This window comes from the organism of the source record quoted next, unplaced genomic scaffold, assembly GCF_019419815.1.
Source record: "Pyrus x bretschneideri cultivar Hongxiangsu unplaced genomic scaffold, Pyrus_bretschneideri_v1 Contig4, whole genome shotgun sequence".
Classification (NCBI taxonomy): domain Eukaryota; kingdom Viridiplantae; phylum Streptophyta; class Magnoliopsida; order Rosales; family Rosaceae; genus Pyrus; species Pyrus x bretschneideri.
Window position 1 is genome coordinate 9440283 of NW_025999723.1, and position 121177 is coordinate 9561459.

At 37.6% G+C, this 121177-nt stretch overlaps 9 protein-coding genes, 1 non-coding gene and 2 pseudogenes across 12 annotated transcripts; 4 read left to right on the forward strand and 8 right to left on the reverse strand.

Annotated features, from left to right (window-relative positions):
- Nucleotides 1-16155: 16155 nt before the first annotated feature.
- Nucleotides 16156-19419, reverse strand: LOC103956351 (metal tolerance protein 1). 2 transcript variants are annotated; one of them, XM_009368317.3, is made up of 2 exons: nt 19172-19419; nt 16156-17597 (listed from the first exon to the last, which is right to left on the reverse strand). In XM_009368317.3, the coding sequence occupies exon 2, from the start codon at nt 17595-17597 to the stop codon at nt 16386-16388; it is 1212 nt and encodes a 403-aa protein (XP_009366592.2). In that variant the 5' UTR covers nt 19172-19419; the 3' UTR covers nt 16156-16385. The 2 variants fall into 2 exon arrangements, with proteins under 2 accessions (XP_009366592.2, XP_009366591.2); XM_009368316.3 differs by having other exon boundaries at nt 19152-19419.
- A 13855-nt stretch (nt 19420-33274) lies between these two features.
- LOC125468796 lies at nt 33275-33892 on the reverse strand (annotated as a pseudogene).
- A 14220-nt stretch (nt 33893-48112) lies between these two features.
- On the reverse strand, nt 48113-49085 carry LOC103956352 (NDR1/HIN1-like protein 12). Its single transcript, XM_009368318.3, has one exon. It carries the CDS (start codon nt 48946-48948, stop codon nt 48307-48309), a length of 642 nt encoding a protein of 213 aa, XP_009366593.1. The 5' UTR covers nt 48949-49085; the 3' UTR covers nt 48113-48306.
- Nucleotides 49086-56279: 7194 nt separating this feature from the next.
- On the forward strand, nt 56280-57726 carry LOC125468797 (annotated as a pseudogene).
- A 2601-nt stretch (nt 57727-60327) lies between these two features.
- Nucleotides 60328-61806, reverse strand: LOC103956385 (31 kDa ribonucleoprotein, chloroplastic). Its single transcript, XM_048565102.1, has 3 exons — nt 61270-61806; nt 60782-61087; nt 60328-60691 (listed from the first exon to the last, which is right to left on the reverse strand). The coding sequence occupies exons 1-3, from the start codon at nt 61738-61740 to the stop codon at nt 60623-60625; spliced, it is 846 nt and encodes a 281-aa protein (XP_048421059.1). The 5' UTR covers nt 61741-61806; the 3' UTR covers nt 60328-60622.
- A 1176-nt stretch (nt 61807-62982) lies between these two features.
- LOC103956357 (conserved oligomeric Golgi complex subunit 4) lies at nt 62983-66396 on the forward strand. Its single transcript, XM_009368324.3, has 2 exons — nt 62983-64668; nt 65604-66396. Exons 1-2 carry the CDS (start codon nt 63100-63102, stop codon nt 66231-66233), a joined length of 2199 nt encoding a protein of 732 aa, XP_009366599.2. The 5' UTR covers nt 62983-63099; the 3' UTR covers nt 66234-66396.
- Nucleotides 66397-68163: 1767 nt separating this feature from the next.
- Nucleotides 68164-70754, reverse strand: LOC103956356 (pyruvate dehydrogenase E1 component subunit alpha-3, chloroplastic). The gene is made up of 3 exons (XM_009368322.3): nt 70340-70754; nt 69117-69897; nt 68164-68654 (listed from the first exon to the last, which is right to left on the reverse strand). Exons 1-3 carry the CDS (start codon nt 70577-70579, stop codon nt 68377-68379), a joined length of 1299 nt encoding a protein of 432 aa, XP_009366597.2. The 5' UTR covers nt 70580-70754; the 3' UTR covers nt 68164-68376.
- A 3637-nt stretch (nt 70755-74391) lies between these two features.
- TRNAC-GCA lies at nt 74392-74463 on the forward strand. The gene has a single exon. It is a non-coding gene; the product is annotated as a tRNA-Cys (tRNA).
- Nucleotides 74464-76869: 2406 nt separating this feature from the next.
- Nucleotides 76870-87120, reverse strand: LOC103956355 (vacuolar protein sorting-associated protein 8 homolog). The gene is made up of 19 exons (XM_009368320.3): nt 85675-87120; nt 85273-85584; nt 84907-85146; nt 84655-84781; nt 84426-84583; nt 83638-84271; nt 82019-82083; nt 81834-81935; nt 81592-81734; nt 81285-81340; nt 80347-80996; nt 80071-80261; nt 79643-79934; nt 79116-79391; nt 78895-79004; nt 78128-78461; nt 77570-77974; nt 77212-77458; nt 76870-77124 (listed from the first exon to the last, which is right to left on the reverse strand). Exons 1-19 carry the CDS (start codon nt 87097-87099, stop codon nt 77099-77101), a joined length of 5793 nt encoding a protein of 1930 aa, XP_009366595.2. The 5' UTR covers nt 87100-87120; the 3' UTR covers nt 76870-77098.
- Nucleotides 87121-90676: 3556 nt separating this feature from the next.
- LOC103956358 (granule-bound starch synthase 1, chloroplastic/amyloplastic) lies at nt 90677-94513 on the forward strand. Of its 2 annotated transcripts, none has more exons than XM_009368326.3 (13): nt 90677-91079; nt 91245-91624; nt 91868-91948; nt 92038-92136; nt 92238-92327; nt 92454-92517; nt 92610-92820; nt 92906-93149; nt 93242-93418; nt 93529-93720; nt 93801-93887; nt 93972-94100; nt 94182-94513. In XM_009368326.3, the coding sequence occupies exons 2-13, from the start codon at nt 91268-91270 to the stop codon at nt 94296-94298; spliced, it is 1848 nt and encodes a 615-aa protein (XP_009366601.2). In that variant the 5' UTR covers nt 90677-91079; nt 91245-91267; the 3' UTR covers nt 94299-94513. The 2 variants fall into 2 exon arrangements, with proteins under 2 accessions (XP_009366601.2, XP_009366602.2); XM_009368327.3 differs by having other exon boundaries at nt 90677-91060.
- A 328-nt stretch (nt 94514-94841) lies between these two features.
- LOC103956360 (60S acidic ribosomal protein P1) lies at nt 94842-96115 on the reverse strand. Its single transcript, XM_009368329.3, has 4 exons — nt 95964-96115; nt 95771-95848; nt 95270-95482; nt 94842-95155 (listed from the first exon to the last, which is right to left on the reverse strand). Exons 2-4 carry the CDS (start codon nt 95837-95839, stop codon nt 95102-95104), a joined length of 336 nt encoding a protein of 111 aa, XP_009366604.2. The 5' UTR covers nt 95840-95848; nt 95964-96115; the 3' UTR covers nt 94842-95101.
- Nucleotides 96116-99465: 3350 nt separating this feature from the next.
- LOC103956361 (RNA-binding protein 24-B) lies at nt 99466-102469 on the reverse strand. The gene is made up of 6 exons (XM_009368330.3): nt 101714-102469; nt 101480-101612; nt 101111-101231; nt 100930-100966; nt 100353-100632; nt 99466-100229 (listed from the first exon to the last, which is right to left on the reverse strand). Exons 1-6 carry the CDS (start codon nt 101930-101932, stop codon nt 100180-100182), a joined length of 840 nt encoding a protein of 279 aa, XP_009366605.2. The 5' UTR covers nt 101933-102469; the 3' UTR covers nt 99466-100179.
- Nucleotides 102470-121177: the final 18708 nt, after the last annotated feature.

Below are 121177 nucleotides of genomic sequence, written 5' to 3' on the forward strand. Positions count from 1 at the left end.
GCAAGAGATCAAACTGCTTAAGTACGAGAATAGAAGTTTGCATGTGCTTGCAAATAACTATTCATCGGGCATGAAGAGGAAGCTTGATGAGCTGCAAGAATCCAATGGTCGAATGCAAAGTGACCGTCAAAGGCTTGCAGCTTTCTTCCAAAGGCACATTTTTCCTGGGTCATCCAGCGCTTGGCCAAGTATTGAGGCCTGGAATGCTCTAGCTCCGATGCCTTCCGCTCCGATGGCTTCCGCTCCGATGCCTCCCGCTTCTATGCCTTCCGCTCCTATGCCTTCCGCTCCGACGCCTCGTAGTGGGGCTTCACGCAAACATCCTTTGTGAAGCTCCACCTTTCTCCATGTTTAGTATTTTTTTTTTTTTTTTTTTTTTTTTTTTTTTTTTTTTTTTACATAAATAAAATCAAACGGCATGGAATTGGTCCTTGAATGGAAGGTGATACTTGAAGTGAACCGGCATTGGTTCAAATTCTAAAGTGGGTGCCTGGATCATTAACAACATATTAGTATAAAAGAAAATTGAAATTCGGGGAGGCGGCTTACCTGTGTGCTCCGACATAAACTCAAGAATAAACACCACTCCCTGGAAAGTTTCAGGGATATTGGACTTGGCCAGATTGCATGTGAGTATTGGTCCTTGTCTTGTGTCATAAAATTCAATTTCTTTGGGGTTGTTTGCCTCAAGTATATCCTCTTCTAGACATTCCCCAGTCACATCTTGCTCTTGATTCTTTGGAAAGGATTCGAAGATGCCTTTCTCACCCTCTTCTTCCTTGGATTGCATAATCCTGCAAGGAATAGGGACATTCAGTGGAACGGGGTTAGAAATAATTAACTTTGGAACAACCTTACCTGAATTGGATGGCATAGGAGCAATAGGTGCCTCCGGTAAAGGTATTTCCACCCTTTCCGTGGGTTGGGTGTATTCCTCTTCCTTGTGATTTGATTTTGATGGTTGAGGGTCCGTTCCAACCTCCTTGTCACTTCTCAACATGATAGCATTGGTGGTTTCAAATTCTCCCTTCTGATTTGCAATGGTTGAACTAGGGAGTTCGCCTTGGTCGCAAAATTGTCCTTCGAACTCCGCTATCTGCCCAATTTGCTTTTCCAGAGTAGTAAGTAATTGAAAAATCGTATCATTATCATTTGAATTACCTACATTACTTTGGGCAGGTTGTGGTGGCTGCATAGGCGTTGAATAGAACTCCTCATACGGCTGCCAATATCCTTCTTGTTGAGCCTCATTGTCTTGATTTTGTAAGCCCTGCACCAAACAAATTAATTCATCAAGCTTTTGATTATAATCTATTGACGAACTTAAATTTGGTTGGGCATATTGAATATGAGGTTGTGGTGGGTGCATAGGTCTTGAATAGAACTCCTCATATGGCTGCCAATATCCTTTTTCTTGAACATGTTGAGGTTCCCACCATATAGAGTTTGAATGATCACTCCAATCGGAATTGTAAGTATTGGAAAACACGTCGTTCCTTGATTGATTATGATCAAATGTACCAACTCTTTGCGTTTGGTACTCTTCCATAAGCTGTGACAAAAGAGAAACACTATCAAGTGTCATGTCTTGCGTCTAAAATAAAACTAAAAATATATATATACATAAACGAAAATAAAACAATCCAAGAGATTAGCAAAGTTGCTAATCCCCGGCAACGGCGCCAAAATTTGATGCGTGATTTATACGCACACAAATTAAACCCTCTTTTTGTCAAATTGTAGTAAGTATGCAAGTAGGGATCGTTCTGGACCGGGGATTAGGAGGGATTGCAAATCTCTTGGAAACTGACACAAAAACGTAAAAACAATATAAAACGCTATCCTAGACTCAAAGAATGCAAAACTAAAGTTTAAAACACTAAGACAAACCAAAAACTCAAAATGCTTTAAAACATAAATTAAACAGATTCTAAGCACTAAAGAATAAGAAAGTAAAGGGGGATTGAGTTTTGAACGAAATTAAACTAAATAAACAAATTGTAATTAAAGCAGAATGTAAATATGAATATGATGAAAATATGGATGAATGCTAGCTAAGGGGTTCATCTCCACATATGTTACACTTGCATAATAAAATGATTTCCAATTGGTCTTTCGATAAATTATGAAACTCAACACCCCGGGTTAATTAGGTCCGCTTAAATTAACCGTCAAGTTCTCCTTAAGTTAATGAATTGGATGGGTTAGCGCAACGCAATTCACAACATTCTCCAAAAGTCCTTTACGTGAACAGCACAATAAAGATACAATCAAAGATCATTAAGCATCATGAAAACTATAAGTGTTGACGAGGCCTTCGTTACTATGGAATACGCATGAAACTAGTGCCAAGAATTCATTTAACGCGATTGTTTATAAGCAACCTCCACTACTTGTGAATATAAGTTCATAACTATTAGGTGAAACTCACTTATATTCTAGCGTCATATTCATGCATGAAAATTAAGCGTGCACTCTCAATAAACATACATAAATAAGTTATCAATCAAATGGTTAAACAAATTGAAATCACAACTTATAAAACGCAATTAGAAGTAATCAAATCAAAATGCAAGCATAAACATATATTTCGAATCCCCCCCTAGCTAAAGGGGGGTTTAGTTCCTCATGATTACAAAACAAAGAGAATCAAAATTAAACATTATAATCGAGGAAAAGAAACACCTAAACATTCCAACAACTCAAACTTGAATTGTATGAACGTTTAGGCACTCTTCTCCTCCTCTTCGTTGTAGCATAAGGTCTAAGGGATGTTGTTGATGTGTTGAATGGATTGGGGAATTATGGAAATGGATGAGGAGTGGTGTGTTGTGTATGAAATGAGATGATTATGAATGAATGAATGCAAGGGTATTTATAGGAGTAGTGGAGGGAACATATGACTATGTCATTTGTAGGTGAAGTAGGTGGATGTTGTAGGTGAAATAGGTGGATGTTGTAGGTGAAGTGGGTGGATGTTGTAGGTGAAGTAGGTGGATGTTGTAGGTGAAGTGGATGTTGTAGGTGAAATAGGTGGATGTTGTAGGTGAAGTGGGTGGATGTTGTAGGTGAAGTAGGTGGATGTTGTAGGTGAAGTGGATGTTGTAGGTGAAGTAGGTGGATGTTGTAGGTGATTATGAGTGATAAATGATAAGTGTATGATATGTTAAGTGATAAGTGAATGATTATGATAAGTGATAAATGAATGTATGATATGATAAGTATGGAGCATGTGAATTAACTAATGAAGGAAATGCATGTGCAATGACAATGTGTTAGAATGGATGTGTGTTATGCATGGCATGATTGGGATTAGGAAAGGTTTTAAATGTCCTAAAGCTAAAGAGAACAAGGTTCCAACACTTTGGTCTTCAATTAGGTCTTCAATTTCGTCCAACACTTTGGCTCCAAGCATAAGCTATCCGTCCTTAGCCCAAAAGTGCTCCAAAAGTCTCCAAAATGCATCTTTTTGCTCCTTTAGCCCTTTGGACCTACAAACACACGAAAATAGCTTAAAGTACTAAAATAACTAAAGAAACATAACGTAAATGTACGAGAACAAGCCATTTAAGTCGCATAAATATGCTCCTATCAGCAGGTGTAGAAGATGACTGAGAATGAGGATGAACTTGGTGAAATGGAAATGTTGTCTCATTGAATAAAATATGCCTGGAGATGTATACTAGACCAGTGAGAGGATCCAAACACATATAGCCCTTATACCTTATGTTGCATATTATATCCAAGAAAAGCACATTCTATACTTTTACCATCTAACTTTGAAGAAATATACGGTTTTAACCGCGGAAAGCAGTTGCAACCAAATACTTTAAGCCTAGTATAGTCTGGAGATGAATGGAACAACAATTCCTAAGGAAACTGAACAATACCAGAAATAGGCAAACGATTGATCAAATAAAGAGTAGTGGAGATAACTTCAACCCAATACTGTTGAGGAACATAAGATGCAACCAATAGAGTGCGAGCTGTCTCAATGAGATCTCTGTGTTTTCTTTCAACACATCCATTTTGCTCAGGAGTATGTGGACAACTAAGCTGATGAGAAATACCATGCAATTAGAGAAATGATTGAAAATAAGTACTAACAAATTCGCCCCCTAAATCTGAACGTATAACCTTTATTTTATTTCCAACAGAATTTTCTACATATGTTTTGAAGCTTACAAATGTAGAATACACATCTGATTTAGCTTTTAAGGGAAAGAACCAATTATACTTAGTATGATCATCTACTAACAACAAGTAATAGCGAAAGCCACTAACAGATAGCACAAAGGGAGGTCCCCAAACATCACAGTGTAGTCATGCCAGACTTTGAGAAGTAGACGAACTTGCAGCTTTAAAGGGAAGCTTGTGATTTTTGGTTATAGCACAATCAAAGCAGAAAAAGTTCACAGAAGATGTACCTTGCACAACAAGTTTATTACTAGATATAACCTTACAAAATATAGATGAGGAGGGATGACCCAAGCGACTATGCCATAGCTTGACTGGAGCTTTAATACTAGCAAAAGTCGAGGCAGTAATGGAAAATGGAGCTTTACCAGTAGAAGAGACAGTGTGCAGAGGATAAAACTCATCCTTAACTGAGCCCCGCAAAAGCATGTTCCCCATAGAATGATCCTTGACAAAGAATCCATCAGAGTCAAGTGTCAAAGAACAGTAATTATCACAGAGAAATTGAAAGGCAGACAACGAATTGTGTTTCATGTGAGAAACATGAAGAACATTGTTCAATTTAAATGAAGTTGTAGGTGTACGTAACGTAGAAGAACCAACATGAATAATTGAAAAACCTTTACCATCATCGATGTATACTTTTTCTTCACCAGTGTAGGGAGTAGGAGAATTGATGGTTGAGATGTCATTAGTGATGTGCGAGGTAGCACCAGAACCTATCAGCCAAGAATGAGAAGGCTTTGAAGAATAGCGTGCACACATTGCTTGAAGTTTGGCAGGTGGAATTCGACCTGAGATCTCTGGATTCATTCGATCAAAACAGTCAATAGCTTCATGACTAGGATTGCCACAAATTTTACATAGTGCCCTAGGACCAGAAGATGAACCACGAAAGTTGAAATTGTTGTTGGTGTGAGTAAAGCCACTGGTATACTGATTTCCTTGATAGTTACCTCTAGTGCCACGGGTACTATTGTAGCGATTGTTACGTCCTCGATTCAAATTGTAGCTAAAAGAGTTCTGAATTGGTGGATTTTGTACGACATATGCCTGAGGCGGTGTGGGAAGAAGAGGTGGTTGACCTTGTACAGATAGAGCATGAAACGGTTCAACATTGTTGGAGGAGATAGATTTCTTTCGACAATTCATAAAAAGCTCATTGGTGAGTAGTAACCCATGCAACTCATCCAAAGAAGTAGAAGATAACCAGAGCATGATCGAATTGGTGAAAGACTCAAAATCATCAGGAATACCAGCAAGAGTGGCAACAATTAGATCACGATAAGAAATTGAAGCTCCAGCAGTAGTGAAAGAGTCAGAGATATCTTTAAGTTCTTGCAGATAATCAGACATTGATTGTGAACCTTTTTGAATGCTCTGAAGTCGTAATCGAAGCTGATGAATGTGCGCATTAGAAATACCCCCAAATCATTGTTCGAGTTTGAGCTAGTGATCGGGAGAAGACGAAACTCCAATAGTAAATGGAATTACCTCTTCAGAGAGTGTGGAGTTGAACCAAATTAGGAGATTTTGATCTTTCTCATACCAAGATTTGAACGTCGGATTAAGAGATCAATTAGGCAGAAATGGCGTCGGGCACGATTCTGTGCCATCGAAAATACCAAAAAGCCGATAACGCCGAATAATTGGGGCAAAGAGAGCTCGCCATGATAGATAATTGGATCTCTTAAGTTTGATAGGCACCATGCTACCAATGTTTTGGATTGTGAGAGATGTGTAAGATTGAGAAGAATTAGGGTTTGAAGAGGAATTGGGATTTGGATTGGGCACCGACTCAAAAGATGCAGAAGGAGACAGCATTAGAGATCACAAGATTGATGAAGAAATCAAGTAAATTGTAAAGAAATCAGAGAACCAGAGCGGAACAGAAGAGGATCGAGAGAGGTCGTGAGGCAATTGGCTTTGATACCATATAGAAAACTAAGAACACAATGTTTTCTGAATATTCCTTTTTTATTTAATGAATAGATAATTACATCACATGTAATATATACAGCCAAAGCTATTTACAATATTCTTTCTAACAGTCTAAACAAACTTTGTACACATGACATATTATGATTTGCTATATAAGAAATATATGTCATGACTTGGCATCCTCATCTTTAAAAATGCTCAATCCGGATCCAAACCACTTGTTAATGATTTGTTTGACAAGTGGTTTGTTAGCTAAAAAACTTGATTTGAAATTCTCAAGGCTTATAATATTGACAACAAAACAAAATTCGTATGTACATAATATTATAAAGTATATGGTAATGTTTGCAGTACTTGATGATCTTTTCGAGAACAAAACTATGGGTGAGCTCGAGAAACTAAAAATTGAAAAAAAAAAAAAAAAAAAAGACCAAATACCAAACTGAAACCGACAAAAACCAAACCAATGGAAAGTTGAACCGAACCAAAAATTATTGGTTCGGTTTTGATTTTGGTGATTCAAAAATCGAACTGAACCCAAGAGGTTTTATTTATTTTTTCTTTGAATAGGACACCCACCGTTTACGAGACCAAAGATTAATTGACAAGCAGGATGATTAATAATTTATTTATGTTGGGGTATTAAAAAATCGGACCGAATACCAAACTGAAATTGACAAAAACTGAACCAATTGAAAATGGAATGAGCCGTCCCAAAAGGAGGGTCAGTTGCACTTAGCATGCAGCTTGGTACGGCAGTTTGCCAATCATCTGCTTCTACACTAAAGGGTAACAGACGTCTTGGTTTAAAGGATTCATAACCCCAGAAGAGGAAAATGACACAAACCAGTGAACCTAGTGTGAATCTGATTGCCTACTTAACCTTTCCAACGCATAAGATTATTCTAGATTACGAAGACGTCTTGGACCAGATGAATCCACCTCCCTAGAATCATGAAATTTCGGCCCACTATGCAATTTTGGATGAGTTTTGGAATCAGACTAAGATGATAGTCTACTGATATCATGCTAAGCGATGACATTTAACCACGTTGTGTTGATATATGTCCATGTCGAACTGATTGATCAAATTGGAAACAAGCAATCCAGGTCAAACTTGATTCGCTTGCGAAATGCAAGGTTTTTAGGCCCATAGCTCCCACGCCGCCACATGTGAAGCATGTTGGTTACACATGAGTTTTCGTAAGGAAACGTAATGAGAATAATGAAATAGTGCAATATAAGGCACACCTCGTAATGCAAAGTTTCTTTTAACGTCCTGAGATTGATTACGAGGAGACTTATTCTCCCTTAATGGACTTTATTACCTTCTGCTACCTTATAAGTTTGGTAGTTTCCTAAAAAAAGAATATGCAACTCATGGACGTGGTAACTTTGTATCTCTATAAGGATCTTCATACAAAAGTTTATATGAAAGTTCCAGAAGGACTTACATTGACTGGATCAAATAGTTATAGACCATGGGACACCTTCTTGATTCAATTAAGGAGATCACTCTATGGAATGAAACAATTTGGATATATGTGTTATAATCGTCTGAGTGAATATTTGATAAGTTAGGGTTACGTGAACGATAAACTATGCCTATGTGTGTTTATTACGAAGTCACATTCTGGATTTGCCATCGTTGCAGTTTATGTCGACAACATGAATCTCATTGGGACTCCCAAAGAGCTTGACAAAATTGCCGCTCACTTTGAAATTGAAATTTAAGATGAAAGATCTTGGGAAAACTCAATACTACCTCAGCCTGGAGATTGAGCACTATTCGGATGGAATCCTAGTACATCAATCAAACTACACCCAAAACGTATTGCGACTTTTATGAAGATAAACCAAAGCCTTCAACTACTCCTATTATTGTTCATACTCTAGATGCTAAACAAGATAATTTTTCATCCTAAGGAGGATGAGGAAGATGTTTTTGAGCCTGAAGTTCCATATCTAAGTGCAATTGATGCTTTATTGTACTTACCTCAATGCACAAGACCAAATATTTCCCTTCGTTGTGAATCTTCTGGTAAGATATAACAATGTGCCTACTCGCAAACATTGGAATGGTGTTAAAAACATTTTCCATTACCTCAAGCGTACAACGGATTTGAGTTTGTTCTACCCCTATGAATCCTCGAGATTAGCCGATGCCCATTTCGGTCATCAGGTTGATTCTTACCTTATTGGTTATGCTAATGCAAGTTATTTATCTAACCTTCATAGGGCATGTTCTTAAACGGGTTACGTCTTTACCATTGGAGGCACCACAATTTTGTGGAGGTCTACCAAGCAATCATTAGTTGCAACTTCTTTGAACCATGCTAAGATTCTCGCCTTGCATGAAGCTACAAGTGAATGTTTTTGGCTACAAGCATGGAACATATACGAAATACTTGTGGCCATTCTACCATCATTGACGTCCATACAACGATTTTTGAAAACAACGCTGTTTGTATCTACCAACTGAATAAATGATACATCAAGAGAGACAAGATCAAGCACATTGCGCTGAAGTTCTTTTATTCTCATCAGCAATAACATCACCAGAACATTAAAGTCAAGCAAATTCGTTCTCAAGAGAACCTAGCTGCTCTCTTCACGAAGTCATTGCCCAAGTCTATTTTTCAGAAGCTCGTCCAATGAATTAGTATGCTTAAACTTTCTCACCTGAATAACTTGTAGGTCTCTTATTTGGAAGTTTTGTCAAAACTCAAGGGGAGTATCTAGAAGTATACTCACTTAATTTTAATGTACTCCTTTTGCCTATGATTACAAGCATTTTCCCATAGGGTTTAACTAGGTTTTAATGAGGCACCCATCTTGGAATGGTCATACCTTTATAAGGTTTACTACTTTCGTCCCATATGACGTTTAGTTTTGACATAGGCATTCTTCTCACGTTTCTCCTTAGTCTATGGGTTTTTCACCTACTTTGGGTTTTACCATAGCAAGGTTTTGTGAGTTTTACTTTCAATGCATGCTATCGTTAATTTGAGACTCGCATTGGCCGATGTGCTGACAACTTCATCAACTGATCTACTTCAACTGTTGAAGACCTAATGCAAAGTTTTGTTTGAGTAGTTACACACTCAAGGGGGAGTGTTGCAATCCTAATTATTTAGGAATGTGATCATGTTAATCCTATCTTATCTTGAGATATCCTTGTGGAATTCTACCATATTTCTTAGATTATATATTATCCTATTAGAGTTGTAATCCTATTAGGGTAAGGAATTTGCCTTCCGTACTACTATAAATAAAGGCATAATGGGGTGAGATAACACACACCTTACAATTACACATCTCTCTCTTCTCTCTTTGTCATGTCGCACCCCCTCTCTTTCTTTGTTCTTTATATTGCTTAGTTAAATGAGCCTATAATACAGCTTATACTACTGGTTTCAACTCCTAATTGTACCAAGACTTATGTAATAAAATCTCACACTTGTTGGACCACATGTGATCAAGTGAAATAGTTAGTTGTTGTCGTTGGTCCGTCTTTCTGAAACAATGAAATTGAGCAAATTCAACTAATTTAAAAGATAACAAGTTTGGGACTATTAAACAAGTCTAATTCACTTCAATTAAAATGTTGGAGATGGTTCAAAGTTGAAATTTCTCCCTTCTTTGATAGAAAAATGACTGTAGTTTATTCCTATTGTGTCACAAAGAATATTGAAGTTTAAGGTACCATCACATGGCAGTAACTATAGTTTTCAAATTGAGATGCACTCAGTGGTAATATCTCTCACGGTCACACAAGTAGAAGATCTGAATTATGTTTGATTTTTAGATAAAACCAATTCTGAAATTCTGATAAAATCCAATAATTCAAAATTTTAAATTAAAATTAATATTTAATACCGAAGCTTTTTGAATTGCCTTGAAATGCTAATTTCTAATCTGATTCGACCAAAAATCACCCACACGCAACCATCTTGCAAATTGCAACTTGGTTTAAAAAAAAAAAAAAAAAAAAAAAAAAAAAACAAGGGTATATGACTAAAACCGCTTTTTCCCTCCATTTTGTGTCACAGTTCACAAACGGAACAAAACAAAACCCCATAATTTCTATTTTTCACATTCTATATAATTAAGGTTTTTTTTTTTTTTTTATTGGCTGGGGCCTATGCCCACTAGCTTTGGGTATGTTTCACAATCAATATGTCGGGACATAAATTTTGTCTCTAAGTAAGGGAACTGAAGGGACTGAATTCTAGATTTAAAGCACATGTCTCCCCTTTAATTTCCTCCTTTTTAATCAAATTTGAATTCACTTGTCAATTTGTAACGTTGTAGCTTTGAGCTTTTCTACTAAGAGCACTTGCACCCCATACCCAATTGTCAAGGCAATCGGGCAATTATTGCTCAAAATTCAAATAAACCAGCTTCAGCCCACTCTAAAAACTCGGGTAACGAGTGAGACCAGAAGTGCCGAAAGAAATCAGGCAATCAATGCTTGACCCAGCATCCGAGTGTAATTTGATGTCATGTTAACGTCAGCATAACGTCATTCACATTTATTTATTTTTTTACGTCCGGCGCATGTACAACACGTGAATGTGACGAGTGCGTTGTTAGACAAAAATGGCCAGTGGGGTCCAACTTGTAGCGCACTCAGTGCAAATTCTGCATGGGCGACATGGCCCGTTTACGTCCATTTGATTCCCAACGGTAAAAATTGAACCATTGGATTTCCAACTGTAAAACATTTTTTCTAATCCAACAACTATAGTATACATGGCGCAACGTGGACCGTGGGATTTCTAACTTTCATATAATCCAATAGTCCATATTAATTCGTCATTTTCATGGATAAAAATTAAAAAAAAAAAAATCGAAAAAAGGAAAAAACATTCTACTAGCCGTTGTGCCCACGTGGCACAACTAGAGCTGTTGGATTACCAAAAAAATGTATCCAACGGTCCATATTAATTTGTTTTGAAAAAAAAAATGTTAAAAAGTTTAAAAGAAATTTACACTATGAATCAGACATTGTTAGAACTCAAGATTTTTACATTATGACACGTGGCGTGACGGAGTTGGTTAAAAATCCTATTCAAAATTAAACATAATTTATCTTCTTTTATTAATTTTATAAAGAATAATTTTTTAATGCCAATTACCCAAGCAATTCATGTACATAATTGAGATGCACTCGAACAATTACTTGAAATAAGTTGGCAGATTTTCAGGTATGAGTCTACCTATTTAACATGATCCATCTGCATATTCATATAAAAGTAAATAATTTTTGTTTTGAAATTTAAAGGTATGTGTTCTCTTCATTTTTCCAACTTTTGTTTTGCTTTGTGTTTCTATGTTTTATTGGCCAAAAAGTCACAAATGATACATGTGGTTTACATTAATGATGATGCTATCCACATGCCTATTTTTACTTCTTACACACCCTAGCTTTCTGTCGTTAGATCGAATAAATTGAAGAAAATCAATAAATAAAATTTAACAATGGTGTGTAGGAAGTAAAAAAAAAAAAGGTGTGCAAATAGCACTACCCTTACCATAATGGTACTTTCAAAGTGATTTGCTACCCACTCACTGGGGATGGCGCCTGCCCTACTAACCTGAGGGCTTGGGACGTGTGACCGCAAATCTCTTACCCACTTAAACTTATCTCCCATACAAGAAAAACTTGTGTGGGGATCAGCTTGCCACTAGACTTTGTTAAGTGACATTACAATCCACTCAAAACTCACCACGTGGTAAGTTTTAATATACCATTTTATTCCCTATCATTCTACTATAAAATTTCTTTTCTACCAATTAATATACACCATGAGATTCATCTAACAATTCGTATTTTTCCCTCTCCTCCCTCTCCTTTTCCTTCCCTCTCTGCTATTGCCCACTTGCAATCTTCTTCAACTATCATGAAATGAAAGGAAATAAAAAATAAATTAAAAAAATCAATTTTAGAACACACAATTAAAATCATCCCAATCCTTGACCATGTCTTGGTTGAGAAAATTCACCATATGATCTAAATTCCAAGCTACTGTTCGTCAAGGTAGAAGAAGGAAAAGAAAAACAAAACGTACAGATTATTTAATATATTTTTATAGTCAATTTTGTTGTTAGTTAAGGTAGAATACTACAATTCATATTTATTGATAAACTATTAGAATTGTAGATGCTTTTTGTTTACAAATCATATTCTTATGAAGAAAAGAAAGGAACAGTGGGGAAGAAGACTACAAGGGCAGAGAGGGAAGAAAAAGGAGAGGAATGAGAAGAAGTAAAAAACTAACAAAAGTAAAACTACACTACTCAAGTACTGGTTTTTCTTTTTTAAGAAAAATGTTGCTCTGTGTTTTAATTTTTTCATCCACACAGTTTTCTTTTCAAATTTGCGGAACCTTTGTGCATTGAGAAGAAAAATACCAATAAATCAAAAACCTACTTTTTGTTCGAGACAGTTTTGCACTACTAGGCTCCCCTGACTGTTGCCTTTGTTTGTTCGATAGAAAGCTCCATCTCAGACGTATTATTGCTTGTAGCTTGCGGTACATAATGATTGAGGTACCTATCACAGCGATTGAGAAATCTGTCATAGCCCTCAGGTTTTCTAAATATATTCCAAAATGTGTCTTCGTATAAACAGACATGGCTTAATTAATCGCTGGCTAGCTAGCCATTAGGTCCCTTACAACTTCAAATCAGTCACTCACATGTATGCATGCATGCATACTTCTTTTCCAGTTTCTGTACCAGCATTACCTGACTGCCAAGGCACACTACAGCCCAACTGCCTCTCTCTTCCATTTGCTGATGAAAAATCCCAACAAATGATATTGATAAGTATATGAAATATAAGGCCACATCTTATCTTTTTCGTTCTTTGAGTTGTTTTCAGACCATTCACGCTATCACCTCTTCACTAAGCAAACGTACGTACTCTGTCCTATAAGGCGATTGATCTCTTTTTGTAATCTTCATTTTTATTCTCCTAGCTAGATTTTATTTTTACTGGGGAAAGGTCACGGACGACTTCTTTATACATTCATCCATACTCAAACTTTCTATTTCTTTTTTTAATAGGATAAGTGTATACTAAGATCTTTAACGGAAGTCGTGAGAAATAGTAGCAGAGTTAATCTCATGCATTGTTAATTTGTTACCTCAACGACTAGGAAACAATACATATTAAAATTTTGAACTTGATCAAGATATTAGGTATTTGAGTGTGCAAGATCGATTATCAAACTTCAACGTCATTTGTATTTGTAATTAGAGCATTGTTTATGAGTCTAAAATTGATTGATAAAGTGTTAAGCCAATTGATCTAAGCTATATATTGGTATATTCCAATAGAATCATTGTCTTATGATGCTAGTATATATCTTTAGAATATTATGCCTGTCCTCATGTGTTGTTACATCTTCAAAGAGATATTGATGTGTACATATGAAGAGAATGACAAATTCATTCCACAAAGCCCCTATTTTCGTAAGATAAATTATATCTTATCCAACCCACACTGCCTCTATTCTCCTCACATTAGTTTAGTGCTGCAGATCTTCAACCACACAGCCAGAAGCATGCATGCATGGTCGAACTCCTGAAAAATAGCATAATTTATTTATTTAATTTTGGCTGTTTCATGCTTGGTATTCCTGAATCAAATATACATGCATATTAAAACACATTGAGAAGTAGCAGCACATTAAAAATTATTAACTGAAGGAAAAAAAAAAAAAAAAGCATTATCTCATCAGGACTTCGGAAACTGGTTGAAGAGTCTCTTGAACCATAATACTTGGAAGTCGGAAACCTTATCCCCATCACTTACAACTTACAAGGTCAAGCTTCTGATCGGCAGGTTTTGGCCCCTTTCTTTTTTGCAATTAACCATACTTCCAAAATTCCAAATCAATGTACTGTGCAACTGCATGCTTTCATATATATCACAATGCCCTTTTAAGAGGAGATTCCTGTTATTTTTAAAAGAAAACAAGGACAATTGTGAGGCTCACATTACATTACATTAAATTTCAACGATCTGAACTGTTTATTTTTTCAAGTTCTATCTCATAGATTATCCTTGCAAAATATTAGTCAAATCGGAAATATTTGAGTCATCTAATTGAGTTCAACGAAATTGACAAATACTATGTTATAAGAAACATTGAAATTTCATTGTGAAAATAAAATGAAGAACTGATTTCGGATTGAATTAAATTTTTGTAAAGATGATCTATGAATCGAGACTTATAAAATAGACGGTTCAAATGGTTTAAGTTTGATGTGTAGCGAGTCCCACAACATCCTCATTTTAAAAGAAAATTGAAGATCTATACTCTTAAAAGGTTTGATCACAAACATATCAGTCTACAATTACAAGAAAACAGGCTTAGGGGTGGGCACAGTCCGGTTCGGCCCGGTTCCACCCTCAAAATGGAACCAGAACCGGAAAATTTCAACAGTTCAGTTCGGTGCGGTTCCGTTTAAATTTATTATTAAAATCGTATGGTTCGGTTCATGACGATTTCAGTTCGGTTCATGTCGGTTTATGGTATGTTTTTTTTCTTTCTAAAATTCTACTTCTAATACCAAACACATATTTCAACCACAAATTCAAGTAAATTTGAGTTTCTACTACTAGATCTACAAGATTTGTGACCGGAAGATAGAAAGTGTGCATATAAATATAAATCAAAAGATAGAAAAGCTCATATCAAGACCAAAGTGTAAATCTTAAATTAAAACTAAAATGTACATAATGCATAACATACTGGAAAAGAATGGAGAAAAATAATGTAGGGGGAGAAAAGTGATAAAACAACAAAGGAGGGGGAGAGAAGTGAAGAAAAATATTGGGCTTATGCACATGGTCTTCTTGGAAAATGTCTTATTTATATAAAAATAATAATAAAACAATAATTTATATTAAAAGCGGTTCAGTCCAATTATTAATATTTCCAAACCGGAACCGGAACTGTTTGAAACAGTTCGGTTCGATTTTTATTCCAATTTTGACTTTTTGGTCAATGTGATTTTTTACAGCTTTTTTTGTTACGGTTCGATTCGGTTTTCGGTTTAACGGTTTTTATGCCCACCCCTAAACAGGCTTGCAGTGACCAATTTATTAGTGACCATAAGAAAAAAAGTTAATAATATTATGAATCTAGTGCCATTTTGCTAACAGGTCACCAAGCTCAGCTATTAACCTTTAATTACCTAATTTTAGTGACCCAATTAAAATTTGATCACTAAAAATAGCTTGATTTATAATCAGTGGCCAATAATAAAAAATGAAAATTAATCTTTTGAAAAAAAAAAGTTTTTAAGCAAAGGAAGAAATCAAGCAAAAATTGAACCCTTGGTTTTCTTTTTATGAGCCCTACTTTCCTCTTACAAAAACTCTCTTCAAGCCCTTTGTTTGGATGTGGATCTTACATGTGTCTATTGGACCCATTTAGGAACCCTCAAGTTTCTCATCGAGGCCCATCTGTGTTTATTCTTCCGTTCAGCGGTTTTCTTTTTCATGTATTTGGGATGAAAAATTCGACCGTGGGATATATTTCCAAAGTCAGAGAGAGAGATACTACTAAACTAAGAGCTAGTTAGGATACTCTTCCACATAAAACAGTACTACTAAACGAAAAGCTAGTTGGTCTTCCATTTAGGGTTTGGACACATACAATATGATCATGGAATTTATATTGCAGTGTGTATATATATATATATATATTTTTTTTTTTTTTGACAAACAATAGATGTTGTTAATTAAATGTTAGATTAGCCACCGACTGAGTTTAAACCTACGTCATTATGCAAGAGCTCAACACATTTTTACCACTCTGATAAAGAGCCACTTGCTCAACCTATATATTCCAATGCTATGCAAATTGTCACTGATCAACCCAACTGTTGAACACATTAAATATTAATATGCGTTATTTACTTATTCCAAAAAATTTCCAATTGCAAGAGAATCCATTACTCAAATGTAATGCTTGTGACAGTGAAGGCTCAAGGAAATGCTCAAGAAACCAAACAATTTATTGAATCTACACCGTCAATCCAAAAACTATAAACTGCTTAGCACCAAACATACATCTTTCTAAATAAAAGGGAGGAACTGAAAGCAATGTCCTGCCTAAATACCACAATCTTGATGTTAAAAATTTAAACCATTTTAAGAAGAGTATATCCGGCCATATACATAATCAGTTCTTCCTCCTACATCATCTTACCTTTTAGAAAGCCCGCTAACGCTCGATTTGTATCGTGACATGGCTGATGTTATACTCCCTTCTGATATATGCTACTACGTTGTCCAGCACCATGTCTGCATTTGCTTCTGGTCTAACTTTCACATGGCAAGCCAGCAGGATTTTCCCCACTGTGATAGCCCATATATGTAGCTCGTGGACAGCCACCACTTCGTCCATCTCCAACAGTCCTGTTTCAAGTTTCGACGCATCAATCTCTCTCGGAGTGCTCTCCATCAGGACATCAAGAATGTTCCGCATCATATTGATAGTTGTCCCCAAAACAATGACTGAAAAGATTAGGGTGCAGATTAAATCGACTATCTTCCACTCCGGCTTAACCCATATGATTGCCCCTCCAATCATTACCCCGATACTTTGAATGGAGTCTCCAAGCACATGGAGATAAGCTCCCTGTAGATTTATGTTCCGTTGATTCTTCTCTCCTTGTCCATGTTTTGGCTTATCCAACAGTGGCTCAGCATGATCTTTGTCGGCGTGATGGTGTTTATGATCATCTTCATGAAGGTGCTCATCATGATCATGATCATGCAAGTGTTTCTCGAGAGCATGATCGTGATGATCATGATGAGAAGAAACAGTCATTCCATGACTATGACCACCGTGATCATGTCCATCATGTCCATGTCCATGTCCATGATCATGACCTAATAGTATGGCCATAACTATATTAACCACTAGACCAAATGCGGCAACAAGAAACATTAGAAATCCATTCACCTCGCTTGTGTTATGTATCATTCTAACTATGGCTTCATATACCAATATCCCTGCAAGCAACCATATGAGTTGGATGGATACCAGGGCACCGAGAATTTCAATCCTAAAAAACCCGTAAGACTGGCGGGGAGTGGCTTCCCAGCTAGCCGCCCACAGAGAGAACAAGGAGATGGCAAATGCTGCAACGTCCGAAAGCAAATGTGCTGCATCTGTCAATATTGCTAAACTATTGGCTTCAATGCCACCAACTACCTCAACAGCCATGAACAGAACACACAGTACCACTGCTATTAAGAGTTTGCGCATGGAAGCTGATCGTTCTTTGGCATCTTTAGAGTTGGATCCAACATCCGCGAGTCCACATGGTGCTTCCCCACAAATCTTACTCCCACCATTACTTGTCTCACCATCATGAACATCTTGATGGATCTCAATAACCTGTGCATGTTGAGTATTTTGTGCTTCCATCTGAAAATCCACAAAAATAACACAAGTAATATGAGTGAATGCTTAGTGCGGTCAGTATGCAAAATAGCACGGAAAAAAATGTTCTGAAATTGGACAAAGAAAAAAACGCAATATGATTCCATTACTTCACTTTCATGAAGCAAATTCCATTACTTCACTTTCATGAGCCAACAAAGAAGTTCATTGATTAGCACAGACCAAATGAAGTGTATCCTTAAATCTGTAAATAATTATTACACTTGCCTGTGACCTCCAATCTCTTTCGAACACGGTATTGCGATAAAGTTATCTAACAAGAATAACACAATCTATTGAAAATACCAGTGAAAGACATAAAAGGAATGATTCTAAACAAGGTAAGAAATTTTTTCAAAGAATTCTTCTATCATTTTTCTGGCTTTGACTTGCATCGTTTGCAGCCACTACAATTTATAGGCTTCAACATTCAACCATTGGAGTTCCTACCTAATGAGACATCCTATAGAAAACAAAACGCTCTTTGCCGGACACAATGCATCCTTTATGTAGGCAGATTTCTGGAACCTCATTAACCCCAAAAACTACAAACTATATCTTTATCAATATCCCTATTTTTCAAAACATAGCATAAGCATGTTAAACTTCCTAGGTGAAAATGTTTATGAGATTCCTGAAAGCAAAAACATGGTTTCCGCCATGGTTTTCATTTCTTCAGTAGTGGTCACACTGTCTAGTATCTAATTTCCTTAGCAACTTAGAAGGCATCAAAGCTTGCCAACACAATTCTCTGAGGATCATGGTTATAAAATTTCTAACTCATAGTAACTTCTGAAACCATATCTTCCTCTAAATTTCTACATAAAAAAATTGAAAAAACAATGGAAAGAAAAAAGATGGCATCTCATCCCAAATCCCAATTTCTCACAGACCCAGCACAATTCAATAAACCAGTGAAGCTCAGCTGGACTCAAATTTACCAGCTGTAGTTGCATTTTCATAGTCTAGTATGGAGCAGAAAACTCATGATCCATCAAATGACAGGAATTCAATTTAGCCAAACTAACATCTGTAGGAGCAGGTTTCAAAATCGCCTTAGATTGTCTAGGCCGGTTGCCAGGAGGATTTCGTAGCGTCCAAATAGGAACCAAAAACAAACTATATGACCTAATTTATTCATCAAATTGACAAAGTTGTTGCTGCAGATGTACTGCGAACAGGAATTCTAATAGTCCAAACATTCAGATTATCAAAGGCTTACACAAATCGCACGAACAACATCAAAGTAAGTTATGGAAATCACAACCCAAAAGACACATCAACAAAAGCTATCATTTCAGAATTTCACATACAACACAGCAGATAAGGAAATAGAAGAACCCCATTAACTATCTTTGGTGAAAAAACCCTATCACACCATCAAACCATTTCAAACATATATCGCATAATCTCTATCTTCCAATTCCAAGAGGAACAATTGATACAAGAAAAAGTTTATTACTTGATAAATATAAAAAACAGATTCACAGGAAAGTTAAGAATATATATAAATAGAATTAAGGACTTGAAAGAATCTACCTTTGAGTTTAGGCACTTGCGGCATTCCTATAGCAAAGGGTCTCTCTCTCTCAAGTTCAGATATTACTGGCAGTAGCAGTGGTGAGAGCCTTTTTATCTTTGGAAAGTTTTGGGAGTTGGGGAGTCTTTGCCACGAATGGAAGAAGAACAACTTTGTAGAGTACAATTATAGCCTTCACCGGATGTTCAAGAGGACCAGAAGACTAGTGGTCTTTGTGCAACTACAAGGAAAGAGGGGGGAGAGAGAGAGAGAGAGAGAGAGAGGAGAGCAAATAAAAAACTTGAGTCAAACGCTGTATTGGAGTAGTACTGTAGTCATGAGGTGCCCCCGCGTGGGTCTCTCAGTTTCTCGAGGGCGCGGCAAGATTTGTCCACACTGTTCATGTCGCACACAACGGACGGATAATTCATTTAGAATATTCTACTTATTTTTTCCAATGAACATTCATAGAATTTTTATTTTAATGTATTAGATTGGTGTTCCAAAGATAGTGGGTTGCTCAGATGAATATTTTGTATAATACGAAAATATATTAGATTTAGGAATGGTAACCGTTTAGTTTTGGGACGAAAATGCTATATTCATCTTCATAATTATGAAAATTAATCATATTCATAACCGTCAATTAATCATTGGATATTATCCATAACCATACCCATCGAGTAATGGATTTCCTATCGGTTAACGGTTATACCTATCTTCGTCAATACAAAAAATATATTCGTTCAATTGACTCATTATAATTTAGTAACTATTAATTTCGTCATTAAATATTTGATGTGTAAAATGATTTAATGAATGAATCTTGTGGAACATAAAAATTAAAGCTAAACATTGATAATGTTGGCTGATTTTTTATTCTCCCATAAGTACTATTGGTTTGGATTCTCATATATTTTGATTCATATCAAAACTTTTTAACTTGCCCACAAAATGCAACTCACATAGTGCAACTTTTGTATTCTTAAGGTAATGGATTAGGTATAATAAATAAATAAATATATATATATGTACATATATATATATTATATAATACAATTATATTATATATAAATACTATTATATTATACATAATTCGGGTCGGATAAGGGGACGGATACAAAATCCTATAACCATATCCAAAATCATAGCCGAATATTATTCATAGTTTTTCCCAATATCCAAAATATATCCAAATTTTCATATCAAATCCAATCTATTCGGACGATTATCCACGATTATTGATTTTAACCGCTATAATTGTCATCCCTAATTAGATTGGTGTTCTTGGATTGTAGCATCCTTAAGTAATGGCGTTGGTTATGATTTGATCATCAATAGTTGTTTTATTCCCTGCTAATCATGACTCGAGGTTTCTTCATTTTGCCTTATATGGATAAATAGATTTTGACATAAAAAATTTTCTTAATAAGGGACCACTTATGATAAAGAGTTTTAGATTTGATTCTTATTAATTTTTTTTTATTAGCGAATTTTATGTCAAATTATTATGACTGCACAATTATATAACAACTTTCGACAAAAAAAATAAAATTATATAAGTTGACTCAAATTTTAGTCTCTTAATCTAAATATATCGTTGTTTTCAAATAATAAAGAGGTATTGGCCGATTCTCCCTTTCCCTTCACCCCACCCAACATGTAAGGAATTGCCAATTTTCCTTCTGAATTTTAATTTCCTTCCTAAATCCTAAACCCTGAAATTCAAACAAACAAAAATATACGCAGTGAACTAGCGGAACAAAAGAAGAAAAAAGAAACAATATGTGGTCTAAATTAGAAATAAAATTACCTTTTGCAATTATAAAATTAAGTTCAGGGAATAAGAATAAGGAAATTGGCCGATAAAAGTTCATGATGTAATCGGCTAAAACTTAAATCCAGGGAAAAATTGGCCAATTATAAACAAGTAATTGGCTAAAATTAAATTTCATAGGGAAATTAGCAAGCTCCTTAAAGCATCTCCAAAGAATATGTCAAAACTGCCATATAGACATACAATATTAAAAAGTGACAGCAAACTTTCTTCAACCGAGCCTTCAATTTCTTATGTGGCACTGAGTCATTTGAAAGCAAGGTCTTCTGGTGGCATTTATTTTATTAGATTAGATATTAGATTAGCCACTAATGGAGTTTAAACCCATGTTGTCGTGTAATGGCTCAACACCTTTCTACTATTATGGTAAAGGGCTACTTGTTTTTTTTTTTTTTCCTGTTTTTGCCTTATATGGATAATATAATTTGACATTAAAAATATTTGAAGGGCCCACCTCTAATTAATGAGAAATTTTAAATTTAATTCTCGTAAATAACGAATTTTATGTCAAATTATTATGACTTCTTTATTATATAACTTAATGCAAATTTTCAGTTCTTAGTCTAAATGTATCGTTGTTTTCAAATAAATAAATAAAATAAAGGGAGATAGCCAAACATGCAGCAGCTGCATGAGCTTGCTCTTTCCCATTGAGAGAAAATTATGAGAAACGATAAAATGACCAAACAATAATTATGTTGTAAAATTAGACAAAATATGAAGTGTAGAACATGAAAGTAATTTTTGTGTTATTTTCTCTTAGTTTCTAGTTTATAACCTCAACTTGACATATTGTTACGGATTATTTTTTTTGTATGATTACAGTTTAATATGTATGGTTTAAAGATTGAAGATATTCGTTAACACTTTGATTTTTCAAGTTGAAAATATAACCAATTCACCTACACATACCACCCCTTTTGTTGGGAACTTGCGTCGAACAAAGTCTTCCCACATTAGATGCAACGAGGGCCGCAAATTAAACATTAGGGCTACACATTAAGCTATGTGGTGGAGGTGAGTTGTCGGCCAAGCTCGCCATCCATTTGTTACATTTACTCACGGACAATGCATGCATGGGCATCCATATTTATAATTAATGAGTTGTCAACAGCAAAATATGAGTTAGAATTCACGCTACTATTTTCTTCGAGTCGTTATGTAAATAGACATTAATCGCTTGTGAAATCAACTTGCTTCAAAGACTGGTACATAAATTATCGATGCCATTGTTGGTATTGCCTTAAGCTAGATCCCCTTTATTCTGTATACAATATGCTGACATTGTCAACAGGTAACAAAACGCAACAATAAGATAAGAAGTTTAACATTTACTCATATTCTAATTAATCACATAAAGAAACATTAAACAAGACGTTTACAAACTTACAATTGCACAATATAAAATTATACATGCGAAAAGTAAAATAATCTGACTATATGTATATATTTGTGAATTTTGTGATTTCCATTTTATTTTCGGTCTTCTATTGCACTCTTAATTCGGTGGATAAGGTAACATTTCCACACCCCATACATCTTTCTTCAGGCATTGAGATTCTATTCTAAAAGCAAATGACAACACAAGCATGGCCCCAAAAATAGGGGTACCCAACACAAGAATGAAAGTTTATCTTTTTCGGGATATAATCTCGTGTGATTGCTCACTCATTACGTAATATATGACAATGTGAATATATTTCTGGTGACACCCAACATCACAAGAGTCCTACAACCCCAACAAACTGTCAGACAATATTACAACCCAAAAACACTTGGAGTAAATTACGATTCCTACAATTCCTCAAACTAAAATCATGTTAAGCCAACAGTTTTAACTAAACCAATTTTAGGACAAGATACAACCAAGTTTAGATCTTTCTTTTTTTTTCCTCCCCGCAAAGATATAAAAGCCCACAAAAAATTCTGAATTTCAGGTTTTTGTTGGGTACAAAGAAGAACAGATAATAAGGAGAAGGCAGGTTCGACATAGAATCTTGGAATAATAATCTCTTTGTACGTGTGTTGTGAGTAGTATATTATGGGTAAGCTTCAACCAATAAAACTTGGAGATCCAAGTAGTAGTAAGATTCAAATTGGTTTCATTACCATTACGTACACAAAATTTATGACCTTTTTGAAGAAAAAAAAGATTGCAAAGAAAGCATTGTAGCGTTTTATCTAGTTTGCCTGGGAGCATGCATAGCATACGTTGGAGTTATTGGCCGTCTGAACTTATATGCTTGTATCACAAAGAACACGTGGTCCATAGGTAGATGGATCAGGGTCACGTGAGAGTGCCCTGTGTGAGGGCTAAGCCCATTTCTTGATCAAGAAGAAGTAAATGGAAAGTGGGGGAAGATCCATGGAGAGAAATGAACATAAAAACGCCTATACTTCTTGCTCAATCTTCATTGTAAACCCTGGCATCATTTTTCCAGACAAGTTCATTCAGTCGCATAGAAAGTGAATCTGATTTTCTTATTTTATTTTTTGCTTTCTTATCCCATTCGTCTTTGTGATCTTATTTTTATGAAAATGCATCATTTTACTTTGTATCCCTACTTTGTTTTATCCTTGAAACTGATGTCAAAAATTATTTTTTTTTGGTGATTTAGGTACTCTAGAACATTCATTGAGAAGTGCCAATCTTCGAGATTAATTAAGTAGTTAGTTTAATTGAATTTGATACCCTAACCCGCAGCACTTGACCAGTGCCAATCTTTATATCAATAACGTCAATTATTTGTACTAATAATATGCCGATACATTTTGTTATTAACATGTTATATACCAACGTTACGACGTTTATTCGACACAATATCAACAATTCACCCCTTAATAAATAAGGAACATCCTGCCCTTAAAAGGTCTGTCCGATGTACAATTAATTAAAGAGAGAAAATAACCGAAAACGAAAAATCAAAAGTCAGGGACGACGAGAGAAATCTGGAGGGAAAAAAAATCTTGGTGATGCAAACAAACAAAGGTTTCTATAATCAATCATCTTTGTCCTCCAAATCTAGACCCCAACACTAACAATCAATTTGCAGATTGACACTGCTGAAGCTATACCCAGCTCTAATATAATCCAATCTGGTCTTTTCACATTGCAAGCCTGAAGGGCTAATCCCATTGTGATAGCACTATGAAATATATTGCAGAAATATACCAACTATTTATATGATCAAATATAATAAATTAAATGTATAATCACTATTAGACTTATGAAGATTAAATTAGGAAAAATGAATAAGAATATCTGGCCTGTGAACCGAAGAGAGGCACGATGTCACTGCCCTAAAGTCGTAGACGCCTCCCTACGTGCAGGTTATGGCGGTGCCTATAACTCTAAGATACAACCCAAAGCCTCACAAGATGTATGACCCATTATGCACGCCAAAGGCAGACAGGATTGCCAAGTAGTAATCAATTGCTCAAGAATTATAAAGTAGGAATGTAAATTGACTGACATAGATGTGATAAGTGAAAGAGACAAAATAGTTTTTAACGTATTTTGTTTTCTGTCTGAGTTTTCTTATTTAAAGAACTTCTCATACCCCTTTAGAAAAGGATTATGACTCTTCAAATAAAACACAACTCATAAATATTAAAAATAAATAAGATAATAATAAGTTTTGAATCGTTAATATAAAATATAATTAAAATAATTAAAAATAACCAACAATCCCCCATAAGATTACAAATTCTATGAGGAATAAAATAAACACAATTGAAGAAATGGAAGTTTGGGCAATTTGTATACCATGCAATGGGTGTAGTGTCCTTTGGACTTGAACCTACACTTAGTGTTCATAGTTTTCACCTAAGGGAATCATAGTGAACTAAGTCTTGAACTAGATTCCTCTAATTCAAATTACAACATTTGACACACATAGTATTGATAAAAAAAACTTGGCGTGGGTATTTATGGCCATGCACTTAATCTTAATTCTCATGAGTGTTTTTAGAGAACAACCCAATTCTCACAGTCGCGGCCTCACAACTACTCTCACCTAGGTGAGTCCTCCAAGAGTACATGAGACATGTACTCTGTGGGAGATTGCCTGCCTTGGAACTCATCCAGGACAATGTCTTTCCTTAACATCACATATCATCAGCACAAATATCAGAAGGATGAGCAAGGGGTTTTATTTCAAATCTCCTATTTTAAAGTGCTGGAATATAAGTCACCCAATATGGATTGTTTCTACCCATTGAACCTTCTTCATGGGATCTCTAATCACAAAGGTTGGGTTTCTTCCTAGGTGACTTCCTTATGGGTTTAAGCCCATCCCCCTCGACAAATCTAGGACTCCATTCCAAGATAGACATTTGGTCAATTGATCGACAATATTCTTTTCCGACTTCACATAGTTCAAAGATACAACTTCTTTATTTAACAAGCTTCGCATAGATTTGTATTTAACATTGATATGTCTATTTAATTTCTTATTTGTATGTGTCTGCCTCACTAAATCTATCACGACCTTATTATTACAATGTATGGAGATGGCAGGTATAGGCTTGCTCACCAATGGAATATCAAGAAAAAAATTCTTAATCCATTCAGCCTCTATACATGCAGTATCAAGAGCTATGAGTTCATATTCCATTGTGCTTCTGAAAATTATTGTTTGTTTCTTAGATCCCCAAGATATAGCTGCTCCTCCCAATAAAAATACATATCCTGAAGTAGATTTCACTTCAGAGCTATCTGTGATCCAATTTGCATCAATATACCCTTCTACTACATAAGAAAATCCTTTATAGTTTATAGAATAATCCAAAGTTCCTCTTAGATACTTAAACACTCGCCTTAAAGCATTCCAATGTTCTTTACTTGGATCATTAGTGTATCTACTTAGCCTTCCAACCGCATAAGCTATATTGGGTCTAGTTTTATTTGCTATATACATCAAAGACCCAATCATCAGAGAATACTAGAGTTGACACACGAGTTCACCACTATTTTTAAGTAAGCACACACTTGGTTCATATGGTGTCGAGATCGGAATGCAATTGAAAAAATTGAACTTCTTAAGCATTTTCTCAATTAAACTAGCTTGGTCTATAATAAAACCTGCTTGTGTTCTTTCTACTTTCATTCCCAAAATAATATTGACTTCTCCTATCTTTCATATCAAACCTTAATAGATAAGACTTAAACATCTTTCACAATAGACTTGTTCCAAATAATAATATATCATCAATGTAAAGACATAAAATAACACATTGTCCATTGCATTCCTTATAGTAGACACACTTTTCATGATCATTAATTTCAAAATCATATTTTAAAATGAGTTTATCAAACTTCTCATGTCATTGCTTTGGAGCTTGCTTGAGTCCATATAACGAATTAACCAACTTACACACTTTATGTTCTTGACCTTTCACTATAAATCCTTCGGGTTGCTCCATGTAAATTTCTTCATCTAAGTCTCCATTCAAAAATGGTACTTTAACATCCATTTGATGAACTACTAAATTGTGTATAGAAGCTAATGCTATAAGGATCCTCATTGTGGTAATCCTAGACATAGAAGAGTAAGTGTCAAAATAATCAATTCCTTTCTTTTGAGTGAATCCCTTTATCAACTAGCCTAGCTTTGTACTTGTCTATACTCCTATCAGGCTTCAATGTCTTCCTAAATATCCATTTACAACCAATTGGTGTAGTACCGGGTGGGAAATCTGTTAACTCCCAAGTGTTGTTTTGTAAAATAGACTCAACTTCACTATTTATAGCTTCTTTCCAAAATGGAGCATCAATGGAGATCGTGGCTTCTTTATAGGTTATTAGACCATCTTCAATTAAAAAGGTATAAAAATTATCACCAAAGTTCTTCTCCACTCTAGGTCTCTTACTCCTTCTAAGTTCTGTTGGAGGCTCTTCTTCATTTGTAACTTAATGACTAATACTTGTGGAGGCTTTGTCAATACTAGTGCATGATCTATATGCCACTTGCTTTTGCATTCTAGTCTTGAAAGGAAATATGTCTTCAAAATATGTTGCATCCCTAGACTCCAATATAGTGTTATTCAAAATTTCATTTATTTCAGAGTTGATGACTAGAAATCTATTGGCACTACTATTATGAGCATAACCTAAGAAAACATTATCCAGGTCCTACCTTCTTTCTCTTAGGTTATGGGATCGCAACTTTAGCCAAACACCCCCACACTTTCAAGACTTGGAAGATTTGGAGTTCTCTTTTTCCAAATTTCATATGGAGTAGTAGTGTTGTCTTTAATGATTACTCTATTTAATATAAAACGTGGGAACGGGCCCGGGTGCTCCAGTCGGAGCGGGATTTACTGTTGCGCCGATTAGGGCGCTAAACTAAGATCCTATTGCTCTAGAATTTATTATTTTGATTCCTTGACTTGATTTGTCCGATGAGAAATGCGAAACGAAAGAAGGATTCTCCTGCTGGCTTCGCTTGATGAATGTATGACTTTTTACTACCAGTTGCCTACGGATTCTCCTTCATCCTCTATCGAAGCGGAGCCATCTCCATCTCGGATGTATAACTCATCCCGCTCCAAAGGTAACGAGTCTTTTGTGTGTTAGAATATTTACGGGAATGAATCGCATATGTTGGTTGAGAAGGCCGAAAGGGTCGAGGCAGGAAGGAGAACGCTATATATACACCTCTTTGTACCTGGGACTAGACATAATAGCTTGAGAAAGGCATGAAACTAACTTCTTCTTAGAGAAATGATGTGTGCTAACCTTCCATTCCAACCATCGGCCTATCTGCTTCCACTTCCAGAGCTTATGCTTTATTCTGTTTGTGAGTTACCGGAGGAATTCTCTATACACGGCGGAGAGATTCCCGTTTTGAATCTATATTTGTGAAAATGAAGCAATCTTTGTGAGGTCGGATAGCCTTAATCCATGTTTGGGCTCGAGCCAAAGATATCTCATGAAGAATTAGGGGTTCGGGCCGTGCCGATTCCCTGATTCGAATCATTGCCGTACTCTGATTTTTATGAGGTTAGGAACCATTTGCCGTTACCAGCATTGCTCATTATTAGGTAACGCATTCCCGTTTATCGATTTAAAGGTCAAAATTGCTTCCCCCCACAAATTTTCAGGTAATCCAGAACTCAAAAACATTGTGTTCACCATGTCCAATAAGGTCATATTCTTCCTTTTTGCAGCTCCATTAGATTGAGGAGAATAGGTGTTGTTACTTCATGTATAATACCATGCTCTTCACAGAAAACACCAAGATCAGTAAGAGTGTACTGACCACCTCTATCAGACTTAAGTCTCTTTATCCTTTTCTCTAATTGATTTTCCACTTCTGTCTTGTAAATCTTAAATTTACCAAATACTTCATCCTTAGTCTTTATCAAATAAATATAACTATACTTTGAACAATCATCTATAAATGTGACAAAATACTTATCACCAGCTATAGTAGGTGATCTATTTGAGTCACAAATATCACTATGTATAAGCTCTAAAATTTGGGTATTGCTTTCAACGGACTTAAAAGGTGTCTTGGGTTGTTTTGCTTGTACACAAATTTCACACTTATGCTTAAGATTCATGTTTGACTTGGGGACTAGGTCTAAATCCATCATTTTCTTAATTTTGAACAAGTTTACATGTCTCAACCGTCCATGCCAAACATTACTAGATTCAATATTGAGAACTTTTGGAAGAGTATTGCACTCGGAAGAAACACTTGACTTAAATAATCCTTCACTAATAAAACATTTTCCAATAAATACATTATTCTTGGTTATTACAACCTTATTTGATTCCATTACAACTTTATAGCATTGTTTTACTAAACATGATCCACTAATTAAATTTCTTCTAATATAAGGTACATGTCGCACGTCCTTCAAAATTAAGAACTTTCTAGATGTCATCTTCAATTCTATGACTTCAATGCCAAGCACTTGAGACATTGAGTGATTCCCTAGAGTTACACGTCCTCCACCAGATTCCTAGTAGGTTTTGAAACATTCACAATCAAAACAAACATGTACATTAGCTCCATAATCTACCCACCAATCCTTATTTTCATAAGTAAATTTGACAAAGGAATCATACTTACAATGTGTTTGAGAAGATTGTTGCTCCATCAACATATTCACTTGGTCTTTTGGACCATTATGATTTGACTTAGACTTGTTCTCCTCAGTCTTCTTGTAGAAGCAATCCTTGACCATATGATTGGTTATTCCGCAAACAAAGCAAACACCCTTCTATCTCCCTTGATCCTTAGTCTTTTGAAAGTTCTTATTTTGATTAGCTAATTTGAACTTAAAATTTGATCTTCTGGGTTTGAAATTCTTCTTATTATTTTTGGTGAACTTGTTTTTTTTTTTTGCCAATTTTGTTGGTGTCATTCTCAACTAAGTTCACAGTTGTTTACTTTTCAGTTTCCTTCCTTTGGCTTGACCTATGTTTCTCTTCGACCCTTATTGAATTTGTAACGCCCTGACCCGAAAATTTTATTTTGGAAACTAATTTCGGTGATAGGCCAAATTAAACTCTTGTTTATTTACTATCATTAATCACATTTCTTTATCTAAATTTATTAATCACTCATAAAATCTATAACCAAAATTTAATTACCAAAAACATAAGGTTTAATTTTTAAAATAATTCACCATTCATTTCTTTTCTTCAATCAAATTCCCAACAAAAGATTAATCTCAATGATTTAAGGCTGCATCTAACTCCTATTAGACTGCCTACGTACATCAAGCCTTTCGTAGTTCACCTTTCATTCTTTTATCCATTTCTGAAAATATTCTAGTAATGGAAATATTCAACATTAGCTTTCACAATCGAATCACATCAAATGGTTGCCAAATATAGATTTAAAATATCCAAATCCGCATGAAAAGGGCAGCATCAGCCCACTAGCCACGCGCCGCCGCGAGTGGCCGTTTCCAATGAACGGAACCCAATTTTTTTACTAACTCTAAAAATTACCAACTTTTATAGGCAAGTAGAGTTCAATGATAGGAACAACTTTCATACCTGAGCCGAAGTCCAATTCGGCTGGGAAGTGCTCAGATTTGCCTCGAACCCGTCAGAACCCTAGAATTTGAGTGGCTTCAATTCGACTTTCCGGTGCTTCGCCGCCCCTACAACTAGTTGGGATTTGTTCCAAGGCTCAAGAGAAGTCTAATGGTGGTGGTAATTGGAAGAGAACATTTCAGAAATGGTGGATTTTAGCAAATAACCCTCACACCCACCGGTGCAGTTTTTCCCCAAATTCAAGGTCAATTTTCCTAAATTTTGGGTGGAATTGGTAGAGGGAGGGCCGTGGGGTATTTCTCAAGTGTTGTCTCGGCGTAATTCGCCGGAATTAGGCTGGAAAACCACCGGTTTCCATGGTTTTCCACCAGTTGGGTTGCACGAGTCAAGAGAGACTCAGTTCCCACCCCCCCCCCCCACATTTTTTTTTCCTTCTCTCCTTTCCCCTCCTTTCTCTCTTTTGATTTGTCACTCTCTTTTTCCTTCTCCCCGATTAGGCAGCACCCTCTCCTTCTTCCTCCTTTTTTTTTTCTTTTCTGTTTCCTCCCTTTTCCAATTAGTTTTTCTCCCCACAGCCACCACATGGCTTTTCTACACCAAGGCAAAGCTCTAGCAAATCTGGAGCATTCCAGATTCATGGCAAAAGGACCATTTTGCTCCTATCTTCATTCGCTTCTATTTCATTCCTTATAACTTCGTTTGGCGAACAGTTTTCGCCTACACTCTTATGGGACTGAGCTCTATCCAAATATGGAAAGAAATAGTTTAAAATATATGAGGATAAAATATGTCCTTGTATAATTACGTTTAGCCAACTAGGGCATTTTTGTCTTTTTCACTTATCGATAAATTTTACGAAATAAATTATAATAATTTCCGGTAACAAAATTTTAAAATTTCTCAATTCAATTTTCATAACTATAAATCGATTTATTTTTTATTTTCTCCACATATTCATAATTATGAATATCTAATTCATGTATTTAAATTTTCAGGGTATTACAGAATTCATGACTTGAACCAAAGTAAGTTCTCCTTGTTTATGCCTTAGGGTTCTAGCAAAGTCATTCCAAGATTGAGGCAATTTATCAATAAGGCATGAGACTTTAAAGTCCTCATTGAACTTTGTTCCTTTCTTTTCAACTCTTCTTTATTGCTCTTGATGCTCATGTATTTGTTCCCCCACAGACTTGTTATCAACCGTCTTATAATCATTAAAGTTTGAGACCGTGAACCTATCCATCCCAGCATCTATAATTCCATGTTCCACTTCTAAAGTTTCCCAACGTTCTTTGGCGGTGGATGTAGTAGCATGATACACATCATAGAGGTGATCAAAAAGGGCACTTAAGATTTTGTTGTGACAATGGTATTCTATTAGTTCAGGGGTTAGTTTAAAAGATGACTCTTTAGAAGAGGAATCTTTGTTTGATTGAATTTCTTCAAGTGCGGATACAAGTCCTAAGACAGTTAACCAATATTAATTTCACTTGTTTTTGCCACCTACGGAAATTATAGCCACTAAAATTTTCAAGCTTAACACTATTGGCTTCTTCTACACTTGCCATTTGTTATGTAATATTGACTAATAATAAGTGTGTGTGTGAGAGAGAGAGAGAGAAGATTGCTACAACACTGTAGAAATTAAAACAAGTTTGTCTCTCAAAAGTTTCAACAAATATAGAATGAACTATACTACTGTATAATATCCTTAGATCAATTAATAGTGATAATTACAAACAGATTTGATTAAAGCACCAAAGAGCAATTAATATATCTAGGGGTGGAAAAAATTCCCGAAAATCCCGAACCGAACCGAAAAAATCCTGATCCCAAATCAAAAATTTCCCAAACCGAAATTCCCGAAATTCCCGAAATTTTCGGGATGCTATCCCGAACCAATCCCAAAATTTCGGTATGGGATTTGGGATTGGCTTCTCGATATTTCGGGAATCCCATACCAAACCGAAAATATATAATATTAATTATTATATATATTTATACATATATATATATTATTCTTTTATAATTGATGCTAGTAGTTTCTAATTCATGCTCAGCAACCTAGAATGCCCTACACCTTGCATATTTTTCATGTTCTGTTTGATATTCATGTGGATTTTATTATTGCTACTGCCATGGCTAATGATTTCAGAAGGCTTGATTCTTTTGTCTCTCAACAGATTGCAAAAAGAGTTTAATTAATTTAAATTTTGACTATGATAAAAAGAGTCAAACATGCCAGTGTTCAATTAAATGGTAGTATGAATGAAATGAAATTCCTAGTTCATAAATGTGTTCTTGAATTATATATTTGAAGAACAATTCATAATTTCATATTTCAATTTGGGATTCCCGATTTGTCCCAAAATCCCGAAAATATTTCGGGATTCCCGAAATTTGGGATTCCCGAAAATTTGGTTTGGGATTGGTCTTCAAATTACCGTCCCGAAAAATTTCGATTTGGGATTCGGGATACTAGTTTCGGTATGGTATCCCATACCGAACCACCCCTAAATATATCAATATGCAATCACGAAATAGTAAACAGTTAACTGGAAAACTCAATTAAGATATCAATACACAAACTAATCTCATTTGTGATTAAATGACTATTAATGTTTAATAATTAATTCTACTTATACTATATAGGATCAATCCCAAAGAATAAATGATAGATAAGCAGTATTAAGTGCTTTGGTACCGAATGAAAAAAATAGTCAGAGAATCAAAGATGCAATGAAGGCAGTATTATAAACACACTTCTTTGCAACTATATTAGTAATTTAAGAACCAAATAATTAACGACAGGAGTAAAAGGGTTCAACCACTATTTAGATGCAATCAATGAAGGGCAGGGCTAGCCTTTTCCAAAAAATTCGACGACAGGAAAACTACAATTATTGGGGCTTTCAAAGCACTGTGAAAACAGATTGTAAAAATTTGCAATTATATTATTACACTTTTATGGCTTTAGATTGTGAAATATATTGCAAAAATGCACCAACTATTTATATGATCAAATATAATAAATTAAATGTATAATCACTATTAGACTTATGAAAATTAAATTAGGAAAAAGGAATAAGAATATCTGGCTTGTGAATCAAAGAAAGACTCAATGTCGTTGCCCTAAAACCCTAGACGCCTCCCTACATGCAGGTTATGGCCGTTCCTACAACTCCAAGATACAACCTAAAGCCTCACAGGTTGTCTGATCCGTTATGCACGCCAACGGTAGACGAGATTGCCAAGTAGTGATCAATTCCTCAAGAACAGTCACAAAACAGTCAAAGAAAAAATAGGGTGCAAATCAAAACAAAAACCTTCCCCTCAGGCCCAATATGAACGCTGGGCAAATCAGTACTTCAATAGCATGAACGGAGTACTTTTATACACCTTTGCCTTATATTTTTGTATCTTTCTTGTGCAGGCTTATCCAATAGTGGTTGATGCTGATCAGAAACATCATGATTATGTGAGCGTTTACGATCATTACGAGTACTAGAAATTTTCATTTCAAGGCTGTGACGAAAATCACCATCTTGTTCTTCAACAGTTAACGTGGTCCAGAAGTAAGGCCATGATCACACTTCCCCAAAGACAAATTATGCCATCAGAAAACATTCTAACGGCATTCACCTCAGCTGTGTTGTCGATGGTTTTCACTATGCCTTCATACACCAATATCCCAGACAACAGCCATATGAGTTGGATAAGAAGTAGGGCTTCGAGAATTTCAATCCTTAAACCACTAGTAATAATACGATCCACTGGGAGGGTCATCCTAGATTTTAACTGCCTCACACAGAGAACACCGAGATGGTTAATATAGTAACATCAGCATACAAATGTACTGCAACAGTTAGTATTGTTAAAACTTTTGGCAAAAATATGCAGGCATGCATGGACGTCGGTCAAACCTGGTTTTAAACCCTATCATTTACAACCTCGATAGTGCATGCGGGTCACACGTTCAATGCACTAAACCCTGTCAATTTTGTGTCAGAACACTTGCAAAAGATTTGGTGTTGGTTACAATAGTTAGAATATATGAAATGAATAGCATGAATGGTTGAGATGTGGACACGTGAAATAAGATTACATGTTATGTTGCATAGTTTGTTAAGATTGTGAGAGGAACTATAAATACTCCTACATGTAATAACTTTCTCATTAAGTAATATACAAAGATTCAATACAATTTTTCCCTCTCTTTTCTCTTTGTATCTTCTTCTACAAGTTGTCTTCTTTGTGAGATCTTATCTGTTTAACATGGTTAACAACAATCGTACCGCCGCCATTTAATACACATTTATTGTCGATGAATCGGAGGCTGTTAGTACTCAGCTTCGAGAAGGTGACGCGCATAGGGAACTTGATGTTTCAACTTCAAGTGACAATACAGAGTTCAAGTTACCTTGCACCTTCTGGGTATATTTTATTTGTGGTGCATCAGCAAATTCCAAGTGAGGGCATTTGGATCTAGAAAATTATATAGCATCGATAGCCTAATGTTTAAAAATTGTCTCAGTGAAAGGTTTGGGAATTGTCTAAAAGAGTATTAGAAGAACCATGTATTTCTACGTACTTTGTCAATGGAACAAAATCCATGAATTTTACAATGGCAATCGTTTAAAACCATATTCCATGAGCATCACCCAACAACCATATTAAGTGTTACCGATTGTTTACATCCACATTCCAACAAAATCGTTGGGTAATTATGGTAACATCAACAATAAACGGACACATTCAACCAAACCAATCTCCAAAAGGCAACCAAAGCCAAAAAAACAAAGAAAAATAGCCACAGATGTGTGAACAAAATAAAAAATTTCTATCAAAATGCAATCAACTTATATTAGAAAATCAATTACTGAAAGGTTCACATATCGATACTTCAAAACCCAAAAAATAAATAAATAAAAAAAATAAAAAAAATCCAGTTTTATAGAAAATATCTGCCTAAAGTACCTGATTGTCTAGGAAAATAATAAGAAAACAAACATGTTTAAGCACGGTCACCGCGAATCCGCCCACCGAGCTGAATGTCCTTCCGCATTCTGGTAACTCTCTTGGCATGAATGGCGCAAAGGTTGGTGCCCTCAAACATACCAACCAAATAGGCCTTTGCAGCTTCCTGAAGAGCAAGAATAGCATGGCTCTGGAACCTGAGGTCCGTCTTGTAGTCCTGCGCGAGTTCACAAACAAGGCATTGGAACGGCAGCTTGCGGATCAAAAGTTCAATGCTCTTCTGGTACTTTGGGGATTTAGACTTGAACCTTTAGAGAGAAGGGTGAAACTAGATTTTGATCTTCACAATGTGTCAGGAGAATGGAGAAGAAGCGAACGAGATGGAGGGAATGAGAGCAGTTCCAGCGCGGGAACCCTCCCCCCAGGCAATACACTATGCTATCCACTCAGTGAGCAGTAACTGCCCTTAATGAACAGTAACCGCCTTTTGCATCTCCACCATTGCACTTCAATAGCCCTGGCAATAGGCAATAAAATAATACAAAATAATTTTATTTGTAATTTCGGATAAGATTTTTAATCGTTCTTGTTGCGCCACGTGTTATTATTTACATTATGGTCAGCAAACAAGTTAAAGAAATTAAGCAACCTAACTACACACTTCAAAAAAAATTGAAGCTCCACAAGCAACCACAAAAGCCAAAAATTAAAATATACAAAGGAAATGCAGGAAATTAATAAAGGTTTAATCTGTCAATACGCACAAAGCAAGCTCCAAAAAAAAATACCCATTTCAAAAACCCTAGAAATCCGAACCCAGATGGAAAATGCGACCATAAAAGACATCAGAGACGGAATATACTGTCATCGAAGTCACTATCATAGTCGTCGTCAACTTCGTCAGCGACGTCTTCAAAGAATCTAAGGATGCTGGGGTTGCTCCTCTTCCAGCCACCACTGGACTTGTCATCATGCATACGCTTTCCGTCGAAGAATCCACTTCCTGAGGCGATCCCCTTACCCTTTGACGCCATCACAATGCGAAGGTTTCAGAGAAGGAATGCCTCAATCGCAGGCAGTGAGAGAGAGCGAGAGAGAGAGAGAGAGAGAGAGAGAGAGAGAAAGAGAGAGAGAAAGAGAGAGAAGTGCCACTGACGTCGCCCTAACGTCAGCTCACATTAGACAGCCTTTAGGCGCGCGGGCCAGCACGACTCCACGGGCCTGGAGCTCGAGCCTACTCGAGCTCCCTCGCCAACCAACGCTGGACGTTTTCCCTCGGGCAATCAAGCCCTGTTCCGCAGCCTGTCCCTCGAGCAGTTGCTCCCGCTGGAGCTGCTCTAAAGGAACAATTATTTATAGTGGGAGAGCCACTTGAAACGTGGGCCGCAAGTCTTCGACAACACCTAGGTTTTGGAGGGGGATTTTAATTTAGGAAATGCATCCGCGTGCTTCGTCTCTGATTGGCTGATTTGCTGATTTGTGGATTGACAAGGTGGATGAGTTGTGTTTCTTTATTTTTTTTATGTGAACAGTCAATTCGTGGTTTTATTTTTTTATTTTTTATGATTTTGTATAAAATCAATAAAAATTTACAATCTTAACAATATATCAACAATATTTACGTTATCTCTACTAATTAATAAAACATTCATTATCAACCAAAATCTTATGAAATTACCAATTTAACCATCTAATTAAAACAAAAGATGAATAAGAAATATGATGCAGAAATGTAATTTCACACAACCAAATTTTGCTATTTGTTTTTCAAAGCCTCACCTATATATAATCATAGCATATCTCTAATTAAAAAAAAAAAAAAAATTCCAACTCCCACATTCTCTATCACTCTCTTCCTCTCTCTTTCTATTTAAACAAAATAAAAAATTTTCTCATACACTTTGTGTGTGCCCATATGCTAGTTTAAATATTAATAAAACCCTCTTTGTCATTCGAAAAATGGTGAAAATACTATTTAGTCTTCTTGATGAGAAAATCATCTTCTCATTAATTTTCTGATAAGATTACAGATGAAGGTATTTATACATATCTCATCATACAGATGATTGACAGCTCACTACAACAAATCCTAACTGTCTAAATAACAAACTATAACAGACTATAGAAGTATTTACAAATTAATACTTCTAAGTTTTATCTTTTACACTATGGTCCTTAATATCCCCCCTCAAATTGAGCTAAGGGAACTGAAGAGATAGTTTGGTTTTGAGAAGCAGAAATACGGGTTTAGGCAAGGACTTTGTACATATATCTGCAACTTGATCCTGTGAACAGATGAAGTGAGCTGAGACAACATTTGAAAGAATTTTCTCCCTTACATAGAGGTAGTCAATTTCAATATGCTTAGTTCTAGCATGGAAGATGAGATTTTTAGCTAAAGTGATAGCTGAGATATAATCACACCACAATTTGGGAGGACAAGGAAGAACTAGTTCAACATCAACAAAAAACTTGCATAACCAAGTAATTTCAGTTGCAGTGTTGGCTAAGGACCTGTATTCAACTTCAGTGGAAGATCTGGCCACTGTTGGTTATTTCTTTGCACTCCAACTGATGAGTGAATTTCCCAAAAAGATATAATATCAATCTGTTGATCTTCTGTCTAAAGCATAACCAGCCTAATCAGCATTAGATAATGCATTAATACTGAGAGGTTTAGAACATTTTGGAAACCATAGACCCAAATCAAGAAAACCTTTAAGGTATCTTAGTATTCTCTTGACAGCTTGAAAATGAGATTCTCTAGAATTATGCATATATTGACCCACGAGATTCACTGCAAAAGGGAGATCAGGTCGAGACCATGTTAAGTATTGTAGACCACCTACAAAAGACTTATATTCCTCCGGATTAAAGAGCAGAGGAGAAGTATGATCCAATTTTGAAGTACTTAATGGTGTAGCACAGGGCTTTGCTCCTTCCATTTTGGCTTTCTTGAGTAAATCCAAAATGTACTTAGTCTGAGACATAAGAATTCCAGTAGATGATCTTTTAGCTTCTATGCCAAGAAAGAAATGTAATGGACCAAGATCTTTAATAGGAAATAAGGCACTGAGTTAAGCAATTGTTTCCTTGCATGCCTGAGATAATAGACTTGTGATAAGGATGTCATCTACATAGACCAGAACAAATACCAAAACTGGAGCTTTTTTCGCAAACAATGAATGATCATTCTGAGATCAAGTAAACCCTTAAGAGTGAATGGCACCTTGCATCTCAAGCCAAGCTATGGGAGCTTGTTTCAAACCGTATAGTGACTTATGGAGTTGACAAACATGAGTAGGCTTAGTTGAATCCTGAAAACTAGGTGGTTGTTGCATGAATACATTTTTAGAAAGTGAGCCATGGAGACAAGCATTGCTTACATCCAATTGGTTAAGAAACCAGTCATATTGAAGAGCCAAAGTAAGAAGAAGCCTAATTGTAACAGGCTTGGCAACAGGACTGAATGTGTCAGTGTAGTCTAAACCTTCTTGCTAGTAAAATCCCTTAGCAACTAGCCTAACTTTATACATATCTATAGTGCCATCAGCTTTCCTTTTTATTATGAATACCCATTTACAGCCCACAAGATTCTGTGAGGGATGTGAAGGAACAAGAGACCAAGTCTCATTGTTTAAGATAGCAGTATATTCCTCTTGCATAACTTGTCTCCAATGAGAATGTTTGGATGCCTGTAAGTAAGTAAATGGTAAGAAGTCCTTAGAGATATGATAAGGAATTAAATGTTTAGTTGCTGCATTAGCTTTGGATTTGACTATACCAGACTTGGATCTGGTTTGCATGGGATGAGTATTTGTGGAATGGATAGGATGGGATGAAATAGTAGGGTGAGAGCTAACTCTAGGTTCAGATGCAGAAGAAAGTACAGCTGCAGGATCCGGTGAAGCTTCAGGTTGTAATGTAGTTTCATAATTTGGTGAAGTTGGAGGTGCAAGATGTGAGAAAGTTGGAGGGTGTAATGGTAATGGTGAGGATCCTACATTAGTAAACGCTAAGGTAGAAGGAATTGAAAAGGGTGAGTAGGCTGAGAGAGTAGGTGAGGAAGAGGTTGAAGTAATATATGATGAAATGGAAAATGAGATTCATCAAAAATAACATGTCAAGAGATGTATACTCGCCGTGTGAAAAAATCAAGGCATCTATACTCCTTATGGTTAAGGTTGTAACCTCGAAAGACACAAGGCTTGCTTCTAGGTTCAAATTTGGATGTGCTATAGGGTTTTAACCAGGGAAAACATTGGCACCCAAAGACTTTAAAAGTATTATAAGATGGAGGTTTCTTAAATAAAAGTTCCCAAGGAGAAGACTTAGTCATAATGGGCAAGAGGTTAATGAGACACACTGCTGTTGAAAATGCTTCAACCCAATAAATGTGGGGAACATGAAATGCAGCCAGAAGAGTGCAAGCAATCTGAACCAAATGCCTATGTTTACGCTCAGCACAACCATTTTGCTCTGGTGTGTGAGGGCAACTTAGTTGGTGATGAATACCATTTGTCTTAAGAAACTGAGTATATACAAAACTTAAAAACTCTCATCTAGAATCCAATCTGAACACAACAATAGAACTATGCAACATGTTCTCAACCAATGCTTTGAATTCAAGAAAGGTATGAAAAACCTCATATTTACACTTGAGAGGGAAAAATCAGCAGTACTTAGTGAAGTCATAAACAAATATAAGGTAATATCTATAACCAGATACAGACATTACAGATGATTACCCACATACATCTGTATGTAGAAGTTGCAGAGGTCTAGTTGTAGTACTAAAGACAGATACAAATGGAAGCTTGGAACTTTTTCCTGTTGCACAATTGGAGAAAATTAAAATACTTAGTCATGCTAGTTGAAACATGAATACTAGACTTAGAGACTATTTTTTTTAAGATTTTGAAGGAGGGATGGCCCAATCTTTGATGCCACACCTCAGAAGAAGCTTTGACTGTTGCAACAAAGAGTTGATGATTATCAACGGTTAAACTAAAGGCAGTGAAGGGGTAAAAACCATTCCTCACAGGGCCTTTAAAAAGCATCATCTCCGAAGAAAGATCATTCACAATAAAGTGAAAAGGATAAAGAGTAATTGAGCACCAATTATCAATTGTAAATTGATTTGCAAATAACAGATCTTGCTTTAAATTAGGAACATGTAAGCCATTTCTAAGAGCAAAGTCACGTTACGTAGTATGAAGCGTAGAAGAACCAAATTAAAAATAGGCGAACCTTTGCCATCACCAATGTAGACTTGCTTGGGTCTGATGTAGGGTTATGAATTTGCAAGTTTGCAATTGAATTAGTCATATGAGAGCTTGCACTAGAGTCGAAAAGCCAAGTTGGAGTAACGGATGATGGTGCAGTGTTGGCACACATTGCAGATTGCGATGTCTTAGGGCCAAATTGAGAATTCATGCGATGAGGACACTCAACAATCTCATGATCATTTTGACGACAAATTTGGCAAGTTAGTCAGCGTCCAGAAAAATTGGAACCAAATCAACCACCACAATTGTTCCTCTGATAATTTTTATGTGAGTAATTTTGACACAAATTATTAAATCTGTAGTTAGACTAATTCTAGCGTTGATTATTTGACCTAAGGTCTGAAAAATTCTAATTGAAATTGCGATCTTGACCACAACCTTGATTCTGATTGAAATTGATGAAATTCTGAGTAACAAATGCTTGAGAGTTAGGGTTCTGAGGAGTTAGAGGAAGAATTCGAGTAGAAGATCCAAGAGAGGAATTGAAGCCTGAAAAGATCCTAAGGCAATTGATTTCTTGCGATTTGCAAGTTGAATTTCTTTGCTTAGTAGTTAACCATGAAGTTCATCAAGGGTTGTAGATCCAAGACGAAACTGGATCACATCAACAAAAGAGTCATAATCAGAAGGAAGGCCATGAAGTGTTACAAAGATGAGCTTAGAGTCTTCAATTGGAGCTCCAGTGCTGGCAAGAGCATCAGCAGTCTTCTCAATCTATTGAAGATATGCAGCTGTAGTGGAATCAACCTTCGTGATTGTGCGAAGTCTTGAATGGAGTTCATGTACATGAGACTCTGAGGCCACAACCAGTCGTGATTCAAGCTTGGACCAAAGCTCTCGAGAAGAATTAACACCAACCATATACGGAATCAGAGATTCAGAGAAAGTCAAGTTGATCCAAATAAGGATATTTTGATCATTCTCAAACCAAGCAACATAATCAGGATTCAAGATTGCATGTCCAGAAGAATCACGAAGAAATTTGGGCAGAGCAGACACAGATCCGTCAATGATTCTAGTGAGATTGTAACGACGAACGATCAGAGCGAACAACGCACTCCATGTGAGGTAATTGGTTGTTATGAGCTTGATTGACACCATGGAACCAATATTTCGGTCATGATCGATGCAATTGGAGAAGTGCCAGAGGAATTAGGGCACAGATTTGTGACTGGAGGCAAATGAACTTGAGAATCTGAGTTAGAGGAAGGAAAAGCATCAGTTACCATGTTTACAATTTAGGGTTTCAAAGAGAAAAGAGGGGAAGCAAAGGAAGAAGGATTGGTCGTTTGACAGAGGCGAGAGATACCATGATAAGAAAATTATCTCCTCATTAATTTTTTGATAAGATTACAGATAAAGGTATTTATACAAATCTCATCACACAGATGATTGACAGCTCACTACAACAAATCCTAACTGTCTAAATAACAAACTATAGAAGTATTTACAAATTGACACTTCCAAGTTTTATCTTTTACACTATGGTCCTTAATACTTCTATCCCAATAAAAAAGTTAAGGGGAGTAATTTCACAAAACAAAATTTTGTTGTTTTTTGTTTAAGCATCACTTACAGATGATTTTAACATCTCTAATTTCAAAAAATTATAAAAGAAAAAGTTAAACCTCTCTCCCTCTCTCTCCACACTCCCACATTCCCTGTCACTCTCTTCCTCTCTCCCTCTCTCCTTCAATTATAAAAAATTTCGCACACACTTTGTGTGTTGGCATATACTAGTTATAAATAGGTCAATCAAGTATTTTTGATATTTAAATGCATTTAAAATAAATAAAAATTACAAAATTTGTCACTACAACTACAACCCACTTAAACTAATGCACCATTTCTCATATTTTTTTTATATTTTTTTAATAGGTCAATACGAATTTAGACACTGTACTTCATGATTATACTTTTAACATTTAGATTCAGACACTGCATTGCATTGTCCGTTTCATGGTTTGTTTTTTTCCATCACTCACACTCCACCCACATTTCACATTTCCAGTGACTTTTGATTTTTACATTTGGATTTAAACACTGCAATGAAGAGTCCCTTTCCTGGTTTTGTGTTTTTTACATTTTCATTCAGACACTACAATGCAGTGTCTGTTTCCTGATTCTGTTTTTTTATATTTTTGATTCAGACACAATAATGCAGGTTCGTTTTCTGGTTCTGTTTTTTACATTTATATTCAAACGTTGTGTTGCAATGTCCGTTTCATGGTTTTGTTTTTATTTTCATCACCCACACGCCTCCTACACTTCACACCTCGCGCCGACTCTTGATTTTTACATTTGGATTCAAACACTGCAACCCAATGTCCAATTTTCCTGCTTTTGAATTGCAGATGTAGAACTTTGTGCTCTCTCATCTCACCATCTCTCTTGGCAAGCTCCTCTACTTAACTGGACCAAGTCTCCTCTTAGTGATGGCTTGGATAGACATTTAATCTTCTATAACATATTTATTCACTAAATTAGGGCGTTCTATATGTTTCTCGCATCTTAGGAGTCTAGCCAACCCCGCCCCTTGTCCAATAACCATTTTGATGCTTAAGGGGAAAAGAAAAAAACAGAAGCTGACTTTTTTTTATAATTTCACTTGTAGAGTCTAAATCTACAAAACTTGAGAACATAAACTGCAATGCAGTGTTTGACTTAGGCTTCAATTAAAATGTGCCGAAATCCAATCTTTATGTCATCCTCCATTCCAAACCTTTAACCCCACAAAAAAAAAAAGAAAAAAAAAATCCTCAAAATATCAACTTGCACATTGCAAAAATAAGACCCAAATTGAAAATGTATTAAAACTAATTTCAATTTTTCCATTCATTCTCCTTCCTCCATAGCTTCTATCACTCTGTGAATTCAATCAACAACACCCTCCCCTCTTGATCTCTTATTCCTATTATGAACTTGATTGACAACGGCTTGTCCAACCAAGAATCGATGAGATTAGACATGGATTAATGAAATTTAGCGGCGGATCGATGAGATATAACAGTTGACCGAAAAATTTAGTGGTGGCGATGAGATTTTCGTCCCTACTGCTACTACCAAAGAGATTTTTATTGTTGAGCTTTCAAGTCTGGATTCATGGCTATAGTGATTCATCCATAACCAGGAATGAGAGAGAGAGAGAGAGAGAGAGAGAGAGAGAGAGAGAGAGATGAGCATTTGGGTTCATCTTCACATGCAGATAAGAGAGGTTTCATAGGTAAGATGATCATGAACGTTAAGTAATTTTATAACTATTTAATGTAACATTCCTCATTGACCTATGCCTAACAAACAAAATTATTTCACTGATTAGGTCCAAAATAAAAAATGACCATTGATATATGGTTACTTAGTAAAGTTTTTATTGACTTTTCACTAAATTTCCTTTTCTTTTATGAAAGTGTGAACAAGTCATGAGTATGAAAAACTCGGCCAAGTTGTATAATTGGAAAGCCAAAACGGTCTACACAGTCAACTCTTCTCGACACAATTTACTCCTGAGAGCACTTCCACTTGTTGGTTAAGGCAAGGACAGCGGCAAGTAATCACCTTTATTTTTCACTTTGAAAATGCAATTGTTTTTGTGCAACTCCAACCATTGCGTAACGGTACCGGCGATTACTATTCACAAATATATTTTTGATTTTTTATGCTTTGTTGACGTTATCCTCTACGTGTCATAATCACTTTGATTTCTAATGAGATTTTCAATCATTCTCATAGCGGCATGTGACATTATCCATTAATATTATCCACTCATATTTTTATAAGATTCTTGATCATTCACGTAGTGTCACATGTCCTTATCTAATCTTTTGATTACCTCATATTTCTCCATAAAAACCCTTCACACTACTGCATCTACTCACATCAATCACGTCTATCCTCCCTACTCATCTCAATTCATAGATTTTTAGAAAAGAAAGCTCTTAACTTCAACAATGTCTGGAGGTTGCAAGAGAGTCAAGATCGAGAAATAGAGCGAGAAGATGAAGAACGAAGAAGGAGACGTGCCCAATGCCTAAGGTGGAGAGACGCATCAACTAGTCAAGTGGTGCAAGCAGTGACAACAATTGACCAACACTAGCAATAAGTTGGTGGTTCAAGAACCGGTTGTGAGACGAACCTAAACCGACGCAGGGAAACTTGAAGTGAGAATCTCTTGGAAGATTACTCTATTCCAAATTATGTGTATCCGGAAGAGCCTAGGGTTTGTTTAGCATATGCATATAATATTTATAATTTTAATCTCTCCCCATTTTCTGCTGCCTCAAAGAACGAACCAACCAACCAGAAAATCTCCCAACTCTCTTCTAAAAGCCCCCTGTTATTTTTAGGGTAGGACCCTGATTGTTACATAGGTCTATGTGTTTTTTTTTTTTTTTTGAAGAAAAATTCGGAGGATATGATTGGGCTATCAGTGGCAGATTTAGAAAAAAATTATTTAGAGGGTTACATGTAGAAGTTCACAAATATTTTTTAGACATATAATAACCTTACAAATTAAACCATAGTTCTATCATTATAATTTATAAGACAAATAACAATACCAGGTACAATTGTCCATGGCGCGTTTTAATATTTTGAAACCCCGCACTTTGAAACCCCGCATTACAACTTCATTATCAATAGAAGAAAAAACATTGCTCTCAATATAAACTACCATGCTATCACTTAACCATTAATCTCCCATTCAGTTATTCAATAGACTTTTCACAATAATCATAGCGGAAAAGACTCTCCACTGAAGCACTAGTAAAGATTAGAACCAAAGCCAATGCAATTTGTAGATACACATGATTATATACTCTATTTCTCACCGTGTCCACCATTTTTTTTTTTTTTTTTGCAAGACTACCAATTCCTTTCAATTAAGAAAATCCACTACTTGAATGCATATAAAGAATATAATGCCGAAGCTGATATTTAAAACAACATAATAAGAAGGGCAATTCCTCTTAAGGTATTTTATCAAGCAGTTGAAGAACATGTACGACGGGCAACTTCAACCTCCAAAGAGGCATCACCCATGTCATCCTTGGAGTTCACCGGAGTCCGGAAGGTCAGCTGATCCATCCGGAAAAACAGAGTTTTACGTATGCTTGTTTCCAATCCGATCCGTCCGAAAATCAGCCCTATTAATAACCAACTTTTAATCAATTAATTAACTATTCCCACATGTTGGCCAAGATTTGAAATTGTTTATTCAATAACTACCCTTTTTAACAACCACATGGTGATCAGCTTTGAAGAGAACAAAATTAAGGTTTGCCGGCAGCTCCACATTCCACATGCATGAGTCTGCATAATTTGTATGTTTATATAGGTAAAACCTTTGCATTTCTTTACAGAAATATTTCTACAGATGAGAGAACTTAATTTATTACCAAAAGAAAAATATGACAAGTTTGAGTACAACCTCCAAAAGTTGTTTCCAAATACCCCAAAAATAAAATTAAAACAAGAAATTACAAAATTGTCATATGTTCAGCAGAATCTAGAAAAACATATTTGACGTGGTAAGCGACATTAGAATGCGTGAACTACCCTTATGCCACGGCGAAAAGAGTGAGTTTACCATGGGCTCAAATTAGGCTCCAAAGCCTCTCAAAAGTTGTTTTATTTGTTTATTTTACGCTTGTCAAGCTGCTGCATAATTTAATTTGTTGATTGCAGCAAATAGACCAGAGTGTGTGATGGTGTTCTGCAAGTTGGAATCAGGTGCCTCAACATTCATTACAAGCCATTCAAGTTGTTTTAAATGAACGAGAATGATTTATCCAAGCAAGTTCCTGCACATAAAAGGTGAATCTGATTTTTCTATGTTCTTTTTCTTCTCTGTGTGTGTGTGTGTGAAAATTGAATCACTTTACTTTGTTTTATCCTTGAAAGTGATCCCACTAACTTTTTCTTGATGATTTAGGTCCTTCACAATAATAATATTGACTCATAACAAATGCCAATCTTTAAGTAATATGTGAATCCGATACCTTAAGCTGCCTGCACTAGCTAGACACCGAGAATATAAGTATTGCAGAGAAAATTGAGAGATGCGATGCCCATTAGGCAATTGGGCCGGATTCCATCCACGTTACCCTACCTCATTTTTTTTTTAATTAATCTTATTAAGATAAAAATAGAAATACAAATGAGAGGGACATAAAGCCAAACCTTTTTGATGGAAATAACATAGCAAGTAACACGATAAGGGAACCCCACTTACAAAGAAAACATATGAAAAAAATCATCTGAAACACCCTACCTCGTTCTTAATTGAAAAAGTATAAATAGAGATTAGTACTGAAGGTATTCACGCCCGGTCCCAAACACCCTTGAGGGAAAGCTTTAACGCAACAAAAATTGTGTTATTTTGTGATCAAAAGGTCACATGGTGGAATCATAAAAACAACTTTTTTGAAAAACAAAGGTAAAATTGTGACGATAGAAATTCTCTGGACTCTCACAAAGCGAGGAACCTTACTAGCTTCACACGGCTCTTAGTGCTGAAGATATTCATCTTAAATGAATTACCTAAAACAATTAAACTTAAAATTTAAAGTAAGAAGTCAATCGTTAATTAATTTAACGTTTAGTACTGCTTCTAAAAAGTGTTTCGGACTACGTTACGTTTGGCTTCTGATTCATATATATAAAATATTTGTAAAGAAACGAATTTGTAAAGAAGCAATTGACAGATAGTAACACTCCCAAATCTTTTTATGGAGCACTCGAATTTTTTATTAAAATATTTTGTAGTAAAAATCACTTGTAAATTGTAATATTTTCTACGGAAGCAATCCAAAAAGAATACAAACCTTTAGTATACGACCACACATTTCAGTGTGTGAAATTTTCTATTTTTGTTTTTAAAATTGAAGAGAGGAAGAGAGAGAGAGAGAAAGAATGTGAGAGTGGGGAGATGAGAGGTTTATTTTTTATTTTTTTATGTTTATTTTTTTCCAAAAAAAAAATTCATTTTTTTAATTTTTAAAATTAAAGATGTTACTTGTAAGTGAGGCTTAAACCAAAAATAACAAATTTTGTTTTGTGAAATTACGTTAATACCATTACCTTTTTTGTTGTAATATAAGACTAATAGTCTTTTCACCCTCGGTTGACAAAAATGATTCCATTAATATGTAGTTATATATATATATATATATATATATATATATATTATTTTCAAAATGAGAAGTTATTTTGTATATATACTAGTATTTACCTACATAATTTATGTGTATGAACATATTTTTTTAGAAAATGAAAAGGAGAGGGAGAGAGAGAGAGAGAGAAAAAGAGAGAACGTACGTGGAAGGTTTTTGTTTTGGCTTTTGGTTTTTTTTTTTTATTTTAAATATTAGAGATAATTTAACATAGGTGAAACTTTAATAAAAATTAGCAAAATTTAGACCAGTAAAATTACATTATTACCTATCTTTTTTTTTTTTTTTTTTTTTTTTTTTTTTTAATGATAGAAGACTAAATTGTTTTTTTACAAAGAAGATTTCATTAATTAATAAAGATATACAAAATGATGGTAAAGACAAGCGGTTATAGCTAATCAACTGCGTGGATAGCCAAGCGTCGAAATGTCATCATGTTTATACCATGTGGCAATGCTAGAACATGAACACCAATAAACATTGCATTCAAACACCAAAATCAGGAGAGATTTTTTACTATGATCGTCACATGAGATGGTACATCCCGTATTCTTATATAAATGGTGGATTATGTATGTTAAAAGATTAATAACTTAAAAATTAAAATTTTCCAATCCCTTACATAAAAACACGTGATGTACCATCATCCGAAAAATTTCTCCAAAACCAGAGCAACAAATATGTACAGAAAGTATAGATATAGAGCTAGTTCTGAGTGAGAAAGGAGATTACAATTAACTTCCTTCAGTTGACCCACCATCGATGACTAGTATTACAGATTAAATGAAAAAGGAAAAACTAGACAAAATTAACCAAAGAAAAACTGCACAAAATACAGAAGGAAAAAAGTTGGCAGACCTAATTGAAATCTAAGTTTTATCATGACGCTCATATATCAACCTTACATGCAGGATTACCAAGCAAGGGAACTTGACCTACAAAACCTTTCTTCAATCCAACCAAAACATCACATTTCACATAAATCCCGTAGTGCCCCGTCCTTATCGCGCCGGCCTTCCACCTCAGCCTCCCCGTCACCACCACCCTTAGCCCCACCACCCCGTACACCTCGTCCATCACCAGCCCGTTCACCACCTCCACCGCCACCGGCACCTCCCCGCCACCCAGAACCGGCGACACAGCCACCGTGCTTCGATGCTCATGCACCAGCGGTGGCAGTGTCACCTGCGGTGTGATCGCCTGGTTCTTATAGGCGACGAAGGCAGAGAGGCGGTCGTAGTAGATGGAGACGCGGCGGTTGGGGTTTCTGGTGACGATGGTGAACTGCATGGTGGTGGAGATTAAGGGAGGGGAGGTAACGTTGAGGCTGTAGACGGCGGCGCCGACGATGGTGAACTGGGGTTTGTGGGGGCGGTAGACGAGCCAGAGGGTGAGGGCCGTGACGCCAGCGAGGAGGAGGAAGATGGAGAGGCAGGTGCACAGGGCTCTGTAGGGGACGCTGGGTTTGTCCTTGGTCATTTTAGGGAGGTGGTGGTCGGGGGTTTCTTCCTGAGGGTATTCTTTTGCCATGGGTGTGTGAGATTTTGATTGATTTATAGATAGAGAAAAAGGCCAAGAATAGTTCTCTGAAAAGCAAACCAATACTCTCCCTTTCTTTTTCACTTCACCTTTTGTGTTCCAATTGTCCCACAGATTCTTCTTCTTCCTTAGCTTTTTCTCTCCCTCACTTGCCACGTCCACCTCTCCTTTACCTTCTTAATATTAATTTCTCTCTCTCTCTCTCTCTCTCTCTCTCTCTCTCTCTCTAGATATAAACCCTTACAATTTTTATTTCCTAGATAAAATCCCACTTAATTCTAAATATCTAAATAAAACCCCACCTAATTCTAAATATATAAATAAAACCCAAATTTAAAATAAAAAAAACTGCCAAGTAAAAAAGCAATTGACCTATTATTACAAAATATTTACAGCTCGTGCCACAATAATCAAATCAAATCAATAAATGTTATTGCTCACCTTAATTATAATGAACAAATAATTAGTGCAAGTACTATTACCCCTAACATATATATACACATACACACACACCCACACACACATACACACGTTCAAAAGTATATAGTACTATTATAAGTTCAATAAATAAATATATATATATATTACTACTACACGTTCAAATATATATATGCACAATACTAACATATATGTTAAAGTAATTAATTTACCTATATGTAAATTTATGATTAGAAAATAATATATATTTTGTAGGTAAATTAATAATGAATCAAATAACATTCTTTTATTTTGTAGGTAACTTATTTTTTATATATTATTACATATATTTGACACATTTTATTACTATAAGATATACGTACAAATAATAGGTAAATTAGCTTCGAATCAAATGACATTACTTTATTTTGTAAGTAAATTAATTTTCAATCAAATAGCATTCTTTTGTTATGTAGATATTTTATTTTGTATGTATCAATATCATATATACTAGCATATGGGCACACACAAAATGTGTGAGAAATTTTTTTATTTTTGTTTTTGAAATAGATAAGAGAGGAAGAGGAAGAGAGTGATAGAGAATGTGGGAGTGGAAATTTTTTATCTTTTTAAATTAGAGATATGTTAGGATTACATGTAGGTGAAGTTTTGAAAAAAAAAAAAAACAACAAAATTTGGTTGTGTGAAATTATATTTATGCCCCATATTTCTTATTCATGTTTGTTTTAATTAGAGGGTTAAACTAGTAATTTCATAGGATTTTAGTTGACAATGAGTGTTTTATTAATTAGTAGAGATATTTGGCACATTTTATTATTATATGTACACATAATAGGTAAATTAGTATTAAACAAATAATATTGTTTATGTAGGTAAATTAGTTTGCATGTATTGTCACATCCTGGCCCGGGCGGAACCACTTCCCGGGCCCGCTCCACCACCGTAGCACAATATTGTCCGTTTTAGGCTTACCATTCCCTCACAGTTTTGTTTCTAGGAACTCACGAGCAACTTCCCATTGGGGCACCCATCATGGGATTGCTCAAGCCCCCTTCTCGCTTAACTTCAGAGTTCCTACAGAACCCGAAGCCAGTGAGCTCCCGAAAGGTCTCATGCTAGGTAGGGATGGGAATATACATATAAGGATCACTCCCCTGGGCGATGTGGGATGTCACAATCCACCCCCCTTAGGGGCCCGACGTCCTCGTTGGCACACACGCGACTAGGGTTAGGCTCTGATACCAAATTGTCACATCCCGGCCCAGGCGGAACCACTTCCCAGGCCTGCTCTCCCAGTGGGTCACCCATCCTGGGATTGCTCAAGCCCCCTTCTCGCTTAACTTCGGAGTTCCTACGGAACCTGAAGCCAGTGGGCTCCCGAAAGGCCTCGTGCTAGGTAAAGATGGGAATATACATATAAGGATCACTCCCCTGGGCGATGTGGGATGTCACAATCCACCCCCCTTAGGGGCCCGACGTCCTCGTTGGCACACACGCGACCAAGGTTAGTCTTTGATACCAAACTGACACATCCCCGCCCGAGAGGAACCACTTTCCTGGCCCGCTCCACCACCGTAGCACGATATTGTTCGCTTTGGGCTTACCATTCCCTCACGGTTTTGTTTCTGGGAACTCACGAGCAACTTCCCAGTGGGTCACCCATCATGGGATTGCTCAAGCCCCCTTCTTGCTTAACTTCGGAGTTCCTACAGAATCCGAAGCCAGTGAGCTCCTGAAAGGCCTCGTGCTAGGTAGGGATGGGAATATACATATAAGGATCACTCCCCTAGGCGATGTGGAATGTCACATGTATTGCATATATGGGTTTAGTATTATGTAGGTAAATTATTTTTTATATATTTTACATATATTGGGTATATTTTTTTTTTTTAAGCAATCTAACATTTTAAAATTTTAATAGTAGGTGCAATATTTGAATCAAATGTTTTTTTTTTTTTGTAGGTAAATTATTTTGCATGAATTTTACATATATCAGGCATTATATATATGTGTGTGTGTGTGAGAAATAATTTACCTACATTAATATGTAAAATATAATTTTATTGACTTAATTAAGAATGTATAATAACATATATTAGACATGTTTTATGTTATTATATATAGGCAATGAATTTATAACATTAATTTTTTTTTTGTAAAATTAATTCTCCCTTACCATGCATCCGCATGGCATTAATTATGTACATCAAACACTCAAATAGGGTTTATCAAAAAAAAAAAAATCAAATAGGGGTATTTTAGGCATCTGAATTTTTTTTAATGTGTTAAGTCAAACATAATTAATGAATTTGCTAATGTGAAATTTAGTCAATGGGTTTTATTCAAGTAAAAAACCTATATGTCGGGTTTTATGTGGAGAAAATTATGTTTTAGGATCTAAAGTCATAACCATGGTGCCATACTAGCAAGTAGTTAACCTTCCCCTTTATATCCTGGCTAATTTAATAGCACACTAATCACTCTTGTAATCCATAATCCGCAATAGCATTTTTTTTAAGTCACTTTTCATGGATTCCTACCAAAACACAACAAAATTATATTTCGACACTTGATACTTATTATTATAACACGTTTCCTAATACGACTTTTGAATGAATAATTTATAAGCAAGATATAAGAAAACAACGGTTCAATTTGCAAATTAACCGCACTGTGAGATCACTGACATGAGCTCAAGAAAAAGATTAGCTTCGTATTAAGTAATTAAATTGTGGTATGTCCTTGAAATTAAGTTTCTCCACATTAATTACTGTTTACATTTCTTATTTCTCACGTTAGACCTAATCAATTAGACGTTGTTCAAATAACTTTATCGACTCTTCTTGTTTTAATCCTCAAGTTAATAATTATTTACTCTTTTTTTTAACTGTTAGTTAATTGGCCATACGATTGTTTAGCTGAGTTGCTTTGTGGTTAAGTATTAGGGCTAAGCTCCCAAAGGCACCAACCCCACTGCTTGCGTATACATGCACTAGCACTAGTTGCCCATTATTCAACTGGGACTGCCCTTTCACAATTTTGTTCCTTTTTTTTTTTTTTCAGTCCTTTCCTTTTCTACTAATGAGATATTAGGAATGAGTTAATTAACCTGATTAGCCATTTTAATTATTTCCGTCTTAATATATTTTCCATGTTCGAGTTAGGCAAACCTTCTATAAGTTTCTGGAGGGAGGGAAGCTTACATAATACGTACTGCTATTTTTCTGAGATCTGGATAAGCTCGATCGAGTCCTTTGATGAGGTTGAGGGAAGCAAATGGAGCTATATCTGCATGAAGACAATAGGTGGCTACGTTTTGCCTTTAACACATGCTTTGCTTTTGCTGGATCCTTGCCTCGTCACATCCCACGTGTTACACACAATGTTACAAATTGCAAGGGTCCCACCCCCAACATTTCATGCTAACGCTAAGGTATATATAAAAGCAAATGTTGACCTTGCATGCAATATATTTGCGTGACTTCAGTTTTTTATATTGGTATGTGTGACTTCATTTTGCACTCCAATGGAATTCCTAGCCTTATTAATAAATCCAAATGAGTCGGTTTTATTAATAAAATGCCTAAATTTAGACTGGCTAGACTCGTTTACAAATGAAAAAAAGTAGAGTTCATACAAAATGGATCTAGCTCGACCCTCGGCCTCCTGTGACATACCATTCCCTCACGGTTTTATTTTTGGGAACTCATAAGCAACTTTCTAGTGGGTCATCCATCATGGGATTGCTCTAGCCCTCTACTTGCTTAACTTCGGAGTTCCAATGGAACCCGAAGCCAGTGAGCTCCCAAAAGGCCATTGGAACTCCGAAGCCAGTGAGCTCCCAAAAGGCCTCGCGCTAGGTAGGGATGGGAATATACATATAAGGATAACTCCCCTGGGCGATGTGGGATGTCACAATCCACCCCCCTTAGGGGCCCGACGTCCTCGTCGGCACACTCGTGACCAGGGTTAGGCTCTGATACCAAATTGACACATCCCGGTCCGAGGCGGATCACTTCCCAGGCCCGCTCCACCACCATAACACGATATTGTCAGCTTTGGGCTTACCATTCCCTCACAGTTTTGTTTTTGGGAACTCACGAGCAACTTCTCAGTGGGTCACCCATCATGGGATTGCTCTAGCCCCCTACTCGCTTAACTTCGGAGTTCCAACGGAACCCGAAGCCAGTGAGCTCCCAAAAGGCCTCGCGCTAGGTAAGGATGGGAATACACATATAAGGATCACTCCCCTGGGCGATGTGGGATGTCACATCCTGTACGAGAGATTTTTCAGTGTGATCAACACACAAAGTGGTACATCAGTGTCACTATAAAAATGATGAAATATGTGTGTCAAAAAATTAATAACTTAAAAAGAAATTTTTTTATCACTTATATAAAAATACGTGATGTACCACCTATGTTTCCGTCACATTTAATGAAAAATTTATCCTCCCGTACAATCCTAAAATAACCCCCATGTAAGCAAAAAAACACACTCGCCCTTAAAAAAGTATATCAGCTACTTGACAACTTAGACAAATAAATAGGCCAACGCGGTGCAAAAATTTGCAACTTTGTGAGTTGGGCTTTTACAAATTGTTACATGCACTAAATAAAAAATATGCAAAATGTATGCTAAGTCTTCCATCAATGAAAAATATGCAAAATATAAATGGAACAAAAGCAAAAGAAAGAAAAGGGGACATCCCTCAACTTAGTGTTGATTAAGATGTTTAAGTGAACTCTATAATTGGTCTTTGAATTTGCACCTTAGTTTAGAATTTGTCCATGAATTAAAATATGTTAATGTAATTATGTGAATTGAACAAAATGTCTGGATCAATCCCTTGGGGATCCTCCTGACGAAATGATCGCATCCATTCGTACAAATCCAACGGTTCGACTTTTAGTTGCAAGTCTTTCTCCCCCTTTCGCAGCTATCTCTTGCCCTTCCCCTCTTCCCCTCAACTCCTCTTTCTTCCTCACTTCGAAGCACCCACCGCCACTGTAATCCCACATCTTACACAACCCAGCAACCCTTTTCGGCTCTCTCCCACCCCAGCGTCCCCAGCTGCAAATTCCTCTTCCTATTGAATAAAGTCCCAATTTGAAGAAGCTAAGAAAATATCAAAGAACAAATGGCAAGACTCAAAAATAAGAATTACAAAAGTAAACAAGGAATTTAATTGGGGTGGGTTGGGTTGAAGAAGATCGAAAAGATGCAGGGGGTGGTTGTGGGTGGATCCAAGTGAAGGAGAGAGGAGTTGAGGCCCTTGAGGGGGAAGAGAGCAAGGGGAAGGGAGAGCTGCGGAAAGGGATAGAGAGACATGCAACTAATCCGACCGTTGGATATGCATCAACGAAAGAGATCAATTCATCAAAAGTATCCCCACACGACTGATCCGGATAGGATCTGAGTCCAAAATTCTAGTAGCCAAATGACATGAACATATGCCAGTCCCATGTGTTTTTTATAACATTCATAAAAATTAAAATTAAAACACAAATGACATGAACATAAGCCGGTCCCATATGTCTCTTCCCTTTCCAATCCCAGCAACCCAACTCTTCCATGTCCTCCCAACCCCTCCGGCGCCAAACCACTTCCACCAAATCTTATCAATTCGGTTGAGACGATCAAGGAAAGGCTAAAGGTTGCTTTATCTGAAATTTTTCCTCACACTTCGACCATTAACTTGCTACATCTCAAGCCAGTCTCCAAGGTGTTTGAGGGTTGTGGGGCTGCTGTAAATATCATGCCAGTCTCACTCCATCACAATGGGCAGCTCGTTGGTGATAAGTCTCAAACAAAGGCGTTCTTCGTCGTCGATTCTATAACCGAGTATAATGCTCTACTCAATCAAGATTGGATTCACTAGACTGGTTGTATCATATCCTCCCTATATCGAGTTTTAATCTTATGGGATGGAAAGTCGGTTGTGGTTCACCCGGCAGACAGTCAGCCAGTCGAGACCAATATGACCCAAGCTCCTTATACGATGATCAAGCTGGCTCCATCACGCTTCAAGGTGTAAATGAAGGTGACCGGCCAACCAAAATCTTTATTCAGAAAGTCATCAATGTAGGTGTTGAAACCATTCAACAGGATTCAGTGCAGCTTGGTCTGGCTGATCTCATTGATTTCTCCAATGAATAGCCACACTGATGACGATGAGTGAAAGATCGCAATTTCATCTATAATGAAACGTTTGTTGGCCCGTTGGTACACAATTTCTCAAGACGCTCATTCTGGAATCAACTTGATCGAGTTCCTCACTGAAATAGATAATGGTGTTACTCTTTCTTTCGAAAATTTGAAAGCAGCGTTGGCCGAACTTGAGCTTAATCAGCCTCAAGTCCAAGCCTTATTAGAAGAAATAAATGTAGGCACGACCGATGATCCACAACCTCTTTTTATTAGCTCCTTGTTACCTTAGCCCATAAAAGATGAGCTTTGTATTGAATTCAAAGATTGTTTTGCTTGGAGTTATCACGAGATGTCTATCCTAAATAAGTCTTTGGTTAAACATGAACTTAAAATATATAAAAAAAAAATTGTAAGCCGTTACGCCAACCTCCATGCTGATTCTTGACCGAAGTACAACTTGACATCAAAGATGAGATTGTTCGTCTACTGAATGCCGACTTTAGTAAAAGAAGAATAAAACAAAACATACCTATCTCCCAAAATTTCAAGCTTTTCCAACACTCGTATAAACAAGTAGCTAACCAAGCACACACTGATGCAATGAGTCTCGGCAAAAAAGAAAAAAGCACGTCATATATGTTACAAACTCTAAGTGAGAAATCAAATGCACCTTAATACTCTCCATGTTATCAACAACATCGAAAAGCTCGAAGCATCCAAACATACATAAAAAATGATTCGTATGAGAATTACAAAGACACGAAAGAACTTTGAAGAGGCAAAAATGCATCTACTCTTTCAGCGTTCAACAAAAACAGTCACTCGCTCCCTCGCCCTCCTGCCAAAAACCCCACCGTCCTCCTCCTCCTCCTCCTACTCCCACTCTACCAAACCCCTTCAGGATATCGGCTCTCATTCCAGAGTCCAAAAGCTCATCACCTCTCAATCCGACCCTCCCTTCGCCAAAGAGATCTTCGACTATGCCGCCTACCACCCCAATTTTCGCCACTCTTATGCCTTCTACTTCACTCTCATCCTCAAGCTTGGCTGATCTAAGTACTTCTCCCTCGTTGACGATCTCCTCCTCCGAATCCGCCTCGAAATCCAAAACTACACTGTCTCCCTAGCCCTATTTTCCCACCTGATCAAAATCTACGACGAAGCCAATCAACCCCAGAAGGCCCTCCGAGTGTTCTATACTATGGTGGAATTCGATTGTAAGCCTTCCATCAAACACCTGAACCGCATTCTTCAGATTCTCTTTTCCCACCAGAACTTTCTCCCGCAGGTGTTCAACATTCGATGTCTTCAATGACGTTCATCGTCATGGGCTGACGACCAATATAGAATCATACAATAAATTGATATGTGCGTTTTGTTTGAACGGGGATTTCAGCATTGCCTACCAACTGTTCAACAAAATGTTTGAAAGAGACCTTGTGCCGGATGTGCAGTCCTATCGAATTTTGATGCAAGGCTTATGTAGGAAGAGGCAGGTGAATATCGCGGTCGATTTCTTCAAGGACACGTTGAACAAAGGGTTCGTGTCGGATACGCTGAGTTACATGACATTGTTGAATAGTTTGTGTAGGAATAAGAAACTTTGTGAGGCGTATAAGCTGCCTTGTAGGATGAAGGTTAAGGGTTGCAATCCTGATATTGTGCACTATAACACTGTTATATTGGGGGTTATGTAGAGAGGGGCGCTCGAGGGATGCTTGTAAGGTTCTCGAGGACATGGCATCAAATGGGTGCTTACCAAATTTGGTATCTTATCGAACCTTGGTTAGCAGGTTATGCGATCATGGGATGCTTGACGAGGCTAACAGTTACATGGAGACAACGGTATCAAAGGGGTTTTCTCCGTATTTCTCAGTTATTCATGCTTTGGTTAAAGGGTTCTTAATGTGGGTAGGTTTGAGGAAGCTTGTGGAGTTTTGGAGAAGGTGCTAAACCACGGGGAAGTTCCTCGTACAAATACTTGGATTACGGTAGTTCCTGGGATATGCGAAGAGATTGAGTTGGTGAGAATGGAGGAAATTCTGAGAAAGGTAATGAAGGTGGAAATTAGGCCAAACACTAGAATTATGAAGGCAGCGTTTGGTTTGGAGGATTACTTGATCAAAAAGATACAAGCGAACCCTAAAAGAGGTGAAAGTTCTAGGATGGTACTAGTTTAACCTAGAGGGGGTGAATAGGTTCCAATTTAAAAACCAATTCAATTTTCAATTCTCAAATTAAATCCACATTCACATCACAAATCAAACTATCATACTCATATGCAATAAAAAGTAAACAAGAATGTAGGATTTAACAAGGCTAAATGCACCACTGGGAAAATCCTCGGGCTCCCAAGCCAGGACAAACACTAAGAGAAATAAGTACAGAAGGACTTACAAAACTCACCAACTAGACACGCATACTAGTAGGCAATTTTGTCTCCGTGCTTTGCTACTCAATCTGTCATATCCCGACCCGAGCCCCTACCACATCCCGAGCTCGACTCCGCCATAGCATGATATTGTCCGCTTTGGGCCCCAACCACGCCCTCACGGTTTTGTTTTTGGGAACTCACGAGCAACTTTCCAGGGGGTCACCCATCCTAGAATTGCTCTTGCACGAACCCGCTTGACTTCGGAGTTTCAATGGAACCCAAAGCCAATAAGCCCCCAAAATGCTTCGTGCTAGGTAGAGATGGGAATATACATATAAGGCTTACAGGATCCACTCCCCTGGGCGATGTGGGATGTTACAATCCACCCCCCTTAGGAGCTCGACGTCCTCGTTGGCATACTTCTGGCCAGGGATTGGCTCTTATACCAAATTGTCACATCCCGACCCGAGCCCCCACCACATCCCGAGCTCGACTCTGCCATAGCACGATATTGTCCTCTTTGAGCCCCAACCACGCCCTCACGGTTTTGTTTCTGGGAACTCATGAGCAACTTCCCAGGGGGTTACCCATCTTGGGATTGCTCTCGCGCAAACTCGCTTAACTTTGAAGTTCCGATGGAACCCAAAGCTAGTGAGCTCTCAAAAGGCCTCGTGCTAGGTAGAAATGAGAATATACATATAAGGCTTACAGGATCCACTCCCCTGGGTGATGTGGGATGTTACACGATCTCTCCTCAGCCTTTGAGTGAAAGTGGCATGACACTAACGCGATTATGCAAGACACTAACTCAATCTCTCCTCAACCTTCAATGACTGTCTCCTTGAACTTTGCAAGATACTAATGCGATCATGCAGAATATATGAAATGAAATAATTTTTGGAAATCAACCAATGAAAGGAGCTTGAAAACTTTGAGTTTTAACGATAAGGACAAAAGAAAGGGTAAAATGAATAGTACCATGATTGACTTTTTAGTGTAAAAATGTGATTTTTTGTTAAAGTGAACAATACTGAAAGCTTTTTGTTAAAGTTCCCTTATGAAAATCACAAGGCACATTTTCATAATTGATTTCGATTAAAGCACAATGAAAAATTAGTGAACAAAACTAAATTTTTCTTCAAAAGAAAAAATACGTGAATACAAACTGATTTTTCTACCATAAACCTAGGCTGCTGACCGACATGGAAAACAAACTTTCTGCTGTTATATGAATGACGATGCTTTCAGTGCATTGTGCTGCATCAAATGCAAACTACAATACATACCTTCAGGGCATGCAGCAATATATAAGAATATATATGTATTCTAAAACATGCAGCAAGTAATGGATCTATATAATGCATGTAGTTGTTGTACACTATCATATATATATATATATATGACTTAAAACAATGAAAGTGCAGCAGCAATCCAAGACTAAAAAAACTTATTCTCATATAGCAACAGTATCCTTTTCACTTTCACGAAAACGCAATGGCAGCATCCACAACTCCTTATTAAACTAGACCCGTATATCAATAACATGCGGCAACAGCAAAAACGAAACCCTAATGTAATCCCATCTGTGTATAAGCGGCAGTAGGAGACTTCAAAATGACTTAAAACTCTAAATAGATGAGATAAAATTAAAAACAAAAACATTTGAAGGTGTTGAGATAATAACGCATAAAACTAAATTATCAAGTGACTCATCCGGATGTGTATGCTAAGGTTTTGTTCACACTTAAAAAGTCATAGGCCTTGAGTAAATCCTAGCTATCATGTAAATCAACCCAAGTATACTCTTTTCTCTGTAGACATATCGCCGTAACAATAATCATGCCAAATTGATTGATCTAATATATTGTAGTTAATCCTAACTACATGGATGCATATGCATGACAAACTTACCTGAATGGATGTCTCTGAAACGCTTGCTATTTTAGTGATCGAGAGCACAAGAGACAAACTTAGACTAAAATAATTACAACGGAAAACATGTACTAGTCTAAGACATTACAGACTTGGGCGTTTTGTTTAGCAATAGCCAATTTTACCCAAACAAGAGGTTACTAAATGCTTTTTGGTACTTGTCTCCCTGGTTTTTATTACTTCCTGGGATCTGTTAGATTTTGGTCGAGTTGCTTGCTCCAGTTTTTTCTGTGTTTCACGAAATCCAGTCACAAATGTGACAAGTGCTCTTCCAAAGGATGCATCTTGCTCCAAGCAACTGAAGTTAGTTGCTACAGGTTTAATTTTGTTTCAATTGGGAAGTTGCCAGGATCATGGAGAACCGGATTGTGCTTATGGTTCACAGCTAGTGTTTTCTCTTCATTTTCGTGATATTTACTCGTTAATTGTGGTCCCAGTGTTTAGTGCAGCAAAGAAATTAATTTTCTGGTAGAAATAACATAATTTCTCTGCATGTATATGCAAAAGTTAACAAGTATTCTTACTGTATCATCAACTAGTCTCTTCACTTTCTCTTGCTCTCTAAATACACGATACACAAATCTATGAAACAACTCACCGCTGTCCGCCAATGTTTGTATTGCACAAAACTACGAAGACTAGTTGCGATGCAAATGTAAAAGTTTTATAATCCGGCAGGCATTCGGATGGATGACCGCTTGCGCTGCGTATCAGATTTGCCAAGAATGATGCTTAGCAGCCATTACCAAAGCATATATGTGAGTGACTGATCAAGTCTTCGCTGCAGTGTAAGTCGTTTCTGGAAGTCCTCTAACCACTATTCTCCGACCGCAGAACTCCTGCCAGTGCAATTGATTAAGTCACAAGGAGAACAAATATGCAACAGGAAATCGAAGGACCAAATCTCACGTGGGAGTTCAAGTATTTACCGTTCCATTTAACGACATTGCTGCATCGCGTTCTGCAGCCGAAGAGAAAGAGAGGAACCCATAAGCGCGATTCTTCCCTGCCTTGCGGTCGTGCAACACTTTTGCGCTAGCTACGGTCCCAAACTGGCTAAAATGGCTTCTCAAAACATGAGGCTGGACAGCCCGCGCAAGGTTGCCGACGTAGAGTTTGTGAGGGCTCTCATACACCATGTTTTTCACCGGTGATGAATTCAATGCCTCGGTGTTCTTCCTCTTCGGATTCATATGAACCGAAAATCTCACCCGCATTTCCCTCCCTCCAACATCCTTCAAAAACAAATTTAACATTCAGTTATATTATGAGCGATATTCTACTTTAAACTAATCCAAACTACGGATGGGGGATTTGAACTCGGACTCACGGGGGAGCTCATCCAATTTGGTACTAACATTCAGTTAAACTAAGAATATAGTGACGCACTAAAAGGGTGGATAAGTTTTGTACTAACAGATCGATCCAATGCAGCAATGGCGGTTTTCGCAGCGTCCATGGATCCCATGGTGACGTAGCCGCATCCGCGGCTGAGCCCAGTATCCGGGCTCCGGCAAATCTCGGCGGAGAAAACAGTTCCGTGAGGGTTGAACATTTCCATCAGGTCCGGAACATCAATGCTTCTCGGAATATTGCACACATACAGCTCACAGGGTCTTGACTGCTCTTGCTTGTCGTCCAATCCCCCATCCGAATGGTCGTCGTTTCGACTGTCGTACTCGTACTCCGCCACTCCTCCGTCGTCAGTGACTAGGCCTCCCTCCCGCTCTTCCACCACAGCCAACGCCGTGAAAACCCCAGCTTTCAAATTGGGGTACTTAATCTTCTGCTGCAATAAAGGCGACGAGACCCAATTTGAAACGGTGCGTTTTGGTGTAATCCAAGAGGAAGATAGAGTGGGTGTTAGGTTTAAGCAAGTGGCCGCCATAGCCAAGCTGATCAGCAGCTCCACAACTTGGAATTTTTTTATTTATTTATTTATTTTTTCCGGCTCCATATTTGTGGCATTGGTGCTGTGGATAAGATAATGAGATCACGGCTCTCCGAGTCCGGGCATCCAAAAGTTGCACAATCCGTTAGATTACCCGGCCCAGATTTATTTAAAGCCCAAACTAGGTTTCGGAGAAGCAGGACATTGTCGCTTTGTGCATGTTAGACTATCTTCAAAGGAGATGTCAAATCCTAAGTAAAATATTATGTAATCAAATTTAAAGGTACGAGTAAGCTCCAAACGATATATCAATCCTATATGGATTGACATAATATGAGTTTTCATATTTCAAATTTGATATATGAGAAAAAGTGATGTCAAATAATTTTTAATTATTTTATTGTATAGATCCCACTAATGCACCAATTATAAATCTTGAAAATTTATTTCCATTGATTTCTTTTTAACATGGGTTATACAAATATTATTTATAACAAAAAAACATATCAGTTGGAAAAAGATAAAATCTGATATTGCCACATCAGCCATCAAATTAACATTTCACAGTTATCTTTTAACATGCTCTTACATGATGTAGTATTCATAACACTGTTCTAAAAATCTCCGTCTAGCCCCGCCTATAAGCTAAGTGGCTGGCTATTGTCCTAATTAATCCTTATATGTTTGAAAATTAAGAAATAGCTCGTAGAACACCTAGGGGCCCACCTAGCCCGTCCAAACCCGTATAGATAACGACTCTCACTTAAACAGAAAATATAAAAGTTTCGTTTTGCATTTTGTTTTTTTTTAAATAATTTTAAGAGACCTGTTGAATATTGAAGAACACAATGATATGCGTGTTCCTCATATTTTCATTATGTTCTAATATTTTATAATCTCTATGTCATTTTATTTTCTAATTTATGTATTCTTATGAAATCATGTATTTATTAAGTACAATTAGATATTTATTTGTACGATATATAATATATTTACTTAAATCCGTCGAGTCCATCTACCCCCTCTAAGTGCTAGCCTAGGCTCTAACCCACCGCCGACTAGCAGTTAACATCTTTTAAAACCTTAATTCATATGCATCATGCCAAAATTAAGGATGTTTTTAGAATAAATTTGGTCAACTTAATACAAAGTTTAAATTTAAATTTTTATGGGGGTGTAAATAGAAATTGTGTAAACTGAGATGCGTTGTTTAAATACAAAAAGTTAATGTTTTTCCTCTCGGCATTTTATTGCTTCCTCTTCCCTTCTTCTCCAACAGTCCAACCGACCCATCTGAGACCCGAGCACGCAGATCACAACCAAAACGTCGTCGCCCAGAGACACCGGATCAAGGAAATGGAGTCGGATCAACCGTCCATAAAGTTCGGGACCCAAGAGGCCCTCTCGCACGTGCGAGCCCTGACGGACGTCGGCGCCATGACGCGCCTCCTCCACGAGTGCATCGCCTACCAGCGATCCCTAGATCTGGACCTCGACAACCTCCTCTCCCAGCGCTCCGACCTCGACAAGCAGCTCCTCGCCCTCCGCAAGTCCTCCCAGGTTCTCGACATCGTAAAAACCGACTCCGACCATGTCCTCTCTAACGTCACCTCCACCTGTGACCTCGCCGACAACGTCAGTGCCAAGGTCCGCGAGCTCGATCTTGCCCAGTCCCGCGTCAAGTCCACGCTCCTCCGCCTCGACGCCATCGTCGAGCGCGGCAACTGTATCGATGGCGTCAAGCAGGCCCTCGACGCCCAGGACTACGAGGCAGCCGCCAATTACGTCCAGCGCTTCCTCCAGATCGACTCCGAGTACCGGGATTCCGGCGCCGACCAGCGGGAGCAGCTCATGGAGTCGAAGCGGCAGCTCGAATCCATCGTCAGGAAGAAGCTCTCGGCGGCGGTGGACCAGAGGGAGCATTCCAATGTATTGAGATTCGTCAGGCTCTACGCTCCGTTAGGGTTAGAAACGGAGGGTTTGCAGGTTTACGTTGGGTACTTGCGGAAGGTGATTGGGATGCGATCCCGGCTCGAATTCGAGCACTTGGTGGAGCTAATGGAGCAGAACAATCCGACCCAGGCGGTCAATTTTGTTGGGTGTTTGACCAATTTGTTCAAGGACATAGTTTTAGCGGTGGAAGAGAACGATGAAATTCTGAGAGGGCTTTGTGGTGAAGACGGAGTTGTTTACGCCATTTGTGAGCTTCAAGAGGAGTGCGATACGAGGGGTAGTTTGATCTTGAAGAAGTACATGGACTATAGGAAATTGCCTAAGTTGAGCTCCGAGATCAATGCCCAGAACAAGAATTTGCTCAATGTGGGTGGCGTTGGTGTTGGGTCCGAGGGACCCGACCCGAGAGAGGTTGAACTGTTCTTGGAGGAGATATTGTCTTTGATGCAGTTGGGTGAGGATTACACTGAGTTCATGGTGTCTAAGATCAAGGGCTTGACGAATGTTGACCCGGATTTAGGTCCACGAGCCACTAAGGCTTTTAGGAGTGGAAGTTTTAGCAAGGTGGTTCAGGACATTACCGGGTTTTATGTCATATTAGAAGGTTTCTTTATGGTGGAGAATGTGAGGAAGGCTATAAGGATCGATGAGCATGTGCCTGACAGTCTCACGACTTCAATGGTGGACGACGTGTTCTATGTTTTGCAGAGTTGCTTGCGGAGGGCAATATCCACTTTGAATATCAGCTCAGTGATTGCTGTGTTGAGTGGTGCAAGTAGCTTGTTGAGCAATGAGTATCACGAGGCTTTGCAAGAGAGGATGAGAGAGCCAAATCTTGGCGCAAAGCTGTTCCTAGGTGGTGTTGGGGTGCAAAAAACTGGGACGGAGATTGCCACGGTTTTGAATAATATCGATGTCAGTAGCGAGTACGTCCTCAAACTAAAGCACGAGATTGAGGAGCAATGCTTAGAGGTAATTGAAATGATTTGCTTTACTCTGTGCTTTAATTATCAGGATTTGTGACATGAATAATAACTACATTGTTTGGGCAAGTCTTTGGCTTGCATTTCGCTTTGTATTAAGTTAGAAGCCCCAAATCACTATAATTATGCATACTTAGGTTTAGTCAAACCTGCATTTGATGTATCCAATTTCCTGTAGTTGGAGTTTCCAATGGCCTTGATAATGTTTGCGAACATAATAGAATGCTACATGCTCGAGCACTTCACAGAATTTCCTGCTAATACAAATGGGAAATGGAGTTTGATGGTACAGTGTTAATTGTGAAAGAGTGATGTGTGTTTGCCCAGTGATTGTGCATGATTGATCACTGCTGCTATCGTAGACTTGGTTACACGGAGTCTTCATTGTTAAGATTTCTTATTTGTTGTCTTGTAAGTCGATAAGGACAGTCAGTCAACAAGGACAAAAGAATACGGGCTTGTGTGCTGTTGTTTTATATATGGCGTACGGTTTGTTCATGTAGCTGTTGCCTTTACCTCCTTAAGCCTTTGGATGTTTCAGTTTTATGGTTAATTTTTTCCATGTTTTTTACTGAAATTTTGTCCATAGAAATGAAGAGTCAAGAGAGCATTGTAACTCAGTAAGACAATTTGGCCTTTCTCAAATGCTTCATTTGCTAATTGCTTTCGCCCACCTTCTTGCCTGTACTGGAACTCTAAGTATTGAAATGTAGATTGTTTTGATATTTGTCACACACTCACAAAATCGTGCGAGTAGTCTTTTGGCTTCTTTTATATCCTTCTCGCTTAAGTTCATGTTTGATGTTATCATCTGATGTGATCATTCGTTTGGTTGGATTTAAATGTTTGCGCTACATATTATTTCCTTCTGTATCAAAGTAACTCCAATATTGTGGATTAAACGGAACGTATCATGTTTATCAGGTGTTTCCTGCACCAGTTGATAGAGAAAAAGTGAAGTCTTGCCTGTCCGAGCTAGGGGATATGAGCAGCACATTCAAGCAAGCGTTGAATGCTGGCTTGGAACAACTTGTGGCTACTGTGACACCCCGTATCCGTCCAGTGCTAGATAATGTGGCAACGATCAGCTATGAGCTATCAGAGGCTGAATACGCAGATAATGAGGTTAACGACCCATGGGTTCAAAGACTTCTTCATGCTGTTGAGACGAATGTAGCATGGCTCCAGCCGCTAATGACTGCCAACAACTACGACTCATTTGTGCATTTTGTCATCGACTTCATTGTGAAGAGGCTTGAAGTGATTATGATGCAGAAGAGATTCAGCCAACTTGGAGGCCTTCAGCTCGACAGAGATGCCAGGGCATTGGTAAGCCACTTCTCTAGTATGACTCAAAGGACCGTCAGAGACAAATTTGCGCGTCTCACACAAATGGCGACAATCCTGAACTTGGAAAAGGTCTCGGAGATTCTTGATTTCTGGGGCGAGAACTCGGGACCTATGACCTGGAGACTGACCCCAGCCGAGGTCAGGCGAGTCCTGGGTCTGAGAGTTGATTTTAAACCGGAAGCAATTTCCGCTCTGAAGTTGTAATCCCCATCCGACTCGACACTTACCCTTCACATTCACATTCTTTTGTTTTCTTCTTCATAAATATTATTCTTCGTTCATATTATTACCAGTTTTTGTACTAATTTACCCTTCAAACTCATACAGTGTAGAAGAATACTTGGATTATGAATTTATAGATTTTTCCGTACTAGAATTGCTATGTATATAAAAATAAAATAAATAATGAGTACGCATCTTCGCTTCTTCGACATCAGTCGGAGTTCCTGATTTTTGCTTCTCTGGCATTTGTCTTAAAAAGGGTTCTTGAATGAACGATACTTGTTGATTAAGAAAACAACTCCGTTAACTTGGGTATCCCATTTTTGCATTCTGGAGTCAACAAAGAGACGTTTGGCAACATTGTTGAGAAAGTTCAACGTTGGCTTTCTGGTTGGAAGCGCAGTACCCTCTCTATGGAGGATTTTTTCATTGTGACCGGAACACAGGTGGTATGTTACGTGTTTTTATACAAGTGGTGGGACATTTTATTTTTTTAAGTTAATAATTTTTTAACACACATATCACACCATTTGTATAGTGACACGTGTTGTACCACTCCATGTTCTCATCACACTGAAAAATCTCTCTTCCCTATGGCAGGTAGGCTTGTTTATCTCCATTCAGTCGCCTCAGCCATTTCGATCTACTCAATGCAATCTACTCGCCTCCCAGTTTCTATAGTGATGGAGAGTCGGATCTGGAAGCCATATTAATCTTTGGAAAGACAAATGGCTTGAGTGTGGTGTGCTTGAAGAGTTTGCTACCATCCCCTTTTCAGATGACATGCTTGAATGGATTGTTGAAGCCTTCCTTATTGATTCTGGTTGGAATATGGATTTGTTGTACTCTTGCCTTCCTCCAAATATCGTGGAACAAATTTTCGGTTTACATGTTGGTATTGCAAATAATAGGGAAGATAAGTTAATTTGGAGCCTCACCAAATCTGGAACCTTTTCCGTGAAGACTGCGTATCTGTCTCTCTTTGGCGATGATGATATCATTCCCTGGAAATGGAATTTCATTTGGAATCTTAAGCTCCCACCCAAATTGGTGACTTTCCTCTGGACTATTGGTCATGGAAAGTCCTCACTAACGTGTAGAGAGCTAGAAGAGGACCGTTGTTGTCCAATCCGCCATAATATGTAGGCTGAAAACAATTTGGGCAGAGGAACCATCATGGAAGCTGAGCTTTGGAGTGTTTTCATGGGTCTTTCTATTGCTTGGGATGAGGGTTGTAGGGATGTGATTCTTGTACCGTTGTTATTTTGATCCAACAACCTATTTTGGTTTCGCACCCGCTCTACAATCTCATTATTGACTGCAAAAAAGATATCAAGGGAAATTGGAGATGCGAAGTCACTATATCTATAGAGAAAATAATGTCTCAAGTGATCACATGGCTAACTTGGATCATAGGTTATCTCTTGGTCATCATGTTTTTGCTTCTCCTCCTACCACTGTCATGGCCCTTCCTAAGGGAAAATGATCATCGCCGAATCCTTTTCCTAGGGAACCAGGGGATCTTGTAATCGTGTTCGTTCATCGTACATCGTGCAATCAGTTTTCGTTAGGTACTATTTATATTTAATTTAAATTTTAAAATTTAAAATAATTTCTGATCGCACGATGTACGATGAACAGACACGATTACGGGATCATCCGAATCCCCTGGAAAAAGATCCGGCCCTTCCTAAGGCTGTTGTTGCCTGGCTTTTTTGTTTTGCTAGCTGGGCCTTGCCCTCTTTGTACCATAAAAAATAAGAAAAAAGGAACGTCGAGTACATGTGTTTCTATTTCTAGTATTCTAGGCTCTCTGTATTTTGGGAGTGTAAACAATGCATGAGCTCCAGTTAACTCCAGTTAACTCGTTAAAACGCGGAATGGGTCGAGTTAAGACACGAAACAAGTCGGATCCAACGAATGCAAAATTTTGTAAATGTGTAGATGTAATAAAGTTGGAAACGGCGAACCAACATCACTAGAGGGTTTTGCTTGCCAATCCAAAAACAATGAAATTTTAAAAAGATAACCAAAATTGAAAAGATTTAGCAGGACATAAAGCTGATACAATCTTCGTAATAGTTGATTGTATAAGTCGATTGCTTGAGGCTCCTACCGGCGGAGATTAGACATGAGCAGTGCCCTGAGTGAATTTAGGATCCTCGCATCTGTAACTGCCATCAGGCCCGATTCCAAAACCCTTGGGATCGGCAAACACATTCTCAAGCAGCTGGCTACGAGGTGGAAGGGGGCTCTCATCTGCAAACTCAACGGCATCCTCAACCAACTCATCGATCTTCTTATGGATGGCCTTCAAGTCTTGTTCAGTCGCCAAATTGTTCTCAAGTATGTATTTCTTGAGGGCAGTGATGGGGTCTCTGGCAGCGTAGTGTGCCTTCTCAGCTGCCAAATGGAACATAACATAGCGGTTAATACACAGCTATAAACTCCGTCAATAACTAATTTTATAAGCTCGTTAGATATGCTAAGAAATACGAAACTCCATATATGCCTCAACAATGACAGACACAGAACCATCTAGTTCATACTAGTGGTGTAAGTCCATAATCCAACAAGTAAACTATATCAGGATATTAGACATGAAAAGGCAAAATACTAATCGCAGGAGAAACCATCCACTTCCTAGTGCATATAGCGGTTCAAGTCCATGATCGAACAAAACATATACGAATCAGGATTTTATAATCAAAGTTAAATCCCAATAATATAATGGGAGCAATGGAACCAAAAGGAGTAGGTGAATTAAGCATGGACATATTTTAGCTCCTAAAATGTGTAGACCAAACCAACATGTTGAATACAAGTACGCATCTAAAAGAGGAAGGACATAATTCAAACACTCACCAGGGTCACGAAGCTCATCGGGATCTGCCAATGAGTGTCCTCTGAACCTGTATGTTTCACATTCAACCAAAGTTGGCCCTTCTCCTCTCCTGGCCCTTCCAATCGCCTCCTTTGCCACCTCCCTCACCTTCAACACATCCATACCATCCACATGAACACCTGGCATACCAAACGCAGGCCCCTTCTTCCAAATTTCGGGATCAGAAGTAGCCCTCAAATGCGACATTCCAATGGCCCACAAATTGTTCTCCACAACGAAAATAATCGGCAATTTCCACAATGCTGCCATGTTCAAACATTCGAAGAACTGGCCGTTATTAGCAGTTCCATCTCCAAAAAATGCCAAAGTCACGTGATCACAGTCTGCCTGTTTCATCACTTCCCTCCTGTACTTAGAAGAGAATGCTGCACCTGTTGCCACTGGTATACCTTCACCAATAAATGCGAACCCACCGAGCACATTGTACTCTTTCGAAAACATGTGCATAGAACCACCTTGGCCTCGGCAACAACCAGTAGCCTTTCCAAAGAGCTCACTCATCACCTCGCGAGCAGGGACACCCTTACTCAACGAGTGCACGTGATCACGGTATGTGCTCACTACAGAATCCTCCTTCTTTGTAAGCTTGATAAACCCAGTTGACACGGCTTCTTGGCCATTGTAAAGGTGAACGAACCCGAACATTTTGCCTCTGTAATACATCTGAGCACACATGTCCTCGAAAGAGCGACCCAATACCATGTCTTCATACAGCTCCAATCCCTCCTCTTTTGTTATTAGCTAAATGCACAAAAATTCAAAAACCATATAGTCTTAGACGGGAATCATCTCGTAAGAAAATGAAAATTTTCGAAAAACAAAGCTCAGATGTGTTCTTCTACATCTCTATAAACTTAATTGCATCGATACGATGAAGTTGCATGAACTTGAAACATACTAGACAAATCAAATTGGATTCAATCCATCCAGAAACAAAACTGAAAGCGATAAGCTTCGGATTGATCTGTTCTGGGTTTTCAATTTTTGGATCAAACAACTTAAATTACGATTGATTTGAGTAAATTTGATCGTAAAGCTCAGCTACCCAGCACTAAAAAATCCAAGATCGATATAATTGAAAATCCAATTCTCTAATCCTTCAATTGGATTACCATGCATGAAAAAAAACAAAGCAAACCCAGAAAACCCAATCAAGCAATGAAATCCAGAACAAAAGCATTACCAGATTGGAGGAAGCCTGGACCTTCTTCTTCTTAACAGCTTCGGAGACGGCAACGACGGCGGATCGGCGGTGAGCACTGGAATGAGAGAGGGAAGTGGGTCGGAACTTGCGGGTAGATCCGAGAAAAGAGGATGCCTTGGGGGGGAGCAGGAGGGAGGGCATGTCATTGGATCTGGGAGTGGCGGCGGCATTGTTGAGCTGGAGGGGCTGGGCCAAATTGGTGGCGGAGGAGAAGGACATGGCTGCTCCCTGTTTCCACTGCCTCCGTCTGTTCGGCAAGTGAGAAAATTTGAGGTGAGGAGAGAGAGAAAGAGAAAGGAAGGGGGGGAGATGGAATGGGGGATTGAGGGAGAGAAAGTATAAGAGGAGAAGAAGGGGCGGAGGAAACAAAGGGAGGAGGCTTGGAAATAACCGCCGGATATGAAGAAGTGGGGAAGCCAACCAACAACTTAACCAACTATTACTACTTCTAGTCGGTGTTCTTCAATTGACTTGCTTTGGTTTTTGCAGCTTTCATAATTTTTACGTGTTGCCTCGTAATCTCCGATGGGACTTTTTGCCCACCAAGTGTCCGACTGTATTTTCTTGTGACAGTTGGAGTTCTCTCTCGTTAACTACTATTCGATTTTGTTCAGCGACACTCAATTTTAATATAATGAAAAAACGTCTCGTGTTTGTTTATTTATTATCATATAAATAATAGGGGAGGAGAAATCGAATCTACAATTTTTGATACAAAGATAAATGTTCTTAATCAATTAAGATATAAGTTAAAAGGTTTCAAATTCAATTTGTAGGATGTGAATGATATGTATTTGAAGTGATTTCGATACTAGATTGTGCTCTACCGCAACTTGTCATGGGTGTGATGACAACTTATCGAATGTACATAGAGTTTCTTTGTGTATGTTAAAGGGAAGGTTGGGGATTAATCATTTTCTCTGTAGAGACTCCCTCTTGAGCAATGCTATACTATTTTAGATGCCCCTTGAGCAATGCTTGACTCCTCAAGAAGACCCCCAAGCAATGCTTGAGCCTTTTTGAGTTTTGTCGAGCAATGCTCGTAGTATGATTAAAATTATGTAAGACAAAAAGGATAAAATATTTACACGTCTACATTTTCTCAAGTATATATTTGTACAACATGAAGATCATGTTGGAGTTTGAGACCCTCTTGTCTCACATTGGTCAATAGTATTTTTTCACAAGCCTTTATATAGACTTATTCCCTCTTCTTAGTAATTAGAACTTGGACCATTTGGAAATGGATTGAAGGCTTGGGCCTTATGGTTGTGTGGATTAGGCTTGAATATAATATAGCCTAATTACAATTAATATTAATTAATCAAGACAAGGGCCTAAACCCTAAACCCTTGGGCCTTGGGGCACTTGGGGCCTTGGAATTTAAAATTAATCAGATTCATTAATTTTAATTTTCGGATTAAGTTTTTTTAATTAATTTATTAATTAAAAAACGTTTTGATTAAAAGACACAGCTATTAGAAAGAGTTGTGTACTTTCAAATACACTGAATAGGTATTTGAAATGGTGTGAAACAGCCTATATATCTGCAATCACAGTATCCAAGTGATCATCATCTTTTCTTCCTCCTTATCTTTCGTACAAAATTTCCAGAGAGTAAACACACAAAGCAATTCGCTAGAGTTCTATAATCCAGTGCGGGTTGTAGAATTAGGTAGTTGTATCCTGGTCGAGCAAACGTTGTAGAACCACAAGCACAAGAGTGGGACGAAAATACTGTTCGAAGGACATAGCTTTTACGCTAGCCTCTACCTTATGTGATCAAGTTAGTATCATTGATATTTTATATTAGTTTATGTATTTATTGTATAATTTCATTTTGCACATCAAGTATATCTGGTAAATAAAATATTAGAATTTCAAGTTCTGTTTATTTCTGTTATTTTTGTTTATTTCTGAATTGTTCTCCAACAATCTTCGAATAGTATGGAACAATCGGGAACTAAACCTCATTCTGAGAAGCCTGAGAAATTTAAGAGCAGAGACTTCAAAAGATGGCAGCAGAAAATGTTGTTCTATTTGACAACCATGAATTTGGCTAATGTTCTACGCGAGAATGTACCTACTGCAGATGGAGAAAATATTTTTTCTGTATAAACTTTAACGGCTATAGATGCCTGGAATCATAATGATTTCCTCTGCAGAAACTATATTCTCAATGCATTAGATGATTCATTGTATGATGTCTATGTAGTATGCAAAACAGCCAAGGAACTTTGGGAATCACTTGAGAAAAAATATAAAACCAAGGATGCTGGTTCGAAGAAATTTGTCGTGGGAAAATATTTGGACTACAAAATGGTGGATTCCAAGTCCGTTGTTTCTCAAACTGAAGATCTCCAGAAAATCATCCATGACATTCATGTTGAAGGGATGATAATCATTGAGTCTTTCCAAGTGGTGTCCTTTATAGAAAAACTGCCACCTTCTTGGAAAGAGTTCAAGAATTATCTCAAGCACAAACGTAAGGAGATGACACTTAAGGATCTCATTGTCAGGCTGAGAATAGAGGAAGATAACAGAAAGAATGAGAAGGGCCTGGTTTCGAGTATGGAAGCCAAGGCAAATGTTATTGAAGGAAGTTCATCAAAGCAAAGGTCGAAGTTCCAGAAAACTAAGAAGAAGGAAAAACACTTTGTCCCTGGTGCGAAAGGCAAAGACTTCAAGAAAATCAAGGGAAGTTGCTGGGTTTGTGGAAAGCAAGGCCATAGGGCTCAAGAATGTCGCCATCGAAGGGATCAAGGTCCTGGAAATCAAGGCAACAACAACCGCGCAAACCTGATTGAAAACAATGTGGATGCCTTAACTGCAATGATTTCTGAAATCAACCTTGTGTTTGATCACACTGATTGGTGGATAGATACCGGTGCAACTCGCCATGTGTGTGGTGACACAAATATGTTCTTTTCGTACCAGAAAACCGAAGGAAACGAGCAGCTGTTTATGGGAAATGCATCTGCATCTGTTGTGGCTGGAATAGAGAAATGTGTTCTAAAATTCACTTCTGGAAAGGAATTAACCCTCCTTGACGTGCTGCATGTCCCCGATATAAGGAAGAATCTTGTTTCTGGTCCTATCCTTAGTAATAAAGGATTCAAACTAGTTTTTGAGTCTAATAAGTTTGTACTAACTAAAGGGGGAATGTTTGTAGGGAAGGGTTACCTTGCTGATGGATTATTCAAACTAAATGTACTTGTTAATGCTATGAATGAAATAAATAATGTTTCTGCCTATATTGTTGAGTCTTCTAATTTATGGCACTCTAGCTTTGGATCCCGACCACGCCTTCACGGTTTTGTTTCTGGAAACTCACACGAGAACTTCTCAGTGGGTCACCCATCATGGGATTGCTCTTGTGCGAACTCGCTTAACTTTGAAGTTAAGATGGAACCTGAAGCCAGTGAGCTCCCAAAAGGCCTCGTGCTAGGTAGAGATGAGAATATACATATAAGGCTTACAGGATCCACTCCCCTGGGTGATGTGGGATGTTACAACTTCTCTCTCCAATTTCATGTTCATTTTTTCTCCCTTTCTCCTTCCCATTTTAAAACAAAAATAAAAATATTTCCACAATCAAAGTGTGTAACATATGCTAGTATATTTTTCACAAAAAAATTAGTAGTTAGGCAGAAGAGAAGCGATGAAAATCAAGGGTGCACCAAGGCAGATAAGCACAATCGCTTTCAATCACTGTTGTAATATGTCTTATGAGTTAAACTCATTGTATAAGTGAATAAGAATACCACTATACAAGCAATTATTTAATTATTTTCTTTAATAAGACTACATTTTTTTGTGTTGTCAAATTGTTTCCGAGTTTATTAGTTGAATTGAAACCAAAACAATTAAAAAAGAATAAAGTATGTCGTCGTCCAAATCTTATGACCATGTGGACAATGATGACTTCCAACGTGTCTTTGGATGAGAGCTACAAAAGCACAATCCATTTTCTAATTTCAAATATTCACTGTTTATAGATATATTTAAACTGTGAGCAAATAAACAACAATGGGTCCATAGCTCAGTGGTAGAGCATTTGACTGCAGATCAAGAGGTCACCGGTTCGAACCCGGTTGGGCCCTTTTCCCTCTTTTTTGACGTCAATATAAAGCTGGGCCCTTAAAATCCGCTCCAAACCCATACCCAGATCGTTAAAATAAATAGGTAAAATCATCCGACCCAAAATCGATCCAATAATATTAACAGATAATATGATCCGACCCGTTACCCGTTAAAGAAGATGAACGGTTTGGATGCATGATCTCATCAAAATTTAACCGTTGATTGTGTTGTTTACATTTATGCTTCATTGTTCTCATCAAATTTTGTTTTTTCAGATTTTCTTTTTTGAAAGCATGATCTATTAGAGGATGCAGGAAGATGAACGGTTTGGATCGTTGATATTATATTCAAAGTTTTACGGTTAGTGAAAATATTGCTTGATGTTTATAAAGTTTCTACAAACTATATGACATCAACTCATATTTCAGTTAACCATAAATATCGAAACGTGATATCAAAAATCTGAACCGTTCATCTTCTTACATTCGCCAGATGATCATGTTTTCCAAAAAGGAAATTTTAGAAATGAAATTCAGTAAGAAGAATAAAGTGTAAATAACAATCGATGGTTAAATATAAATTTAAGGTTTATGGATTATGGATTACAATGTTAGATTTCGAAGCTGACCCTTCATGAAAGTTGTAAAGCTTGTCACTATAAGTGATTGTATATTTTTTTTACATTTTTTACACTTCTACAATAATTATTATTAATTTTATTAATTTTTCTCTCAAATAAAAAAACATTATTCATGAGGGTTTAGAAGATTTTAAAAATCTAAACGATAATACAAGTGTAACCATTATCTACTTGTAGAGAAATAATGATGAATCATGAGTGTTTATAGTCTTCGTAGTTCTTGCCTATACTAGTTTATTTTAATTTTGGACAACAACATATTAAGTAAAATTTATCGTAGTAATGATAATAAAGAACTCTCATAATAAAAATAAATAATGACAAAATTTTTTTTTTAAACTTATATAGAATAATAATACAAATTATATATTTAATATAGAATATATTGTATATATAATATGGTTATTGTATTTTATAATAAATATTTTAGTAATTAAACTTTAAAATTATCAAAATAATTTTTTTCTTAACAGATTGAAACGGGTTATCTACGTGTTACCAGCGTGTATACTAGATTCTTAACGGGTCAGCCGATAATGACCCAATTAATTATCGTGTTGATCGAAAATCTATTATTTTTGTATCATTTTCGTATAGTATCGTGTCAGAAACTGTCGAGTCTACCCGTAAGGGCATATGTGGGTCCTCTTTCAGTCACTGGTGTCACTAAACCAGGCGAGGTTTGGTTCTCTCCCCTCTCTCTCCGCTTCATTGATTCTTCGTCGTTAGCTGATTAAGCTGTTTATCTTTCTCTCAATTTTGTTTGATTTATGATGAAAGTCGTGGGTTAGCTTTAATTTTGTCTGAATTCTGCCTTCAATAGTTTTCATTTTTAGGGTTTATCAAGAAAATTTTCCCCAATTTAGAATTTAATTTGATCGTGGCATCCTTTGATTTTTCCAGTGTTTTTGAGTTGGGTTAATTTTAGATTGGCAGGTTAATGGATGCATTCAACTCTACTATGTTATCAGGGAAATTTTGGTTTCAAGTTTATATTTTTGCTGTAATTTGCTGCTTTTCCAGGCCTCCTTGTTAATTTTTGTCCAGAATTTGATATTAGCAACTCAAATTCATTGGAGAAATATCCGGAAAGATTATTGTTCGAAGCATTGGCCTGCTTTTTTGAAGTATTTGAACTCTTGGATTTTGCTGCTTATGCAGAGCTGAAAACAAGGGAAAGGGGAACCCCAAATTGTTCAATCCCCATTCCCCAGCTAGGCTAGGCCTAGCAAACCCCACGTCGCCCTCTCTTCAGAACCCCACGCTTCCAAAAGTCCCTTCACAGCCGCAACCCAGTCTCTCCCCAACCCTTGTCTCTCTCCTCCCGCCCCTCCCTAGAGCCCAATCCCGTCTCGTCCAAATGGCCTCCCTTGCCTCTAAACTCTTCCAAGTCTCTCCCAAACTCAGTCACTTCCCTCAACTGCGCTTCAATCTTCTCCTTCCTCCACCAAAGAGATCCTCTCCCAATTCACTGCCCTGCAAACCCAACTCTTTGAGCATGTTGAGCTGGATATTCTGGATCCAGACGCGACGATAGTGATTATAGTACGGAAGATGGAAGCTCTGACGACGATGAGTGACAGCGAGCTACTAGTGCGACGCTGGAGTTCTACGGGAATTCTTTACCGTCACATGTAGCCGCGTAGACAGCAAATTTGTTTCAAGTTGCCAATTTCATGTGTTTAAGTTTTAAAATTCAAATAGCAAACTTGTTAGTCGCGTGAAGCAGATTGCAACTTTGAATAATTACTTAGAGCGCAAGTTATGTACTTTGTCGGAGCATGTCTACTACAAAATGTTAGCAACCTTTATAAAAAAAAATATATACAAAATTTATACCACTTTACAAATTAAGTAATTACAAGTTTACGACGGTTTCAAAAAGACACAAAATTGACATGGAAAGAATAACACGAGAAAAAAATAGGTCGGGTCGGGGGTACAAAAACTCTACAACATCTGCAGAATTTCCAACTCTAGTATCGTTGTTAGTTGTTGTGTACATGACAACAATGTCATCGCTTGCTGGTCTTCTCCTTGCCTGCAAAGTGTATCGACACATTAGATGTTAGAATTGGACACATTCACAAATTTAAGAACTCTTACATGAGGCTAACGACGTACGTACCATTACCAAATATGTTTGATTTTAAGGGTAACCGGAGAGACGACCCCCTTACTTTTAGGTCCCTGAGTTGCTTGGTTTTACTTTGTTGCCCTATTCTCGAAAGATCAGTGCTGCTTTCTGCCGGTGAAAGAACAGTTCCTTTCTGAACCTTCTCATGATACACAGCCGGAGGTGCGAGCTTTAGTTGAGGCATGTTTTCAATCTCGACTAATCCTCGGTCTCTTTGCAAATTGGTCAAGATATCAAACTGTAGCATCCCAGTTCAGTTTTTCATTAGCTTGCAATGTAAGAACGGTGATCATAACAACAATGATAAAACAATCACTCCAAGGACAACAATAATAAGATATTGCCATACCCTTGATATTTGCTGAAGCCCGTACGTATTCTCTGATGCACTGCTTTCGTGTGTGTGGGAAGTTGTTCCGTATGTTTGTTGGGTTCTTGACAAAAACTCCTTCACCAAACTCTTCTCTGGAAGGACCGATTTGCTTCTAGACCTCTGAGACTTCTTCTTAGGCATACAAACAGGGCATCCAGAGGATGAGCTACTGCTTGATGCGCCATTCTCTAAAGCTTCACATTGAAGATGTGTTGCATGACCGCAATTGAAAATGCGAATGTAGCTAGAAGAGTTCTTGTCAAGAAGACAATCACATAAACAACATATTTGACTCCGAGGGGCGTACCCATGGGAGGCCCCTTTCTTGAGTATGCTCATAGTGTAGAATGTATCATCTTCTATCAGGGACTTGGCAGTATCCTACACACCAGAGTAAACAATTTCAACGCAATTGCAGATAACATAGAGGAAGAAGTATATTGGACGTTTTAACAACACGATTCCCTTAAACAAGTTAAATGAGAATACATCATGCAACATGACTAGCATAAAAGAAAGAAAGAGATGGTATACCAGAATTCTTCTTTCAAAGCCATATGTGCTAAGCATCCCCAAAATTGTGAATTTAAAATCACCAAATTCTTGGTTGCCATTATCAGAGAGGAGTTTGGACATGATAGTTGGAAGGCGAACATATCCTATCATGCCCTCAACAATCTCCTTGATGAACCGAGAGAACAGCTTTCTTAATATATGAAAGCCTTTATGGAGCTTTGAGATTCTCCACTTGATTATAAAAGCCATCTCATCCTCTTCTGAGTCCAATGACTTGGTCACCGTCGTTTTAACATCTTCTCCTTTAGATACCGTTCCAGCATCAAATGAATCTGTTAAAGGCTCACAAAACCTGTATTGAAATTTGGAGGATGATTAGTCTTCAACAAATCCATGAACTTATACTTTTAGAATACGACAACATTTCTTCACAAATAATGAAGAGCATGGCACCTCATTTAAGGGATAATTGAACAAGAATCACTCTATTATTATTTTTTTATTATTATTTTTTCTTTTAAAACTACTGTATCCAAGTCTTTGACCCGACTAATCACGATACCCCGTCTGACCCCACAACATTGGGGAGCGAGAAACTCTAGCATTTGTTAGGTGGGTAGCATGGGAGAGAGTTGAACCCCAAACCACTTGAGAGCAAACCAAGGACCTGACCACTAGACCAACAAGGAATCCTGGAAAGACAAAAGGCTGAAACCTAGGACTGTAATAGCCAGATACTTGTGCTCGTGGAAAACTCGGTAAGAAACAATTGGTTTTGCACTTACGAGTCAAGTAATCTAAACCAGAGCGCCTCTGATTCATCAGGATTTAAGCGATGGGTGTTCCTTTGGCACAGCCCAATACAGGCATGCAATATGCTGTTAATGTCGTTCACCTGTAAGAGATAAATTACATATAATAAATAACAGTCCAGTGAATCTGTAGTAACATACAAACAAAAACCTACTCAAATGCTATGGCTAAAATAAATATGATATGTACGGACCTCTTCCAATTTTAAAGCATTGCTGAAATGCTCAGTACGAGCAGAATTACTTGACGCCAGACTTGCCACAGCAGTATCAAGCTTCATAAATTTGTCACTGAGGGTGGAAAGTGTAAGTAAAAGAGCACTGCCGACATCACCAACCCTTTCCAACAAGAAAGAAGCAGCATCTGTAATCCCATATTTCTGGCACAGGCGTAAACAGTGTTCCACACGATAGCTATCAAATGTCTCTAAGAACTTGAGAACTGAATTGCGCTCGTACTGACATAACAGCTGAAAAGTGAAAATGAAACATTAAGAGGGCAACAACTAAGACAAGCTTTATGGTACAGAAACCAGATGGCAATGAAACACAATCACTCAACTCTTTCAAGCCCCGTATTTAAAATTTGGTCAAGATGAATATACTGACCCAATAAGAACATTATCATAGAAGGAAGAAATTCAACTGAACACCTAATTATTACAAAAAAAAAAAAATCAAAATAAAGAAAAGATTAGATGTAATTCTACAAAGTGCTCACCTCCAGATAAAGTTCAATCATATCATCAGTCACATTAACAGGATTACTACGCAAAAGCTTTGGGAAATCGGAGATCCTTTCCAGATACGCCTCAACTGCTTTCGATTGATCCTTAACCCTCACAAGATCATCTTTTCTTAAACTTGAGAAGTCAAGCGTGCCGGATAAGTGGACCTCAATCACTGTTTTTAAGTAAAGGAACAGACTTTTTGGATGGGAACGAAGTTTAGAGAGGATATGAGAACCTTCTTCAATAGTAAAATGATCGATAACCAAGAAGAATGTGCCCTCTCTGCATTGGATAAATTTTTTTTTTTTGAGGTGAATAATCAATAAGGAAGCTTTCACTGGAGAAGACAAACTACAAATGAATTAAAAAGTGACAAAGAAAAAATAAAAGAAAAGGTTCAAGATAACTAAGAGATAACCTGTTTAAGTAAAAAAGCTCTGGAATTCGAGAAATAATTTCTGATCGAAAAGCAGCGCATTCCTTGTCAGTCAGCTGTAATAATGTTTTGTTGATAAAGGAGAAGGCATGAATGGGTTCTTCAACATCTTTCATGTAGCAATCCAAAGCAGCAAGATACTGATGTCTGCTAGTATGAATTAGGCCACAAACCTAAATGTCGCCAAGAGACCTTGTAGTGAGTAATCTTAAACTGAATGAATTATGAGACAACATCGTACGGTATTGGTAAATATACCTGGTAAAATCGCGCTTTCTCGCATAGCTGTAACACATAAGATGAATCCCAATCGGTCTCAGGCACTACCTCAAGAAGTCCCAGAACCTGCTTCTCTCTTCTTTTTGAAGTTATGCTATCTCCGGAAACACATGGTGGAAAGTTATTATCTGAGGTCAAATACTCCAAAATCTGAGACAATACACTTTTCGAAACAGTGGCTCTTCCACATGCAACATAGTATGCAATAAACTCAAATAGATGATCTATGTCTTTCTTTGAAGGCCACACTACTACTGATCCAGTGTCGTCATTGCTAGGAGATCCATCTGTTTGAGAACTGTCCTTACTAATAATGCGAATAAGAGAATCTACTGTGTTCTGAACCATTGAATTTTTATTTTGAGCCATTAAATTGTTCCCATCCTGCATATCTGAATCATGAGAAGAAAAGTCAGATTTTGAGATTTCATCTTCTACGAAAGCACATCTCAGAACGTCCAAAGTAGCTTCAGTATCTAGCTCTAACAGAAGATACAGGTTAATATATTCTCCTCCTGGCAATACACTTGAGACTGATCTTGAATTAGGGGCATCAGAACCCTCCAACAAAAATTGCAGAAGTTCTGTTCTCAGAGATGGCAAGCGTGAGGGGGGAATTGTTCCCTGTCCTGCAACCACAGATAAGTGCAAACTTTGTTAATCAGATTAGTTCATGTGAAATGCAGCAATAAATGAAGCTATGCAAGTGAGTCAAACATGTATTCAAGTACAAAAGAATGCTAGTTTTCCTTTGATTGCTTCATACTTATTCAGTAAGATTACTCTCTCTTTTTCGATGAATTACTTATTATTTCAACATCACAAATCCATTTCTAGTTACAGATGGGATTATCACACAGAGGGATATACTCCTGTGATATTCCAATTGGACAACTCCAATAAGTGTAAGTCCGTACCTGGTGGAAAAGCAAGGCCTGAAAAGCAGTACTTTAAATAAACCAGCATCCTGTAACTGTAAACAAGAAAAAAAAAATACAATAAGACCACTTGAAAGGCTCAAACAAAAACTGACAATATACAACCAAAAAGTAACAAGAAAAAAAATGTTGTACAACTGATTATATGCTTTCAGTAAGATAATAATAAAGGGTAAAGACGACGCAAAATGAAAGGAGAAGCAACTAAAGGAGCACGATAAACAACATATTGACCATTTAAACTCAACTAGAACACACAAAGGACTCATTATCAAGATAACCATACCCAAGGACAGTAGCACCTTCTCTTTGACTATTTCGCAAGACCACCAACAGCTCCTCTAAGGGTGACCTGAAATCATCCAATCCTTTATTGAAGAGATACACCAGAGCACTATACAGCCCGTGCTCCCTGCATAACCTAACAACCTACAATAAAACATAACAAATTATCTGCATGTCTGAAAAATATGACAGACAAATACAGCAACATGAAAAACTATAAGCAACAATCTGAGAGGCACAGACCTGATTGAAATCCAAGGATGAAATATCCATGTGAAGGACACATTGTTCAACGCGCTGTAACCACCCTGTGCGGCTATAATGCTCTACCAGTGCTTGCATAATCTTAGGAAAAGGGCAAATGAAATAACATTATTATGTATAACTACTTGCCAATACAGCCAAAATACTTGAACAGTATGCATTACCTCAGGTGGAAGAGAACCAAGCATGTCCTTCAATATATAAGGCTCCAACAGCTCCAAAAATGTGTCTAACAACATTTATAAAGAAAATTTGATTGGTAACATGCAATGATGGAAGAAAGTGATATATGCATGTTGTTGTACTTTTATGCGCAAATGGAAGCGAATTCTAACAAAATGCCAAATATCACGTCGTCCGCGAAATTGAAGAAACAAACAATCTCATAATAAGAACACAAGAGATTAATGTGGTTCGGCATAAAGCCTACATCCACAGGTGAAACACAGCGAGGATTTCATCAAACAAACGGAGATTACAAAAGAGTGTTTAACTCTCATAACCCAAATCCCACAAATTTCAAACCCTAAACCAAATGAGTAGAGAACTTGAATAAATAGAGAAGATTCTCCCAAATTGGTCTCTAACTCTCAAACTCACAAATTGACTCTCACCAAATCGCAAAACGAATGAGCCATGAAATTGCCACACGCTCATGACTCCAAAGGGTGACCTCCGCCCATAACAAAAGAGAAAAACTCTCTAAACTAATGGTGACGGCACACAAAATAAACTAACCCTAAGGTCCTACTTATAATCAATGTTTTAAAAGGCTCGCCTCAGGGTGCGCCTAGGGGCCCTCTGAGGCTGGGGTTGAGGGTTGCCGCCTCTGTTTTGAGGGAGTGGGCGTAAGGCTTCGCCGGAGCCACCTAGGCGGCAGGGCTTTTTTTTTTTAACTCCCAAACCCAAATTTTGCATAGGGTTTTAACTGCCTCATACCTCTTCCTTGCACTATCGTCTCTCTGCCTTTTTTCTGATTTTTATTTTTTATATAATGGATGTGTGTGCTGTCTGCGTGCATTGTTATATGTGCGCTCATTGTGCTTTTCATCCTCTATTATATATATATATATATATATATATATATATATAATATGTCTATATATGTGTGTGTATATTTATAATATATATGTGTTATTGGTTAATAATTGGACGTAAATCCAAAACCTAATCAAATAGGTAATTAGCAAAATTACTCCACCAAGCAAGGAATCTAACCAAAAAAGTCAAATCCAGGCCCAAATAGGACACCAAAACAAAATAGGTAACACAAACCTAATTTCGGCATTATCCTAATTTTATGCCAAAAATCACAACACATGTAGCTACAAGCTATCGAACAATGCACATACTTGGAGCAAATGCTGCAAAACTGCAGCTGAGACAAGCAAAAAAAAGATACACCACACTTAGAACTTAATTGCCATCTTCTATCATATGTCAAAGTACTAATCCAGTCACTTCAAAAGAAGAAAATATGTTATTCACTCCAGATTGAGCATGACACTGGCTATGAGTTACGGTAAGATAAAATGAGATGGCAAGTGTATTTTATCTTGTTTATGTGACACGGTTGGACATTACAAAAAGCCATTCTAACTCAACCGTGCATGGAGGGTAAAATGAACTTTCCCTCTATATAAGCATATGAAAACCAAAGGATGTTTCCCTTTTTGTTTCATATCAATAGAGTAAAATGTAATCCAGATATCCAAACTTCAGCTTAAAGTTGATGAAGTTTACAAAAAATCATAAACGCGAAAATAAACTGAAATGGGAATACCTCTCTGTTGAACAGCTACAAACTTGGAGAAGATTTCATCAAAAAGTATGTCAGTCCTTTTGATATGGACACAGAATTCAACTGCAACTCCACCAACACGGGTGTATTGCTCTTTTATTTCAGAGTGCATAGAACTGCTTTTGCTGTTTACGTCATCAGCTTGATCCCTTTTTCCAATTTGGTTGCAGAACGCTACTGAGATATATGAAAATACTTCCTCTACATATGACAATAGCAACTCAACCAGGTAGGACATTATGGTCTCCTGTACAGCAACCAGAGTTCTAGGAAGGTCAACAACACCATGAGCTTGACCATCATAAATTGTCATTGCCATGTTCAAGGCACCCATCCAATCACCTGCTCCCCGTAAAACCTGAATTCGTTCTTTCCATGGGAGAAGTCGGGAAACAATAAGATGCATTGGTCCGAGTACATATACTGAAGCTCCTCTTACAGCTACACAATTGTGATACGCTTTTTCAGGATTTCCAAATATATTAATGAAGTGTGTATGATAAGCAATGAGATCATCCCCTCCAAAACCATCAACAGAAAAACTTGTTTGGTGAATCACAGTTCCATCCTTTGCAAACAAACAAAGTTGTCCAGTCACCGTGAGAACCACCAGCATCTGAAGCCACAAAACTTCAAATTAAGCTCATTCTTAAGTAATGTAAACTTGAACCATGTACAGAACTCTTCATAGGCAGAAAAACATAAATTTATTTGGTTAAAAGAATAAACATAAATTCAGCATGACAGAAAACAAATAAACAGGTGCATACCTGATCATCTAGCCAAGCCACACCTATGGCTGCACTTTCAAGAGACCATTTCCCATATACTTTCAGCTCTGATTTGACCAACTTTGCCACCAGAACTTTTCGATCCCAAGCAAGTGCAAGTAACGAAACTCTTTCAACTACTTCAGCAGGCATATTTTCTACCAAAAATGAAGAACCTCATCTTAGGAAACCATCAACAGGAAACTTAACAAAGAAACTCAATCCTTACCGCTACTAGCAGGTGAACAGTGTGACTGTATTGTACATTTCCAAGCAGTACAAGGCATAGAACCCTCCCGAACCCCATCTGGTTTGGAAAGTCGAGCATACACTTCCAAAGTGGGAGTTAGTCTTACCTACAACAAAGACACGTGGCATTTAGCACACTGAAAAAATAAAAAACCTTTTTATAAATAGGTAATCATCAAACCCCAAACCAAAAGGTACATGGAATTCACGCTATCATCTGAGGGCTTCATACCACCAGAACAGTGTGATGGGTGACAAACACGACCACACCTTCTTCGACCAAAGAAGATCCCTCATTGAAGAGTTTCCAACCTGCATCTCCACCAACCACACCCCCCATCATACCACCAATACTGCTGCCTGAAACTGCCCCACTTCCCTGAGAAGACAGTGAAGCCCCTCCAAAGAATTCATCAAACAGGAGTGGTGAAGCTGACAGCACTGTGCCCGTATTTTGTCCATCAAGAAGGCACTGTTCCAATCAACATACACAAGATCATCAAGTTTGATAGAATTACATTGTAAAAGATCACAGATTCACACATCAACCACGAAGCAAACATTTTTAAACATAATGCCAACAAAGAAATTTTTTTACCTGTGTTTTAATCGAGAACCTATTAAGCAGGGGAACCACCGAGGAAGAATGTAATAATACCAGACCCTTACTATCACCGGTAACTGCCTTAAATTGACGTGTAACCTGAGAATCCTGCCCCAAAAACAACATATGTACAACTGGAGCCATATGTTCTCCAGTAATTATTTTGGCAGCCGATGCCCTCTGCACGTCCCAAACTGTAATGTGACCATCAGCATAACCAGCTAAGAGCAAGTCCCCTTGCTGATTGAAGCACATAGAAGTTACAGCAGCATAAGACCGTTCTCCTTGCAACCCAAGAATTAGCATCTGGTACATATATAGCATGGTTTGTAAACACGAATTCCCCTATATCTATATCATTGGAAGTTAAAAGTAAGTAAAGGAATGAAAGCTAACCTTTGCATCCATGCTGTCAGCAGTATGAGCAGAGTACTTGCTAGGAATAACAAGAATAGACCCTCTTCCCATTCCTATTGCAATGTAATTATTGTGAACTGCCAAGACTTGCGGTGAGCCATGATCACGCCTTAACGCCGGAGATGAAAGGGTCCGAGTAATGGGATTATTAGCATCGACATTGAAGTATCCTAATGTGGTGGAGCCTCTCCGAACACCCTCAAGCCTCATGGGTTGAGCAGCGGCACCCTCTTCCCAATGCAAAGCATTAGAAGCTTGCTTCTTCTCTAGCTCTTCAGCGATTTCAAGTGGCTTGCGCAACTTCTTTTCAGATTTTTTACTAATCCTCCTGTTCTCCAATTCCCCAATTCTTTCCTCCACGAGTTGAGTGATTGAACCCAATTCATCGTCATCACCAATATCGCTATCGTTACCAATATCGCCATTGTTATCCTCAGACTCCTTACCACCACCATCATCACCATCATCCTTGCCACCACCACCACCATCATTATCCTCACTATCACTCTCTTTCGAACGGGGACTGTTATCATCTAAGTCTTGAATTTCTTGTTTACATTCCTCTACGACCTCAACATTCTTACTAAATTCCGTATCTTTAACATCATTTGCGTCTAAATTTGTCAAATTCTCATCAAAACTACTTACATTCTTCTCTTCTTCCACAGCATTCCCAGCACTCGCCTCATCAACTTGAGATTGATCAACTCCAAAAGTCTGCTCTAACTTGCTTTCGCTCCCCAAAACCCCGCCTTCTCTCAACAATTCACCCCCAAAATCCAAATGTAATTCGTTTGATTTTGTCCTAAGCACTTCCGGACCAATTGCAGTCATATCACCAGTAGAATTGGAACTCACCTCGGATTTTTCATCCAGTTCCGAACTTTCAAGAACCTTCTGGATAACTCCGCTCACGGTGCTCCTCCTCGACTTGATTGCCGCGGCGTGCGGCGTTGGCATCGACCTCGAGGCCGCCGCCGCTGCAGCTAGGGCCGCCCCGGGCTTTGCATTCGTTCTCATGCCTCCGAGCAACCATGGAGACGGCTTCGGAACCCTCCCGGCCGGATCCTCCGATAAATCCCCGGACTTGACCCGACTGTACAGATTGGACCTTGGCCGGACCGCCCTTTCATCCTCGGACTTAACGACGGGGACCGATACGGCGTCGTTGGGCGGTTCCGGTGGTTTGGGATCGGAATTGAGGCGGTAGATAGAGGAGGAGGACGGGGACGATGAGGCGGACGAATCGGTGTCGTTGAGGATTTCGTCGATCGTGCGGTGGGGGACGGAGTTAAGGTCGTCGTCGTCGTCTTCGTCGGAGGGGGAGAGGTGCGAATTGAGGAACGAGTCAAGGTCGAGTTCCATGGTGAGTTGCGGTTCGAAGCGAGTGAGCTCCTTGGTCATGCTGGTACAGCCCAAGCCGCTGCTGCTGCTACTGCGACGTCGTATTGGTCATCTTCTTCTTTGTCATGACTGGTAAGTCTCTGGGAGTTTGTTTCCTTCCCACGTCATGTCGTTTGTTCTAATGAAATTGGGAAGTAGAGTAAGTAAAACGGTATGTCGTCTGTTTGCGAAAAGGCGCGGCAGCTGCCTTGCGGTTGCAGGTGGAGAGTTGTCGGCACGCGTCACTCGGTAGCGATGCGCAGTTGTTGTCTTGGTTGGCTTAAAGGCAGCTAGATTTGACGATGACCACAGGAGTTGCGTTGGGACTTGTGGTCCTTTTCTTTTTTTTTATTTTTTATTTTTTTATTATTTATTTATGTTATAGTTGTCATGATCAAATGAGATTTAAATTTTAAATTATTTTCGTTTACTTTGTAACATTTTGAGTTACTTAAGAGCAGTTTCACCTCTAAAAACTTTGCACCAGCACCCAGCGCATTTATCCACTTGAATGAACAGTAATAGACTCCAGTGAACAGTAATAGGCCAAAGCATCTCCACCCCTAAAAAAATGCACTAGCACCCAGTCTAAAAATACGATGGCACAAACGATCTCCACCCTTATAAAATGCGCTTGACACACCCCGTCCTAAGGAGGGCGTGCTGGGCGTCACGTGAGAGTAACATAACCATGTGCACAGTGCGGAAGCTAAGAAGATAAATAGAATTACAAATAAATAAAAACTGAATCACTAGCAAAACTAGCTAAGAAATGATGATAGTGCGAGTCTAAGTGTATAAATACACATTCAGAGCAATAAGAACGTCTAGTTGCAGTCAAGTAGGACAATTACTAAGATATAACACCAGAAGATTAATCCTACTTTTGTGAATTCTGTCAGAACTCTGAAGTTAAGTGAGTAGCGCACGAGAGCACTCCCAGGTTGGGTGACCCATTGGGAAGGTCTCGTGTGAGTTCCCAGAAACAAAACCGTGAGGGTGTGGTAGGGGCCCAAAGCGGACAATATCGTGCTACGGTGGAGTCGGGCCCGAGAAGTGGTCCCGCCCGGGCTGGGATGTGACAATTTGGTATTTGAGCCTAACCCTGGCCGTTGTGTGCCGACGAGGACGTTGGGCCCCTAAGGGGGTGGATTGTGACATCTCACATCGCCCAGGGAAGTGATCCTTATATGTATATTCCAATCTCTACCTAACACGAGGCCTTTTGGAAGCTCACTGGCTTCGGATTCCATCGGAACTCGAAATTAAGCGAGTAGCGCATGAGAGCACTCCCAGGTTGGGTGACCCATTGGGAAGTTCTCATGTGAGTTCCCAGAAACAAAACCGTGAGGGCGTGGTCGGGGCCCAAAGCGGACAATATCGTGCTACGGTGGAGTCAGGCCCAGGAAATGGTCTTGCTCGGGCCGGGATGTGACAGCGCTGGCACCCAGCCCATTTAAAATATTTTATATATTTTTTAAAAGAATAAATAAAAAATAATAATTTTATTTTCAGATAAGATTTTTAATCGATTTCGGATAAATTTTCAAATAAACTTAAAAAAAAAACACACATTAAAATAAAATTACATACTCATCAAATAAACTTAAAAAAAAAAAAAACACACTAAAATAAAATTACATAAACTCATCAAATAAACTAAAAAAAAAACACACAAATAAAATTACATAAACTCATCAAATACACTTTATTCTTCTTGTTGTGCCAACAATCTTTTCTATTGCTCCACAAATTGTTTATGCACTCTCCTTGAAGAAGACATTGTAAAAAAAAAACTCAAGATTTGAAAACGATGAAGATGGATGTAGGGATATATGGTTTATATGGACAAAAAAAAAAAAAAATTAAGGATGAGCTTTTTGGTATTTTTTTTCACACAAAAAGTATATGAAAGCTTTGGTAGAAAGTGTATAAAATATTGAAATGTGGTGTAAGGTGGAAGATGAGGGTTAGATATTTATAGAAAAAAAAAAAAAACTTTTTTAAATTTTTTCATAATTTTTAATAAATTTTAATATAGTTAATTAATCTGGACCGTTGGATTTGAAAAATATTCAAATCCAAGAGCTAAGGCGCTGCCACGTGGCCAACGATCATAATTCTGACCGTTGGGCCTTTTTTTTTATTTTTATTTTTGGTGAAAAAAACGTGGACCGTTGATCTGTGATCGGACGGTCCATTTTAAAAGTCAAATTCACATTTTTTTTACCGTTGGAAATCCAACGGCATTGAGAGGGCCACATCGCCTCCTTCTGGGTGAAGCACAAGTGGGCTGACAGCGGGGCCCGCCGCCTGCACCCTTGTCCCCTACTTGCGCCCACTCGCGAGTAAGCTACACGCGCCAGGCAAATAAGCCGGCTCCTTGGTTAATCAATTTTGGGCTGGGTGCTAGGCAAGTTACTGGGCTGGAGTGAATGGACAGGGTGCCAGCCTGGTTTTTTGACTGGGTGTTGGGCTATTCCACCTCTGGTGGAACTGCTCTAAGGTCACATATAAAAATGAATTTTAATTCAACAAAGATATTAGTAATTTGAATGATTTGTGATTGTGAATATTATTTAGAGTCTCTTTCTCTTGTCACATTTTGTTAGCTAAATAAATTAGCTAGTTATTCTCTAAACATAACAAGTTGTTCCAAAAAAACCTTGCTCATACTTAATTTTCTTCACAAAGTTGCTTGCTTCAAGGTGTAGAATCAGCATTTGGTGAGGATCTTCCTGGTTGTTGACTAGAGGTCTTAGGTATGATAACGATTCGGTTTGAGGACGAAAATGTTATATCTATCTCTATAATTACGAAAATTAACCATATCCAAAACCGTAAATTAACCATCGCGTATTATCCATAACTATACCCACTGGATAACGGGTTCTCATTGGTTCACGGTTATATCTATCTTTATCAATACAAAAAATATATTTGTTCGATTTAACGCATGATAATTTAGTAAATATTAATTTAAACATGAGAGTTTTAACGAAAGCCCGCAGTACTGTTCACTTTAACGAAAAATTACATTTTTACACTAAAAAGTCAAACCTGATACTATTCACTTTATCCTTTATTTTGTCTTTATCGTTAAAATTCAAAATTTTCATACCCTTTTCATTAGTTTTCCTTTTAAACATTGATAATGTTGACTGATCTTTGATATTTTCAATAAGTACCATTGAATTATCATAGATTTTGATTCATATTAAAACTTGTGAACTTTCCCACAAAATGCAACTCACATAATGCAATTTTTGTATTTGCACTCAAAGTAAGGGATTTGGCGAATAATGAATATACATACGTGTATTTATATATATTTCAATACTTTAATATTATGAATAATTATATTATATATTATTCGGTTCGAATTCGGGGAGGGATATGGATTGGAGAACTTTATAACCATATCCAAAATTATAATTGAATAATATTCACCGTTTTTCTCCATATCCAAATTTTATCCAAATTTTCATATCCAAATCTAATTTATTCTGACGATTATCCATGATTATCCGATTTAGCGGTTAAAATTATCATTCCTAGATATACTAGAAGTCTCGAGGTAGGGTAGGCAGCCTAGGATTGAGAATATGGGATAGGAGACAAGACTACAGGAAGCTGTTTCCTCCTCTTGTTCTTGGACATTAGTCCAAAAGACCCCAAGGTGACTATGAGAGAGCAATTTGCACATGAGAATTTGTTTGGGCATGTTCTGCTGCGGATTACACACACCGCTAATGAATCTTGAGGTTCTTGGCACTGCAAACCCCTCCACCAAACACCTTTTAGTCGCCTTCTGCAAACTCGAAATTACGGTTTCACCCTCCTGCTTCACTGCTTAAAACCACCACTATTTGCACTGCAGCCTTCACCGCACAAGAAAGAAGCATCCATCCGCAGCTTGCTGTGAGGAGCTCAACTGCTTCCGTAGGAAGTAGGTTCTTCTACGATCCAGAAACGCTTTAAGGTTTGACTGCCAAACATAGGTAGAATCACTTTTGATTGTCAAAAAGCACTTTTAGCCGTTTCAGAAGCAATCCCGAGTTGATCTTATTACGATTTGATAATCTTGCACTTTTAGCCGTTTCAGAAGCAATCCCGAGTTGATCTTATTACGATTTGATAATCTTTTGTGTTTTACTGTTTTGCAGAACATAATAGAATTACAAAGTTGATGGCAACTATCTCTGCTTCAAGCTTTGCCTCCACAAGTTCCCATGTCAGCTATGGCGCTGTGTCGTCCGGATCAGACCCGAAAACCGGATTTAAGAAAATGTGTTTTGGAAAACAGACCCTGACTCACAATGGGTTGAGAGCTTTGAACTCGGTGGACGAGCTCCGAGTCAGAATCATGGCCAACTCAGTTGCAAGGCAAACGAGGGGCAAAACCGTCAACAGCACTAGGAAATCTTCAGGAGTCATTGTTTGTGGTAGTGGGATGAATTTGGTTTTTCTGGGAACTGAGGTTGGTCCATGGAGTAAAACTGGTGGACTCGGTGATGTTCTTGGGGGCCTCCCACCGGCTATGGCTGTAAGCTTTGCTTCCTCTCTTGATTTGTAGTTAATCCGCACAAATAGGAGCGGACGATACTAAACAGACAATAAACTTTATACAAGCAATGGTTTAGTTCCCATTTATTGTCAGCGTAGTGTCCAGCGAGTTTTGTTTTTGATTAAAAGTTTGTAACCGGTTATGTTTGCGTATATTTCAGTAACGATTTCTTGTTTTGACCTATGAACATGAATTTTGGTAACTAAATTGATCCTTCTTCAGGCAAATGGGCATCGAGTGATGACGATTTCTCCACGTTATGATCAGTACAAAGATGCATGGGATACCGAAGTCACAGTTGAGGTGTGTGCAACATATAACCTTGATCAACATTGAAATAGGACAATGAATGAATTTTTGGTTGTTCAAATGATTTATTCCTATCTGTGTAGCTTAAAGTGGGAGATAATACCGAAACAGTTCGATTTTTTCACTGCTACAAACGAGGAGTTGATCGTGTTTTCGTGGATCACTCGCTGTTTCTCGAGAAGGTTTGGTCATATATTTTCACTGATCTTTCCAATGTTTTTGAAATAGCATGACAAGGAAGAAACCTCAATTTCTTATCTGCTTTTTGTGATTGGTTGTTAAGGTATGGGGGAAAACTGCATCCAAAATTTATGGTCCGACTGCTGGAGTCGATTTCAAGGACAACCAACTTAGGTTCAGCCTTCTATGCCAGGTTAGTAATCTCCACCCTCGTTTGTCTATTTTCGTAACTAGCGTAAATAACACATGTTATTGCCAATCTGTTATCAAATGTTTAGTATAAATGTTAATTTGTGCATCTTCTGATTGTATATTTTAGGCAGCTCTAGTAGCACCAAGACTGCTGAATTTAAACAGCAGCAAATATTTTTCTGGACCATATGGTAGGCAAAACTCATCTCCAATTCTTTTAACCAACACCACCTTTACTAAATCTTTTACGCGTTAATTGGTAGTACGACATTTCTGTGTGCAGGGGAAGAAGTTGTTTTCGTTGCCAACGATTGGCATACTGCCCTGCTTCCGTGCTACCTGAAAGCCATATACAAACCTAAAGGCATATACAAGACCGCCAAAGTAGCCTTTTGCATTCACAACATTGCTTACCAAGGCAGATTTGCTTTCGCGGACTTCGCACTCCTCAATCTGCCCAATGAATTCAAGAGCTCGTTTGATTTCATTGACGGGTAAGTTTCTTCGCAATTTTTAAATAGCGTAGACTGCATAGCGTTATCTGACTGAAGGTTGAGTATGATTGGTTCAATTCCACAGGTATGACAAACCCGTGAAGGGGAGGAAAATTAACTGGATGAAAGCCGGAATCTTGGAATCAGACAAGGTCTTGACCGTTAGCCCATACTACGCTGAAGAACTTGTTTCTTCAGTTGAGAAAGGAGTCGAATTGGATAACATTATTCGGAAAACTGGAATTCAAGGAATTGTGAATGGCATGGACGTCCAGGAATGGAATCCCTTAACTGACAAGTATACAACTGTCAAATATGATGCTTCAACTGTAAGAATACTCATCGTACAACTTCCATAACCGCACTGCATGCAAATTCTTTGATTCGTTTGGCAATGACTCTTTAAATTTCACTTGCTTAGGTGGCTGATGCAAAGCCTCTTTTGAAAGAAGCCCTCCAAGCAGAAGTCGGACTGCCGGTGGATAGAGACATCCCTGTCATAGGTTTCATTGGTAGGCTTGAAGAGCAGAAGGGTTCGGACATTCTCATAGAAGCCATTCCCCATTTTATCAAAGAGAATGTTCAGATTATAGTCCTCGTACGTACCGGACATGGAAGTTGTTCCTCGCCTTACATTGCGTATCTGTTTGTCATGCCACCAAAACCTATCTGTATATCATCCTGATCTGCATTCTGTAATTTCCTCAGGGGACTGGCAAAAAGCCAATGGAGAAGCAGCTTGAACAGCTGGAAACGGAATACCCAGACAAAGCCAGAGGAATAGCGAAATTCAATGTCCCTCTGGCCCATATGATCACGGCAGGAGCTGATTTCATGTTGGTTCCAAGCAGATTCGAGCCATGTGGTCTCATCCAGTTGCACGCCATGCGTTATGGAACTGTAAGATCCCTTCCTCAAGTAAGTTCTACGTCCGAAGGTACTTCTTGCCTTAGTACTGAATCGCTGCTACGCTTCTGCAGGTGCCCATTGTTGCGTCAACAGGCGGGTTGGTAGACACTGTTAAAGAAGGATTCACTGGATTTCATATGGGAGCCTTCAATGTGGAAGTAATACTTAAGTTTCTTCCCTTTAGTTTTACACAATCTTTTATTCTTTCGCGTGAGCTCAGGTTTTGGAGATTGATGTTTCAGTGCGAAGTTGTTGATCCAGCGGATGTACAAGCAATCGCTACAACCGTCTCAAGAGCCCTCGGAACTTATGGAACTCCAGCTTTTACTGAGATCATAAGTAACTGCATGGCTCAAGATCTCTCGTGGAAGGTAAAGATAGCGCCACGCACAATCCATTTACAATTAGTCGCGTTCTTGCATTCCTAAATCCTTTGAATCGCAACTGCGCAGGGACCTGCTAAGAAGTGGGAGGAAGTGCTGCTGAGTTTGGGTGTCGCCAACAGCAAACCTGGGATTGAGGGTGAGGAAATTGCACCGCTCGCAAAGGAAAATGTCGCAACGCCATGAGAAACATGAGTTAACGAGCAGCTGATCGGTTTTGTTAAGAAACACAGAAGAAATCTGCTGCGCGCCCTAACTGACCGTCTTGTGTGCAGTATATTTACAAGCAACACAATGCGTGAGGGCATATATTTAGCAATTTGCGTATCATAGGACACCCGTGGTGGGCCGTACCGGCTACAGATCTAACGAAACCAATTGCAGATTTGTATTCGATTTTCACATGCTTTTATCATAGCATTGCAGTTCGACAATATGAAATTTCTTTCGATAATAAGAAATTTCCGTAAGCAAAACGCACATCAAGCCCGGAAATTTACAGCAACTCAAGTATTGAATGCCGAATATATAACCGAAAATTATAACCGAAGAGTTCGGTCAGGAAAACACGAACACAATGCAAGTGTTAACTGCCTTCCTATGCCCTAAAACCAATTTGGGCAATGGCCAATCAATCAATGTAAACAAGACTAAAACATTCTAACGAGAGTTATGCAACCAACACAGAGCTCGTGATTATGTTTCGAAGCATGTATTGCACATCAAACGGAAAATAAAACCATCGCAAACAATTTTTTCAAGATCAAAAGAGCAACATACGTTTATATCAAGAAATTCAAACATAAGATGTTCACAAATAGGACTCGTTCGGCAGAAAACCAGGAGCCTTTTAACAATTTCTCCATTAGCACTACATATCATAAGCCAAAAAGAAAGACACCCCCTACTAGATTGATACGGTAACTAATCTCAAAGTACTAAAAACCATCAAACAGAAGAATGGATTACATCTTTGCTGAAAGGAGCTCCTAATCGAACAAGCTGAATCCCATATCGTCATCACTCTCCTCCTTGGGTTCTTCCTGTAAAAATCAAATTCGAAACCAAAACGAGCAAATCAGATAACCCAACACTTACAAACAACAACAGTTTCAACAAACTCAGGTCGACGAAAAATGATGGAAATGGCCCAATACCTTCTTCTCCTCTACTGCAGGAGCAGCGGCAGCTGGGGCAGCCCCACCGGCACCTGGAGCAGCAACGGCAACAGCACCGCCGCCGCCACCAGCGCCAACATTCAGGATGAGGTCTTCAATGTTCCTCTTCTCGGCGAGCTTGGCGAACAAGCCAGGCCAGTAAGACTCAACAGTGATATTAGCAGATTTCACCACTGTTGCAATCTTCTCAGCCTATTACAAACCAATATTAAGGAGAATCACAGCTTCCAAAAACAACATTTCTAAATTTCTATTTAATCTAACCCATTAACTTAAACCAAATCAAAATAAATTAACACAAATAAACAAAACTAAATCAAACCCACATTAATCTATAGAAAAAAAAAACATGAACACAAAAGTTTAACAATTGCAGCATAAACATTAATAGCAAATCATAAAAATAAAAATAAAAAGCTAAAAAACAAACTAATAAATAATAAAAACGAATATGTGAAAGAAAAATGGAAAAAAGGATACAGTGATGGGGATGCCATCATCGTGGAGGATTAGGGCGGCATAGGTGCAAGCAATCTCTGAAATCGACATCGCTTTTCGCTATAACGAACAACAACAAAGCCCACAATTATTAATTTTGCCATGGAAAACATACTCATAAGAGTTTGCAGTCGATGCTAACAGGAGAGAGAGAGAGAGAGAGAGAGAGAGTCACCTGAGGGAGATGAGATCTGAGACTGATGGGTGGTAGAGAGCTGCGCGGCTGCAAAACCTCAACACTTTCTCGTCTAGGGTTTCTGATTTTCTAGCGAGGCAGGGCATTTAAAGGTGCGCAACAATGGCCTCGCCGGATTTTTTTGGAAGCGCAGTAGTGGGCTCAGGGCCCAGAAAGCCCAGTTCTCATTTTCTTTGGTGGTCAAAGCCCATTCATCCACTGGAGTTTGGACTATGGGTGATTTTATGGAGACCCCAAAATGATATTTGGACACCCAAGTTCTGAGAAAGAAAAAGAAAAGAAAAAGAGATTCAATTTGTAGAATGAATTGAATGTCCCTTAGACCTAGCAAAAACATTCCTCCTAAAAATAAGTTCTACTAGTTAAAATTTGAGTTCATCTTGACAAAAAAATAAAATAAAATAAAATAAAATTTGGGCTCATCTACAAGGAAAAGGGGAAAATTTGAAGTTAAACTGTCAACTAGTTGGCTTGTCCAATGGACTAATGGATGTCCAGTTTGGTATTGGTTTTTTTTTTTTTTTTTAACCAAAAACTGCTTCACTTTAAAAGTAATAGCCTCCAGACAGCAGCTTTAATAAAAAGCAAAGTTGAACCTTTAGAATATTTGTAATTCATGAAATAAGATCATTAATTTTAAACAATGACATTCATTATCCTTTTGGACACTGCTTTTCATGCTCACAACATTTTAAAAAATACAATTTATCAAACACTCAACTGCTTTATTTTACAACTGATTATTTTTAAGACACAATAGAAACAATTTGTTAAAAAAACACAACAATACCAAACCGGCCTGGAATGATCTCATGTCATCAATCAATTTCTAGTTATATTTTTATTGACAAGCATATAGACAGCTAATCAAAATTTCGATATGATATATTGATAGTTAATGTAGATTGAATGTGGTGAGCTAACTATTTCAATTAATTCTATATAACAAATGAGGCTTAAAAGCATCTCTAACAGCCTTGCTAAATGAGGTTGTTTGGGCATTTTAACAAAATATCACAAGTTCCAACATGCTATTACTCGCTATATGCCTCTCTACTTTGACATTGTGAGCAATTTCTTGCTAGATTTGGCGATGAGGAAAGAGAAATTCGCAAGCTAGCTATACATAAACAATTATTATTTATGTTCTTCCTCCACACACTGTTTGGGTCGCGAATTGTGGATACATCAACGGTTGAGCGATCAATTCTAAGATGATGGAGTAGTGACTATTCATTGCGACAACAACGACAAAGTCAATGAGATATGGGATGATGGAGCTGATGAGATCAAGGACGACAAGCCTCGAATGGTCGATGAGATTTGAAATGGCAGAGTAAGGTCATCCCCAACCAACCCGGCCAAAGGGTTATAGGGCTAAATGGCGGAGTAGTGACTATTAGCTAACATCATGTTGATGCCAGGTTACTATTGGATTTGAATTTTTTTTTTTTTTAAGACAATTTTTTTTCGTATAAATACCTAAGCCATTCCTACACCATTTATCACCTACTATCTTACTTCATTTTATTTCAATTCTTCACATTCTATTCTCTTACCTCTTCCAATAATCTTTCCTTCAATTTTGTCAATAATTTTCAAATGGTCACATCTACAATGAAAGGTAGGGCTTGGACCCGAAAAGAAGATGAAGCTCTTTGCAGGGCTTATAGATGGGTATCAGAAGATAGTATGAGGGGGAATTCTCAAACAAGTGAAGGTGTTTGGACTCGTCCGAAAAGTACTATGAGTTCTACAAAGAGACCACTCCACCGAATTCCCGAAACCACGAGAGTTGTTCTTCAAGATGGAAAAAACATCTTCATCCAAGTTTGAATAAATTGCATCAAGCAGTGGTAGAGGTCGAAGGCAGACATGAAAGCGGAGCCAATTACTACGACGAAGTAAGTGTTTTCACAAGTTAATTTAAATATTTAAGTATATTACATTTAATTTCATAAATTAATTTCTTTTAATTTTTGTAATTATATTTTGTAGATACGTCAAGCGGAGGAATTGTATATGGGAGGACAACTCAAAACCCTTTAGTCATCACGGTTGTTGGGAAATTTGTAAAGGGTGGGTGTTATTTGAAGATCCACCTCAGCAAAGAGTTGGTCTTACGCCGGTGTTTGGAAATGTTTCCTCAAATGCAAATGGGGATGAACATGGATCTCCTACCATTCAAGAAACAACGGTAGAAAATCTGTCTCCGGGTGAAGGTTCCATACCTAGGGCTACGGGATGAAATAAGGCCCAAAAATTAAAGGAAAATGGCATGGCAAAGAATGATTACACCTTTCAATAGGAAATGGTGGCCTCATTGCGATTAATGGCATATCAAAATGCCTTTGCCGCGGAAGAAAGGAACCGTAGGCACGAAGAACGAGCAAAACAAATACAAGAAGAGATGGATGATAGGAACATGCAAAGGAACACTTCGGATTACACTCCAATGAGCAAGGCATATTTGAGCAAGGCATATTTTGATTGGAGAAAGAGGGAAATTATGGCCCGACGGGGGTTATTTACATCCGACTATACTCCTAGAATGGCGGATGATGATGATGATTATAATCTTTAAATTTAAGGTGTAGTTTTTAAATTTAAGATGTTGTAGTCTTTAAATTGAAATAATAAATTATGTTTGTCTTATGATCCTTTGGCTCCCTTGGTTGGAGATGGTTTTTTGTCATAGGGATATGTTTGACTTATGGCCCTTTGGCCCCCACTGTTAGAGGTGGTATGAAATATGGCCTGACATTGTTTAATAAAATATAATTTTTTAGAGGGCTATAGGGCTAAATAGAGCACTTTGACCCTTATTCGGTTGGAGATGGCTTAAGAAGCGACATAGGGAGAGTCTGAAGGGAAAAACAATAAATAACGAAGAGATGGAATATGAGTGGTTAGAGAAAAATTGACGGAAAAGACAAAGAAAGGGAGAAGAAAAAAAGAGGAGAGAGAGATAATGGTACAAGTTGACTTTCCTTTTTTCCATTTTGTCAAAAAATTATAAATGAATTATTAAGACTTTATACAATCAATTAAGAATTTAAGATAAGATAATAAATTCGATGACAAATATCTTCTCTCATTAAAGTTAAACAGTAATACATTGCTTTAATTTCTTTTGTCACAAAGTAAAAATTCAGGTAGCAAGTGGAGAAATTCCCCTACTACTTACTGGTACTTTCTTCTTCAATATTGAAGCATGTTCATGTAATTTGAGACAAGTAATTCAATTTTGCATCTCAAAACCAAATCAAATTAATTATAAAAATAGTACTCTCACCACGTAATCGTATCATTATTTATATCATCTATTTTTATTAAAAATATGGTATAAATAATAGTACAAATATGCAAAACCATGCATTGCCTAAAAAAAATCTCCTTGGATTCCAAGCACATTCTTCAAAGCCTCAAAAGTGATTGATTGATTGTGCAAAAGAAGAATCATAGTAAAGAAAAAACAAAATAACCAGAAAGACAATCTTCTATTTCTTCAAATTAATCCATCCTATCCGAAAAAACAGTGACCAAATTCAAAAAAAAAAAAAAAACTTACAAGTTAAATGGCCAATCAAGCTATCCCAAGCTTTTGACCAAATTGGTGTTTCAAAGACATAAAACAAATCTTTTGAAACCCGATTGCTTTTACCAATATAAACAGAGGTGGCTTTATATGTCATTGGATGCTCTCAGCAATCCCAGACACATAATCCAACTGCTAATTAGTGTTGTGACTTGTGAGGCAGAAACCAAAGCCCAATATTTAGCTTCCACCTCATGCAATTACATGAATTAATGATTACTTATGATTAGTTAATTAATTAATTCCTTCCCTAATTCTACCAACTAACTTGAAAAATAACCTAGACTCCCCCTAATTGTCCTAACCAAGAACATGTTTGATGATGATGATGATGAAGAAGTTAGCGAAGCAAATGAAGAACCAAGCGGATGCTGACACTTGGATGAAACACTTTTACCCTATTCTGATAGCAGCTGATGTGATTAATCTGCAGCAGCAGGAACCTCTTTGAAATGATGGCTTAAAATCTGGTTTTGTTAATGGCATTTTTCCCCTTCCCTTCCATCAATGCGGTTCGTCTTGAAAAGTTGACATTGTTTTGATGCTTTGTGGATATTAAGTTGCAGAACTCTGCCCAGAATTTGCCCCAGAAGGTTGTTAGGCATTTGCCCCCGCTGACGTGACCCCAGTTGCTGCTGTTGTTGCACCTGTAACATTTTGCATGTAAACCGTAAATTCTCCAGATACTTTATCTCTGGAGTGTCACGACCACGATATCTCAAGCGAATTATGCTGGAATATTAGCAGGAAGATGGTTAAAATGTTTTTACCTGGGGTAGATGCGGAGGAGGTGATTGGCATTGAAGGAGGAGGAAGTGAGAGGATCCCAGCTGTGGAGGTGGACCCATAGGGCTGAGGCAAATAAGGGTACTGTACCATTTGGGGATATTGGACACCAAGGGCATGAGCCTGGCTACTACTCTGAGCATATTGAGCATATAATGGGTGGACATTTTGGTAAATTCCAGCTGGCCCAGATGCACCTCCAGTTGTGGTGGTGTAGTAAGGTGAGAATTGTTGGCCACCACCGCCATAGACACCGTAATAGTTCTGCACAATAACATGCATTTTGCACAAAAGTCAGCTTAAGAAAAAATCAAGAAAAAACCAAAGAAAAAATAGATAATTCTTGTTCCCACTTAAAGTGCTAAAGTTATTTAGTACTACGGTTTAGTGATATTCTTTTTTACTTGTAAGTTAGAGTTCTTAGGTTCAATTTTCGGCAAAGATGAATTTGAACCACATTATTACCAGGCCATTGTAATGCTAAACACACCCTCTCTTCCTTAGTGTAAAACTATAAATAATATTGTTTGTTTTAAAAAAAATGGTAAATAAAAAATTTACCATGGGATACATGGAATCTTGTGAATATCCAGTGTACCTGCAATTTTACAGCCAAAAAGAAGGAAAGAAAAACAGATATAAGTACACGGTGAACCCGTATCATGTAAATTGTTTTGGAAATTATAAGGAGAAGAAAAGAAAGTTTTGGATGTGTTTTTGTTCTGGGGAATTTGAGGCTTACCCATAAGCTGAATAAGGAAATGTGTATTGGCCAGTGGGTTGAGGGAAATAGGTTGATGATGATCCATGATAAGCAGCTGGTGGAGCCACCAACCTATGCGCTGCTCTAAACCTTCCTGCACCTGCAGCATTACCATAACAAAATCAACAAACACATTGGGTCTCTCTTCTTTGTTTCCTAACCCTAGCACATTTTAGATCCACATTCCCATTTAGGAATGGAAATATTTTCTGCGGGATGTGAATACTCGATCCACCAATACAGTAGGTCAACCGGGCACTCACAAGATTTATTCCGCATTGGAGAACAAAATGATTCAAGAAATGGTAAAAGAAAAGAATAAAATTATAGTATGAGAAAGGCAAAAACCATGAAGAGGAATTGGTGGGCGAGTCTTTTGTGCACCAAGAAATGCGAGATTGCAGTTTGCCCTCCTTCCATCAATCACAGGGGATGGATTTTGGCACGCCCTCACGGCTGCCTCTGGATCCTTAAATGTAACCTAATCAAAGCAATCAAACATTAATTAACAAAGAAACACAAATTTTATGATCAGAAAAACCCAGAAAGATCACAAGAAAGAAAGTAATGAGATTTTCTTACAAATCCATAACCCTTGGATCTTCCAGTGTTTTTATCTGTGATCACAACAGCCTCCAAGATCTCCCCAAACTGTTCAAAATACCTTCTCATGGTTTCCCTTTGAGTCTCCCAGGCCAACCCTCCCACAAAGATTTTGGTAAAAGTTGTGTCATTGTATTGCCCTTGATTGTTCATGTAATTACTTCCCCCCACCATCTGAATTTGCCTTCCTTGATTCATCAAAACCAAAATCAAATACCCAAAAAAAACAAAAAGATTAAATTTTTAATTTTTTTTTTTAAAAGAAGAAAAAAACCCAGAACCCAAATTTCTTTTGTGTTTCTTTTAAAGGATCACATCAAAGAAAACAGAGAAACACTCGTGCGGTTGGTGAGATTCTGTTTGTTCTTCTTCTTCTTTGTGAAATGACTGGTTTTTTGGAATGAGACTGCTTCTTCTTCTTCTTCTATAACCGCCACTTTTTCACAACACCTGCGATTCTTCATTACTGTTTGAGGGTGGAAGAAAAAGGGAGGGGAGAGAGAGAGAGAGAGAGAGAGAGAGAGAAATATTACCACCCCATCAAAATCTTTATATGCAAAAACACCAAAACGGAGTCAGAATAAATATAAGAGGAGAAAAAGAAATATTGAATATTTTTAAAATTATTGGAAGAAAAAAAAAAAAAGGAGAAGACAAAAAAGCTGCCAGTGGGAACCCACGACAATGGTCGGTGAAGGTGGTGGCCAATGGAAATATGGAAGACCAGCAGAGACAAGGGACCAGCCTTTCTTGCTGTATAACCACTTTCTCTCTCTCTTTCTCAACTATATGCAATATTATACACACACACACACACATAAGAATATAAATATTAAAATAATAATAATGTAGGATTGTGGGGGGGGGTCTGCATGAACAATTGCTTCGCTGTATTCAACCTTCCATATTTCCTGTTCTTCTTCTCTCTCTCCTCTTTTCTCTGTGTTTCCACCCCCTCCTAATATTGCTTGCTCTGTTTATGGCATTTGGTTCGGTCTCTGAGGAGATAACTTACCTTTGCTTTGAGAGTCTCTCTCTCTCTCTAAAGCTGCAGCTATTCTCCTAACTGAAAAAAGTACAGGAAGGAAGGAAACGGGATTGTTTTTGGTGGGCCAAAACTTTCTGGCACAACGTTCTAAAGTTTTCTTTGACAATTATGGGTGTTTTAATCAATAATAAAAATTTTGGACCCTTTTCTTTTGTCAATAAAATTTTTTATTTAAGCATCTCTGGTTTTGTTAAGTACACAATCTCTCCTCTTCCTGATTCGATGCTCTTGACTTCCTTAAATTGCCTACCAATTAGTGGCGAAGTCAAAATTCTAATTTCGGAAGCTCCTAATATAAAAAGTTAAAAAATAATTTAGACGATAATAATATGAAAAATTAAACAGTAACACTTTTTATTTATAAATCGTTAAAACAACATTACAAGTTTGAATCCACAATCATAAACATCGTTCTTAGCTAGGTCATTTTAAAAAAAAAAAAAAAAATCTTCTATTATGAGTAAATTGATAACTTTTTAGGGACGTTTTGAGTTATACGCCTTGTTTTTAAATGTCATAGATTAAACATCTATTTCTTTTGCAAATTTGATTAAACATTTTCTCTACAATTTTGGTACTTTAATTTTATTTCATTAGAAGTCTATTCACGTTAGCATTCCCTTTTTTCCTCCTATTTTTATGCATCTCTTATTATAATGATTTAAGATTTTTTTTTAATTTTTTATTAAAATATTTATTTTAGTAAATTAAGTAGAATGTAACAAAACTCGTTGTTAGGTACGTTTGATTATAATGGTACATTTAGGTACTTGAGACATTTGAATTTTTGGTCCATTTGGTTTCTTGGTACATTTGAATTTTTGGTACATTTGTTTTCAAAACATAAGTTTTATTACTTTTTGTTCTAATAATGAGGAATTACTTTAATTATTTTTATTTTATTTTATAGAAAGAGTCATTAAACAATGTAAAAGTTTAAATTACTTTAATTAATTATTTTGTTTTCTAGAAAGAGTCATTAATCAACGGATAATAACCTTTTTGTTAATTCAAAATTATATGATTTATCGTTATTATTTAGTATTATCTACAATAATAAGGATTTATCTCCGATCAAATAAAAGTTGTTCCAGAGACTTATCTACGAAAAAACAAGACTATGTAAATCGAACATATTTTTAAACATTCCAAAAAGATGAATATTTATTTTAATATAGTTTATAATTGGGTATGTTTTAATTTGGGGTTGGTACGTTTTCGTTTGACGTTGGTACGTTTTCATTTAATGTTGGTACGTTTCCATTTGTCGTGGGTGTACATTTAGATTTGAAAAGTTTAAAATTTTAGACTTAAATGCAATTGAAATTATTTAAAATATACAGCAGATATTTAAATGTAAATTAATTTCAATTAATCTGAAGTAGTTCAAGTTTGAGTATCTTAATTAAATGTTTCAAAAGCTTAATCAAAAACTCAAAAAGCATAAATGTTTAATCTACAAAAGTCTAAAATGAGTCATCTAATTCTAATTTTCTCAACATTTTAACATGTTACGAAGGACAAAACTAGGGGGTTTTTTTTTTTGTTTGGTTAAAAAAAATCTAAAGATAATTGTTGTCCATTATTGTGGTATTAATATTTTTTTCTCCATTAGCTCATCTAAATAAATGGTTAACTTAGTGGGCTTTATCACTTGTTAAATTTGTTAGCCTAGATAGTAAGAATTCATGTGTTAAAATTTCTAAACATGTGGAACGAGCTGTTTCATTTAAAGTCAATCAGATCAAACAACGACAACGATGTAGAAGGAAAAAAAAAAGAATGACGTAGTAGGGAAAAAAAAGAATTTTATTATCTTCTTCTTCGCGAGGCAACTGCTATCTGCAACACATTCAGGCCTCCTCTATGGATGTACCAAAATTTCGACTGGGCTATAACTATATCCTATCTAACCAAAAAAAAAAAAAAAAAAAAAAAAATCTTCTTCGAGGCGTAGGTTCATCTCTCATTTTGAAACATTCCAAGGGTCCCTGGAGGACCTTCATAAGCGTTTTCCCAGCTTTCGAAGGGTCCAAGGACCACGGTATCCTTATATGGATCTGCAGCCACCAATGCATGCATGGAGAAGAGACTCTACCAAGGGCATGTTTCTACAGGTGGAATGGATTTGTAAGGAATATGTATTATTATTATTTTACTGCCTATACTAACAACCAAAGAATGGAGAATGTGAAGCGAAAAAATAATCCAAAAATTTTAGAGCTGACACGTGAACTTTTATATGCAACTGACAAGAATGCCCTTATTAAATTTGCAACGCTCACATTTATTCCACGCTCAATTCAACCCTCTTGAAGACCTGAGTTGCTGACTACGATCTCTCGAATGGCAAGGAGAAAAATCAAAGATATTAAAAATAAGATTAATAATCAAATCATCTTTTTAAAGCTTTCCTTATTGAAGATCAACTCAATCAAGTAAGGAATAACAATTAAATCCAATAAGAGATTCTACGAGATAATTCCAAGATATTATTAATTAAATAATATCTTCGGGATAATTCTCTACATCATCCAACCGATAACACACCTTAGCCGGATGCCGACACATGACATGGAAAACCCTACACATGTGGCGGCCCTATCTCTATAATACCCCATCCTCCACCAATTTATTGTAAGCTTTTGTTACGCAATTAAGCCCTAAACTCTTTCAAAGAAACTGGCTTAGGCATCAAATCTCCATTGGCCAAAACCCCCACTATGTGGGCTTGTAGCTTTGGTCATTGATCAAGGGTGTTTAAATGTTTTGTACATACAAATTCGTCAGGACTGAAGATGGTGGATTTTTGCATACCACATAAAAGATAAATGTTTTTGGGTGTCTCATACATTTTCATACTTGAAAAATTTAAGTATGGAACGGGGCTCACCTTCGAATCCCAGCTTGGGGAGCAAATTAACCAAAACATCCCAGCCTTCCAATTTCAACTTGCCTTGTTTTACATGAGAATTTTTCAACATTTAAATTTATTCCTGGCCACATGATCAAAAATGGAAGGCTGAGATGTTCTGGTCAATTTGCTCCGCAAGCTGGGATCCTAAGATGATCCCAATCCTTGAGTATGAGATTACAATGTGGAGTTGTTTATCTCATACTTAATTTTTCATATCTCCATTCCTTTATCTGACCATTCATTCTCAATACAGTAAACTCCATTAAATACTTGAACTACAAATCACTTAGTTATTCATTAATTTTATTAGACATATTAACCTAAACATCCTCACCCTGTCATGCTATTTTGATTACCAATTTTAACAATACGGGTCCATTTTATTTAAGGCTTTGATGTCCATAATTTCCACATTTTTCACCATGTAAATTGCCATATAACAATGCAGTTGTGCCATAATATCACCAATTAATCACAATAAATGGAAAATTATTTAATAGACTTCATGTTAGTAGTTGAAAGTTCAAGCTGGCCATGGTGTAGAAATCGAACTTCTTGCACCACAATAAAGAGTTCTGTAATTGTTAATGTCATCTTCTTAATTGCCATATAATGCTTGCAGTCTTGCAGAAATCACACATCTACTATGTTTTTATCACTGTTCTAAAAATTCTTGCATAGGCGCTAGGTGGCTGACCACCGTCCCAAATAATGCATAGGTATTTGAAAATTAAAAAATGGCGCCCAGACTTGCTGAGGCACCCGTCTAGCTTGCCCGGACCCACCTAGGCACCTCCCTAGGTTGCGACTCACTTAGACGGAAAATAGATAACTTTCATTTTGCATTTTATTTTTTTCAATAAATTGTAAGAGACTTATTGAATACTTAAATGAACACACTTTATATGCTTGTTCCCTATATTTTCATTATATTTCAATACTTCATAACATATATGTCATTCTATTTTGTAGTTTATGATGAAATTATATATATTTTAAGTATAAACAGACACTTATTTACACGAAATATAATAGATTCACTTAAGTCTGCCTAGGTGCCCGCCTAGCATCCTAGGCACTAGGCCTCAGCCCACCGCTCAACTAGTGTCTAGCGTTTTTTAGAACCTTTTTATCACAAACGACAGAATGATTACACTACTTATTTAAATTGCAAAGAAAGAGATTCAAATTTTGGTACAGAAAGTGAAGTACATTGCTCTAGCCAACTTGTGTAAACCCATGTATATATGCACCCATCCACTGTGTTCAAAGTTGACAAACATTGAAAGGGCAATACGGCCTTTTGAATATGAACACTAAGAAATAAGGGACACCCTTCTCATTACTCAAATATAATTTGGTATTAAATATCATTAAAATGGTTTTTTATACACATGTAAAATGATTTAGAAAAGGAAGAAGTAAGAACCAGTGTTCTGGAAAGATGTGAAGGATGTGGTTTTGGTGAAGTACGGGGAATTTTTCATTGAGGTTTTGATTGAGGATAGGGTGCGTTGTTGTCGGTGGCGCCTTATGGTTGTTTGTGCAAGTACAGATGAACGAAGATGAGTTCAACAATTGAGTGTCTTAAGTGATTGGATTGCATGCTACCCTGAACCTTGTCTGATGATAGGTGATTTCAATGATTTATTAATGGAATCGGAGAAGGATAGGGGTAATGGAAGAACAGCTGCCAGCATGCGATCATTTAAGGATTTTGTGGCACAAGTGCGTCTATTGGACTTGGGTTTTGAATGATACCCGTATACGTGGAGAAATAGACGTGATGACGATTTTATTCAGGAAAGGCTTGACTGTGTTTTAGTTACAAATGAATGGGTGCAATGCTATCAACAAGCAGTTGTTAAACACGTGGTTTTGGAGGGGTCTGACCATGCTATGTTAGTACTATCAACAGATGTGGATATCCCTGGGCAATGAAAAGATTTATGTTTAACCCACTATGGAATTAGGATGCAAAATGTGCTGAGGTGGTGCATGATTGTTGGTTTTTTGTCCCCGGTAATAATCCAGCACATAGATTGGTACAAAACTTATGGCGGGTTAAACATGGATTGGTGAGGTGGCAGAAGAAGGAGGGGTAGAATGAACAAAAGGAGATTTGCTGCCTGAAAGAAGTCATCCATGAGGCATATCAAAAACTAGTGTTTGATGGTCAAAGAATCAGAAAGTGAGAGATAGAGCTTACAAAGGCAATTAGAAGGGAAAACGTCTATTGGCGCACGAAATCTCGAGTATAGTGGTTACAAGAGGGTGATAAAAATACTAGATTCTTTCATACGCACACTTTGAAACGAAGAAGGAGGAATGCTATTCGTGGGTTAGAAGAGGAGGATGAGACATAGTGTACTGATATGCATAGTATGCATGGACTTGCGGTGCAATATTTTCAAACGTTGTTCTCAACGGACCAACTGCCAAACTTTATGCAGATCTTGTCGTGTGTGTAGAGGAAGGTGATGGACATGGATAATAATTTGTTGATTGCTCCGGTGACTAATATGGAGATCGAAACTGCTTTATATCAGATGCATCCAACAAAATCATTGGATCCGGATGGATTCAATGAGGGGTTTTTCCAGCATCATTGGGAGGCGGTTGGAGGTATGGTTTTAGGTACAGTTAAATCTATTTTTTTGTTCGAGGCGTATGTTAAAGGAGTTGAATCACACTAATATTGTCTTAATTCCTGAGGTGGATAATCCAATAAAAATGTCCCAATTTCGACCAATCTCATTATGTAAGGTGTATAAAATTATTTCCAAGGTTTTAACCAATCAGTTGAAGAAAGTCCTCCTTAAAGTAATTAGTCCGAATCAATCAACGTTTGTAATGGGTAGGCAAATTTCAGACAACATATTGGTGGTTCATGAACTCCTGCATTCTATGTAACATGAAAATGAGGAAGGTGTTGATTTTATGGCAATGAAATTGGATATTGCAAAAGCTTACGATCATTTTGAATGGTCCTTTTTATGTGCTATGTTGCACCAATTGGGATTTGACGATATCTTTTGCCAATGGGTGATGGAGTGTGTACAATCTGTGTCATATAATGTGGTAGTTAATGGTGAGGCCACATGTTATATCACCCCTAAGGGTTTTTCATCCTTAATTAGAAATGAGGAGAGGGTTGGAAGAATTCGGGGAATATTAGTGAATGTTTCTGTCGAGACTATATCCCATGTGTTTTTTGCGGATGATTCGATTCTATTTTGTAGAGCAACGAAGGTAGAGGCATGTAATATGAAATGTTTACTCCAACGGTATGCTGAGGGATTGGGCCAATTTATTAATTTGGATAAAAGTTCAGTGCACTTTAGTGTGGGCTATTCGCAAGGGTTAAAGACTCAGCTGGCACATGTGTTGGGGATTAGACATCAAGAAGGCTTTGGTAAGTATTTGGGTATCTAAGTAGATTTTAGGGCCTCTAAAAAGAAGGTATTTGAAGAGGTGATGAATAGATTGGACGAGAGAATCAATGGTTGGGCGGAACAATTTTTGTCGATTGCAGGGACAGAGGTGTTGATTAAAAGTGTAGTGGCTGCCTTACCTATCTATACAATGTCATGTTTTCGCAAGCTTTTGGTGGAGGGACTAGAAGACTCATAAGGGAGTGCATTGGTGTGCGTGGAATAAGGTTGCAAAGAAAAAGTCTTTAGGGGGGCTCGGCTTTAAGGAGATTATTGACTTTAATTTGGCCATGCTGGCTAAAGTGGGGTGGCGTATTATTTGTAACCTAGACTCGCTATTAGCCAAGGTGTTGCAAGCTAAGTACTATCATTCTTCATCTTTTCTTAATGCTTCGGTGGGTAAGGGTACTTCATAGGGTTAGAAGGGGATTTTGCAGGGGAATAAGGTATTGAAGGCCGATCTAAGGTGGAAGGTTGGGGATGGGCGAAGTATTCAGATAATGAAGGATCCCTGGTTGCCTACATTGCAGACTTTTCGGGTTATTTCAAGGCATGAGGAGATGCCTAGTTTGGTGGCCGACATTATGGTTCTTGGGGGTAGATGAAACCAAAATATTATTGAGACATGTTTTAATGAACAGGAAGCACGACATATCCTTGGTATGCCACTTAGTCAGTTTGGATGCCTAAATCAACTTATGTGGCGTTACACTCGGAACATAGTGTATTCGGTGAAGTCAGGGTATATGGTGGCTCAAGAGATGAACTGGAATGGGGAGTTTGGACATAAAGGGGTGGGTCAATCTAGTAGAGATGTTAATAATGATCTGGTTTGGAGGTCACTATGGCAGTTGAAGGTTCCTCCAAAGCTTTGTCATTTTGTTTGGAAAAAGTGTATGGATATTATTGCGGTGAGGACAAACTTGCAAATAAGGGGGTTTAGATTGGAGAATATTTGTCCGTTCTATGCGAGAGAGGAGGAAACGCGGGTACACCTCTTTTTTCGTTGCCCGTTTGCTCGTGTTTTTTGGTTTGGTTCCCCGCTTCAATTGGATGTGACCATGGTGGTGGGTGAAGATTTTATGGAGTGCTAGAAGTGGCTAAGTAAGAAATATGATCAGGAGAATGAGGCTACGGATTTAATGTGTTGGGTGGTGTGTAGTTTGTGGAGGATATGCAAGTGTCGAAATAGCATGGTGTTTGACAAAGCCGAGGTTGATCCTAGTGTTGCGGTGCAGCTACTCCGACAACATTGGAACGAGTTAGTAGGGTGTGATGGGGAATTGGGGAAGCAGATAACTCGAGGGAATAATGTGAGTAGGGTGGGTCATGTAGGATAGAGGAAACCTCCATTTGGGACCTTCAAAGTGAATTGTGATGGTGTTTGGTGTAGTAGTACGGGGGTGAGTGGGTTTGGATGGGTTGTGAGGGATTTTGCAGGGATCTTTCAAGGTGCTGGAGGTGTGGGGAATATTCAATGTGTATCCAGTGCCATGGCGGAAGCTGAGGCACTAAGAGCGGCGTTGGGGGTTTGTGGGGAAAGAAGATTTGGGGTGGTTCAGATAGAAACGGATTCTAAGGTCCTAGTTGATATGATCAATGGGATCTTGCAACCGGAGGCTGTCTTGGATGGTATTTTATGGGATATTAATCACATTAAGCAACAATTTTATTTTGTTCAATTTATGTATGCTCCTCGTGGCTGTAATGAGGCAGCGCATCTTGTGGCTTCTTATGTCACACGTATGGGGGTAGTCATTCATGGGATGGGTTAGAACCAGAGTGGTTGTTTAACACTTTGGCTAATGATGTAAACATTTCGATTCGTATTTAATATTATCTTCATTTCGACAAAAAAAGAAGAAGAAAGAACTAGTGGCAAGCGTGGTAAGCGGCGCCATGATGGTCAAAAGGGATACCATAATTAAAAGAGAAATTTTATTCGAATTCATGTCAACTCAATTTTTTTTTTTTTAACGAATGATATTATTTGCTGCATTAATTAAGAAAGATGAGATGGACTAAGCCTTACAATGTGTTAGTAATAAAGTGGTCCAAATTCGCCTTTGGCGATAATGAAACCTAAGACCTCTCACTTACAAGTGAAAAGAAATACCATTAGACCGAAGTATTAAATGGCCATGTCAACTCAACTTAAGATGTTAATACTCTATTATGTATATAATATCATTAGTCAAAAAAAAAAAAAAAAAAAAAAAACTCTATTATGCAATTATCATTAAAGATTAGTCTCTTGCCACACATTCATGCGTATGCCAATTTGCTCCTTTACATCTTATTTTTTTAATATTTATTGTAATATTTATTTTTATTTAGTTATGGATTTTTTTTTTAATTAAACTGTTTTATTTTAGAATCTTAAATAGGAAGATGTATTTTGGGAATATTAAAAACTTCCCCAATTTTTTAAACAAATGATATTATCTAGTACACTCCCTGTATATATACACTAGCTCCTTGTTACACGCTTACACATGTGACAATTGGCCTTTGTAGGTTAAATTAAGTTTTTTTTTTTGTACGATTTGAGAATTTTAGAAAATTAAGTTTTTCTTTATTTAAATATTTGTTTTCACAAAAAATTATTTGAAAAGAAAATAGAAGTCAACCATAAACCACCCACCAATTTAACTTCATTTAATCTAATTGTAAATTTTGAAGTTTTCAAGGACAATTTATGATGTTTTGAATGTTTCATCATTTGAATGTGTATAAATATATATATATATATATATATATATACAAGAATATATGATTATATATATATATATATATATATATAGAAGATACAGATAATCTCTATTAATTAATGAAACCCTCTTTGCCAACCATCAGAAAGTGAAAAGACTACCTTGTCTTCTATCACACAAAAAAAATGACGGGCAATAATGTAATTTCACACTCCCCTCACTTTCTCTTTCTCTTTCTCTCCCTCTCTCCTTCTCATTTTTTGAAAAAATGTGTTCATACACACAAAGTGTGTAGGCAAATGCTAGTATATATAAATATACCCTACATTAGCAACAAGCAAACCACCATGAATTCCCTTCAATCCAATTTCTATTCTTAATAAAACCTCCACCCACTCTATCCCAACCCCTAGAATGCTTTTACAGAGAAAAAAAAGGCTCTTGCTGATTAATGGAGGGTGCTTTCAAATTTTTTGAGCCTCCGAAATTAGGTATGGGTTGATCTGGGTTGCATAGGGATCTCTCCTATCATATCCTATCCTATATGCGTTTAACTTATGACGGAGGATGGCAATACGATTCAAAGCAACCCAAGTCAACTTATGATGGGTACAATCAATCAATAAACCCTGAATTCGGATTGCATACAACATATTCAAGACAAGCTCCTGCCAACAAAGAAGTCTCCTATAATTCAATTTCTCGACTTATTCACCCAAGTAAAGATAAATAGATTGGAAAAGGAAGTAAATAAATAGGAATTACAGTAGAAACAGAGTGTATACTTTGGTAACAATTGGGTTTTGTTTTGGGAGCATTACATAGAGGGTTTAGTGGGTGAAAAGAAACTAGAAAAGTGTAAATAACGGGGTTGCGTTTTGTTTTATAATTGAGGGTAGTTTAGGAACTAAATTTGGGTGGGGGAGTGGGCTAAACCTCGCAATAAGTTAGTAATAACGTGGTTTAAATTCGCTTTTTGCGAGAATTAAAACTAAGACCTCTCACTTACAACTTACAAATAAAGAAGAATACCACTAAACTATAGTATTAAGTAACAGATTCAAAAAGCAAGTTAAATGTAGAGATGTAAAATATGTGTTCAAATAAAACTTCGAAACCGAATCTTGACTGTCTCTACCACACGACGGCTTTGGACTGTCGAAGAGGATCGGTCAAACCTCTTTTTGGGAATTCCCTAAGTTATTTACTTCATTGTTTTCTTCTCATATGTCTGGTTCCATTGTCGCCTCTGTTGGCGGCCAGTCTACTAAGCTGGCATGGCAGCTGCCTGAACTTGGGAGAATTATTGATATTGATAGTGTGTTCTTTCAAAAACAAGATGATATAGAATGATAGAAACCAAACAAATTATAATGTTGAAGTAGTACAACTTTAAAGAAGCAAAAATCTTTCAGTATAATTGCAAAAGATAGAGTAATAAAGATTAAATATGGTGTCAGATACACGTAAATTTTCTTCATTGATTCATTTTGACACAACGTTCAAAATAAATCCAAATGGAAAGCTGAGATAATGCGAAGAAAATCATGCAATACTAATAAATGATAAAATTCCTGACTCAACCACCAAATGAGACCTGCCACAAACAGAGGTTACCTCCAAATCAACATCATACAACGTAACCATATACATTATGTAGTGTACACATACACATTCACTATACGTACATGCCTTGTTTTTTTTTTAATAATATTTATTAAACATTGGTTGTATACATGATCATATACCGAAAACAATCTAGTCCAGTAGAATGAAAAATGGGTATCACTACACGTACAAGAAATAATCATATATAAAGATCTACACATCTACTTGATATACCAAAAAAGCCAGAGATGATAAGATTTCGGTATCAAATAAAAGGAGTTGAGAATAACAACCATTTTCTATTTGATTAAGTAGTGGATGACATGATTGTTATATTACAAACAAGCTGGATGACATGATTGTTATATTACAAACAAGCTTTGACAGTCCTCTTTGGCTAGTGAGTTTGATTCGAAAGGGTTTGGCAGATGTAAGTCAAACACTTAGGATCACAGCAAAAATTTGCAGGCAAACAAATGTACCGTTTAGAAAAGTAGTCTTCTATAGATATAAACTCAAAAGGGTTTCAATAATTACATGCATGCATTGAGAGAAAGTGTACTTGTTGGTTGCAAACTATATATCTTTGAATTTGAATTATATGCATTTTAATTTGTACTTTCAAATCGCAAAGGTTCAACACATGGCTCCAAATTTTGCATTCGAAAAGTGTTCCATGTTCCCAAAATTGTTGGTGTTTATGTTTCATATTTTCTACCCTAATTCCACGATCTTTATGCGCCTTTTAGAGAATACAAGAGAGAGAGAGAGAGAGAGAGAACTCGAGATCAGAAAGCTAGAAAACGTCAGGATTGAGAGGAAGAAAAGCGTTTGTTAGACAGAGATCGAAAAGGATGGAAGGCTCGAGAAGACCAACGCGTCGACATTTTATGGAAGCAGGGGATGGGTCGATGGTGAACGCGTGGATGGAAAGGGCAGAAGAGTCACTCGACTATATAAATGTAGAAACAACAAGAGAAACATAACAAAAACCGAGGGGCAAAATGGTTAGCACATTGGTCATCCACAGTACCATCCCGGTTGAGTTTTAGTATATATGATATATTTTAAATTTGTATACTGTTTTTGCTTAATGTTCTTTGAAAGTTTTGAGCTAACATAAATGTGGATCACATTTGATACCCGTATTATTTGTTTTTTTCATTTTGTAACGTCAAGCATACCACATGTGCTTTGTTCTATTCATATTTATATACATGTCTATTATAAAGCGTTACTGAAACAAATGCTACCACAAAACGTTTTATGGAGAATCACTTCTAGCACTTCAAGTTGCTATATGTAAGCTCAAGATTGTAATTTTCTTTGTCACAAGGGAAGGTCAAGGGGAGAGAAAATATTCAAATTGAGGTTTGAGTAAGTGGTGTTTGGTTACATGGTTAATTAATTATCACTAGAGCTAAAAGGCATACAAACTTCCACACAGTGAACTTAATAATATAAGGAAGAAATGCATAAGCTTTTGGCCTCTTTTAAATTGACACGCATGCATGTTCTCAACCAAAAGGAACAAAAAAAGAAAAATCACATGTTACCAACTTATTACATGACTCAAACTCAGAGAATTGAAACGAGAAAAATTTAGAATTGCCTTCGATCTGAACTTTTATTCTAAATTGCAATTGATTCTTTAACTAAAATTTATAAATTGAGGTCTTTGGATTTAAAAATGTACATCATTGGTGTATGTTGTTAACTTTCGTCAATCCATATATTATATTAATACGATGATTTGGTACACGTAAAATACAAAAACAATTTAGTATGTAAGTAGTGATCCAAAAATCAACAATTAGATTTTGTATATAAGGATCTAATAATAAATTCTTACAACAATTGAAACTTTGGATAAAGCTCGTATGCGTACGATTGTAGCTGGACTATTAAACTTCAGTTGAAGTTTAGGAATCAATTATAAATTTTAATCAATCGAAATTAATGAGTTGCTGCAGTTTCATTGTGTAGAGAATTTCTGCAACTCCCACATGGGTTCTCACAGTTCTAAACCCTAGTATCCAAAAATGTAACACCACAAAGTAAAAACCAAAAAATAACAGATGGCTGGGTTCAATAAAATTCGAGTCTGAGATCTAGGCTGGCTTGAAGACAAAGCATGCAAGCCGAGCTCGACCTGTGGAGAGAGGAAGAAAATCCATGAAATGAAAAGAAAAGAAAAAGATAGGGCATGAGAAAATGTGGAGTGTGTCGTATGCTATCCACATGAAGGCTGCAAAACCAGGCAGGCAAGCAGAACAAAGCACATGCCTCTTGCCAGTGCTTGTAGCTTTCCATTATTGTCCCCAAAGCAAAACACCATCTCCATCTTGGTCTTCTCTGCTCACCCACTTTCGGTAACTTGGGTATGTACTCGTATCATGGATCGAACGACTCACCAAGCATCACTTCCTCGCCGTTAGATTGTCCTTACGAGCTCGTACTGGGTAGTATCCAGCGGCTGAGAAAGGTGAATGACTTAGTCCCTATGTGGGGTATATATTTGACCATGGACCGTAATATGGGCAATATATTTTTTATTTAGAGTTTGTTTGTTTGTTTTTTTTAATTTTTGAAGAACTAGAAAATGTCATTAACCAGGGCTGCAGCCAAAGATATTACAGAAAGCCAACAAAGGCTAATAACATCAGACATGAAGGCATAGAATACAGGGAAAATAAAAACACGGCAGAACAACCATGTCACCCTTACTTCTACCTAAACAAAAGCTAGTTTGGAGGGCAAGGAAGCTCATCTTTGTTCAGAACACGAACAAACGAAGATGGGGGTCTCAGGACCAGACTAAGTCGCACATCTCTGCACCAGCATGCAACACTACGTAATCCGCCACTCTATTGGCTGGCCTTGGCACCCAAGACCAGTCAGACGAACTGAAGGATTCTCTTTCTTTGCGAATCTCACACAAAGCCGGAAAGACCTCCCACGATCCTTGCTCAATACACCCAATTAACCAAGAGATTATTTCCTTAGAGTCCGATTCAACCACAATGCGAGAGAAGCTCCACTGTCTTGCCATGATGCAACCCTCCAAAACCCTCTGCATCTCAGCCATTAGAACACTAGAAGTCCTGACCTTTCTTTTATGCACCGCTAAGCATCGAAAGGAGGAGTCTCGAATCACCACACCAATATGGTTGCAACCATCAACCCGCTTCCAGCTAACATCGACATTGACCTTCATGACCCCACACATAGGAGGAACCCAAACCCAAGAACTTGGCCCTGATGAACCCCGCATCCAAGAAGGCAGAAGTGGCAGTCGATATGGCCAACAGAGTTAGTGATGGGAATGGGTGTCAGGAATTAAAAACTCTATCGTATCTAGCTTTCCAAGTTGACCAGCATGTAAAAGCAATGTATGACATGGTTTTCCTCCTGTCCCTCCACCTGACCTGGATGATTCCGCCAAACATTCTCCAACCAGGTATGTAAAGTAGTCACCGCATTCTTCTCAAATCTCAAACCCAACGCACCACTAAACCACACCCGGTCCACCCAAGGGCAGAGATTTAATGCATGCTCAATCGATTCCTCACGTTCGAAACAAAATGGGCATATAGGTGAGGATGCACACCTACACCGAAATAAATTTAACTTAGTAGCCGTAGCCCCCAGAAGTGCTCGCCACATAAATTTTTTTTATCTTAGGAGGAGCCATGATATTCCATATGCATTTCTATACCCTCGAGTCAATGGATGTCGATGAAGAGGGGCGAAGGTTCTGTGCCCAGTGATTAACATCATGGACCCAATGATACCAAAATTTGATTGTATATCGGCTCTTTCTATCAGCCGGCCAAATTAGTCAATCCTTACGCTTCACCACACCGATTGGCATATCCAAGATCGCCTGCCGATCCCTATCCGCCACTGCCCTTCTAATAGAGTCCTAACACCATGTTTGGGATACCGGGTTGAGAAAAGATGAGGCCCTCAGCGATAGATCCATCGTGACCTCCGAGGTAGGGCCAGAAGACAAGGTTGGGGCTCATTCGATCAACCTAAACCCGAGTGTGCTCACCACTCATAATCTGCCAGTTAGCACCCTTAACAATAATGTCCCTACCTGCCAAAAGACTAGCCCAGACCCAAGAAGACCGTTCCTCTTTCCACGCCTCAAAGAATGAACAATCAGGAAAATATCTCTGATCGATAACCTAGGCCCAAAGAGATTCGGGGTAATGAATGAGGCGCCAACATTGCTTGGCGAATAACGCTAGATTGAACTCTTTAAGGTTACGGAAGCCCATACCCCATTTCTGCTTTGGCAACCCCAAGGTCTCGCGACTCACCCAATGAATTTTCCTTTTACCCACCTTTTGTGTGTTAGGTACTCCAACCCCAGCCGCCCTTTGACCATGGGCCACAACACCTTTACCGCCCTGAGAACTCAATGAGCTCGGCCTAGATCTTTCTCGCACCATGCCGGCTTGCCAACGTTCCCCAGGTAACACCAGGCTTACGTGGCAGTTCTTCTGGGCATCACGGGGCCACCTTGCTCTAATCTAGTCACCGTACCCCACAACACCTCCACTTGATGGTGGACAAGAACCCTAGGTATTGACATGACCTATTCTCCCACATTTATAGTAAAAGTCCTGTAAGCGCTTATACCTGAATTTAATCCAAGAATCGATGTCTTATGCTCTTGGCAGTCAGCACCCCGTAACCAGGGGTTTCATTGTGTCCACCAAAACCTTTACCCGCAGGAAACCCCTTGCATGGTCCAGGTTCTCCGTCTCCAGAAACTCCCCCACCTCATCTGACAATCTCCTTGCGCTAGCCTCCGTGCATAAGTTGAGGGGAAAACCTCTAATTTGTACCTATAATGGTATCATCTCTAGTTTAATTTCCTCCAAGGAAAGGTTGCAAGGCCATATTTTCATTGAAAATTTCAAAACCGCCCAAGGAACAAAATCAACGATATGATTCGCTGTATCCTCGTCCTTAATGATAATGATAAAAGTATTTCCTTTGACCCAGTTAATTTTTGCTACCCCTATCTCTTTCTAGGAGCTCATAAGGATATTCCTGACACCTCACTTGTTAAGGGGATGATCTGTTAGTGCTGCACCCACAACCTTCACCCCTTGTTCCATACTCGATATTTCCAAAGAGTCTTTCAAGTATACCACCAATTCGTCCACCCCTGTTTGATCCATTCCTCGCCAAATACCCAGACAGAAGAGAGAGAGCAATATGACGTTTGTACAGATCTGTGCCTATTCCCCGTGCACTCTCACCAGATGTGAATAATTCTTGTACTCTACCAGGTAACAAAGACATATAAGAATTCCTATCCAGAAGACCCACAACACATATTCAGTATAGTACACAAGCTTTTGCCTTCTTACCTTGGCATTAAGACCTTAATTTTTCGCAATAAATTCAGGACAATGGGTTGTTGCTTCTTTTAACCTCCTAGCCATCATATCTAGTGGTTGGGTGTACTTCCCCTCATAATACCTCATACATACCCAGGTCTGAGTCATTGGAAACATTAAGAAGCGACCTGAAATCATGAGAATCAAAGTATTCAAAACAAGAGAATCAAACCATTCCACGAGGTTACATTTAAAGGGGGTTCCCAGGTAGGTGAAGAGGGAAGAAGCGGGCGGTGTAATAACAACTCTCATAGCGGAGTGAAAGCTCTCACGAAGGAGATGAGTACTCTCACATAGGAGAGAATGCTGATAACATATTTTTTTTTTCCCTAGTTTTCTTTTTCATTTAGCGTTTGTTTAGGCTTTGCACACAAAAATCTTGTTGTGTACTCCAACCATTTTATATTGAAAAAACAATTACAAAAGTCTATAACAAGATTTTTGTTGTGATTGTAAATGCGAATTTCTTGTGACAAATAATAGAAGAACGTGTACAAAATAAATGATTTGTATTAATGTAGAATTAGGGTTACAATCTCTAATACCAAATTTAAACCTCTGACTTGATCACTGAGATTGCAAAGTGTATGTGTAGAGTGGTTGATCCGAGGGTCCTAGTGACTTGATCTCAAACAAATGAATGCCGCAAGGATTTGGCTTGTGGGAATGGAGGAGCTGGCACTTGTAGTGGTGCTTGATGGTTCTTTTCTAGTGTTGCGAAGAATGCTGCGAACTTTTTGAGTCCTCCGAGTGTGTAGAGTGTTTGAGAGTTTGGAGTGTCTAAGTGTGAGGATTTATTCATGAGGGCTTTTCTTTGTCTTGGAGCCTCGTATTTATAGGCTCTCCAAGTCTTGCTCGAGGCTTGGTTTGGTCTTGATTAATTGATAAAAGAACCAAGACTTGATTTTGGGTTTGGTTCGTGATTTGACTTCATCAAATAATCTTTGATTTAGTCAAATAAAAATCAAATAAATCAATCACATTTCATCCTTAATTTGTCCATCCTTGATTTGTCATTTTAAATCAATTAATTTGTTTGATTTAAATTTAAATTAATTGAAAAATAAATAAAGATAATTTCTTAATTATTTTCCGCAAATGTTGACACGTGACACCCTCGGTGACTTGTTCAATTTTGATGAGTCACATGCTATGTATACGATTTGTGAGACACACGGTGCATGCCACCTAAGCTCTGACATGTTGAAATTCTTGTGTTGGTGAACATTTACTTCAACCAAATTTTGACATCTATAGCTATGTTACAAGAAAATCTATAATTGCAATTAAAATTACTTAGTTGCACATAAAGAGGTGTGTAGATGGTCTACAAGTAACTCACTGATATGACTTGTATCCTCCCCGGCCCCTATTTCTAATAAATTTTTACCGAACTTATTCTATGTAACTAAATATCAGGATCTATTGTACATCATGATTGAAATCTATCAACAAATTACAGTTTACCATATTTGTGTAAATTTTTTTCCTTTTGTGTTCTTACTAAGTCATTGCAGTATATGTGTGGCTGGAGATCTAGAATAGCATCTTACTTAGAATGTGTTTATCGTTACTATGACGTCTCGGATAATTAATATATTATCATGTAAAAGAAAATGATATATACAGAATAATACATTATTGAACCGAGACATCACATAGTAGTAACTACGCTTTACGTGAGTCTTCTCGTGATTTAGAGGGAAGAAGAAACCCTTACTTCATGAGCGCTGTGGTCAGAGCAGCTTTGTGACATTTGTGAGACTGCTTTGTGTCTGCGTTGACTGTTTCCTAAACTACACATTGGGTATGCATCATCGAGGATCAACCTAATTTATCAGAGGGCTTGGCAGGCAGTCAGTCAGCATCTCCAAACGTGGCACCTCAGAATTTCTGATATTGTGGCATGGCATGCGCGTACCCTCCCTCATATGAAAAAGGGAAAAAAAAAATGGAAAAAAGAGTCCTAGACAAACAATCGTTAACCTACTTCCTCCACCTTCTTAAGTTCCCACCTCACATGCATGAGTGTAATATATAGGTCCCCTACCGGCTACTACATTTGAAAGAACCGAAAAGTTGGTCTGCATTTTTATTACAATTTTCGGTTTCAAAATTTTTCAATAGTAAATGAAGGGTGTAGGACTCTTTTGATAAAAGAAATTGAGTACATATTTTTTTCAGAAGATAAAAAAAAACATTACAAATTGGATCCTCTCCGGATCCTATTATCTTACAAATCAAATAAACGCTTAAAAATTATTTCGGGAGAAAAATTACAAAACTAAATACAAGACTGATTACA

What these genes read in the sequence shown, in the direction of transcription:
- LOC103956351 (XM_009368317.3), bottom strand. Translation starts at nt 17,597, where the DNA reads ATGGAAGCACAAAATACTCAACATGCACAGGTTATTGAGATCCATCAA.
- LOC103956352 (XM_009368318.3), bottom strand. Translation starts at nt 48,948, where the DNA reads ATGGCAAAAGAATACCCTCAGGAAGAAACCCCCGACCACCACCTCCCT.
- LOC103956385 (XM_048565102.1), bottom strand. Translation starts at nt 61,740, where the DNA reads ATGGCGGCCACTTGCTTAAACCTAACACCCACTCTATCTTCCTCTTGG. An exon ending in TTGCTGCATTGGATCGATCT is followed by an intron (nt 61,088 to 61,269) that starts GTTAGTACAAAA and finishes TTGTTTTTGAAG; the next exon opens with GATGTTGGAGGGAGGGAAAT. An exon ending in CAATGTCGTTAAATGGAACG is followed by an intron (nt 60,692 to 60,781) that starts GTAAATACTTGA and finishes TTGCACTGGCAG; the next exon opens with GAGTTCTGCGGTCGGAGAAT.
- LOC103956357 (XM_009368324.3), top strand. Translation starts at nt 63,100, where the DNA reads ATGGAGTCGGATCAACCGTCCATAAAGTTCGGGACCCAAGAGGCCCTC. An exon ending in TTGAGGAGCAATGCTTAGAG is followed by an intron (nt 64,669 to 65,603) that starts GTAATTGAAATG and finishes CATGTTTATCAG; the next exon opens with GTGTTTCCTGCACCAGTTGA.
- LOC103956356 (XM_009368322.3), bottom strand. Translation starts at nt 70,579, where the DNA reads ATGTCCTTCTCCTCCGCCACCAATTTGGCCCAGCCCCTCCAGCTCAAC. An exon ending in TCCAGGCTTCCTCCAATCTG is followed by an intron (nt 69,898 to 70,339) that starts GTAATGCTTTTG and finishes TTGTGCATTTAG; the next exon opens with CTAATAACAAAAGAGGAGGG. An exon ending in CGATGAGCTTCGTGACCCTG is followed by an intron (nt 68,655 to 69,116) that starts GTGAGTGTTTGA and finishes TCCATTTGGCAG; the next exon opens with CTGAGAAGGCACACTACGCT.
- LOC103956355 (XM_009368320.3), bottom strand. Translation starts at nt 87,099, where the DNA reads ATGACCAAGGAGCTCACTCGCTTCGAACCGCAACTCACCATGGAACTC. An exon ending in AGGCCTTGCTTTTCCACCAG is followed by an intron (nt 80,997 to 81,284) that starts GTACGGACTTAC and finishes CTGTGGTTGCAG; the next exon opens with GACAGGGAACAATTCCCCCC. An exon ending in GAGCTTTTTTACTTAAACAG is followed by an intron (nt 79,935 to 80,070) that starts GTTATCTCTTAG and finishes TATCCAATGCAG; the next exon opens with AGAGGGCACATTCTTCTTGG.
- LOC103956358 (XM_009368326.3), top strand. Translation starts at nt 91,268, where the DNA reads ATGGCAACTATCTCTGCTTCAAGCTTTGCCTCCACAAGTTCCCATGTC. An exon ending in GCCTCCCACCGGCTATGGCT is followed by an intron (nt 91,625 to 91,867) that starts GTAAGCTTTGCT and finishes ATCCTTCTTCAG; the next exon opens with GCAAATGGGCATCGAGTGAT. An exon ending in TCGTTTGATTTCATTGACGG is followed by an intron (nt 92,821 to 92,905) that starts GTAAGTTTCTTC and finishes TCAATTCCACAG; the next exon opens with GTATGACAAACCCGTGAAGG.
- LOC103956360 (XM_009368329.3), bottom strand. Translation starts at nt 95,839, where the DNA reads ATGTCGATTTCAGAGATTGCTTGCACCTATGCCGCCCTAATCCTCCAC. An exon ending in ATGATGGCATCCCCATCACT is followed by an intron (nt 95,483 to 95,770) that starts GTATCCTTTTTT and finishes GGTTTGTAATAG; the next exon opens with GCTGAGAAGATTGCAACAGT. An exon ending in CTGCAGTAGAGGAGAAGAAG is followed by an intron (nt 95,156 to 95,269) that starts GTATTGGGCCAT and finishes TGATTTTTACAG; the next exon opens with GAAGAACCCAAGGAGGAGAG.
- LOC103956361 (XM_009368330.3), bottom strand. Translation starts at nt 101,932, where the DNA reads ATGAATCAAGGAAGGCAAATTCAGATGGTGGGGGGAAGTAATTACATG. An exon ending in AAGATTCCATGTATCCCATG is followed by an intron (nt 100,633 to 100,929) that starts GTAAATTTTTTA and finishes GTTATTGTGCAG; the next exon opens with AACTATTACGGTGTCTATGG. An exon ending in CTCCTCCGCATCTACCCCAG is followed by an intron (nt 100,230 to 100,352) that starts GTAAAAACATTT and finishes AAAATGTTACAG; the next exon opens with GTGCAACAACAGCAGCAACT.